This window comes from Phyllopteryx taeniolatus, unplaced genomic scaffold (assembly GCF_024500385.1).
Source record: "Phyllopteryx taeniolatus isolate TA_2022b unplaced genomic scaffold, UOR_Ptae_1.2 contig_36, whole genome shotgun sequence".
In the NCBI taxonomy this organism is placed as follows: Eukaryota; Metazoa; Chordata; class Actinopteri; order Syngnathiformes; family Syngnathidae; genus Phyllopteryx; species Phyllopteryx taeniolatus.
The window spans coordinates 37,569-177,126 of record NW_026903294.1 but is presented as its reverse complement, the minus strand read 5'-3'; the positions used below and the strand labels follow the sequence as shown (position 1 = coordinate 177,126).

The following is a 139,558-nucleotide window of genomic DNA, read 5'->3' as shown; positions in this document are numbered from 1 at the left end:
TGGAAGTTCACCGTTTTCCATTCGGGGGAATTTGCATAGCATAGTTGCTAACGACGGCAACAGAACGGGGAGGGGCGCTCGCCGGTGGAGACTGACGGCCCGACACACGAGCAAAGCATTCTGGGATTTGGAATGTTAGTGGCGCGTGTGGCGGGCCGGCTCCAATACACATTTGATAGGGTCTCGCGGGCAAAATATAATTACACCGTGGGCCGAGTTTGACATATTTGGTCTCCAGCCCCTCTGTCCACGAGCTGTTTCCACCCGGTTTCGAACGTGGGACCTTTTGCGTGTGAGGCAAACGTGATGACCACTACAGTATGTTCGTCCAACCGTCCCAACAGTCCTTTTGGGAGCTGCCAGCCAGCAAAAAAAACAAAAAAACTGTATTTGACGTTGTTTTGGACGGTAAATCGTAGAGTAATCGATCATCGATTGGTCGGTTCCTCTTCCGTCCCGCTTCTCCTCCAGTCGCCTTGGAAAAGTCTGAGGCGCTCCCTTCAGGCCAGAGGGCACGCGAAGAAATTCCAATTCGGTAATTGGCCCATGTGTCGTTGAAGCCATTCGGCCTAGCTTCGTTTAGCTTAGCATGCTAACAAAGAGACACGTTTGGGATCAACATTTTGCTAAGCGGAGAAAAAGCCTGAGCGTAAAGTGCTCTTCTTTCCGTCACCTACTAGTTAGGACGTGGACCAGAAGATCTACTACGAACAATTCAATGAGATCAAAACAACAACGAGATGATCAGCTTTGTTTTGTCTGAGGTACTGAAATTTGCGTCAGTCCATCTTAGATGAGCTCGGGCCCAGAGAAGCCGGCGGCGTTTCTGGGTGTTGTTGATGAATGGCTTTTGCTTTGCATAGTAGAGTTTTAAGTTGCACCTCCGGATGTAGCGCCGAACTGTATTTACTGACATTGGTTTTCTGAAGTGTTCCTGAGCCCATGCGGTGATATCCTTTACACACTGATGTCGCTTTTTGATGCAGTGCCGCCTGAGGGATCGCAGGTCACGGGCATTCGATGTCGGTTTTCGGCCTTGCCGCTTACAAGCGGTGATTTCTCCAGAGTCTCTGAACTTTTGATGATATTTTGGACCGTAGATGATGAAATCCCTCAATTCCTCGCAATTGCACGTTGAGGAACTTTGTCCTTAAACTGTTGGACTATTTTCTCACGCACTTGTTCACAAAGAGGTGAACCTCGCCCCGTCTTTGCTTGTGAATGGCTGAGCAATTCAATTGAGGGAAGCTCCTTTTCTACCCGATCATGGCCCCCACCTGTTCCCAATGAGCCCGTCCACCTGTGGGATGTTCCAAACAGGTCTTTCATGAGCATTCCTCAACTTTCTCCGTCTCTTTTCCCACCTGTGCCAGCGTTTTGGAACGAATTCTAAGTTCATGATTATTTGCTCAAAACAATCAAGTTTATCAGTTTGAAGATGAAATATCTTGTCTTTGTAGTAGTACTAGTATTCAATGAAAGATAGGTCGAACGTGATTTGCAAATCATTGTCTTCTGTTTTTCTTTGTGTTTAACACAACGTCCCAACTTCATTGGAATTGGGCTTGTAATCGAAACCCCAAAAACAGATCATGACACACCGGCTTCCAAATAAGAGGCAGAACGTGCTTGCTTCAAGCTGTTTATTTGTCACTCCCTGTTGTCATTTATTGTAAAACTTAAAACATGAAACGAGAATTCAACATTATATATATTTAAACCCCAAAATGTTCAACCAATTCACATTATTTCAACGAACCAAAGCTAATGCAAAGGAATGTACTATACTAAAGTGGCAGCATGCACTCATGTTTTATATAACGTAGCTGTGGAGCGGAATCCCCTCACCCCCGAAATGAAAAGTGTTCAGGAAATAACATTGACAAAAAAAGACAGCTTGCTTTAGTTTCTAAACAGCGGATTTGTTCAAGTTGGTAAACCTTACATTGTTGCCATATGTCATTGCGTTATCGTACTATCATATGAACAACAGCGAGCACCCCAAAATGATGATTCCAGAACTATGGAAACGAGGTCATTTAAGAAGGGACATAAAACACGATCATTCTCGGCGCGTGAACTGACGAAGCCTGCTCAGATGAGAGGCGGACATTGAATTGCTCTCTGCTGTTCTTGCCAACACACTTGTGTTTCTTAACGTAGTGGTGCCGAGAGAACGTCTGACCGCATTCTGTGCAGCCAAATGGCTTCTCCCCAGTGTGTGTTCTTATGTGATTTTTCAGGGTTCCCTTCTGAGAGAATCTTTGACCACAATCTTCGCAGGAAAATGGTTTCTCACCAGTGTGTGTTCTCGTGTGTCTTTTTAAGTCTCCCTTAGCAAAAAATCTTTTCCCACAAACTAAGCAGGAGAAAGGCTTCTCCCCAGTGTGTGTTCTTGTGTGATGTTTTAACGTGTCCTTCTGCGAGAATCTTTGGCCACAAACTGAGCAGGAAAAAGGTTTCTCACCAGTGTGGGTTTTTGTGTGTTTTTTTAAGGTTCCCTTCACAGAGAATCTTTGACCACAAAGTGAGCAGGCAAAAGGTTTCTCACCAGTGTGGGTCCTTGTGTGACTTGTCAAGTTGCCCTTCTTGGTGAATCGTTGACCGCAAACGGAGCAGGTAAAACATTTCTTTACAGTGTGGGTTCTTGTGTGTCTTGTCATGTTTCCCTTATTGGAGAATCTCTGGCCACAAACTGAGCAGGCGAAAGGTTTCTCTCCAGTGTGTGTTCTTGTATGACGACTTAAGCTGACCTTCTGAGAGAATCTCTGGCCACAAACTGTGCAGGCAAAAGGTTTCTCTCCAGTGTGGGTTCTCATGTGTTGTTTCAACTTTCCCCTATAAGCAAAGGTTTTCCCACACTGAGAACATTTCCATCGTTTGTTGTCAGTGGGAGATGTCTCACCACCTTCAGACTGCTTATCATCATCATCACCATCCGTGTGAGGAGAGTGTGACGCCATGTCATCACTATCTGATAGTGGAGCTAGAAGGCCGTCTGATGGCGATCCTCCACAGTGGTCTTCTCCATCACCTTCTGTTGTCATGTGACTTGAGCTCCTGCTTGAAGGCTTCGTCCATCTGCTCTCCTCACTTTGACCTTCATCTCCACTCTTCAAAGAGACACCAGTCAAATGACCTCGAATGATTTCCTCCTGCTCTTCCTGTTTAAAACGTGGGAACTCTTCCTCCTCCTCTTTGATGTGGCGGGGCTCCAGCTCGTCTATGTTTTTAAAGTGATGAACTGCTTCGTCCTCCTCTTCCTCTTTCATGTGAGGGGAGTCTGGCTTCAGCCACTCAGGACGAAGATCTTGACTGACGTCTGCAAGACGCAAAGACAAACAAATGTCATTTAATGATCAACTCTCTCCTTAATCCTGTTTACATGTTAGAGCCTCCCGCCATCGAGGAGTTGACGAGAACAACGGGGGGGGGGGGGGGGGGGGGGGCTAGGAGGGAGGAGTGAAAAGTAATTGGAGACATCATACCTAAATGTTGTGATTTCATGGCTGGGGGCACTTAAATACGATCTCTCGTCACTGACGCATGTCGCATCGTCTCAATGAAATGAATCTGCGTATGTGGAATGATCGACGTGGCTGACGTGGAAACGCATCCGCAAACCCATAAATACCTGGCCGATTGTTCTGATACTTTCGGGTGTGTGTCATCGAGACTTCACACTGGCCTGATCGGTATCGGCCGACAATTAGCATTTTATGACGATCGCGTTTAATGTCATAATTCGCTGATGAATGACGTCATTGACATTTACTCCACGTCGCCGACGTAATACTGTAAATATCTGCCCACCAATAAAGTTATTGAAGAAAAAAACCCACATCTGAGACAGACAACACGTAATGCCCGGATCAGACGACAAGATAAATTTGCCCTTTCACGATTGCACTATGTCAGGCTACTGCAGTAAAATCTTGTATTCTGATACCACCGCATCCCTTTTTTTACGATCACTGGGCTTTATCGTCAACTCAAATGCGACCGGGTACACTCGTTACCGTGGCGACGACAACAATAATGGATCGTGCCGTATGTTTACAAGAACAAAATGGGGGAAAAACATATGCTGACGGTCACCTGTGGTCGTGAGAGGACTTTCATTCAGGGATTGCCTGAGGTATGTTCGAGTACTTTTAATACGATGCCGCTCGCAAGCAGGCATCAAAACGTTATGTAGCCTAGCAAGCTCGTGTTAACACCAAATGTTCTAGGCGAACATCACTGCAGACACTGCACCAATCCGCCTGTCGATCTCCCGTTCCATTCTTCCCTCACTCGTGAACAAGACACCAAGACATTTGAACTCCTCCACTTGGGGAAGGATCTCATCCCCGACCTGGAGAGGGCACTCCACCCTTTTCCGACTAAGGACCAGGACAGCCCCACAACATCCAGAGCCTTGAGGAACTCCGGGCGAATCTCATCCACCCCCGGGGCCTTGCCACCGAGGAGCTTTTTAACCACCTCGGTGACCTCAACCCCAGAGATAGGAGAGCCCGCCTCAGATACCCCAGACTCTGCTTCCTCATGGGAAGGCGTGTCGGTGGAATTGAGGAGGTCTTCAAAGTATTCTCCCCACCGATTCACAACGTCCCGAGTCGAGGTCAGCAGCGCCCCCTCCCCACTATACACAGTGTTGGCGGTGCACTGCTTTCCCCTCCTACAGGTGGTGAACCCATGGGAACCCCCACGTTACCTATTCGGGCTGTGCCCGGCCGGGCCCCGTGGGTGCGGGCCCGGCCACCAGGCGCTCGCCTTCGAGCCACACCTCCAGGCCTGGCTCCAGAGGGGGGCCCCGGTGACCTGCATCCGGGCAAGGGAAACCTAGATCCATATATTTTGTTCGCCATAGGGGTTTTTGGAGTCGTGCTTTGTCTGGTCCTTCATCTCGGACCTGTTTGCCATGGGTGACCCTAGCAGGGGCCGTGAAGCCCCAGACAACTTAGCTCCTAGGATCATCGGGACACACAAACCCCCCCACCACGATAAGGTGACGGCTCAAGGAGAGGATGAAAAAAGCTACATTATTCATTGTAAATATAATTTTGGAGCAATTCAGTACACAAGTATATTCAGTAAATGCACATGTTATTTAAATCGACACATTGCTCCATCTTGTGATCGGATCGGTGATTGCTTATCATTTTTTTCAACCCGGCCCCAAAAATCCTGGTCGTGTCGAGCCTGCCGGGAATGACCCCAATACAACTGCTTGATGCCAACGTATACCGTATTACTACCATGACTACTTCTACTCGAATAGCACTACTGCTTCAAGCGTTGCCATCACTCCTACTACCAGACATGCAAACACCAAAGGCACGACAAAGGTGACAAAAAAATAAAATAAAATAAAACATCCATAAACTAATTATATAACTGTAGGCGCGTTTCCTAATTAATACAAAAGAGTGTTACAAGTTATCAAATGTGAATGTGCAAATTCTTAGTGGCTGTGTGAGTGCGTGCGTGTGTATGCGCAGTCAAAAGTCCCCCCCAAAAAACATCCGCAATTTACTGCACGCTGTTTTCTCAAGTTACAAGTGAGCTGAAATATGCGCGTTTGGGCAGACAGTGCCGGACAGTGCCGGACTGCAATACATGCAAGTTGTTGTTTTTGTCGGTCGAAATGTAAACAAGAGTACAGCGCCGTTGCCTCCATGGTCACGATGACCTTCCCGACACGGACGCCACGTAGGCACGACGATCAGCGGGGCAGGCTTATCTAGCGTGACCACCTCTGTCCGGGAAGCCCAATGGAAGACGTCGCGTGAGGTCATGTGACTTCCTTGTGTGGTTTGGATTGGGGAACTCGACTTAAACGTCACTAGTGCTTAAATTGGAGTGACGCAAACAGCGCCCAATGCGGAAGTCGAAGTCATCGTCTCGCGCACAAAATAGTTAATAATAATAGTAATTGTAAATCAACAAAAGTAGTGAGCGACATTTAGATCATTGTAAGGGGGTAAAAGTACTGTTACATACATACAAAGAAAGTAGAACGAATAAGCTTGGAAATTAAGTTGTGTGTAATAATGTGAAATGACACTGGGAAAAAGTATTCAACACAATAACGTGTTTATTTAATACTTTGTACGACAAGCTTTGCTTGCAATGACAGTTTCAAGATGCCTCCTATATGGAGAAACTAGTCGCACGCATTGCGCTGGTTGATTTTGACCCATTCCTCCACACAAGCAGTCTTCAAATCTTGAAGGTTCCGTGGGCTTCTTTTATGGACCTTGAGTTTCAGTTCTTTTCATAGATTTTCAATTGGCTTCAAGTCAGGTGATTGGCTGGGCCATTCTAGCGGCTTTTTTGTTTTATTTTATTTGAAACCATTTGAGTGTTTCCTTGGCAGTATGCTTTGGATCATCATCCTGCTGAAATGTCCACCCTCATTGAATTTTCACCATCCTTGTAGCTAGCAGTAGATTTTTTTGTCAAGAATGTCTTGGTACATTTGCCCATTCATCTTTCCTTCAATAAAGTGACGTTTACCAGTCCCACTTTCTGAAAAGCAGCCCCACACCATCATGTTCCCGCAGCCGAAATTCACGGTTGGTACGGTGTTTTTCGGGCGATGTGCAGTGCCATTTCTCCTCCAAACACGGTGGGCATTGTGGCATCCAACCAGTTCAATTTTGGTCTCATCAGACCAGACTATATTCTCCCAGCATTTAACTAGCTCGAGCAAACTTTAAAGAAGCTTCACATGCTTTTTTCAGCAGCGAGGTCTTGCGTTGTTGCTAGCGTGCATCCAGGCCCTGGTGGCAGAGTGCATTATTCGCCGTTGTCATTGTGACAACAGCACCTGCTAATTCGAGGTCTTTTTGAAGCTCTCGTGTGGTCCTTGGCTCTTGGACAACTCGCCTGATTATCCTTTCCACTCCGCTGCCAGAAATCGTGCGAGGCTAACCTGATCGAGGCAAATTTATGGTGGTACGATTGGCTTTCGACTTCCGTATTCAGGCCCCAAGCGTGCTCACCGGAACATTCAGAAGCTTAGCTACGGGCCTGTAACCAATGCCGTCGTTATGTTTTGCAACAATTAGTTCGTGATGGTCTTGAGACAGCTCTTTGCGCTTACCCATCGTGAGATGTGTCACCTTGGCAACGAGACCTTTGTCGGCATTCGATTTGGGAGCGAACCAGCTGATATTCATTTGCACTGGATTGCCGTTTTGATTACCGATAGATTTTAGGTGTCGTCTCGGCTTTCCAGGCCTTTTTGCACCTCCCTTTCTTCATGTGTTCAATACTTTTTCCCTATGTCATTTCACATTATTACACACAACTTAATTTCTGAGCTGATTTCTTCTAAAATCTACTTTGCCCAAACAAGCCATGTAAAATGGGTAAAGCTGCTACACTTTGATAATGCAGCATTGCACGATGCCCACGACCTTTTCCCAGATCTTGACAAACGCCGGTTGTACCCCCGAGTCCGCATACTGTAATCATGAGGGGACGCCTTACTGAATTGTAATAATGTTATATTCAATGAAACATCAGATAGTGCCTGCAATTGAACAGAGGAATATTATTTCGAAGGGAAACTTTTTCCCAAACAAGTGAACCCACCTGCTCTGCGCGGCACAACTCGAGGCCGCAGATCGAACGCAGCGTCCGGTCGTTGACCTTGTGGCTCCTCCTCCTCTTTCGGGCCCCGAGGTTCCTCCTCGTACTCCGCCGTCCTCCTCGCGCGCATTTTCACACGACGATCGCAACACTTTTGGGTAAAGGGACGAGAAAGCGAGTGCAAATCGAACATGTGAAACAATTATATCAAGGTTAAGAATTGCACGTCGTGGGTTAAACAGTACGTGAGTTCAAATGGCAAACCACCAAAGTGGTAGATGGGATTGCTGCCAACAAGAGGAAACGGTAGACTATGCAATTATGCATCGAAAGAGATCGGAGACAGAAATCGGACAGCTAATCTGTGACTTCAGGAGAGCAAATGTGTGTTAAAACATTATAGACATGACTCGACAAAGGATTCAGATTAGGATATTCATAACAATAAGGATTCAGGAAGGAAGTGTTAAGAGATCTCATTTCAGTACCTCAGACAAACAAAGCTGATCGAATTTAGTTTTTTTTTTTTTTTAAAAACACGTTTATTGAGAGATGATCGCGGACTTCAGGAGGCATCCTGCGCCACAGCTGCCCCTCACGTTGTCCAGCTGCCTCGTGTCAACCGTCGAGACCTTCACGTTCCTGGGAATTACAGTCTCTCAGGACCCAAAGTGGGCGACCCACATCAAAAGGCCCAGCAGAGGATGTACTTCCTGCGGCTTGTGAGAAAGCACGGCCTGCCGCCGGAGCTGCTGAGACAGTTCTACGCAGCGGTCGTCGAACTAGCAGACATTCCGACAGCTTCTTCCCTCTTGCGATCAACTTCTTAAACACCTGACCTCCAATTCCATGACAACATGCTGGCAATTTTTGGACTTGAGTTCATTGTCCCATTTCTGTGGGGCCAATTCTATTTTACTCGTGCACTCACTGTAGTCGTCTCGCCACGCTGCACTAGTTGCATATACTGGCCACTCGTGCCAGAGGAGCATCGGCCCCATTTGCACACTGACTGAGGAGTATCTGCAACATTTGCACAATCAACATTGTCCCAGACTATCGCACTACTCGCTTGAAGTCTCGCCGCCCTTTGCACAACGCTCATTGCACCGGACTATTGCGATATTAGTCATTCGAACTGCTCGAAGTGCTCGAGGACTCTGCATCTTTTTGCACAATTGTCAAAAAAAAAAAAAAAAAAAAAAAAAAAAGAAATGTACCGGCATTACCAGACAACTAGCAACCCTTTACTGCTCAGTGACTGTTTTTTTTTTTTTTTGTCAATGTCTTTGTGTCTCCAAAGTGTTCTCTGCCAATTGACCGTCTGTTGTCGTACTCGAGCGGCTCCAACTACTTTTTTGGACATACTTGGCAAAATAAAGATGATTCTGATTCTGATTGTTGTCCCCACTGCTAACTAGTCGGTGGCGGAAAAGAAGAACACTTTACCTCCGGCTTGATCTCTGCTTCGCGAAGTGTTGCTCACAAACGCGTCTCTTTGTTAGCAAGCTAGGCTAGGCTAGGCTAGGCTAGGCTAGGCCGAGCAGCTTCAAGGTGCACGAGACGGCTCCAACCGGACACGAAGATGGCACGAGTGACGTTTTCGTCCACTAAAGTCGTGATCGGGGGCGTCCCGCGTCGAGGATTCCCAACATTCGGTCCAAATTCGGCAAGATTTGCTGAAGTACGATCGAGCCTCCTCCCGCCCTGCTCGCCCGTCTCGCTTTTTTTTTTTTTTTTAATAACTTTATTGAACATATTGCACATTTGACAGCAAATCACGCTCACATTACAAGTGTGCAAATTTGGAACACTGAGTTGCCAGGGGCACATAATGAGACAAAGACGGGGGTCGGGGGGGCATTCGACACGTGCACTCGCAGTCTTTTACGCCACTAATCGATTGTAACCTAATTCAAAGTCCTTGTAGAATATGGAGGCGGCACAGTGAACCACTGCTTAGCACATCCGTTTTTGAATGCAATTCTTCAAATAGAAATGATTCAAATTCGGTCACATCCGGTGTTCGACCCTGAACACAATGGATTGTTCACAACGGGAGAAATCAAATGCCAAAATACTCCACACTTAAAACTTGAAATCAACTGTATTAAGTATATACAAAATATTAGGCCCCTTGTTTCTGCAGGTGCAACTAAAGGTACCTTTGTTTGAACAAATCGAATGATGACAACAGAAACAGCTCATAAGTGTTGAATACAAGAGCTGATCGCTAGCTCGAGCATTTTCCCACGGTTTTCTTGATCATAAACACAATGACATTTTTTACTGCATGTGTCAGCATATGAAACGACGACCAAATTACAAAGGGCAAAACATAAAAGACAGACACCAATGGCATGCATCATTCCCATTTTGTGTTCGGCAAATCCAAACAATTGAAAAAAAAGTCTCCTAACATAGGTGGAACTTTCCATGTCCTTGTACAAGCTACTGTACGTATGTCCTCATTAGCATATCTTAATATTGTCTAATATGTGACATGGAGCATCGCGGTATCTTGAGGACTCCTCGCATGTGTTCGCCTGTTGCTTTAAATCTTTTCTGCCGTGAAGGATTGTGGGTAATATGACTCCTCCCTTTTGTTGAGTTGGTCAGTAGAAACGTTCGCTGAAAGAGGCTCGAAGGGTCGCGTTGAAACATTTGATTGTTTCCGAAATCGAACGAGTGCTTCGCGGCCACGGCGCTCGGATAGGAAAGTTCCAGAGACCCAAACGAGACTCCGAAGAGGCCCGAGGAGCTCGACGGACAAACGCGGTGCACCAAATCTTCCTAAAATTGGGAGCGAATGTGCTCAAGTCTCGCACGGGAGGTCATCACGTCGTGACTTTAGGTGACCCAAACATCATCCGTGCGATCGTCGTGTCCGGTGGGAGTCGTCTCGGTGCACGTTGAAGCTCCTCGGCCTAGCCTAGCCTAGCTTAGCCTAGCTTAGCTTGCTAGCAAAGAGACGCGTTTGGGATCAACGCGTCGCTTAAGCGTGGACATAGAAGTGTTGTCGTGTGAAAATGTTTGCGAGAAGGACAGCAGAGTCCGAGGAGGAGCCCCAAAGTCAACTGCCGGACGCTGTTTGCGAGATGCAGCCGCGAGATGTGCTCGACAGCGCAGGTTGGTTCACTTGCTCGCCTCATGCAGACCTTTGGTCATCGGAAGGGTGCTGGTTCGATGGCGCGTTCCTCAAGTGTCACACTTTGACTCCATTTGCTTGGCTTGCCCAGTCAAAGTGTCGAATTGGCGTGGGGGGGGGGGGGGGGGGGGGGGGGATTGCTGCTACTTTTAAATGATTTCAGTGTAAATCAGTGATACTGGCTGATTTGAGCTCTTGGTTTTTTTTCCTCAGTAAAAGGTTCCCCTCCAAGATACAAGGGAACGTTCACAATCTGTACATCATTGGTGCCTTGTTAACATTCGTGTGGACAGTAACATGGGAAAATAATTCCATATTATTATAGTGACTCTTATTATACTCTTATTATAGTTCAGAGTTCAGCATCTGAAATCCTCAATTTCTTCATCTTATTTGATCTCATCCTCATTGTAAAATATGACCCCCCCCCCCCCCCCCCCCCCCCCCCCCCCCCCCGACATAGCCAGCATTGTTGAGAAAGGCTTTTTTTTTTAAGCGATTACTTGAACTGAAATGGACTTATTGACAAATTTCAATCAGGTTTCCGAACTCATCCTAGTGCAGGTATAAGTTCTTGTCAAAGTGCGAAATGAAATCAGGTTGAACGCTGATTCGGTGAAAGTGTCCGTTCTGGTCTTGTTGGATCTCAGTGCAACTTTGGACGATTGATCGTAACATACCGCTGAACAAGTTTGAAACGTTGATAGGACAAAATGGAACAGTCCTTAAATGCTTCAGGTTCTGCCTGGAGGAAAGGAGGTTATTTTAGAATCATCGGAATTGTTCAATCTCATCAAATTGCGATGGCCAACGGGGTCCCTCAAAGGTCAGTCCTCGGACACGTTCTGTTCAGCCTGTATATGCTCCCCTTGGGTCAAATTCTTCAGAACCTCAATATCGACTATCATAGTGATGCAGATGACACACAGTTACGTATAATCTAGCAATGGCGATGAAACACGGCCAGTGTGAAAGTTTATCAAAAGATGGAGGCCACACGGCAAGCAGCAGACGGCTAGCGTGTCATTCCTTTGGGCCAGATGCTCTCAGAATACGTGATCGTACTTGGTTGTGTTTCGTTATTTGCTCTTGTGTTTTTTCATTTTGAGCCTGCTGGACACATTTTGTGTTGTCAGTGATAACGTTACACGAAATAATGCCAATTGAATAAACCAAGTTGCTAGCGCTAGGTGATATGGACTTGAAATAAAATCGCACATTTTCTGTCGTAGTAGTAGTAGCGGTGTCCCGGGGACTGTTGTAAGTTGTTGTTTCTATACGTGTTTGAGGGCCAAAATTAAATCACACATCGCCTGACTGCCATCTGCGAACATACACATGCGTACAGAGAGAGAGAGAGAGACTGGCGGACATCATCAGCATTACCGGTGTGGACCCCTTTTGGTAAAGACGTCATCCGGCATGGCTTTACGGGAAAAAACGCTCTTACCTGAACTCGTCTGTTCACATCATTCGAAATAAATGTTCTACATTTTTAAGGGTAACAATGTAAAATGGAATCCTGACCTGACTTTCAACAGCTGCATCAAACCAAACACTAAAAGAGCCTTTTACCAGCTGAAGAACATATCCAGAGTGAAGGCTTGAATGTGCCAAGCAGACCAGGAGAAGCTCATCCATGTTTTTATCTCAAGGAGGCTTGACTATTCTAATGGTCTTCTGATGGGAGTCCGCTTGGGAATGTCCTTGGATAAGACAAACTTGCTGTTTTTAGCAAGGCTACGAATCTCAGAGAATTTACACTAGAGTTCTGCAACTATAAAAGAATACATTATAAAGGAAAGGCTTATCAGTAAAATAAGTCATTTTACCAACTCACACAATATGAGAACTTACTTGACCAAACCATGTGGGTTTGTCTTGTGTTTTGCAGACATCCGTGAAGATCTTTGTCCTGCGTGGCAGGAGCCAAAGCTCCCTCACCTTAAAGAGGAAGTGGAGGACAAAGAGGTCCTCCAAGTGGAATTGGAGCTTACTTCAATGATAAAAGAGGAGGAGCCAAAGTGCGCCCTCATCAAACAGGAAGAGGAGGAGGAGGACATCGCCAGTTTTCCTTCGACTGGTTTTCCTTTGAAGCACGAAGATGAACGTCAAAGCGAGGAGAACAGAGTGGCGGAGCCTCCAAACAGCAGCTCAAGTCAACACATGACAAGAGAAGGTGATGGAGGATCACAAGCTGATGGTCTCCTAGCCCCACTATCAGATAGTGACGACATGATGTCACACTCGCCTCACAATGGCGATGATGAACAGTCTGAAAGCGATATGGCATGTCACACGAACAACAACCGATGGAAATGTTCGCAGTGTGGGAAAACTTTGGCTTATAAAAGGAATTTGAAACAACACATGAAAATGCACACTGGAGAAAAACCCATTGCTTGCTCAGTTTGCAGTAAAAGATTCACCAAGAAGGGTGACTTAAAAAAGCACACAAGAACACACACTGGCGAGAAACCTTTTGCCTGCTCATTTTGCGGTCAAAGGTTCACACAAAAGGGTGACTTAAAAACACACACAAGAATCCATACTGGCGAGAAACCTTTTGCCTGCTCAGTTTGTGGTCAAATGTTCACACAGAAGGGAACCTTAAAAACACACACAAGAACCCACACTGGTGAGAAACCTTTTGACTGCTCAATTTGTGGTCAAAAGTTCACACAGAAGGGAACCTTAAAAACCCACACAAGAACCCACACGGGTGAGAAACCTTTTACCTGCTCAGTTTGCGGTCAAAAATTCTCAGGAAAGGGAACCTTAAAAACACACGCACGAACTCACACTGGTGAGAAACCTTTTGCCTGCTTAGTTTGTGGTAAAGGATTCAATGAAGAGGAACACTTAAAAAGACACACTCGAACCCACACTGGTGAGAAACCGTTTTCCTGCTCAGTGTGTGGTCAAAGATTCTCTGTCAAGGGAACCTTAAAAACACATACAAGAACCCATACTGGTGAGAAACCGTTTTCCTGCTCAGTTTGTGGTCAAAGATTCTCTGTCAAGGGAAACTTAAACACACACACAAGAACCCACACTGGCGAGAAACCTTTTCCTTGCACCGTTTGTGGTCAAAAATTCTCTCGTAAGAATGGGGCTAAGACCCACAAGTGTGCTGGTGAGAATCACGGCGATCAAGACGCTAGAATTGCACGTTAGGTTAAGTTAGGTTTATTCGATGAACTTTCATTCGCAGATTCATTTCAGAAAACCACCAGGGTGAAGCCGATCGAAAAGGCGCAGATTGACAGATTGAGGCCATGGTTTTACCATGCATCTGATGAGCTTTACAAAACAAAGACTTCATTCGTTCATTCATTGATTTTCCACACCGCTTCTCCTCACGCGGGTCGCGGGCGTGCCGGAGCCCATCCCAGCTAACTTCGGGGCAGGAGGCGGCGTACACCCTGAACTGGTGGCCAGCCAATCGCAGGGCACATAGAAACAAACAACCGTTCGCGCTCGCGTTCACACCTACGGACAATTTCGAGTCTTCAATTACTGGTAACCTCCATCCAAAATGATGATGTACTTTGTGCCTGTATCTGTATTCATAGTTTCAGTGTAATTGAGAATATGTGAAATAAACCCATTTGAGAGAAAAGCTTTGTGTAGTTTATGAAGATTGTTACAGTGACAATGAAGCAAGACAAGCATAGTCAACAAAGACAATAAATAATTCGCACCAAAGAGAATATTCCTACTTTGTACTTGTCATAGCAGGCCATCAATGACGCCAACAGACTTGGAATGAACTTTAATCAACCTTGTTTTGTTGATGAAATTGGTGTTTGTTTGGAAATAATGTTGCCGCGAATACGTACTGTACATGCAATCATTACAATAAGATCCTAAAAACACAGAAAATATGATTTAGTATAAACATTTGTCTTACCAAGTAAAATCAAACTTGGGTCGCGGGCGTGCCGGAGCCCATCCCAGCTATCGTCGGGCGGGGAGGCGGGGCACACCCTGAACCGGTTGCCGACCAATCGCAGATTTCTGTGAACAGTAACATTTTTGTAAAATACAAATGTTTTCATCGATTCATTACAATAACATGAAAACAAATCGCCATCATAGTTTGTCATTTAATGCCGGCCGTTTTTCAGAAATTGGGAGCGCCGGGTGCCAGCCAATTTTGACAGGTTTTTGAAGGCCGACAGAAAATGGGTGTTCTATAGCCCAAAGAAACATGGAACCTCCTTCTTTCTTCAGGAAAATAACAGTACGTTTCTAGCTTTTACTGCCGTTTAGTAGACAGCAGCTAAACATTGGCAAGTTTCTTGAAAAAGACCCGTTCCCAAGAAAAAACAGAGAAGGAGCTTTTGTCAAACTGCATTTTAAGCAAAACTTTCACTTTGATGCAAATTGGTTTTTTTTGCTTTTATGATAGCTCAAATATCGAAACAATGATTTCCAAGTATAACAAATGCATTTTCAAATGGATGATGCACGAACTTTGAAATATGTCCAGCGCATGTGGGACTCTTCGGGGTTCCCGGTCAGCAGACGACCAGCAATGAACAGCCCCACCGCTGCGTCATTCACTTCCTGTCAATGATAACAAGTAAACAATTAGGATACAAATCAACCATATTGCTGCAGTGTGAAGTGGAGAAAAATACTTTTTTCATTTCTCATTTGATCCGACCCAGTCACTCCGAGAGCGAACCTCAACGTCTTCACTTCCGCCACCTCCAGCTCTGCTTCCTGTTGTCTCTACTCCGTCCATCATGGCCGGTAACCTCACCACTGTCTTCTACACTTTGCCCTCCATCCTAGCAGAGACTCTTCTGTCACATAGCACACCTGCCACCTTCCTCCACCCGTTCCAACCCGCTTGGACCCGTTTCTTCACTCCCCATTGCTCTGGACGGTCGACCCCAAGTATCTCAAGTCCTCCACCCTTGCCATCTCTTCTCCCTGTAGCCTCACTCTCCCCCCACCACCCCTCTCATTCATGCACATAGATTCTGTCTTACTGCGGCCAATCTTCATTCCTCCGCTTTCCAGTGCATGCCTCCATCTTTCGAACTGTTCCTCCAGCTGCTCCCTGCTTTCACTGCAGAACATCATGGTCCACGGGGATTCCAGTCTAACCTCATCTGTCAGCCTATTCATCACCACTGCAAACGGGAAGGGGCTCAGGGCTGATCCCTGATGCAGTCCCACCTCCGCCTTAAACTCCTCTGTCACACCTCACCGCTGTCCTGCTGCCCTCGTACATGTCCTGTGTTATTCTAACATACTTCTCTGCCACGCCAGACTTCCGCATGCAGTACCAAAGTTCCTCTCTGGGTACTCTGTCATAGGCTTTCTCTCGATCCACAAAGACACAATGTAGCTCCTTCTGACCTTCTCTGTACTTTTCCATCCACATCCTCAAGGCAAATAATGCATCTGTGGTACTCTCACACTTGCATCTCCTACTCTTCCTTCTCTCTCATTTTCCTCATTCATCAACTCCTCAAAATATTCTTTCCATCTGTCAGCACACTGCTGGCACCAGTCAACATATTTCCATCTCTATCCTTAATCACCCTAACCTGCTGCACATCCTTCTTAACACTATATCTTAAAGATTGACCTCATGAAACGCTCACAGTGCTTCGTTTCTAGCCATATCTATTTAAAGGTCAGATGACAAAGATGTTTGTCATGGGTGTACCCTAATTTACCCCGTGCATTTAACCTCCTGTCTCATTCTTTCTGGTCGACAGTTCGTTGTAGCTTGTTGTCAGGTTCCAGCGTTCCTTGTTTCCACGTCACCGACTCATAGTAAGACTCGACCCTGTTCCGATGATCGACCTTGCCTCTTTGCCTCACGTTTTTGGGATAGCGTTGCCTTTTCGGATTGCCTGCCTGTGTACCGACCTCTGCTCGTTTATCAAACCTCTCTTTTTGGAAAGCGTCCATCTGTATTGGAGTCGTGCATTTTGGGTCCTGTCCTCTGTTCCGTTCACGACAGAACGAACTGGCCATAACATGGACCCAGCAGACTTAGACCCGGTGCGCAAAGCACCGGGTCTTCAAGCGCAGGGTCAACGCATATCGAAGCAGGATGAGCAGCTTGCTGCCCTCCACCTTCATCTAAAGGGACACAGTTTGAAGTTCTACTAAATATGGTTCAGAAGAAGGAACCAGCTGGCACAGCACCCGATGCAGCCACTGTACCATCGTTTCCTTGTGAAGCAGTCACCATGCCGGTCTCAATCCACTGGCTCGCGTCACCACGGATGAATCCATGCGACCGGGCAGGTTCCGTCTCTCCCCTGAGGAGCGTCAACGCCGGCTGAGGGAAGGGCGGTGCTTCTACTGCGGTCAGGTCAGTTGGGTCATTCCGTGAACAACTGTCACGTCAAGGTTGCCGGTGCCGGTAACAAGGGTACGAGAGCGGGGAGTCTAAATTTCATGAAGGAAAACCCTACCCGGGTTCTTCCTAAAGTGACACTATGCTCTCCAGATCGAGAGATTCATACATCTGTATTGATTGACGCAAATTTACTCAACTCCCTCCTCGTTAGACGTATGCACCTTAGAACCTTTCAAGTAAAACGCCACCGCAACACCTATGCTGCAGACGGCGGTTTTATGGGCAAGATCGCTCACCGCACCCAAACACTCACATTGACATTTCCTGATTCTCACTTGGAACGCATTAGTTTTCATGTTTTTGACGCTATGAACCCTAACCCTTATTTTAGGGACCCCGTGGTTGACATTACATAACCCCCACATTGACTGGTCCTCTGGGCAGGTTATGTCATGGGGCAGCAATTGCACCCAGAACTGTTTCAAGCCTCCATGTAATGTTCAGGCATATGTTTCTAATGAAATTCCAAAGACCCCATCTGGGGATCCTGACTTATCTCAAGTGCCCACCTGTTACCAGGACATTCAAGACGTTTTTTACAAGTCCAGAGCCAAATCCCTCCCACCCCACAGACTTTATGACTGTCCAGTTGACTTGCTGCCTGGAACCACACCTCCGCGGGGAAGGTTGTTCTCTCTTTCAGGGCCGGAACACTAGGCTATGAGTTTGTGGAAGAATCACTGGCAGCCGGGATCATTCGCCCCTCTTCATCCCCTGCGGGAGCCGGATTTTTCTTTGTGGACGAGAAGGACAAGACTCTGCGACCCTGTATCGATTACCGGGGTCTCAACGACATAACGGTGAAAAACAGGTACCCTCTTCCTCTCATCTCCACCGCCTTTGATGCTGCTACGCCAAGGCCGGTCCTACAAAACCGCAGCTGACCGTAGGAGGACACCGGCGCCGAACTACAAAGTGGGTCTCCACCAAGCATATTCCACTCCGGGTGGAGTCCAGGAAGCTCGCTCCCAGGTTTGTTGGGCCCTTCCCCATCACAAAGGTCATCAACCCTGTCACCATGAAGCTTAGGCTCCCAAGGTTAATGCGGGTCCACCCTGCATTTCCCGTCAGCCTGCTCAAGCTCGCCCGGGACTCCCCTCTGGGGTCAGTTCAAATTCATATTTGTGTGGCAGCATAGATAACTGCTCGCTTTATAGCGCAGCCATTTGCTAAAATCATTGAATCAACGTTAATGTACACACAGCAGCCCATATTGAGAGAAAAAAACAGAATTGCTTGGGATCTGGGTATTTTCACGGTGCGAGTGTGATTGCCAGGTGAACCTGGGTATTTTCCAGTTCTTTTTGATTGGCGATGCTCAAATCACCACGAGCGCCTGCACCCCGGTAAGCCTTACCCCAGTTTATCTGCATAAATTGTATTCTTAGCAGTCATTTCGTACATTTTGGTGTAATAAAGTCCGTCTTTTTCAACTTGTCAATGAGTAAACGTATCTGTGTGCCTTAAGGTAATTTTATATCCAACTATTTCCCTGGGGGAGTTGGCATGTTCTCCCTGTGCCTGCGTGGGTTTTCTCCGGGCACTCCGGTTTCCTCCCACATCCCAAAAACATGCATGTTCATTGAAGGTTCATTGAAGACTCTAAATTGTGAAGGGGAGTGCGAATGGTTGTTTGTTTGTATGTGCCCTGCGATTGGCTGGCAACCAGTTCCGGGTGTGTACCCCGCCTCCTGCCCGGTGTTAGCTGGGATAGGCTCCGGCACGCCCGCGACCCCAGTGAGGAGAAGCGGCTCAGACAATGGATGGATGGATATTTCCCTGGGTGGAATTCGCAGGGCGGTGCCAGCTGAACTTGGCTTCGGCATTGGCTTAATTCACTTAATACCAACATACAGGAAAAAAACTTAAATGTGCGAAGCCTACGGTGAAAACAGTGAAGAAGTGGAGCAATGAAGCAAAGATAGAGCTTCAAAACTGTTTAGACTGCACAGACTGGAGTGTCTTTGAAACTTCAACTGGCAGCCTGGATGAATATACGGACACCGTTACATCCGATATCAGTTTCTGTGAAGAGGTTTGTGTGCCAACAAAGTCATTTTGCACATTCAATAAAAACCAAACAACAAGCCATGGTTAAGCAACTTGGCCAGGCTAAAGAGGACGGCTATCGAAGTGGGCAGAGAAGCCTGTATAGAAACCAGCTGACTAAAGAAATTAGCATCGCAAAGAGAAATTATGCAGTACAGGTAGAAACACAGTTTACCGCTAATGACTCTAAATCAGTCTGGCGTGCATTACAATCGCTTACCAATTACAAGCGACCATCCCCCCAAGCTTAGAGCAATAAGGGACTGGCTGGTGACTTGAACACCTTCTACTGGAGATTTTAAAAGGACACTTTCACACCCCACACTGACATCTGTGCTCATGAAGTCCTTTGAAAGCCTCATGCTGGACTGTCTGACGAGTGTCACAGGTCCCCTGCTGGACCTCCTTCAGTTGGCATACCGAGCAAACAGGTCTGTGGATGACGCAGTCAACATGGGACTGCACTTCATCCGAGAACACCTCGATGGCGCGGGGACCTACGCGACGTTCCTGTTCATGGACTTCAGCTCTGCGTTCAACACCGTCATCCCCGTACTCCAAGCCAGGACCTTATGCTTACATAGAAAAAATAAACAAACCCAAAAAAGGCATTGTAGTGTTCATACTTAGATTTACTTTGAATGGGAACACCGTTGTTTTGTTGATCACCTTTTTTCAAAGTCTGGTGTTAATTTTGTTGTGGCGATTCTCAGGACACATCTGAGGTGTTAGCTGGGATCACTTAGCTGGGATCTGTAGGATGTTTTGTTGGTGCACATCACACTCACTAAAAGTCTGTTCACACACATATGTAGAGCCAAACACCACCAGCATTCTCTGTGCCATCTTCCGGATTTGGGGAAATTTGTCTGCGCTTCATGAAGCATAAAACTCATCCAGTTTGAGAGTTGAACTTCTCTTTTAACACAGTATCACATTGGAGATCAATCAGTTCCATCATCAGCTCCTGTGGTGCTGTTTCAGGGTCTTGTGTGACTGAATCTGGGATGGCAGTTTGTCAGAGCCTGCAATCTTGATTTTAACCGCTAAGCTGTAGCCATCAGTTGGTTGTCCGCATGCTCGGTAGAAAAGTGACAGCCGATGTTATATTCCTCGAAAACCGCAATGGTTTCTTAACAAATTAGACATACAGCCTTTGACCAGACTTCAGTGAAAAAGTATTTTGTAGTCCATTCTCTATGAAACACTCAGCACGCACTGTTGACTTTTCTTTTCTTTGGCCCACTCATGGTCGAAGAAGGGTCCAGAGAGCAGTGGCAGAAAGTAAAAGTCAAGTCAATGTTTCACTCTACCAACTGCGCTACCTGGTGGAACCGCTCGGCATTACAGGACAAGGTCAAATACGATTTGAGCGATTCTGTACCAATCTTTGGTGGGCCGGATGTGGTCCACGGACCGTAGCCAATGTCGTGCCATCTCTGTCGGGCCAATGACACATTATTCGTGCGCTCGCTGTAGTCGTCTCGCCACTCTGCACAACTTGCATATCTGTTCACGATGAAGACCGGCCACTCGTGATTGAAAAGTATCGGCACTACTAGTCACTTTTAACTGCATAAATGTCTTGAGGTCACTGCAGCAGAATATTGTTCTATGAGGCATTTCAAACTGCTCTAAATTGCTGGAGGACATCATTGTCAATTTTTTTTTGTAAAGTATCGGCATAACCACATTAGTGCTGGTATCCTTTTACTGCTCCTGTCCTGGGTCGTCCCCGGGGTCTCCTCCCGGTGGGACGTGCGCGGAACACCTCACCGGGGAGGCGTCCGGGAGGCATCCGAATCAGATGCCCCAGCCACCTCATCTGGCTGCTCTCGATGCGGAGGAGCAGCGGCTCTACTCTGAGATCCTCCCGGATGACCGAGCTTCTCACCCTATCTCTAAGGGAGAGCCCGGACAACCTGCGGAGGAAACTCATTTCGGCCGCTTGTATCCGGGATCTTGTTCTTTCAGTCACGACCCACAGCTCATGACCATAGGTGAGGGTAGGAACGTAGATCCACCGGTAAATCGAGAGCTTGGCCTTTCGGCTTAGCTCCTTCTTTACCACAACGGACCGATACAAAGTCCGCATCGCTGCAGACGCCGCACCGATCCGCCTGTCGATCTCCCGTTCCGTTCTTCCCTCACTCGTGAACAAGACCCCAAGATACTTGAACTCCTCCACGTGGGGCAGGATCTCATCCCCGACCTGGAGAGGGCACGCCACCCTTTTCCGACTGAGGACCATGGTCTCAGATTTGGAGGTGCTAATTCTCATCCCAGCCGCTTCACACTCTGCTGCAAACTGCTCCAATGAGAGTTGGAGGTCACGGCTTGATGAACCCAACAGAACCACATCATCTGCAAAAAGCAGAGATGCAATACTGAGGCCACCGAACCGGACCCCCTCTACACCTTGAAATTCTGTCCATAAAAGTTGTGAACAGAATCGGGGACAAAGGGCAGCCTTGGCGGAGTCCAACCCTCACCGGAAACGAGTCCGACTTACTCCCGGATATGCGGACCAAACTCTGACTCGTACAGGGACCGAACAGCCAGTATCAGGGGGTTCGGTACCCCATACTCCCGAAGCACCCCTACATGACTCCCCGAGGGACACGGTCGAACGCCTTCTCCAAGTCCACAAAACACATGTAGACTGGTTGGGTGAACTCCCATGCACCCTCGAGGACCCTCCAGAGGGCGTAGAGCTGGTCCACGGCCAGGACGGAAACCACACTGCTCCTCCTGAATCTGAGATTCGACTTCCCGACGGACCCTCCTCCATCCCTGAATAGACCTTACCAGGGAGGCTGAGGAGTGTGATCCCCCTGTAGTTGGAACACACCCTCCGGTGCCCCTTCTTAAAAAGGGGGACCACCACCCCAGTGTGCCAATCCAGAGGCACTGTCCCCGATGTCCACCCGATGTTGCAGAGGCGTGTCAACCAGGACAGCCCCACAACATCCAGAGCCTTTAGGAACTTGCCACCGAGGAGCTTTTAAACCACCTCGGTGACCTCAAACCCAGAGATCGCAAAGCCCGCCTCAGAGAACACACACGTCCTCATGGAAAGGCGTGTCGGTGGAGTTGAGAAGGTCTTCAAAGTATTCTCCCCACCGGTTCACAACGTCCCGAGTCGAGGTCACTAGCGCCCCATCCCCACTATACACAGTGTTGGTGGTGCACTGCTTTCACCTCCTGAGACGCCGGACGGTGGACCAGAATTTCCTCAAAGCCGTCCGGAAGTCTTTCTCCATGGCCTCACCGAACTCCTTCCATGCCCGAGTTTTTGCGTCAGCGACCACCAGAGCTGCATTCCGCTTGGCCAGCCGGTACCCATCAGCTGCCTCAGGAGTCCCACAGGCCAAAAAGGCCCGATAGGACTCCTTCTTCAGCTTGACGGCATCCCTCACCGTTGGTATCCACCAACGGGTTCGGGGATTGCCGCCACGACAGGCACCGACCAGCTTACATCCACAGCTCCGGTCGGCCGCCTCAGCAATGGAGGCGCGGAACATGGTCCACTCGGACTCGATGTCCCTCGCCTCCCCCGGAACATGAGCAAAGTTCTGTCGGAGGTGGGAGTTGAAACTCCTTCTGACAGGTGATTCCGCCAGACGTTCCCAGCAGACCATCACAATACGTTTGGGCCTGCCACATCGGACCGGCATCTTCCCCCACCATCGGAGCCAACTCACCACCAAGTGGTGATCAATTGACAGCTCCGCCCCTCTCTTCACCCGAGTGTCCAAGACATGCGACCGCAAGTCCGATGACACGACGACAAACTCGATCATCGAACTGCGACCTAGGGTGTCCTGGTGCCAAGTGCACGTGTGGACACCCTTATGCTTGAACATGGTGTTCCTTATGGACAATCCGTGGTGAGCACAGAATCAGAATCAGAATCATCTGTATTTGCCAAGTATGTCCAAAACACACAAGGAATTTGTCTCCGGTAGTTGGAGCCGCTCTAGTACGACAACAGACGGTCAATTGACAGAACACTTTGGAGACAGAAAGACATTGACAAAAAACAATTGTGCAAAAAGATGCAGAGTCCTCTAGCACTGAGAGCAGTTCCAATGACTAATATCGCAATAGTCCGGTGCAATGACCATTGTGCAAAGGGCGCCGAGACTTCAAGGAGTGTATGCGGTTTAAAGTGACGAGTAGTGCGATAATCTGGGACAATGGTTGTGCAAATGTTACAGATACTCCTCAAACAGTGTGCAATGGAGCAGATGCAAGACGACTACAGTGAGTGCACGAGTAATACATAATTGGCCCCACACAAATGTGACAACGAACTCAAGTCCAAAAATTGCCAGCTTGTGGTAATGGAATTATAGGTTAGGTGTTTAAGAAGTCCAATAACATAACACCGGTCGGGTTCTGATCGGGGGCGTTCCTCCCAATCACGCCCTTCCAGGTCTCACTCTCCTTGCCCACGTGAGCATTGAAGTCCCCCAGCAGAACGATGGAGTCCCCAGCGGGAGCGCTCTCCAGCACCCCCTCCAAGGACTCCAAAAAAGGTGGGTACTCTGAACTGCTGTTTGGTGCATAGGCACAAACAACAGTCAGGACCCGTCCCCCCACTCGAAGGCGGAGGGAGGCTACCCTCTCGTCCACCGGGGAGAACCCCAACGTACGCTCGGCGCCTCTCACCGTGGGCAACTCCTCAGTGGAAGAGAGTCCAACCGCTCTCGAGGGGACTGGTACCAGAGACTATATCTAGTCGGAACTTCTCGACCGCACACACCAGCTCGGGCTCCTTCCCTGCCAGACAGGTGACATTCCACGTCCCTAGAGCCAGCTTCTGTAGGATCGGATCCGGGGATCGGATCGCCAAGGTCCCAGCCTTCGGCCACCGCCCAGCGCACACTGCACCCGACCCCGATGGCCCCTCCCACAGGTGGTGAGCCCATGGGAAGGTGCAACCGGTGCGAGTTTCTTTATTGGTTACCTTTTCTCAGAGTAAAACGAACATGCATTGGTTTGTGTAGGAATAATTTATTGAGGTGGTTAGGGTAACAGCGCCAACTCTCCAACAAGGTTCAAACTCATAAATTCAATTTCAAATGATCCTATTCAGATTCATTTTTGAAATGCAATGTTTCAAATGAAACAATACAAAATCTAATTGTTTTTCAAATTCAGTTTTTGAATGCAATTGTTCAAGTGTAGAAATTCAAATATAGAATAAATATATAGAATAAGATCAGAAATTAAGTTGTGTGTAATCATGTGAAATGACAGTAGTAAACATACCAACTGGTTTTATTGAATCCTTTGTACAAAAGGATTTTGTTTGCAATGACAATTTCAAGAGGCCGCACGTTGGCCGACTGGTTAGAGCCCCAGCCTCACAGTTCTGAGGACCCGGGTTCAATCCCCGGCCCGTGCCTGCGTGGCTTTTCTCGGGGCACTCCGGTTTCCTCCCACATCCCAAAAACATGCATGAACTGGACACTCTAAATTGCCCGTAGGTGGGAATGTGAGTGCAAATGGTCGTTCGTTTCTGTGCCCTGCGATTGGCTGGCAACCAGCTCAGGGTGTCCCCCGGCCAATTTTGCTCTCATCCGACCAGACTATATTCTCCCGGTCTTTAACTGGCTGGTCCAAATGTTGTTCAGCAAACTTGAAATGAGCTTTGACGTGCTTTTTTTTCCCTCCAGCAATTGTGTCTTGCGTGGTGAGCGTGGATACAGGCCATGGGCGGCGGACAACATCACTCACAGTTTTCCTTGTGACAACAGTACCTGCGAATTCCAGGTCTTTTTGAAGCTCTCCACAGGTGGTCCTTGGCTCTTGAACAACTCTTCTGATATTCTTTGCACTCCTCTGTCAGAAACCTCGCGAGGAGCACCTGATCGAGGCAAATTTATGGTGGCACGATTGGCTTTCCACTTACGTATTATGGCCTCAACCGTGCTCACTGGAACATTGAGAATCTTAGATATGTGCCTGTAACCAATGCCATTGAGATGATTTGCAAAAAATAGTTTGCAATGGTCTTGAGACAGCTCTCTGCTCTTACCCATCGTGAGATGTCTTTTTTTTTTTTGTCCTGTTCGGCTGTTAGGTCAAGCAGAATGGAAAATCTGTATCCCTTTTATGCCGAAACAGTTTTGCGGTGTCACAGTGGAGTATTTAAGCTTCCGCTGTGGTATGATAATTGAGGTTTATTGAGAATCAGACTCGATCAGTCGAACAGAACAAAGTTTCTAGAAGGGAGAGAGAGAAACAAAGACAAAAGACAAAAGACAAAGCACTAATTGTGAACAGGATGAGAGAAGTCAATCATTCCATTATCTACAACAATGAAACGTTAAATATGAGTGCTGCGTGGGGCTGCACTGCTACACCCAGTGAGGAAAGGACAGGACAAGATAGAACAGGACAAGGAGCATGAAGGACAAGGGTCGTGAACCCGGCTGTACAACTGAAGTGTGGTGCCATTAATTATGTCAATTCTAAAAGTGTACAGGACGAGAGGATAAGTGAGGGGATACACAAGCGATTTGCATATTCTTAAGTTATTTGTTGCAGTAAGGGGTGTGTGCCTGCGGATACATGCAAGTGCGTCGATACAATTTTACATGCACAAAGACTGACAGAAGTGTCCTGTCATTGCTGTGGCCGCACCGCCGCGTCTGAGGACCCCACCCAATCAATCGAGGGGCGGGATCAGGCCCAGGGGTCCACCTGAGAGCAGCTCGGCGGACGGGACACGTCCCACGCCGGGGGACCCAGGGCGGTCCGCCGGCCCCACCGAGGCGCCCCGACAACCGGCCACCCAGCAGGGGCCGCAGGGACCCGATGCCACCCCCCCAGCCAACCATCCCACCCCACACGGCCCGACCCCCTCCACCCCAGGAGGCCTGCAGGGCCCAGCCCGGGGCGGGAGAGTGTCCCTTTTCTGTTGGAAAGGAGGGCGGATACGGGCACCCGACAAGGGAACGATAATGGGGTGGTGGGAGTACCCAAGGAGCAGCCCCGGGCCATGAGACCTTTTTGTAGGCCATCAATTAGGACTGAACCAGCTGATATTCAAGAGGCTGGATTGCGGTTTGATTATTGACAGATTTTCGGTGTTGTCTTGGCTTTCCAGGCCTTTTTGCAACTCTGTTATACTTTTTCCCCTGTGTCATTTCACATTTTGCACACAACTTAATTGCTGAGCTTATTTCCTGTGCTTTCTTTGTATGTATACATTACTTGGGATGTTCCCGAAAATGTTCTGGTGACATTTTCAGGTCAATAGCAGCTTGGTATAAAGTATATATAGTGAGAAATATGATGACGTGTTAAATACTTATTTCAACCCATAGAAATAATAACCCACAATAGCTAATCGGGCTAATATAGGGGCTACAATTCTGTCATTTGATCGAGGCATAATGCGCTCCTGAAAAACAGTGCCCGTTAAAAAAAAGCTCACGGGAAACAGAGCAGTGTTGTAAAAAAGCCATGGATTACAAAAATGACAGATGATGCATGCAAAAAGAAAACGAAAAGGACAAAATATGTTCAAATGCAGTACAAAACGTAAAATGACCCAATGTTATATGAACTAGTAAGAAAGAACATTCTATCACAAGAAATCTGGAGAGTATTAAAATAGTATATAAAAATGGTTTCCCAAAAAAGAAAAATGCCCTGAACATTTGATAAAGGATCAAAATTGAGATGTAGCTCATGAGTTGAATGAGATAATTGGTTGTGACCGAGCAAAAGAAATTCCTCAGCCCAGGAATATCGATTTCAAACTCTTCAAAATAAAAAAAATAAATACAGTTTAGATATTGACATGGTATAAATAAAAGTTATTGTAGATAACATAGTACAACCATTCATAAATCTGTAATATCTTTTCAAGCTGCTATTTTTTTTCCCCTGAAAAAAAAAAAAAGCATAAGTTTCCCAACTATAGAGCAATATCTATACCTCCACAGTTTGAATTTTGTTTGAGGAACATTTTTTGAGATACAAACTTCTGTGGGAAAATCAATGCCTTCAGAGCAATAAGGACCACCTCAACGGCAGCCAGGCAGGGAATTTATGGAGGGAGTAGCATGTACAATACCGAATTTGCCGTTGGCATTGTCATAGATCTGAAAAAAAAAAAAAAAAGAATTTGACACTCTTGATTATGGTATACTTATGGAAATATTACAAGGATGTCGTATAAGCGGATGAAAATACAAAACTTCCTTTATTCAAGAGTGGTTTGAAATCAGACAGAGTTGTGATGATCGACAGGGAACTGCTGTTCTTCGACAAGAACCAGTACAAAACAAAGATGGGTCTCTATTTTAGCTGGGACTTTGTGGGATGCCGACGACAATGACCTGAAAATGTGCGGTTCGCTTGCGTTTCAAACTTAGGGACTGAAAAAAATACAGGATGCAGGTAGAAACATTGGAAACTGCATAAGTATTGGACCTTTTGTGTTCATTTGACTTCTGGGACACATTTGTACAAAGCTGGTATTTTGTTTTACATGACGAATTGAATTTCAATCTGTCGTGTCGAAATTGGTGTTTATGCTTTGAAGGATTTGTTGTTGTTTTTTTGGGCTTAACTGTTTTTTAAGATCAGCGTAGGCATAAGAAGCCATGGCCTCACCCTACACCCGTGAACGAAAGCTGATCGAACAAACATGCCGTGAGCGAAACTAATTTGCAAGCTTCTTGATCACCGCGATTCTCACCAGAACGCGCGTGTGTTTTAGCCCCATTCTGAGAAGAGAATCTTTGTCCACAAACGGCACAGGCAAATGGTTCTTTCCAGTGTGCGTTCTTGTGTGTCTTTTTAAGCTTCCCTTTACGGAGAATCTTTGACCACAAACCGAGCAAGCGAAAGGTTTCTCTCCAGTGTGCGTTCTTGTGTGTCTTTTCAAGTGTCCTTTCCGAGTGAATCTTTGACCACAAACGTCGCAGCAAAAAGGTTTATCGCCAGTGTGTGTTCTTGTGTGTATTTTTAAGTCTCCCTTCTGATTGAATCTTTGGGCACAAACTGAGCAGGAAAAAGGTTTCTCCCCAGTGTGTGTCGCTGTGTGTCTTTTTAAGCTTCCCTTTACAGAGAATCTTTGACTACAAACTGAGCAGGCAAAAGGTTTATCACCTGTGTGGGTTCTTGTGTGTATTGTTAAGCTTACCTTCTGAGTGAATCTTTGACCGCAAACTGAGCAGGCAAAAGGTTTATCGCCAGTGTGGCTTCTTGTGTGGATTTTTAAGCTTCCCTTCTCAGCAAATCTTTTCCCACAAACTGAGCAGGCAACCGGTTTCTCTCCAGTGTGTGTTCTTGTGTGTATTTTTAAGCTTCCCTTGACAGAGAATCTTTGACCACAAACTGAGCAGGCAAAAGGTTTGTCTCCAGTGTGGGTTCTCGTGTGTATTTTTAAGCTTCCCTTTTCAGAGAATCTTTTACCGCAAACTGAGCAGACAAATGGTTTCTCCCCAGTGTGTGTTTTTGTGTGAGTTTTTAAGTTCCCCTTCTGCGAGAATCTTTGGCTACAAACTGAACAGGCAAAAGGTTTATCTCCAGTGTGCGTTCTTGTGTGCTTTTTTAAATTTCCTTTTTCAGAGAATCTTTTACCACAAACTGAGCAGGCAAAAGGTTTTTCACCAGTGTGGGTTATTGTGTGTGTTTTTAAGTGTCTCTTCCGTGTGAATCTTTTACCACAAACGTCGCAGGGAAAAGGTTTCTCACCGGTGTGGGTTCTTGTGTGTATTTTTAAGTCTCCCTTCCGAGAAAATATTTGGCCACAATCTGGGCAGGCAAAAGGTTTTTCTCCAGTGTGTATTCTCATGTGCTGTTTCAAATTGCTCTTAAAAGCAAAAGTTTTCCCACACTGAGAACATTTCCATTGTTTGTTGTCAGTGTGACATGTCATATCGACTTCAGACTGTTCGTCATCATCATCGTCAAAAGAGCGTGACGTGTCGTCACTATCTGACAGTGGAGCGAAGAGGCCGTCTGCTTGTGATCCTCCACAGTGGTCTTCCCCATCACCTTCGGTTGTCATGTGTTGACTTGAGCTGCTGCACGGAGGCTCCGCCCCTCTGCTCTCCTCACTTTGACCTTCATCTTCACTCTTCAAAGGGACACCGGTCGATGGAAACTTGGCTATATCCTCGTTCTCCTCCTCTTCCTGTTTGATGTGGGTGTGCTCTTCGTCCTCTTCTTCTTTCATGTAAGGGGGCTGTGGGTCCTCTTTGATGTGGGGGACCTCTTCGTCCTCCACTTCCTCTTTAATGTGAGGGGGCTCTCGTTTCTGCCGCTCAGAATGAAGATCATCACTGATATCTGGAAGACAAACACATGGTTTGATGAAATCAATCATGTTGTGACATCAATGTTGTGTATATTGATATTTAGATGAGGTTATCAGGAGAGCCAGATGAGTTAATAGTAATTGCAAATAAAAAATAGGCAACTCAACAATATCAACAAAATGTGAAAAAGAATCAAATAAATTGCTTTAAAAAAGTACCAACGATGGGATGGATTTGATCCTATCCATGGTTACCCATGGAAAAGCTTGCCTACTCCCAATTTTCTGTTAAATGGCAAATATATACAGCCCCCCCTCCCCCCAAACGTATTGGAACGGAAAGGTCAATTCCTTTGTTTTTGTTATACACTTGAGGCATTTGGGTTTCAGATCAAAAGATGAATATGAGACAAAAATTCTGAATTCCCGCTTTTATTTCATGGTATTTAAATCTAGATGAACTTCAGAAGGTGGGTCATTTTGTTGGGATCATTTCATACATACGATCATGAGTTACATAATCAATAAAGACTAGTGAGACATTCCAGAGGCCGCCATCCAAACCAAAGCCATGACATTACACACACACAGTGGGTACGGAAGGTTTTTCAGTCCCCCTTACATTTTTCACTGTTATATTGCAGCCATTTGTTAAAAACATTCTTTTTTTCCTCAATGTACACACAGCACCCCATATTGACAGAAAAAAAACAGAATTGTTGACATTTTTGCTGATTTATTAAAAAAGAAAAACTGAAATTTCACACAGCCATAAGGATTCAGATCCTTTAAGATGGTTCTACACCTTCATTGGAGTCCAGCTGCGTTTCATTATGCTGACTGGACTTGATTCGGAAAGCCACACCCCTGTCTATAGAAAACCTTAGCGCTCACAGTGCATGTCAGACCAAATGAGAATCACGAGGTCAAACGAAATGCCTGAAGAGCTCAGAGACAGAATTGCGGCAAGGCACAGATCTGGCCCCGGTTAAAAAAAATAAATGCTGCTGCATTTAAGGTTCCTAAGAGCACAGTGGCCTCCAGAATCCGGAAATGGAAGACGTTTGGGATGACCAGAACCCTTCCTAGGGCTGGCCGTCCGGCCAAACTGAGCAATCGGGGGAGAAGAGAGGTAAAGAAGAACCCAAAGATCACTGTGGCTGAGCTCCAGAGTTGCAGTCGGGAGATGGGAGAAAGTTCTAGAACGTCAAGCATCACTGCAGCCCCCCACCAGTCGGGGTTTCTCAGTGCAAGACGCGTGAAAGCCCGCATGGAGTTTCCTCAAAAACACTCGTGGTGGGCAAGTGAAGCCTCATGAAGCACTGAGGCTGTCCTAGCAATTGGGCAGAAAACGCGTCAAAGCTTCAGTGACGGTGACATCTGGTGGACAACTGAAGCCATAGCAACCTCTAAAGAGCAACCCTGAAGCACAGGCAGTTTCCCATGACAGCAATAAAAGTTCAGAAGTCCGTATGGTCATTCAAGTGTTTTCTTCATTCATACCAAATCGATGCTCTCCCCCATCCTCTAAAACACATTCCAGATTAACCCAAAGAATAAATGCAAATTATATGAAATGTTAAATATATTTAAAGCTTGGAGCTTGATTTAAAAACTGTACTAAAAGATCCTTCCTACTTTGCAAATGATCAGAAACATTGTTTTGTGCGCGTGTGTGGTGCTCTTAAGGAAAACCTTTCAAGATAACGGTTTGTCATTTGAGGACTTGTATGCTTGACTTGCCAAAATACTCTCACTCTCCAAATCTCTCTCTCCTCACAACTCCATTTTGAAGCATAACGATGCTTCTTATATAGCGAGTATGATGCCAAACCACTCAAATCCGTCAAGCTGTCATTGGCTCAGAATGCGTTGAAACGCCATGAGCCAATGAAAAGCTTCGAAACATTTTGAAGGAATGAAGTGCGAAGCGAAACAGCAATGACGTTCGAAGCTTCAAACGTCATCGGTGCTGCGACACGGCGTTTCGAATCACTCCGCTTCAGGAAGAGCTATACAAGCTCCAAAGCCTCGGTATCATTTGCCCATCAGAAATAAGATTTTCTGATCCTATGAGACCAAGACAGAACTTTTTGGTCTTCATTCTAAGCGGTATGTGTGGAGAAAAGCAGGCACCGGTCATCACCTGTCCAATACAGAGCCAACAGTGAAGCATGGCGGTGGCAGCAACATGCTGTGGGGGTGTTTTTCAGCTGCAGGGACAGGACGACCGGTTGCAATAGAAGGGAAGATGAATGACGCTAAGTACAGGGATATCCTGGACGAAAACCTTCTCCAGAGTGCTCAGGACCTCAGACTGGGTCGAAGGTTCACCTTCCAACAAGAAAACGACCCCAGCACACAGCTAAAATAACGAAGGAATGGCTTCAGCCGGGTGTGAAGCTCCAAATCTGAGACCATGGTCCTCAGTCGGATAAGGGTGGAGTGCCCTCTCCGGGTCGGGGATGAGATCCTGCCCCAAGTGGAGGAGTTCGAGTATCTTGGGGTCTTGTTCACGAGTGAGGGAAGAACGGAACGGGAGATCGACAGGCGGATCGGTGCGGCGTCTGCAGCGATGCGGACTTTGTATCGATCCGTTGTGGTAAAGAAGGAGCTAGGCCGAAAGGCCAAGCTCTCGATTTACCGGTCCATCTCCGTTCCTACCCTCACCTATGGTCACGAGCTGTGGGCTCTGCTTGCCTGGGATCCCCTCAGAAGAGCTAGAGGAAGTGGTTGGGGAGAGGGAAGTCTGGGCTTCCCTGCTGAGGCTGCTTCCCCCGCGACCTCTACCTCGGATAAGTGGAAGACAATGGATGGATGGATGGCTTCAGAACAACTCTGTGACTGTTCTTGAATGGTCCAGCCAGAGCCCTGACTTAAACCCAATTGAGCATCTCTGGAAAGACCTGAAAATGGCTGTCCAACAATGTTCACCATCCAGCCTGACAGAACGGGAGAGGATCTGCAAGGAGGAATTGCAGAGGATCCCCAAATCCAGGGGTGAAAAAGACCCAAAAAACTCGTGGTCGTATTAGCTCAAAAGGGTGCTTCTACTAAATACGGAGCAAAGGGTCGGAATACTTACGGCTGTGTGATATTTCAGTTTTTCTTTTTGAAATAAATATGCAAAAATGTCAACGCTTGGTTTTTTTTCTGTCACTACGGGGTGGTGTGTGTACATTAATGTGGGGGGGGATGAAGTTAAATGATTTTAGCAAATGGCTGCAATATAAAAAAAGTGAAAGATTTTAGGGGGTCTGAATACTTTCCGTACCCACAGGTGTCTTGGCTTTCCATGCCTTTTTGCATGTGTTCAATCCCTTTTCCCCTGTGTCATCTTATTTTGTTCCATTTTCTTTGTATGTACGGATTACTCGGGTTGTTCCCAACATCTGGTGAAACGTTCAGGACAACAGCACCTTCGGAAGTATCGTAAGTGCGAAAAAGGGTGGCGTGTTAAATACTTCTTTCAGCTGCTGTACTGTATCGCGGAATGAGCAGCAGGTCAAACACGCCTCAATATGCCACGACCTTAAGACATTTTATTTAGCTGACGCATGTCATAAGCAAGCGTGGATGATTGCACTTGAAAAAAGGAAGAAATTCGAGTCAAGGAAATCATCGGACAAAAAGATACCTGAAATCTACAGCAGAGTACAAAAGTACAGTAAAATCAGAATGTATTTGCTAAACCAACCTGCTGTGCATCGCACAATTTGAGGCTGCGGAGCGAACGCAGCATCGGGGAGTTGTGGCTCCTCCTCCTCGTACTCCGCCATCCTTCTTGCACACATTTTCACACGACGATCACAAGACGTTAATTTCCGCTCTAGAGGAAAGCAGGTGCAAATCGGGCATGTGAAACAATTGTATCGACGTCAAGATTTGGACATTGTGGGTGGAGCAGTACGTTAGTTAAGTTGGCAAAGCGCCGAAGTGGTAGACGTGCTTCCTGTCAACGAGAGGAAACAGTAGAACGTTAAATTACGCGTTGTAGGTATGCTACTAAATCCACAAAAACGGCCACCATTTTCTTGCCGTTTCGCTGTGCCGGAGTCCGGACAGGGATTTAGCGGAGGTCCGCCAAAATCGCATTCTCTCAAAGCATTTTCGTTTTGGAAATGTTCAATTGAGATGAGATTTTATGTGGTTTGATGAAAGATGAAAATCTTCCTCGATTTTGGTGTCCAAACATCACACGTTCATAGAATTTGGACACGACCGATCATTTTATGGACGTGATTCACTATTTTATTTTTGCTTTCTGTTAAGTTTTAAGTAATTCTGACGATTGGTCTTGGTGTGAAACCGGTTTGAGGAGGAAGAGCGTCTGAAGAGGAGAGAGGCGGCTGCTGCTGAGCTGTTTTCAAATACAAAAATAGGGTTTTGGTGAACGATATTGGACAAAAGCGAGCGGAAGAGCCCGGGGGGGTGGAATACGGGTGACACCTGGGCCTGGTCCGGGTGGTCGGATGTGAGGATCGATCAACGACATGAGGGAGGAAAAAAAGCAAGTCGAAGAGTCAGTTGGCAGGTAGGCTCAACTGTGGCAAGTAGGTATGAAACCGCAAAGGATGACTTCAAGGAACGATGAGGTAGGAAATCGAAAATGTGGTGGTGGAGAGAGACTTTAAAGTGATTCTTTGGTTTAGTGACGAGAATGAACTCGCAGAAAAGGTCCTGTTAAAAGTGACTTTGGTCGTTAAAAGCAATGAGTCAAATGGCATGATTGTTAAGGGAGGGGAATTTACTATTATTTGTAAAGATGAGGAGAAAAGGGTGCAAAAGCGAGCAGGATGAAGGAAGTAGGAAGGTATCAGGTCAGGGTCAACCATGGCAAACAGGTCCTAGGCGAGGGACCAGACAAAGCACGGCTCAAAGACCGCTTATGAAGAAGACAAATTATGGACACAGGTTTCCCTTGCCCGGACGCGGGTCACCGGGGCCCCCCTCTGGAGCCAGGACTGGAGGTGGGCCTCGAAGGCGAGCACCTGGTGGCCGGGCCTGCACCCATGGGGCCCGGCCGGGCACAGCCCGAAAGGGTAACGTGGGTCCCCCTTCCCATGGGCTCACCACCTGTGGGAGGGGCCATAGGGGTCGGGTGCAATGCGAGCTGGGCGGTGGCCGAAGGCGGGGGGACCTTGGCGATCCGAACCCCGGCTACAGAAGCTGACTCTAGGGACGTGGAATGTCACCTCTTTGGCAGGGAAGGAGCCCAAGCTGGTGTGTGAGGTCGAGAAGTTCCGACTAGATATAGTCGGACTCGCCTCCACGCACGGCTTGGGCTCTGGTACCAGTCCTCTCGAGAGGGGTTGGATTCTCTTCCACTCTGGAAGTTGCCCACGGTGAGAGGCGCCGAGCAGGTGTGCGTATACTTATTGCTCCCCGGCTCGGCGCCTGTACGTTGGGGTTCACCCCGGTGGACGAGAGGGTAGCCTCCCTCCGCCTTCGGGTGGGGGAACGGATCCTGACTGTTGTTTGTGCCTATGCACCAAACAGCAGTTCAGAGTACCCACCCGTCCTTGGAGGGGGTGCTGGAGAGCACTCCCGCTGGGGACTCCATCGTTCTGCTGGGGGACTTCAATGCTCACGTGGGCAATTGACAGTGAGACCTGGAAGGGCGTGATTGGGAGAAACGGCCCCCCCGATCAGAACACGAGCGGTGTTCTGTTATCAGACTTCTGTGCTCGTCACGGATTGTCCATAAGGAACACCATGTTCAAGCACAAGGGTGTCCACACGTGCACTTGGCACCAGGACACCCTTGGTCGCAGTTCAATGATCGACTTTGTGGTCGTGTCATCGGACTTGCGGCCGCATGTCTTGGACACTCGGGTGAAGAGAGGGGCGGAGCTGTCAACTGATCACCACCTGGTGGTGAGTTGGCTCCGATGGTGGGGGAAGGTGCCGGTCCGACGTGGCAGGCCCAAACGTATTGTGAGGGTCTTATTATTATTATTAAATCAGTTTATTTTTGAAAGGGGACAATGCAATTTCATAAAACACATGAAGTACACATGGTTAAAAAAGCCAGAATTAGCCAGAATGCTAGTTTTCATCTGTAGTCCCCTGGCCATGATGTAAAAAAAGCAGTAAAATACATCTACAAGACAATATAATACAGGATAGATAATCAAAGTATACTATTAAGAGAGAATAAAACCATAATTTTGAAAAAAGAAAATAAAACCAAAAACGTCTGCTGGGAACGTCTGGCGGAATCCCCTGTCAGAAGGAGTTTCAACTCCCACCTCCGGCAGAACTTTGCTCACGTTCCGGGGGAGGCGGGGGACATCGAGTCCGAGTGGACCATGTTCCGCGCCTCCATTGCTGAGGCGGCCGACCGGAGCTGTGGCCGTAACGTGGTCGGTGCCTGTCGTGGCGGCAATCCCCGAACCCGTTGGTGGATACCAACGGTGAAGAAGGAGTCCTATCGGGCCTTTTTGGCATGTGGGACTCCTGAGGCAGCTGATGGGTACCGGCCGGGCAAGCGGAATGCAACTTTGGTGGTCGCTGAAGCAAAAACTCGGCATGGGAGGAGTTCGGTGAGGCCATGGAGAAAGACTTCCGGACGGCTTCGAGGAAATTCTGGTCCACCATCCGGCGTCTCAGGAGGTGAAAGCAGTGCACCACCAACACTGTGTATAGTGGGGATGGGACGCTGCTGACCTCGACTCGGGACGTTGTGAGCCGGTGGGGAGAATACTTCGAAGACCTCCTCAATTCCATCGACACGCCTTCCCATGAGGGAACAGAGTCTGGGTTCTCTGATGCGGGCTCTCCTCTCTCTGGGGTTAGGGTCACCGAGGTGGTTAAAAAGCTCCAGGTGGATAAGATTCGCCCAGAGTTCCTCAAGGCTCTGGATGTTGTGGGGCTGTCCTGGTTGACAAGCCTCTGCAACATCGCGTGGACATCGGGGACAGTGCCTCTGGATTGGCAGACTGGGGTGGTGGTCCCCCTTTTTAAGAAGGGGCACCGGAGGGTGTGTTCCAACTACAGGGTGATCACACTCCTCTCTGGTAAGGTCTATACAGGGGTGCTGGAGAGGAGGGTCCTTCGGAAAGTTGAATCCCAGATTCAGGAGGAGCAGTGTGGTTTTCGTCCTGGCCGTGGAACAGTGGACCAGCTCTACACCCTCGGCAGGGTCCTCGAGGGTGCATGGGAGTTCGCCCCACCAGTCTACATGTGTTTTGTGGACGTGTCCCTCGGGGAGTCCTGTGGGGGGTGCTTCGGGAGTATGGGGTACAGAACCCCCTGATACGGGCTGTTCGGTCCCTGTACGACCGGAGTCAGAGTTTGGTCCGCATATCCGGCAGTAAGTCGGACTCGTTTCCGGTGTGGGTTGGACTCCGCCAAGGCTGCCCTTTGTCACCGATTCTGTTCATAACTTTTATGAACAAAATTTCTAGGCGCAGCCGAGGCGTAGAGGGGGTCCGGTTTGGTGGCCTCAGTATTGCATCTCTGCTTTTTGCAGATGATTTGGTTCTGTCGGCTTCATCAAGCCGTGACCTCCGACTCTCATTGGAGCAGTTCGCAGCAGCGTGTGAAGCGGCTGGGATGAGAATTAGCACCTCCAAATCTGAGACCGTGGTCCTCAGTCGGAAAAGGGTGGCGTGCCCTCTCCGGGTCGGGGATGAGATCCTGCCCTAATTGGAGGAGTTCAAGTATCTTGGGGTCTTGTTCACGAGTGAGGTAAGAACGGAACGCGCGATCGACAGGCGGATCGGTGCGGCGTCTGCAGCGATGCGGACTTTGTATCGATCCGTTGTGGTAAAGAAGGAGCTAAGCCGAAAGGCGACGCTCTCGATTTACCGGTCCATCTACGTTCCTACCTTCACCGGTGGTCACGAGAGCGAAAGAACGAGATCCCGGATACAAGCGGCCGAAATGAGTTTCCTCCGCAGGGTGTCCGGGCTCTCCCTTAGAGAGAGGGCGAGAAGTTCGGTCATCCGGGAGGAGCTCAGAGTAGAGCCGCTGCTCCTCCGCATCGAGGGAGATGGATGAAGTGGCTGGGGAAAGGGAAGAGTGGGCGGCCCTGCTAAAGCTACTGCCCCCGCGACCCGGCCTCGGATAAGCGATCGAAGATGGATAGATGGATGTAACTTCACACAGCACCGGTTATGATTTTTTTGTTTTTAAATAAGCAGAGTGAGGGCGAGACAGCGGGAAGAATTGTGAAACAGCAAAATAAATGATCGCTATGAAGAGACAACATTCATTGCAGGTGTTACACACGGAACAATGGGAACAAACAAAAACAAAGAATACAAATAAGAGTTAGAGCAGCAGAAAATCATCTTCAGCGCAAACAATGAACATGGGAAGCGGTGAGAGACGACCTTTCTGCTCAAGCCAAAGAAGATTTCACGGAATGCAAAACGTTGATTGGAAAATGGCAAAATACAGAGATATGGACAATCCAAAATGTATTTTTTTATAATCCATGCAAAAATGTAGATCGGAAACAAATTCGAGGACAGCCAAAGGAGTGATAAAACTGTATAAAATGGTCATTAATGGAAGAACATTTAATTTCTTAGGGTTCAAGTAAAAATGGTTACTACTTTATCTAGCCCCTATAAGGTGGAAAATGGGACGCCGCAGGGCAGTGTTACCAGTCCGTTGTTGTTTCCTATGATGATTCATGTCATTATTGCAGAAATAGACCGAGATATAGGAAAGACGTTGTTTGCGGATGATGGAGGCAATAATATTGAGTTTATCCAAGATACAGAAAGCAATTGGGGTGGTGGAGAAAGGGTCATGCGGTTGGGGGTTTAAGTCGCACTGGATGGCATTTCGATCAAATACAGCAGACGCTGGGCGGCGTGAAGGCAGCGGGTAGACAATTCGAAACACGGTCCAGGTTTGTGCGAGTGTGGCGTAGAGAAGAGCGTTGAACATGTTATGGTCAAAGGTCGAGGGAGGCCTAGAGAGGAGTTGAAGAGAAGTGGGGTCCCAGCGCTTCATCGGAAAAACGTACTGTTCGCTTCAGAAATGCACCTCAAAGCTTTCTTTCAGTTGCTTGAAGGAAACGAGATTGAGAAGGAAAAGTTTCTTGTTTTTTTGTTTTTTTGGGCGGACGCCGCCATTGACAAATCTGAAAAGGGCCTTTTTAGACCTCACAACTCAACTAATAAGACTAACATTCAGGCATTATTTTTTTTTTTGCTACCAAAGCGTCAAGGTTTCGGTCACAAAATGTCCTAAGGTTACTATTTCAGTAGCTCAGACAAACAAAGCTGACAAGAGGGAATAGAGTTCTTGCCGATATTGTGGTCCGCACTCCTTGTCGGCGGGTAGGAGGCTGCAGAAAGATGAACGCTTGACGCTCACGCGTCTCTTTGTTAGCATGCTAAGCTAAGCTAAGCTAGGCCGAGAAGCTTCAACGTCTACCGAAACGATTGCAACCAGACGAGGAACTTAAACCAAATTATGTTGGCGTTCAGCAAAGTATTGACGGACTTACTGCGACGAGGATTCAGCACGTTCTGTACAAATTCGGGAAAGTGCGTGTGGTTACGGGAAAAAAATGAACCTTCTTGTTCGTCGTCGTCGTCGTTTTCTTCTTCTTCGTTTTCTTCTTGTTCTTGTTCTTCTTCTGCTTGTTGTTCTTCTTCTTCTTCTTGTTCTGCTGCTTGTTCTTCTTCTTCTTCTTCTTCTGCTTGTTCTTCTTCTTCTGCTTGTTCTTCTTCTTCTTCTGCTTGTTCTTCTTCGTTCTCTTCTTGTTCTTCTTCTTCGTTTTCTGCTTGTTCTTCTTCTGCTTGTTCGTCTTCTTCTTCGTTTTCTTCTTGTTCTTCTTCTTCGTTTTCTTCTTGTTCTTCTTCTGCTTGTTCTTCTGCTTCTTCTTCTTCTTCTTCTTCTTCTTCTTCTGTGTTTATTAGCGGTTGACAGACCTACTTATCGGTGCATTACTTCCACCAACTGGACTGGAGTGTGAAACGTGAGCTTGTACAGCCGATCCATTTTCAACAGCGGTCATCCTGGTTAGGGTCACAGGATGCTGGAGCCTCTCCCAGCTGACTTCGGGCGAAAGGCAGACGACGCCCTGAACTGGTCGCCAGTCATTCGGAGGGCACATATGGACACGGACAACGAATGAACCATTCGCACTCACATTCATACCGTCGCTGGGTGGGAACTGAACCAAAGTCAGGCGAGTGGACCTCTGCACCATCGGTGACCTAAATCATGACATAAATCAAAGGAATTGGATCCAAATGCGTTTCTCAGGTAATAACTTTGATTTGGATTGTTCCAGTGTGTCAAGATCGTCATATTGACTGGGACTTTCCGCCGAAGTTCCGCCGTGATTGTGCAATAGCCCAATTGTTTGTAATGTCAGCTCGTCTAATTCGGAATAGAGGCGCAATATGAGCAATGAATTTCATCCGGTTCAGTTGACAACAGATTTGACATCAGAGATTCAAATTTGCAGAAATACAGCCAATTTCAAGTTATTCAAATATTAGATCACAGGAATTACATGAGTTCTTGATAAGCAGAGTTCTTTTGTCAAATCCAAACCCACACGAATGATACAGGTAGTGGATTTCTATCGGAAATGTAATGAGATCCAACAGGGGACTCTACAGGCGAACAATGCAGAGAAAAAGCAAAACAAAGCACCGACGAACATTGCTAAAGGAGACCGATGAAAAGGTCTGCTGTGTCCTCGCCACCTCGTACACCTCGAGGTAGGGCTTCCTGGCCAATTCCAATGAAGTTGGGACGTTGTGCTAAACATCAACGCAAACAGAATACAATGATTTGCAAATCCTGCTCGACCTATATTTCAGTGAATACACTACAAAGACAAAATATTTCATGTTCAAACTGATCAACTTGATTGTTTTTAGCAAATAATCATGAACTTAGAATTTGATGGCTGCAACACGTTCCCGCACTCTTTTACGACGAAGCCACGCTGTTGTAACACGTGCAGAAGGTGGTTTGGCATTGTCTTGCTGAAATAAGCAGGGGCGTCCGTGAAAAAGACGTTGCTTGGATGGCAGCATATGTTTCTCCAAAACCTGTATGTACCTTTCAGAATTAATGGTGCATTCACAGATCTTTAAGTTACTGATGCCATTGGCACTAACACAGCCCCATACCATCACAGTTGCTGGCTTTTGAACTTTGCGTCCGCATGGTTCTTTTCCTCTTTGGCCCGGAGGACACGACAGCCACAATTTCCAAAAACAATTTCAAATGTGGACTCGTCAGACCACAGAACACTTTTCCACTTTGCATCAGTCCATCCTAGATGAGCTCGGGCCCAGAGAAGCCGCCGGCGTTTCTGGGTGTTGTTAATAAATGGTTTTTGCTTTGCATAGTAGAGTTTCAAGTTGCACTTCCGGATGTAGCGCCGAACTGTATTTACTGACATTGGTTTTCTGAAGTGTTCCTGAGCCCATGCGGTGATATCCTTTCCACATTGATGTCGGTTTTTGATGCAGCGCCGTCTGAGGGATCGAAGGTCACGGGCATTCGATGTCGGTTTTCGGCCTTGCCGCTTCCATGCAGTGATTTCGTACCGCAGATGATGAAATCCGTAAATTCCTTGCAATTGTACGTTGAGGAACATTGTCCCCAATGAGCCTGTTCACCTGTGGGATTTCTCAGTCTTTTTTGCCACCTGGTCCAGTTTTTTTGGATCGTGTCGTCTAAATGAAGGATTCTTTGCCAAAAACAATCAAGTTGATCAGTTTGAACATGAAATATTTTGTCTTTGTAGTGCATTCAATTCAATATAGGTTGAACATGATTTGCAAATCATTGTATTCTGTTTTGATTTATGATACGTCCCAACTTCATTGGAATTGGGGTTGTACACACACACACACACACACACACACACACATACACATATATCATCCTTAAATGGAAGACGTTTGGGGTGACCAGAACCTTTCCTAGAGCTGGCCGTCCGGCCAAACTGAGCAATCGAGGGAGAAGAGCCTTGGTGAGAGAGGTCAAGAAGAACCCAAAGATCACTGCGGCTGAGCTCCAGAGATGCAGTCGGGAGACGGGAGAAAGTTCTAGAAAGCCAATCATCACTGCAGCCCTCCACCAGTCGGGGCTTTATGGCAGAGTGGCCCGACGGAAGCCTCTTCTCAGTGCAAGACACGTGAAAGCCCGCATGGAGTTTGCTAAAAACACACCTGAAGGACTCCAAGATGGTGAGAAATAAGATTCTCTGGTCTGAGGAGACCAAGATCGAACTTTTTGGCCTTCATTCTAAGCGGTATAATTGCCCAGCCACAGCCTTGTCTGAAACCCAATTGAGCATCGCTGGAGAGACCTGAAAATGGCTGTCCACCAACGTTCACCCTCCAACCTGACAGAACTGGAGAGGATCTAAAACAGGGAATGTTTTGTTTGATTTCCTGTCAGACGGTGAATAAAATACCTCCACTTTATATAGTGGAGGTAAAGATCTGGTTTTAATTGTACATTTGAAGATAGTTTGAGAGGTTAACGAGCAGACACGACTAGGTGACATCGTGCTAACCATCAAGTTAAAAATATAAAATGCATGGAGAGATGGCGAGAGAGAGTATGCACTTCCACAGTTATATCCAAAAAATAAGTTTGTGATAGTATATAGTATATTATTACGGTAGGCGATCAGTTATTACATTTGCAAAGATTTTGTTTTTTTTTCAACCAGGCCAAAAGAACCCCATCCTTCCAGAGCACCTTCCACAGCACTCCCTGAAATAAACACGGTGAAACGGCTTCTCCAAGTCCACAAAGCACATGAAGACTGGTTGGCCAAACTCCCGTGCACCCACGTTAATGGACTCGTGCACTGCTGCATGATCCATTCACCGTGGACTGTGGAAACGTTAATGGATCATGCAGGAGTTCTCCCTAGAATTTACTGGGAGCAAAGCCCAAAGATATGGGACAACATCTAAAAGGGAGGAAGCCAAATGTAAAACTCACTCTCTCCAAGCCTAAATGCTCTGTTAGGTGTGACGGACAGGATGAAGACTATTGTCAATACTGGAATCCAACGCACACCACGCCACGATCTTCCTCCCATCCCCCCTGAAACCACCATCCACGAAGATGCGAAGGCCCCCCTCCTCCACCCATGAAGAACCTTATCTGCAAATCTGACTGATATCTGCGGGGTCTTTTCCAGAATATGTCAGACCCCCATGGAGATCAGGCATTTTTCATCCCTGTAATTAATTACAAGGGACAGAAAGTTGGTCAAACAAATATGATACAAAAGAGTAGAACTACAAACAATTTGACTCTATCAAACCATTGTCTCCAGTTATGTCTGCGAGACCAGCTCTTTTCAATATCAGATCACTGGATAATAAATCAATGTTGATTCATGACATCATTACAACCTACGAGCTGGACTTTTTGTTACCAAATGAAACATGGTTCACAGAAAGTAGCTGTAATAGCATTTTAAATAAGGCAACACCAGCAAATTTCAATTAAAGGCGGTGGTATTGCATTGTATTATATTGCATTTGTAGGTCATTATTTCAGTGTAAAGAAATTCTACTCGGTGATTTTAGCTCTTTGAATATCTCAGTTTTTTAGCCAAAGGTGACTGTTTTCATAATTGATAGGCCTCCAAGATACAATAGAAAATTGATGGAGGATTTTTCAAAACTGCTGTCCCTCAAGGGTCAGTTCTTGGACCCCTCCTGTTCAGCCTGTATATGCTACCCTTGGCTCAAATTCTTCAGAACTTGAATTTGGACTATCATAGCTATGCAGATGACACACAGTTATAGCGAGCAGTGTCTCCAGATGACTCCAGTTCAAGTGAGGTGTCGTGTCACCGTCTAAAACTGAGAAATAACTGGATGAGCCAAAATGTTCTTCAATTAAACCACAACAAAACTGACATAATTGGCTTTGGCAATACAGAAAAGAGGATTGCTGTGAGAAAATACCTGGAGTCACTCTCTTTAAAAACCAAAGTCCGAAACCTTGGTGTACTGATAGATCCGGCCTGGTCTCTGGCCCGCAATGCCTTTCCCCCGTAAATTTTTAATGCACCGCATACATTCGCACATCCTTTGGGGAGCTGGTTGGCCTGGATGTTGGTGACAGTAGCGGGTCTTCATTGCCACGTGACTGTATCGCTTCACCCGCACCAGTTTCCCCAATTTTACCGCCAACTGCAAAGATTTCCTGCTTAATTTGTCTCTCTTTTTCATTTCACTCATTATAACATAAACTGTCATGTACAAAGCTAATAAAGCGAAACCCTGTTTACAGCATAGACATGTGAAGATACAATAAATCCATCCATCCATCCATTTTCTACCGCTTATCCGAGGTCAGGCAGGGACGCCCAGACTTCCCTCTCCCCAGCCACTTCATCCAGCTCTTCCGGGGGGATCCCGAGGCGTTCCCAGGCCAGCCGAAGGATGTAGTCTCTCCAGCGTGTCCCGGGTCGTGCCCGGGGTCTCCTCCCGGTGGGACGTGCCCGGAACACCTCACCGGGGAGGCGTCCTGGAGGCATCCGAATCAGATGCCCCAGCCACCTCATCTGACTCCTCTCGATGTGGAGGAGCAGCGGCTCTACTCGGAGATCCTCCCGGATGACCGAGCTTCTCACCCTCTCTCTAAGGGAGAGCCCGGACACCCTGCAGGGGAAAATAATTTCGGCCGCTTATATCCGGGATCTCGTTCTTTCGGTCACGACCCGCAGCTCGTGACCATGGGTGAGGGTAGGAACGTAGATGGACCGGTAAAACGAAAGCTTCGCCTTTCGGCTTAGCTCCTTCTTTACCACAACGGATCGATACAAAGTCCGCATCACTGCAGACGCTGCACCGATCCGCCTGTCGATCTCCCGTTCCGTTCTTCCCTCACGCGTGAACAAGACCCCAAGATACTTGAACTCCTCCACTTGGGGCAGGATCTCATCCCCGACCCGGAGAGGGCACGCCACCCTTTTCCGACTGAGGACCATGGTCTCAGATTTGGAGGTGCTGATTCTCATCCCAACCGCTTCACACTCTGCTGCGAACTGCTCCCCAATGAGAGTCGGAGGTCACGGCTTGATGAAGCCGACAGAACCACATCATCTGCAAAAAGCAGAGATGCAATACTGAGGCCACCAAACCGGACCCCCTCTATGCCTCGGCTGCGCCTAGAAATTCTGTCCATAAAAGTTAGGAACAGAATCGGTGACAAAGGGCAGCCTTGGCGGAGTCCAACCCTCACCGGAAACGAGTCCGACTTACTGCCGGATATGCGGACCAAACTCTGACTCCGGTCGTACAGGGACCGAATAGCCCGTATCAGGAGGTTCGGTACCCCATACTCCCGAAGCACCCCCCACAGGACACCCCGAGGGACACGGTCGAACGCCTCCTCCAAGTCCACAAAACACATGTAGACTGGTTGGGCGAACTCGCACGCACCCTCGAGGACCCTGCCGAGGGTGTAGAGCTGGTCCACTGTTCCACGGCCAGGACGAAAACCACACTGCTCCTCCTGAATCTGAGATTCGACTTCCCGACGGACCCTCCTCTCCAGCACCCCTGAATAGACCTTACCAGGGAGGCTGAGGAATGTGATCCCCCTGTAGTTGGAACACACCCTTCTTAAGAAGGGGGACCACCACCCCAGTCTGCCAATACAAAGGCACTGTCCCCGATGTCCACGCGATGTTGCAGAGGCGTGTCAACCAGGACAGCCCTACAACATCTAGAGCCTTAAGGAACTCCGGGCGACTCTCATCCACCCCCGGGGCCCTGCCACCGAGAAGCTTTTTAACCACCTCGGTGACCTCAACCCCAGAGATAGGAGAGCCCGCCTCAGAGAATCCAGACTCTGCTCCCTCATGGGAAGGCGTGTCGGTGGAATTGAGGAGGTATTCGAAGTATTCTCCCCACCGGCTCACAACGTCCCGAGTCGAGGTCAGCAGCGCCCCATCCCCACTATACACAGTGTTGATGGTGCACTGCTTCCCCCTCCTGAGACGCCGGACGGTGGACCAGAATTTCCTCGAAGCCGTCCGGAAGTCTTTCTCCATGGCCTCACCGAACTCCTCCTATTCCGAGTTTTTGCTCAAAGCTGCATTCCACTTGGCCAGCCGGTACCCATCAGCTGCCTCAGGAGTCCCACAGGCCAAAAAGGCCCGATAGGACTCCTTCTTCAGCTTGACAGCATCCCTCACCGTTGGTGTCCACCAACGGGTTCGGGGATTGCCGCCACGACAGGCACCGACCACGTTACGGCCACAGCTCCGGTCGGCCGCCTCAGCAATGGAGGCGCCGAACGTGGTCCACTCGGACTCGATGTCCCCCGCCTCCCCCGGAACGTGAGCAAAGTTCTGTCGGAGGTGGGAGTTGAAACTCCTTCTGACAGGGGATTCCGCCGGATGTTCCCAGCAGACCCTCACAATACGTTTGGGCCTGCCACGTCGGACCGGCATCTTCCCCCACCATCGGAGCCAACTCACCACCAAGTGGTGATCAATTGACAGCTCCGCCCTTCTCTTCACCCGAGTGTCCAAGACATGCGGCCGCAAGTCCGATGACACGACCGCAAAGTCGATCATCGAACTGCGACCTAGGGTGTCCTGGTGCCAAGTGGACACCCTTGTGCTTGAACATGGTGTTCGTTATGGACAATCCGTGACGAGCACAGAAGTCCAATAACAGAAGACCGCTCGGGTTCTGATCGGGGGGGCCGTTCCTCCCAATCACGCCCTTCCAGGTCTCACTGTCATTGCCCACGTGAGCATTGAAGTCCCCCAGCAGAACGATGGAGTCCCCAGCGGGAGCGCTCTCCAGCACCCCCTCCAAGGACTCCAAAAAGGGTGGGTACTCTGAACTGCTGTTTGGTGCATAGGCACAAACAACAGTCAGGACCAGTCCCCCCACCCGAAAGCAGAGGGAGGCTACCCTCTCGTCCATCGGGGTGAACCCCAACGTACAGGCACCGAGCCGGGGAGCAATAAGTATACCCACACCTGCTCGGCGCCTCTCACCGTGGGCAACTCCAGAGTGGAAGAGAGTCCAACCCCTCTCGAGAGGACTGGTACCAGAGCCCAAGTTGTGCGTGGAGGCGAGTCCGACTATATCTAGTCGGAACTTGTCGACCTCACACATCAGCTCGGGCTCCTTCCCTGCCAAAGAGGTGACATTCCACGTTCCTAGAGTCAGCTTCTGTAGCCGGGGATCGGATCGCCAAGGTCCCCCCGCCTTCGGCCACCGCCCAGCTCGCATTGCACCCGACCCCTATGGCCCCTCCCACAGGTGGTGAGCCCATGGGAAGGGGGATCCACGTTACCCTTTCGGGCTGTGCCCGGCCGGGCCCCATGGGTGCAGGCCCGGCCACCAGGTGCTCGCCTTCGAGGCCCACCTCCAGTCCTGGCTCCAGAGGAGGGCCCCGGTGACCCGCGTCCGGGCAAGGGAAACCTGAGTCCATAATTTGTCTTCTTCATAAGGGGTCTTTGAAGACAATATATACAAACAGGCCCGGACTCCTTGAAAGAAGATTGTATAGGAAAACAAACTATCATTAAAATAATGTGCAATAATTGTTGTAGTCATCATTTATCCATGTTCTCTTTGGGACTATGATTTTAAATAGGTAAAGTAAGTCATTCGAAAAATAGTGTGAATAATCAGAAGTGGTATTTTTATGTGGTGGTGGTCCATATAATATCATCGCCTGCCACCGTGGGGGACCTAGGTTCAAGACCCCGACTGGACCATCCGCCAACATCCCCCGGACTCACGGCCGTGGTGTCCTTGAGCAAGACACTGATACCCCGAAAATGCTCCCCGGGCGCTCCGGCTGCCCCCTGCTCCAGTGTGTTCCACTAACGTGTGTGTGTGTGTGTGTGTGTGTTCACATGTGCATGCATGCATGCATGTTCATGACAATAAAAGATGATTCTTCTTCTTCTTCTTCTGTTTTGTCTGCCACTGCTTGTTTGCGGATAAACATCCTGTTCATGATTAAAATATTTTGCAAATGTCATCTCTCGAGTCACTGTCAAGCTTTGCCATGGTCATGCTGGACCTCCTCAAAAAAACGGTGCTGGTGCTTTTCTGTTGGTCGCAACTAAACACAGGAATATTGTTGACCCTCACCCTATTTTCCGTGGGGGTGTTCAAAGGATGGTTACTAATAGCATATGCTCTGGCGTTCACAAAACGGGACGCTTCGTAAAAATTGCTTGAGAAATGAGCAAGTTACAGCTTAATTTCAGTGTCCGTGCATTGCCTTCTATGGGAAAGTCGACCTTTCCAACATGGCGTCGTCGTATGTAAAGTACGGACTGACCCGACCCCCGACTACTCTGCAGCACAAATATATTCACGGTCACTGTACAAACATAGTTCAAATAAATCAAATACAAATGGCAAATGATAATGCAAATGTTAACGCGAATAGGCAGTCCGGAATGAGTTTGGATTTGAAGAGGCTTAAAGAGTCTGTGTTTTGGAGTTCCGACGACGGGGGACAGACGGGCAGAAGACGAAGATCTGAGAGCGCGTGAGGGTCTGGCAAGGAGGTCAGCAGGATATGGCGGAGCAAGGACATTGATGGCCTTGAAGGTGCACATCAGTATTTTATATTGGATGCAGTATTGAACGGAGTTGCTGCAGTCATGTGGTGAGCGAAGGGGGTCCTTGTGATAGTCCGGGTGGCAGAGTTCTGGGGAAGCTGTCAGTGAACCGCTATCTGGGATTCAATACCAATACTCAGCGGCACCAATTGTCTCTGCTTTCGTGTGTCGGGTGGACTGGAAAATGTCAAATCCAAATTTCTCAATGAAACGCTTCTTTTTCAATATACTCCTTAACAAACACTGCGTAACCAAACAATATCCTCGGTTTTCAACAAAAATGAATACAGTCAAGGTATAATCGACAAATAAAGCATACAAATATAAAGAATCAATAAAACATTACAAAACGCAAAGTATGGCGCAAACTTTCCAATGAACTGCAGCAGGAATTAAGATCATTAGTCATTGTGTTAAAATGTGCACTATTATGTATTCTGAAAACTCATGGAAGTGAGAGCCAAGATTTTCACTTGGCACATGTAGTATAACATTGTAGGGACTGCTGGCAAGCTGGTCTGCCTCCTCCTCTATTTTCACTATTTTGTACGCAGTTTTATCGAGTTAGTAAAGATTCAGCACTTTAAACCCTATTGTTAGACTCATTTGACGCGATCTAACACTCTGCGACCCTGAAAGAGTAGCGTATTTCCACGAGCATAAGGCGCACTTAAAAGTCTCCGAAATGTTTTCTCCAAAACGGACGGGGGCGCCTCATAATGCGGCGCGCCTTATGTGTGCACCGAGTTCCAAAATCTCTAAATGTTGTTGTGTGACTTTCATGAGCGCTCCGCTTGACCGACTGGGAGCATTTCCTGCCGACACGCTGCTTATATAGAGGAAAGGCGGACGTGACTGAGGACAGCATGCGGACGTTAAAGGGGGGAGGGTGCGCGTGAAGGAGGACGCGAAAGGCACGCCCCCAGTAGACCCCCGTTTGGCTAGGGACCCCCGAAAATGGCACCTACGAAGAGACAGTTTAAACTGCAAGCCATTAGTTACGCGGAGAAACATGGTCGTGAAAATACGGTAGTTTAACTGCCTTTAGCTTTCTGCTGCTTACTGCATGGTCACTCGTTAGCTAAAAGCGAACTACATCGGTAGGGTTTACCGGTGTGGGACGCTTGTGCGGCTCGTCAGATTTCTGGTGTGTCCCACGAACCGCTCCCGCTTGGACCCCAGTTTGCCGCCGCCCTGCTAGCGCTCCGTGCCTGATGACACACCGACCGGCTTTGGATTGTGCTATGTGCCTGACTCACGAGCACAACATCCTTTTCAAGCGGGACCCCTCCACTTTTCCACCATATTTTTGAGCACTTTGGATCCACACGGTTGTTTGTTGTGAGGCTATCATTATACTCGTGTGCGTCATCGATGCCTTCCACTGTGCCACGGAAATTGGCTAACTCTTCCACTCCCACTGCAAAGGGCGCGCCGTGGTACCTAATGATAGTAGCGATTGATTTGACAAGAATCGCTACTCCCCGAAAAAAAGTACAGATTTTGGTACTCATCCATTATCCGTGTAATTCTAAGTTGAATTTGAGGAAATGATTGCCAAGAGGTCGGTTGTGGGTGATAAAAAGGAGAGAAGCTTCTCCCTAGTGTGCATTCTTGTGTGTCTTTGTAAGCTTCCCTTCAGAGAAAATCTTTGACCACAAACTGAGCAGGCAAAAGGCTTCTCTCCAGTGTGCGTTCTTATGTGTGTTTTGAGGGTTCCCTTGTCAGAGAATCTTTGAGCACAAAAAGAGCATTCAAAGGGTTTTTCACCAGTGTGTGTTCTTGTGTGGGATCTTACGTTTGCCTTACGAGAGAATCTTTGACCGCAAACTGAGCAAGGAAAAGGTTTTTCTCCAGTGTGTGTCCTTGTGTGTCGTCTTAAATCTCCCTTATCAATGAATCTTCGATGACAAACTGAGCAGGTAAACGGTTTCGCACCAGTGTGTGTTTTTGTGTGTCTTAATAAGTTTCCCTTTTTAGAGAATCGTCGGCCACAAACTGAGCAGCCGAAAGGTTTCTCTCCATTGTGTATTCTCAAGTGTTGCTTCAAACTGCTCTCAGAAGCCAAACTTTTCGCACATTGAGAACATTTCCATCGTTTGTTGTCAGTACCACATGTCCTATCACCATCAAATATGGACTCTTCATCATCCTCATCAACATCAGTGTGAGGAGAGTGTGACGTTAGGACGTCACTACCTGCTAGCGGAGCTAAGAGGCCGCCTGTTTGCGATCCTCCATCGTGGTCTCCATCACCTTCTGTTGTCATGCGTTGAATTGAACTGGAACTGCTGCGTGGAGGCTCTGCCCCTCTGCTCTCCTCACTTTGACTTTCATCTTCATCTTCACTCTTCAATGGGACACAAGTCGATGGCAACTTTCTGATGTCCTCCTCCTCCTCCTCCTCCTCCTCCTCCTTGATGCAGCGGTTCTCATCCACCTCTTTTTTCATGTAGGGGGACTGCGGCTCCTCTTTGTCTTTCATGTGATGGACCTCTTTGTCCTCCTCTTCCTCTTTAATTTGGGAGGAGCCTTCATCTTTCTCTTTCATGTGAGGGGGCTCTGGCTCCTGCCACTCCGGACGAAGATCGTCAATGACGTCTGTAAGACGACAAAAAAATAAATAAGTCAAACCCGGGGTTTGCGAAACTCAATTCTCATGATGTGATTTTAATGTTTATATTTACATTGAAGGTTATTAGGAAAGTCAGGTGAGTTAAGATTTATTGGAAATAATTAGAGCTGGCTGTCACCTTTGAATCATTTTAGAATTCTATCGACCATTCCATGAGTTACTTGAATAATAACAAATGTAAAAATACTAGGGCTGCCACAACCGATTATTTTGACAGTCGACTAGTCAGCAATTATTTGGACTTATTGGATCGTATCGCTGGCACTGTGGCGAAACATCCTGTCCAAATTTGCTAAATTCCATATTTTTTCAAGTGTTGAAAATGGCGATGCAATGTGGCTGAAAAACCTCAACTCGCTTTTTCGGAACGTGTTGCAGCCATAAAATTTTAAGTTGATGATTATTTGCTAAAAACAATCAAGTTGATCAGTTGCAACATGAAATATCTCGTCTTTGTAGCGTATTCAATGAAATCTAGGTGGAACAAGATTTGCAAATCATTGTATTCTGTTTTTATTTAAGTTTAACACAACGTCCCAACTTCATTGGAATTGGGTTTGTAGCATATGTTCCATCTTGCTTCGGAGACACCGGCGTTGCAAACTCGCGGAGCGGCCGGCCGCCTCCATCGCCGGTCCGGCGCCACACTGTCCCCTCCATGTGACGACGTCTGGGTCAGCCCGGGAGTTTTGTTTTCGCTACTGGGTTAGAGGAGACGCGGTTTCTGTTGACTCCCACATCTGGCAACCAGAATATCGGCCCCCCCCTGGGTTGCCATTATTTCAAGCCGTGACTGCGCACAAATATTTTGACATACCGTCACATCGAGCCGGTGGCCGCTCTCTTTCTCTGATGGACAGCTGCGACTTGGCCGCTGTCAGGTTCCGACCTCCCGATTGGCTCAAACATGTACGCTTTGACGACGCCAAGTTCAGTCGGGCGCTCCTGTACGCCGAAATCCTCCTCCTCCGCATATTCCAACACGTTGCTCGCCATGGCGTATTGCGTGTGACCACACCCCCGGTGTCTTGACCTTCGGGTATGTTCGGGGAGGACTCAATACGCGTCATAAAAACCACATTTTTAGCTAAACTATGGTTGAAAACTTACGTGCATGTGTTACATAAAATATAAACAATGCAAATATGAATTTTAACTGACCCCATAACATCTTTGTCACCTGACTTTTAATGATATTTGGCACAATGGCAATGACAAAAGATAAACCCTACAACCCCAATTTCAATGAATTTTGGACGTTGTATTCAACAAATAAAAACTGAACACATTGATTTGCAAATCATGTTGGACCTATATTTAATGGAACACACTACAAAGACAAGATATTTCATGTTCAAACTGATCAACAGTTATTAATATTGATTTTAGAAAAGAATCATTAACTTGGAATTTTATGGCTGCAAGACGTTCCAAAAAAGCTGGGACAGGCGGGGGCCATGATTGGGTAGAAAAGGCGCTTCCCTGAATTGCTCAGTCGTTCACAAGCAACGATGGGGCGAGGTTCACCTCTTTGTCAACACGTGCGTGAGAAAATAGTCCAACAGTTTAGGGACAATGTTGCTCAACGTACCAATTGGGAGGAATTTAGGGAATTCATCATCTACGGTCCATAACATCATCAAAAGGTTCAGAGAATCTAGAGAAATCACTGCATGGAAGCGGCAAAGCCGGCACGACATCCGGAAGTGCAAATTAAAACTCTACTATGCAAAGCAAAAGCCATTTTGCCATCAACAACACCCAGAAACGCCGCCGGCTTCTCTGGGCCCGAGCCCATCTAAGATGGACTGACGCAAAGTGGAAAAGTATTCTGTGGTCTGACGAGTCCACATTTGAAATTCCATCCATCCATCCATTTTCTGAGCCGCTTCTCCTCACTAGGGTCGCGGGCGTGCTGTCATCGGGCAGGAGGCAGGGTACACTCTGAACTGGTTGCCAGCCAATCGCAGGGCACATAGGAACAAACAACCATTCGCACTCACAGTCATGCCTACGGGGAATTTAGAGTCTCCAATTCATGCATGTTTTTGGGATGTGGGAAGAAACCGGAGTACCCGGAGAAAACCCACGCAGGCACGGGGAGAACATGCAAACTCCACACAGGCGGGGCCGGGGATTGAACCCGGGTCCTCAGAACTGTGAGGCTGACGCTCTAACCAGTCGGCCACCGTGCCGCCCACATTTGAAATTGTTTTTGGAAATTGTGGACGTCGTGTCCTGCGGGCCAAAGAGGAAAAGAACCATCCGGACTGTTATGGACGCAAAGTTGAAAAGCCAGCATCTGTGATGGTATGGGGCTGTGTTAGTGCCAATGGCATGGGTGACTTACACATCTGTGAAGGCACCATTAACGCTGAAAGGTACATACAGGTTTTGGAGAAGCGTATGCTGCCATCCAAGCAACGTCTTTTTCACGGACGCCCCTGCTTATTTCAGCAAGACAATGAACTTTTGAACAGCTGAAGCTGTACATCAGGCAAGAATGGGAAAGAATTCCACCGCCAAAGCTTCAACATTTCGTGTCCTCAGTTCCCAAACGTTTAGCGAATGTTGTTGAAAGAAAAGGTGATGTAAGACCGTGGTAAACATGACCCCGTCTGTCCCAGCTTTTTGGGAACGTGTTCCAGCCATCAAATTCCAAGTTAATGATTCTTTTCTAAAATCAATCAAGTTGATCAGTTTGAACATGAAATAACTTGTCTTTGTATAGTATATTCAATTCAATATAGGTGGAATATGGTTTGCAAATCATTTGTATTTATGTTTAACACAACGTCCCAACTTCATTGGAATTGGGCTTGTAAGTGCCAACTTCGTTTTATTTGGCCAGTTGCAGTTTATGAGGAAGATTGTCAAGTTCGCCTGCTGTGCTTCTCATGATTTGAAAGACATTTTCAGACAGACAGATTCAGGAACGAACAAAGAACTTCAGTTTTTGAGTTTAAATATACTTTTTAATTGAATTTGTAATAAGAGTAATGCCTACTTAACACGCTGAGCTCAAGAAATGTGTGACGAGTGATTGTCATGACTGAGAAATTTTCAGGCAACCCCTGCTGAGCAACATTTGGACCAGCCAGTTAAATACTGGGAGAATATAATTGAACTGTTTGGTTGCCATAGTGCACACCACGTTTGGAGGACAAATGGCACTGCACATCACCCTAAAAACAATCGAAAATCTACAGAAAGAACTGAAACTCAAGGTCCATAAAAGAAGCCCACGGGACCGTCACGATTTGAAGCCTGCTCGTGTGGAGGGATGGGCCAAAATCACCACAGAGCAATGCATGCGACTAGTTTCTCCATACAGGAAGCTGTCATTGCAAACAAAGGCTTTGGTGCAAAGTATGAAAGAAATACCATTGGCGTTTTCACTACCTTCTCCCTGCGTCATTTCACCTTTTTACACAAGTGAATTTCTGATCTTATTTGTATGGATGGATGACTTGGGTTGTTCCCAACATCTGGTGACATTTTCACGTCAATAGCGGTCCACCATCGTTCACCATCCGACCCGACAGAACTGGAGAGGATCTGCGAGGGGGGATGGCAGAGGATCCCCAAATCCAGGTGTGAAAAACTGGTTGCATCATTCCCAAAAGGACTCATGGCTGTATTAGCTGAAAAGGGGGCTTCTACTCAATACCGAGCTACGGGCCTGAATACTTATGGCCATGTGATATTTCAGTTCTTTTTTTTAGTAAATCTGCAAAAATGTAAAAAAAAAAAAAATAATTCTGGTCAATATGGGGTGCTGTGTACATTGAGGAAAAAAGAATTGAAATGATTGTAGCAAATGGCTACAATATAACAGTGAACATTTTAAAGGGGGTCTGAATACTTTCCGTACCCACCGTATGCAGACATACACACACGTGCGACACACTTGTGGTGCATCAATTCAATTCTCAACATTTGCCCGCAGGAGGCTTTTCGAAAATATATGGGAAACAAGAAGATACAATAAAAGCTGGTACACAGAATACAAGAATGGAGATTTTTTTTGGGGTCAGTAACATAGTAATTACTTTTCATTTACAGTTTCATCAAAAAAAAGCTTCTTGAGCACTGCTATTCTCCCCAGCACACTTGTGTGCCTTAACCCGATTCTTATGAGAGAATCTTTGACCACAAACCGAGCAGGAAAAAGGTTTCTCACCAGTGTGGGTCCTTGTGTGTAATTTTAAGCTTTCCTTAGCAGAGAATCTTTGACCGCAAACTGAGCAGGAAAAAGGTTTCTCTCCAGTGTGCGTTCTTGTGTGCGTTTTTAAGTGTCCATTCCGAGTGAATCTTTGACCACAAACTGAGCAGGAAAAAGGTTTCTCACCAGTGTGGGTCCTTGTGTGCATTTTTAACTTGCCCTTTTCAGAGAATCTCTGACCACAAAATGAGCAGGAAAAAGGTTTCTCGCCAGTGTGGGTTCTTGTGTGTATTGTTAAGTGTCCCTTTTGATAGAATCTTTGACCACAAACTGTGCAGGAAAAAGGTTTCTCGCCAGTGTGGGTTCTTGTGTGTATTGTTAAGATGCTCTTACCGGAGAATCGTTGACCACAAACTGAGCAGCCAAAAGGTTTCTCACCAGTGTGCGTTCTTGTGTGTATTGTTAAGTTGCTCTTCCCAGAAAATCGTTGACCACAAACTGAGCAGGCGAAAGGTTTCTCACCAGTGTGCGTTCTTATGTGACTTTTTAAGGTTCCCTTCTGAGTGAATTTTTGACCACAAACCGAGCAGGCAAAAGGTTTCTCGCCAGTGTGGGTTCTTGTGTGGCTTTTTAAGGTTCCCTTCTCAGAGAAACTTTGACCACAAACTGAGCAGGCAAAAGGTTTCTCACCAGTGTGCGTTCTCGTGTGTATCGTTAAGTTTCCCTTTTGAGAGAATCTTTGACCACAAACTGAGCAGGCAAATTTTCTCTCTCCTGTGTGTATGTTCATGTGCTGTTTGAAATAGCTCTTGGAAGCAAAAGTTTTCCTACATTGAGAACATTTCCAGAGTTTTTTCTCCGTGTGACATGTCTTATCACCTTCTAACTGTTCATCATCATCACAGTCTGCCGGTGATCCTCCGCAGTGGTCTTCTCCATCACCTTCTGTCGTCATGTGTTGACTTGAGCTGCTGCTTGGAGGCTCCGCCCCTTTGCTCTCTTCTCTTTGACCTCCATCTTCGCTCTTCAAAAGGACACCCGTCGATGGAACCTTGATGATTTCCTCCTGCTCTTCCTCTTTAATGTGTTGAACCTCTTCGTCCTCCTCTTCCTCTTTGATGCGAGTGGACACCGACGGCTGCCGCTCAGGATGAAGATTTTCACTGACGTCTGTCAAACAAAAGACAAACACAGATCAGGTCAAATCTCATTTGTCTACAATATTTACAACCTCCTTGCTCCTCGATCCCGTTGACACGTTCGCGCCTTCGACCAGAGATCCCATCGAGGAGACCACGAGGACAACAGAAGAGCGCTTAGCTCGCTGGCTCGTTACCTCGTGGGCCAGCCAATCGCACGGCGCATCTAAACAAACAACCACTCGCACCCAACGTTCACACCTGCGGGCAATTTCGACTTTTCAATGAACCCACATAGTATGTTTTGGGGGAGTACGCGGAGAAAGCAGTTTGTTTATTTTTACATAATTGGGGTTTCCAGCTCATAAAACCCACAAAATCAGGAGGAAACAAGAATAAAAATCACAACGCAGTGAAGAATTCAGCCCAAATTTTGCAGGCCATAAATGTTTTCAACTGAGTGTCACACACTAATCATCAACTCAACTCAAAGCACCTGCAGAGGTTTCCCCAGGTGTCATTCAATTACTCACTTGTCTCAGGTAGGTTCAAGATGGGGAAGACTTCAGTTCAGACTTGACAATTGGCCAGAAGACGATCATCGATACCCTCCATAAGATGGGTCATACACCAAGGTTCCTAGCTAAGGAGGCTGGCTGTTCAAGCATATCAACGGAAAGACAAAAAGCCAGAGAGAGGACCGTGGGCTTCAGCAGAGAAGATTCAAGAATCTAGCAGAGATCCAGAAAGAGTGGAATGAGGCGGGAGTCACAGCCATTCAGACGCATCCGGGAGATTGGCTACAACTGTCGGGTTCCTCGGGTCGAGCCGCTTCTGAGCCAACGTAGGAAGCGTCTCAACTTGGCCAAGGAGACAAAGGACTGGACTATTGGCCAGTGGTCCGAGGTCCTCTTTTCCGATGAAAGTAAAGTGTCTCTTTCATCTGGGAATCACGGTCCAAGGGTTTGGAGGAAGACTGGTGAAGAACAGAACCAAAGCTTCTTGAGGTCCAGTGTGAAATATCCACTGCGAGTCATGATTTGGGGTGCAATGTCCAGTGCCGGTGTTGGTGAACTTCTTTCTGAAATCCAAGGTCACCGCAACAGTCAACCAGAATGTTTTAGAGGACTTCATGATTCCTTCTGCTGAGGCTCCGTATGGAGATGCAGATTTCATCTTCCAGCAGGACCTGGCCCATGCCCATACCACCGGAAGCACCAAAACCTGGTTTGATGCCCAGGCCATCACAGTGCTTGACTGGCCAGCCAACTCGCCGGATCTAAACCCCATTGAGAATCGATGGGGTATTATCAAGAGGAAAATGAGGGGCACCAGACGCAAAAACAAAGAAGAAATCTGGGCTTCCATGACTCCCAGGCAATGCCACAGGCTAATTGCCTCAATACCACGGCACACCTTTTTGGAGTTCTTGGAGTGGGTGCTGGAGAGCGCTCCCGCTGGGGACTCCATCGTTCTGCTGGGGGACTTTAATGCTCACGTGTGCAATGACAGTGAGACCTGTAGGGTTGTGATTGGGAGGAACGGCCCTCCGATCAGAACCCGAGTGGTGTTCTGTTATTGGACTTCTGTGTTCACCACGGATTGTCCATAACGAACACGTGCAGTTGGCACCAGGACACCCTAGGTCACAGTTCGGTGATCGACTTTGTGGTCCTGTCGTCGGCCTTGCGGCCGCATGTCTTGGAACCCTCGGGTGAGGAGAGGAGTGGAGTTGTCAATTGATCACCACCTGGTGGTGAGTTGACTCCGATAGTGGGGGAAGATGCGGGTCCGACCTGGCAGGCCCAATCAAATTGTAAGGGTCTGCTGGGAACGTCTGGCTGAATCCCCTGTCAGAAAGAGTTTCAGAGGCGGGGGACATTGAGTCCGAGTGGATCATGTTCCACGCATCCATTGCCGAGGCGGCCGACCGGAGCTGTGGGGGTAAGGCAGTCGGTGCCTGTCGTGGCGGAAATCCCTGAACCCGATGGACACCAGCGGTGAGGGATGCCGTCAAGCTGGAGGAGGAGTCCTATCGGCCCTTTTTGCCCTGCGGGACTCCTGAGGCAGCTTGATGGGTACCGGCTGGCCAAGCGGAATGCAGCTTTAGTGGTCGCTGAGGCAAAAACTCGGGTCGTGGGAGGGGTTCGGTGTGGCCATGGAGAATAATTTCCGAACGGCTTCAAGAAAATTGTGGTCCACCATTCGGCGTCTCAGGAGGGTAAAGCAGTACACCATCAACACTGTGTATAGTGGGGAAGGGGCACTGCTGACCTTGACTTGGGACGTTGTGTCTCTCCGGGGAGAATACTTCGAAGACCTCCTCAATTCCACCGACACGCCTTCCCATGAGGCAGGAGAGTCTGGGTTCTCTGAAGCGGGCTCTCATGTCGCTGGGGTTGAGGTCACCGAGGTGGTTAAAAAGCTCCTCGGTGGCAAGGCCCCGGGGGTGGATGAGATTTGCCCGGAGTTCCTAAAGGCTCTGGATGTTGTGGGGCTGTCCTGGTTGACACGCCTCTGCAACATCGCGTGGACATCGGGGACAGTGCCTCTGGATTGGCAGAGTGGGGTGGTGGTGGTGGTGGTCCCCCTTTTTAAAAAATGGGGAACAGAGGGTGTGTCCAACAACAGGAGGATCACACTCCTCAGCCTCCCTGGTAAGGTCTATTCAGGGGTGCTGGACAGGAGGGTCCGTCGAGAAGTCGAATCTCAGATTCAGGAGGAGCAGTGTGGTTTTCGTCCTGGCCGTGGAACAGTGGACCGGCCCTACACCCTCGGCAGGATCCTTGAGGGTGCATGGGAGTGTTTTGTGGACTTAGAGAAGGTGTTTGACCGTGTCCCTTTGGGAGTTCTGTGGCGCAGCCGAGGCATAGCGGGGGTCCGGTTTGGTGACCTCAGTATTGAAGCTTTTTGCAGATGTGGTTCTGTTGGCTTCGTCAAGCCATGATCTCCAACAGCCGTGGCCCAATGGTTAAGATTATCGCCTGCCACCGCGGGGGACCCTGGTTCAAGAACCCAACTGGACCATCCGCCAACATCCCCGGACTCACGGCTGTGGTGTCCTTGAGCAAGACACTGATACCCCGAAATGCTCCCCGGGCGCTTCAGCTGCCCCCTGCTCCAGTGTGTTCCACTAACGTGTATGGGTTCAATGCAGAGAACAAATTACACGCGCGTGCATCCATGTTCATGACAATAAAAGGGGATTCTTCTTCTTCTTCTTCTTCTTCTTCTCTCACTGGAGATCGCAGCAGAGTGTGAAGCGGCTGGGAGGAAAATTAGCACCTCCAAATCTGAGACCCTGGTTCTCAGTCGGAAAAGAGTGGAGTACACAACATCTATAGTTCTACCTTTGTATGTATTCCGTATCCCATTTCAAAACAATGTTTTATTTTCAGGTTCAAAGGTGCTTCAGGTGAAAAGACGCCCCGCCCCCTCCCCTGAAAAAGCGTAACGTGCATTTGGATCAGGCAAAAACAGGACTGCTTTATGAACGCCTGCAAAGCAAATCAGGCTTCAAGGTATTTGACACTGTCTTCCTCGTATTCAAAGTGGGCATAGGATTTCCCAATAACTTATTTGTGAAGTTTTATAACTTTTTACAACTGCCGCAGACCCACACATTATAGGGTCTTAAAAATGTTATGTTAAAAGCATCATCAAACGGGGAGCCATCATTTACCACAGGAATATCAGTACATTTAGAATGCATGCAACCTGCTCTGCGTGGCACAGTCGGAGGCTGCAGATTGAACGCGGAGTCCAGAAGTTGACCTTGTGGCTCCTCCTCCTCCTCCTCCTCTTTCGGGCCCCAAAGTGCCTCGTCGCACTCTGCTGTCCTCCTCGCACACATTTTCACGCGACGATCGCAACGCTTTCCGCTCTACGTTGAAAGGATGAGACAATCAAGTGTAAATGGGACATGTGACACAATTACCGTAATTTCTCGTGTATAATGCGCACCCCCAAACTTGACCTCCAAATCCCGGAAAACCCTTATACCCATGCATAATGCATAATTTTGCTGCTACCCATATGATCAAAACATGAAGTATCTGTATTTTGTTAGTTTGGTTTTTCTTAAGCTCAGCACTTTATTTGAACACGGTACTTTCTATTGCTCCTATTTTGACATTCACAGCCCTACTTTCATTTTGGAAATGAGAGAACTCACAGTTGTGCTCATAGGTTTGATTACCCAGGCAGAATTTGTAAGATGTGTACAATTATTTTAAGAAAACAGGAAGGACCCAAGCGAAACACATTTCATTTTATTTGAATGGGATTCAAATTCAACTGTCACGCAGAAAAGCATGATCACGAAACTAAATATAACCATAAGGAAACGAATGATGGTTGTTGTTCAGTCAGCAGTCGTTTCAAGAAAAAATATATATTTTTCACAAATTCTGCCCGGGTATGTAAACTTAGGAGCACAACTGTACATGCCTTTAAAAGGGCAAAGCGCCAAAGTCAACCACAAGAAAACAGCAGAAGGTGTTCATTCTGCATTGTAAGAAACATGACAGACATTCTACAAAAGGATTCCCGATTCTGATCAGGATTTTACCTCCCGCTTGATCTCTGCTTAGCGAAGTGTCGATCACCAACGCGGCTCTTTGTTAGCAAGCTAAGCTAGGCTAAGCTAAGCTAAGCTAGGCTAGGCCGAGAAGCTCCCACGTGCACGAGACGACTCCAACCGGACACGAAGATGGCACGAGTGACGTTTTCGTCCACTAAAGTCGCGATCAGGGGCGTCAAGCGTCGAGGATTCCCAGCATTCGGTCGCAAATTCAGGAAGAGTTGCTGAAGCGCGGTCGTCCGTCCTGCTGCATCGCGAGATGTGAAAGGAGCCCGTATTACCCATGATCCTTTGGGGCGGAAATATTTCAAGCGACGGGACAGAACAGCGCCGCGTGACGGCAGAAAGGACAACGAGGAGGCTGCAGGCGCCACGAGCGGCAAGCCAAAACACGAGACTCGGGACAAGGAGGAGGTGATCTCCTTCTTCTGACTGAATTCAAAAAGAAACACAAAGCAAGCAGAGTCTGTGTTGATTTTGGATTATGTCCAGAAGTGACAGAACACATTGTGTTAGTTTATTCCAAAACTTCACATCGATCCGCGGTGAGGCCAGCCCTATTTTGCCTCTCCTATGAATTCGTCTTCAAAAAAAAAAAAGACATCATCATCGAAATTGTCAATCAATGATGGCTTCAACATTTGTGATTTGATATCAAAAACAAAGTGGAGAGGGACACGAGTGTGGCTTTTTCTCACGACACCAGATGTGCGCATTAAAGTGGTTGAAATAGGGTTAGCTATTTCATTCATGTTCATGAATTCAGATTCTTATGAATTGCGGTGCAAGCGTTGAGAGGATTCACTTGTTCGATAATCTTCAAGAAGGATTTTAAAGACTTTATGTGGCTCATGTTGTCAAAATCACTTTTAAGTTCATGCTAAAATGAATATTCAAAATAGTCAATAATAGTAAAGGCGGAGTGGCGGTTAGTGTACGGTAAAAAACATAACATAGTTGTCTTTTATTGCTGGCAGCCGTAGGTGTAATATTACCGTAAGTGGTAATATTTGATATCCTCACCTTCAAAATGACAACTTTTCAGGGAGAGAGGGGGGGGAGCAAATTTATGAGGGTGCCATCATTCAAATTATACAAACACGGCAGGCGAGTGCCACATCCTTGCAGGAGTGGGCATGAACCCAATAAAAGCGGCTTAATATCCGAAAACTGTCAACAATCGTCACCCGAATTTATGCAGACATCTCAAATCAGCTGCAGTTTCGGGACCTTCAGTGACGCAACGCGTTCGGCCGGGAGACCCCCGTCATGGGTCATCCGACGAAATCCACGTCTGTCACAAAATGCCACTTACGGAACGAACGCCTTTGTGATCGATACGTACATGGACCAGCATTTGCTTGACGCAGTGCAACGCATCTCCTTGGCATCGAGTTGATCAGGTGGTTGGTTGTGGCCTGTGGAATGTTGGTCCACTCCTCTTCAATGGCCGTTCGAAGTTGCCGGATATTGGCAGGTTACGATGACCAACCGCAGTCAGGCGGAGACCCCGATGAGGATGACGAGCTTCCCTGAGACGGTTTCTGACAGTTTGTGCAGAAATTCTTTGGCTGGTCTCAAGACGATCTTGGAGGCGAACGTGCTGGATGAGGAGGTCCTAGGCCGGTGTGGTTACACGTGGTCTGCGGTCGCGAACCCGGGTGGATGTACTGCCAAATTGTCTGAAACGGCTTATGGCAGAGAAATGAACGTTGGATTCACGGGCAACAGCTCTGGTGGACATTCACTCTCCCGTTCCGTTCTTCCCTCACTCGTGAACAAGACCCCAAGATACTTGAACTCCTCCACTTGGGGCAGGATCTCATCCCCAAAACTGTTTATATTTGTGTTCAGTGTCTCTGGACAAGAAGACGGATACAATAAAAGCCGGTACATAGAATACAAGAATGGAGTTTTTTTTTGTTTTTGTCAGTAACATAGTAAGGACTTTTCAAATGAAACATTTACACTTTCATTAGGAAAAAGCTTCGTGATCACTGCTGTTTTCACCAGCACACTTGTGTCTCTTAGCCAGATACTTGAAGGAGAATCTTTGGCCACAAACCGAGCAGGAAAAAGGTTTCTCACCAGTGTGGGCTCTTGTGTGTCTTTTTAAGTTTTCCTTCTTCGAGAATCTTTGGCCACAAACTGAGCAGGAAAAAGGTTTCTCTCCAGTGTGCGTTCTTGTGTGTATTTTTAAGTTTCCCTTCACAGAGAATCTTTGACCACAAACTGTGCAGGAAAAAGGTTTCTCACCAGTGTGGGTTCTTGTGTGTATTTTTAAGTTTCGCTTCGCAGAAAACCTTTGACCACAAACTGTGCAGGAAAAAGGTTTCTCGCCAGTGTGTGTCCTTGTGTGTACTGTCAAAATTCCCTTGTCAGAGAATCTCTGACCACAAACTGAGCAGGCAAAAGGTTTCTCAGCAGTGTGTGTTTTTGTGTGTCTCGTCAAGGTTACCTTGTCAGAGAATCTTTGCCCACAAACTGAGCAGGCAAAAGGTTTCTCTCCAGTGTGTCTTCTTGTGTGTCTTGTCAAGGTTGCCTTGACAGAGAATCTCTGACCACAAACTGAGCAGGCAAAAGGTTTCTCAGCAGTGTGTGTTCTTGTGTGTCTTTTTAAGCTTCCCTTCACAGAGAATCTCTGACCACAATCTGAGCAGGAAAAAGGTTTCTCACCAGTGTGGGTTCTTGTGTGGATTTTTAAAATTCCTTTGTCAGAGAATCTTTGACCGCAATCGGAGCAGGAAAAAGGTTTCTCACCAGTGTGGGTTCTTGTGTGTCTTTTTAAGTGTTCCTTCTGAGAGAATCTTTGGCCGCAATCTGAGCAGTAAAAAGCTTTCTCACCAGTGTGCGTTCTTGTGTGGATTTTTAAGCTTCCCTTCACAGAGAATCTTTGGCCACAATCTAAGCAGACAAAAGGTTTCTCGCCAGTGTGTGTTCTTGTGTGTTTTTTAAAGTTCCCCTTTTCAGAGAATCTTTTACCACAATCTGAGCAGGAAAAAGGTTTCTCACCAGTGTGTGTTCTCATGTGTTGTTTCAAACTCGTCTTACTAGCAAATGTTTTCCCACACTGAGAACATTTCCAACGTTTGTTGTCAGTGTGACATGTCAGATCACCTTCAGACTGTTTATCGCCATCATCAGCGTGAGGAGAGTGTGACGTCACGTCGTCACTATCTGATCGTGGCGCTAAGAGTCCGTCTGCTTGTGATCCTCCGCAGTGGTCTTCTCCGTCACCTTCTGTTGTCATGTGTTGATTTGAGCTGCTGCTTGGAGGCTCCGCCCCTCTGCTCTCCTCACTTTGACCTTCTTCACTCTTCAAAGGGACACCAGTCGATGGAAACTCCTCCTCTTCCTGTTTGATGTGGGGGAATGCTTCTTCCTCTTCTTTTTTAATCAAAATGGGCTCCTCTTCCTCTTTGATGTGGTGGACCTCTTCGTCCTCCACTTCCTCTTTAATGCGAGGGGGCTCTGGCTCCTGCCGCTCAGGACTAAGCTCTACAGTGACGTCTACAAGACACAAAAAGACAAACACAGATCGTTTGGTAAATCTGCTCTCGTGTTGTGACTTTAATGTTGTGTATTCTGGTTTATATTAAAGTAAAATAAATATAGAGTAAAAATAATTTTGCAAAGCCTCACCGCATTCATCCCAACATCGCCGTTGAAAACTTTTGCGAGGGATACTGTACATGATCGCTGAACCTGTTTTTAGCTTGTTATGAACCCTGTATTCAACGTGCTATTATGGAATCACATTGGGCGGCACGGTGGACGTCTGCCTCACAGTTCTGAGGACCGGGGTTCAATCCCCGGCCCCGCCTGTGTGGAGTTTGCATGTTCCCCCCGTGGCTGTGTGGGTTTTCTCCGGGCACTCCGGTTTCCTCCCACATCCCAAAAACATGCATGCTAGGTTCATTGAAGACACTTAATTGCCGCTAGGTGTGAATGTGAGTGCGAATGGTTGTTTGTTTGTTTGCATGTGCCCTGGGATTGGCTGGCAACCAGTTCAGGGTGTACCCCGCCTCCTGCCCGATGACAGCTGGGATCGGCTCCGGCACTCCCGCGACCCTTGTGAGGAGAAGCGGCTCAGAAAATGGATGGATGGATATCACATTGTACAGCTTGATTTTCATGTATTTGCCTTTATTTTGCTTTGCTTAACTCGCTTTCAATCAGCCCCTCTGAATAATTTCAAGTGATAAAATATTGCCAACTTCTTCCCTTTTATTTCAGTTTATTCAATACCATGTCTTGACAATCTATCACTATTTAAATATACAATAATCTAATGGCAATTTGATTAAAAGAATGACACGTTAGAAGAAATATCAAGTTGAGTAACATTTCAAACGAGTTACTCGAGTAGATTTCAAAGTCAACGAACAGTGAAATTATTTTGTGGTTTCTCGCAGAGATTCAACCTGAAGAACATTTACAGTAAAATGGTCGGATCGATTCCAACATTTTGGGCAAAACTGGGTGATATGCCACATATTTTCTTCTCCTGATCGCGGCATCTGGCGAAATAGATTCAAAAGATTGAGGAAAACATACACGAGATTACCACTGAATGCAACTGAAATTACAGGCGCTATTGTTTTCCTAAAATTGTACAAAGACAAATATCCATTGGGAATGAAATATTGACAACATGACTCAGATGTCCGAAAATATAGGCCAAATAATACCAAAAAAATAAAATAAAAATGATTATTTCATGTGATGTGAGCTCAAATGAATGGTTGGCACACAATGTGTTTGGCCTCTGTAGACAAACAGGTTGTGCAAGTCGTACGACATCCACTGCAGAGGAAGTTAGCACTGCATTGTAGGTTCATTTTCATTTAGGTTCATTTTATTCCTCATTAAATGTACACACACGAAAACCTTCTCCAGATTGCTCAGGACCTCAGACCGGGCCGAAGGTTCACCTTCCAACAAGACAATGACCCTAAGCACACAGCTCAAATCATGAAGGAGTGGCTTCAGAACAACTCCGTGACTGTTCTTGAATGGCCCGGCCAGAGCCCTGACTTAAACCCAACTGAGCATCTCTGGAGAGACCTGAAAATGTTCACCATCCAACGTGTCAGAACTGGAGAGGATCTTCAGGAAGGTTTTAGCAAATGGTTGCAATATAAAAAAAGAGTGACAAATTTAAGGGGGTCTGAATACTCTCAGTAGCCGCGATATCACCCACCAACAAAAACCGCATACTTTAACTGATGACAGTCAACAAACAAATACTCATTCATCCAGGAGCTGCTATGAGCTCCAACTCACGCTCGATGACCAATCCACAGGCCCCGGCCTCAACGGCCCCCACTCGACACTTCAGACATGACACTGTACACAATGAAACGAGTAATAAAAGGGGGGCTACTCACAACCTGAGCCGTGAGGCATGCTGGGTTGCCGTGAACTTCACTGATGCTATAATACGTTGACAAATCGAAGGGACATTACTTTACGAAGCACAGCGTAAACTGCAAGCTATCGGTTACGCGGAGGAACGTGGGAATCGAGCAGCCGCGAGAGAATTCAAGATCAACGAATGCGCGGTTCGCAAGCGGAGGAAGCAGGAAAACGAGCTTCGGCAAAGTCAAGGAGACGAAGCTGAGTTTCCGCGGAGACGAGGCGAGGTGGCCCGAGCTGGAAGACCAACTCGAGCAATGGATTCGTGAGCAAAGAACAGCCGGGCGAGGCGTCTCTACAGTCACCGTTCGACTGAGGGCAATAACTCGGGGCTTGCCATCATGACGAACATTGACGAACCGCTGGGCATCGGTGGAAACAAAGTGAAGTTGCGAGCGGCGTGGGAGCCATGGATGGCAGATGGCGAACACCGCTTTGCTAAGACTCGGAGGCAGCGCCGGGCGAGTTACGCCGCGATTTGTGAATGGGTTGCGGATGCTTGTTGGAGCTTTCGCACGGCAACGAGACTGACCGGAACCCGGCGTGTTTGATGGAGAACTTGGCCGGCTGTTCATTTCGGACACAGAAGATGAGGACTTTGATGGATTTGTGGATGAGGATTGATCCCAAAATAACGTGAGTACATTGTTAAATACTTCACTAAAGTACAACCGAACTCGGTTTTGCTCCCGCTGCCTTTTTAAAAACATTGTTTTCGCGTGCATGCATGCTACCGTATGTTTTAAGCTAGCGTATGTTTTAGCATGCCTGCGCCCAATAATACGGTGCGCCTTATGGTCGTGAAAATACGGAACTCTGCCATTCCTCCTTGCAGATCCTCTCCAGTTCTGTCAGCTTGGATGAGGAACATTGGTGGACAGCCATTTTCAGGTCGTTCCAGAGATGCTCAGTTGGGTTTAAGTCAAGGCTGGGCCATTCAAGAACAGTCACGGAGTTGTTCTGGAGCCACTCCTTCATGATTTGAGCTGTGTGCTTAGGGTCATTGTCTTGTTGCAAGGTGAACCTTCGGCCCAGTCTGAGGTCCTGAAGCACTTTGGGGAAGGTTTTCGTCCAGGATTTCCCTGTAGTTGGCCGCATTCATCTTTCCTTCGATTGCAACCGGTCGTCCCGTCCCTGCAGCTGAACAACACCCCCACAGCATGACGCTGCCACCGCCATGCGTCACTGTTGGGACTGTATTGGACAGGTGATGAGCAGTGCCTGCTTTTCTCCACACATACCGTTTACAATGAAGGGCAAAAAGTTCTATCTTGGTCTCATCAGACCGGAGAATCTTATTTCTCACCATCTTGGAGTCCTTCAGGTGTGTCTTGCACGTGTCTTGCACTGAGGAGAGGCCTCCGTCGGGCCACTCTGCCATAAAGCCCCGACTGGTGCATCGCTGCAGTGATGGTTGACGTTCTAGAGCTTTCTCCCGTCTCCCGACTGCAGCTCTGGAGCTCAGCCACAGTGATCTTTGCGTTCTTCTTTACATCTCTCACCGTGGCTCTTCTCCCCCGATTCCTCAGTGTGGCCGGACGGCCAGCTCGAGGAAGGGTTCTGGTCGTCCCAAACGTCTTCCATTGAAGGATTAAGGAGGCCACTGTGCTCTTAGGAACCTTAAGTGCAGCAGACTTTTTTTGTAACCTTGGCCAGATCTGCGCCTTGCCACAATTCTGTCGCTGAGCTCTTCAGGCAGTTCCTTGGACCTCATGATTCTCATTTGCTCTGACAGGCACTGTGAGCTGTAAAGTTTTCTATAGACAGGTGTAATTAAGTCCCATCAGTATAATCAAACACAGCTGGACTCTAATGAAGGTGTAGAACCATCTGCAGGATGATCAGAAGAAACGGACAGCACCCGAGTTCTATATACGAGCGTCACAGCAAAGGGTCTGAATACTTGTGGCTGTGTGATATTTCAGTTTTTCTTTTTCAATAAATCTGCAAAAGTTTCAACGATTCCATTTTTTTCTGTCAATACGGGGGGGGGGGGGGGGGGTACTGTAGTGTGTACATTAATTGGTTTTGATTTTGATTTTAACAAATGGCTGCAATATAACAAACAGGGACAAATTTAAGGGGGGTCTGAAAACTTTCCGCAGCCGCTGTAAATCACATCTATCGTCATCTGCAGGCTTCTACCTTCATCTGCCCATTTGTTCCAAAACACAAGTTTTCTCGTGTCTTGGCATTCAGGCAATTATATTTTTTCATCCATACTTCCCAGCCGGATGACACAAGATTCCGTATGCCTTCCCAGGTTGTTGAACCTTTCGATATATATTCATTTCTGACCTTTAATCTCAATTCCACGAGTTCTTGATCCCGTTGTCCTAATCGACGACGACACCGTCAACTTATTAATGTCAAAAAAATGGAATTGAAATGTGTACAAAGATAGCGCCGATAAAATCAAAATGCCGTCCGATTCGCACCTCGCTTGTTGCAATGCGGTCTTCAATGCTGTAAATATGACGCTCACAATTACAGACGTCCCCAGAATTGATTTTGCAAAATGACACCATTTACATATAGGATTTCTCCACGAGGAAAACACGCAGAATTCCGCGGACTTTTCCCAGTCCCGCAAACCGACCTGCTCTGCGTTGAACAGTTGGAGGCTGCAGATTGACAACGGCGTCCAGAAGTTGCTTTTTTGCTTTTGGTCCACCAAGTTCCTCCTCGTACTGTGCCGTCCTTCTCGCGCACATTTTCACACAACCGCCACAAAACTTTCCGCTCTGAATTAGAGGGATGATAAAAAGCAAGTGTAAATCAGATGTCAAACATTTCTACCAAGGTTACTCAAGGTCACGGTATGACAAAAACGTTCAGGGGGCGCACAAGACAAAAAGGGCTGAAAGGCTCAAAATGGCAAAGCACCAAAGTCAACACGAACATGTCATTATGCATTGGAAGAAATAGGAGACCCAAAGAAGACAGACAAATGAGGGTTTATACATTTTAAACATTCAAACAAAATAAGTATCTCAGACAAACACATGAATGTAGTTGTTGTTTTCTATTTAAGAGTAAATATTAGATATTCTGGTCCACACGGTTTACTGTAGGTGGCGGGAAAAGAGCACTTGACGCTCAAACTTGATCTTGATCACCCAAAACCAAAAAATGCGTTTCTTTGTTTAGCATGCTAAGCTAAACAGGGCCGAGAGGCTTCAACGCGCAACCGGACGACTTCAACTCCACACAAAGACTCAACTAATGAAGTCTGAGTGCGGTAAAGTAGCGATTGACTCACTGCGACGAAGATTCAGCACGTTTGGCACAAATTGGGGACTTTTTTTGAGTGCAGCGCCTGGGAGCGCATGTGGTTACGGTCGACACGAGTGTCGTCCATAGATTTGAACACTCGCGATACGCGAGCGCCCTGTCGCAGCCTAGCTGGCAAACGTGCCTACCGCCGGCCATGTTGGGAAGGTCGTCGCTCCCATAGAAGGCAATGCATGACACTGAAATTAAGTCGAAATGTATTTCTTAGCCGATATTCACGATATTCGTTGATTTTTTATTTGGTTTTGTTTTCAACGCCAAATCTTATGCTATCAATACACAACATTTGAAAAAAAGAAAAATAACTTTTACACGTGCTCGGGATTCCCAGTTCCCTTGTCGTTTTCGTTTTACGCAACCGAATGCCGCACAATGACACAATGTGTGCCATGTAATGACTTTGACCTCCCGAGTTTAGCGTCACCGACGGTACAGACCTCAAAATGGGCGTGTCGTATCTCCCTATCTTCCATCTATCGATATGAGTGTCGTCATGCAAACGTAAACGATCCTCGCCTCCGGACAGCAACTTCCGCTACAGATCTACTTTCGTGCCTTTTTTTTTTCTTTTGAGTCATCGAATTTTCCCCACTAATTAATTATTCTCGAATTAGTTGTGTACGGATTGAAACCTCGACGCAGTGCGTCCATGACAGATACACAGCCACGTCTCCTTCTAAACATACAGTTGCGTCACACTTTGTCGCGCAGCATATCAACATAGGGTGCGCTGGGAAATTCACTCCGGGCGCGCTCTCTTCACCCCGGAACCTTCGGGAACTCGGAGCTCTTGTTGGAGCGTGTCGTTCGATACGAGCAGAACGGACACATCCAATATGGCGGATGTACTGACGTATCCCTGCCAATAGCCAACGCGTTCGTAAGTACAGTTAGAGAAAATGAAGCACGCTCTGTCCCTGTGAGTACCGCGATCTCGGGGCGCCGTGGGAACGTCGGACTGAGTTTCCGAACGCACCCAGACACCGAGGCGAGCTCGGATTGGTCCGAGACAGCATGACGTCACAACAGGAAGCAGCTTTGGCCACAAAGCAAGCGGAAAAATTTGGTCCGGACGCTTTTGAATCCTCTTTATTTACCAAGTATATCCCCAAAACACACAAGGAATTTGTCTCCGGTAGTTGGAGCCGCTCTAGTACGACAACAGACACTTTTGAGACATAAAGACATTGACAACAAAAAACAGTCACTGAGCAGTAAAGGGTTGCTAGTTATCTGGTAATGCCGGTAAATTATTATTATTTTTATTTTTTTGGACAATTGTGCAAAAAGATGCAGAGTCCTGGAGCACTTAGAGCAGTTCGAATGACTAATATCGCAATAGTCCGGTGCAACGACCGTTGTGCAAAGGGTGCCGAGACTTCAAGCGAGGAGTGCGATAATCTGGGACAATGTCGATTGTGCAAATGTTGCAGATACTCCTCAATCGGTGTGCAAGTGGAGCAGATGCTCCTCTGGCATGAGTGGTATACACGAGTAATATATAATTGGCCCCGCAGAAATGCGACAATGAACTCAAGTCAAAAAAAAAGCCCAGCGCTGAGCCGTCACCAACTTTATGGTTTGACTCTCTGTTTTCGAATACATTGTTCAACTTTTCAGCGGGCCTAATCATTGAAGAATCACCTCGACCGGAAGAAAAGAACCGCGCAACAGAGGATCGAACAGCCGGCAGGCGAAACTCGGGCCGCGATTTTGGTCCTCGGTTGTGACTCGTGAACATGCGTGCAGCGAGCTCAGCGAGCTTTCCTGCACTCTCGGGTCTGAATGACTACAGGCCTGCGGCCTTGACATCCGCGGTCATGAAGTCCTTTGAACGTCTCGTGCCGGACCGCCTCAAGAGCGTCACAGGTCCCCCGCTGGGACTTATCCCTTTCTGCTCACTCACCTTACTGTTATTGTTATCTGACTAGTAGAAAAAGTCCGAGTGTCTTGAGAAGCGCTATAGAAGTTTCATGTATTATGATTATGATGAAAATTGAAAAATAACCGCATTAGAGACACCGAGGGAATGATATGTATGTGTAGGTGTATTCATTTATTATTAATTTCCATTTATTTTCAATATGTGTGCTTGACTGACCGTTAGCTTGAAGCCGCTAGTGAAAGCTATCCCCGCGAAGTTCCACGAACGGGTCACTCAGTTCACTGAAGTCCCTCCCCCGCCTGCACGCTGGCTGCTCATTGGTCACTCGCCGAAGATTCAGAAGTGAGTGACAGAACGCTTCAACAGTTCCGTTTCCGCTCCCCTCACGGCGGCCGAGCGAAAAGAACCAATCATGTCATCAACTGAGTCGCTTCAGTTCGTGCACTAAAAAAAAAAAAAGATTCGTTCTTCCGGACGAAACATAGACAAGAACACTAGATACACGATAGCGCGCTGTAGCAGCTCGGCTCACCAACGTGCCGACTGGCGGCCATCTTGCGGAAGTCGATGTTTCCATAGAAGGCATGGACACTGCAATTAAAGGTATGGTATGTAGACCGGGTATGGTCTAATTAAAGGTATGGTATGTTCGAGCTTCAGCCTCCCAGTTCTGAGGACCCGGGTTCAATCCCCGGCCCCGTGCCTGCGTGGCTTTGCAAGAGGACATCGATGCTGAGAATTGATCTGAGCTGCCAGAAAGGTTTTGATATCAATTTGTCAATAAACATTGTCTCATGATTGCAATGTCGACGGTCCCTGATGTTGCTGAATATGACCTTGGAACAAGATTGACGTATGATCGGCAATTTGCCGATGACCAATTTGGTGATGACCAATTAGATGACGTACGATAGACCGGGAGATCATATTCAGCGGAGAGACACATGGACCGAACAACGACCAAAGCAGAGGAGGGAGGCGGAGTAATTCGGCGGTCCTCTTTTTCTCAGGCGGAGAGTCGGTGGGCTGTTGCTTGAAATATTTGCTGCCGTAAAGCATGATCGCTCGAAAGATCTCCCACAGGACGTCCGCGACTACTTTACGGCACGAAAAGATCATTCGCGCCATCTTCGCGTCCGGTTGAAGTCGTCTCTGTGCGCGTTGAAGCTTCTCGACCTAGCTTAGCTTAGCTTAGCTTAGCTTAGGTTGCTAGCAGCTACCAAAGAGACGCGGTAGGTTTGAACGCTATTCCCGCGCGGCTCGACATTTAGCTTAGCATTCTTACCATTCGATAATGTCTGGTCTACTTTGCGGCTCGCAACTCTCATTTCCGCAGAGCTGAAAAGCGGATCTTTGTCATCGATTGACTTAGAAAGTCTCAGATATTGAGAGGCAAACTGTGGAAGAAAGTGAAACACACAAGCTTGAAGCATATTTCAACATTTCAACGCTATCAATACAAATCCTCTGGGGGAAAAACGGCTACAAATGAGCCATATTGAAATGTTTGTGTACGTGCGTGTGCCTTTAAGAGGCGGGGCTCGGTAGAATGGCGTGTGACGTTGGCAATCGTGGGTGTGAGATGCGAACAGCGTGGCTGCGGCTCGCCACTAGTCGTGCAATTATTTACACTCGGGTATTGCGCAGATTGGAGCAATATTTTGTAGTTGTGCTTTTAGCAACGGTGGTGGCGGTATGCGTGAATGTGTGAAATATGAATTCAAACAGTAAAAGCCACCCATTGGAGGACAAGGGGGCGGTCTTAGCCGAATATGGCCAAAGCAGATACAAAACCGGGTCAAACAGAAGTAGCTGTCAGAGGGGCCTTTTCTAGACACTCGATTGACAAAACCGAGGTGGTTTTTGTTGGAACTTTGATACGAAGTCCATGTTAGAGAGTCACTCTTTGGCGGTCTAAATTGCTTTAAGATCAATACAAATATGACATATTTTCTTCTGATCTCGTGTGTTAGTGATTTCTTCAGTTGCTTCCAAAAGTGCCATTGAGGTCGTTCTATTGTTTCTCAAACCATTTCGGCTTTTATTTAGGATTTCATGTTTTCAATGTCATTTTTGTCCCCAAAAAAATCGAGAGTTGAAAACTTTTTTTTCGAGAATTTCAGGCAACAGAGAACTTTTTAAAACAGTGGTTGCTCCAACTTTTATACATTTGAATGAGATGAGCTGTTTTCATTTCATTTGGAAAAAATGATACATTGCAACCGTGGGTGAAAGATTTTACAATATTTAAAATAACCTCTTGTCGAAGTCGTCACAGTCAGTGGATGCATGTTTTCGTGATGTGGGAGGAAACTGGATTACCCGGAGAAAACCCACGTAGGCACAGGGCGAACACGCAGACGAGGCCGGGATTTGAACGCCGGTCCCCGGAACCGTGAGGCAGATGTAGTACCCGGCCGCCTCTGCGGCTGTAATCACAGGAACATCGAGCTGCCTGGAGATCGCCTTTTGGCCTTTACTTTTGACGTGTTTGTCAATAATTTTCTTTCCGATCTCCAACTGTCTCCTCCGCTTCCTCTGGTCCATGTTTGGTGGATGACACACCGTGTCACCAAACAGCGCATTGATTACTTGTCACCAATTAAATAGGCCTACTGACTGATTACAAGGTTAAGGACACCTGTGATGATAATCACAGGTGAGGGCACACCTTGTTTGAACATGTCTCCACGGTCAAATTATTTTCAATCTTTTCTAGGGGTACAATCATTTTTGTTGTGGCCTGTTTTATGAATTTTTATAAAATAATAATAATAATTATGTTGAACCGCAATATCTAATTTCCATTGGTCAATTTCCATTGATTTTTTAAAAATATTTTTTTGTGCATTATTGCTTTTCTCAGACTTCAGTTTTTTGTGACCGCTGTGGGTTTTTCTTTCCTTAACAAGGGATACGAACAATTTTGGTTTCGTGTGTATTTAACAATTGCCCCAAAACGCATCGATGACATTGGAAATGTGTGCCAGTTGAATTTTCTCGAGCAAAAAATACATACAATCAACTCGTTAGTGAAATATGGAGCATCTAGACTCCATAGGTCCTCTCAACTCTCTCAACTGGGCAGCTCCGTGGTCCCGCCGCGGACCAGTGCGCCCAACGTAGGCACGTCAGGGAAAGTCAACGACGTAGTACCCTTGGGCTACTGGATGACACGCTCTACCAACTGATCCGCAGCCACCTTAAGTTGTAACTATTGTAAACAAATGAGATTTGAACCAATTGTGTTTTGTCTTTTTGTGTCTCACAGGCGTGAGTGAAAATCTTCGTCCGGAGCAGCAGGAGCCAGAGAACCCTCACATTAAAGAGGAAGAGGAGGATAGAGAGCTTCATCCCACAAAAGAGGAGGAGGAAGACTTCCTACGCAGTAAAGAGGAAGAGCACGAGGAAGTCATCAGGGTTCCTTTGACGGGTGTCCCGTTGAAGAGCGAAGATGAAGGTCAAAGTGAGGAGAGCAGAGGGGCGGAGCCTCCAAGCAGCAGCTCAAGTCAACACATGACAACCGAAGGCGATGGGGAAGACCACTGTGGAGGATCACAGGCAGACGGCCTCTTAGCTCCACTGTCAGATGGTGACGACATGACGTCACACTCTTCTGACTATGATGATGATGAAGAGTCAGAAGCTCATAAGACAAGTCACACTGACAACAAATGCTGGAAATGTTATCAGTGCGCGAAAACGTTTCCTTGCAAGTCGAATTTGAAACGACACGTGAAAATACACACCGGGAAGAAGGATTATGCCTGCTCCGATTGTGGTAAAAGATTCTGCGCTAAGGAGCACTTGGCAAGACACGCGAGAATTCACACGGGAGAGAAACCTTTTTGCTGTGCCGATTGTGGGAAAAGATTCTCTCGAAAGGGAGCTTTGACAACGCACTCAAAAACGCACACAGGAGAGAAACCTTTTTCCTGCTCAGTGTGTGGTCAACGTTTCTCTGTGAAGGGAACCTTAAAAGTTCACACAAGAACGCACACTGGGGAGAAACCTTTCTCTTGCTCGGTTTGCGGTCAAAGATTCTCTGTGAAGGGAACCTTAAAAATTCACACAAGAACGCACACTGGTGAGAAACCTTTTGCCTGCACAGTTTGCGGTCAAACATTCTCTGTCAAAAGAAGTTTGACAAAACACACAAAAACCCATGCTAGAGAGAAACCTTTTGCCTCCTCAGTGTGTGGTCAAAGTTTCTCTGTAAAAGAAACCTTGACAAAACATACAACCACCCACACTGGAGCGAAACCTTTTGCCTGCTCGGTTTGCGGTCAGAGATTCTTAGCAAAGCGAGCTTTAAACCGTCACACAAGGATACACACTGGTGAGAAACCTTTATCCTGCTTCGTTTGTGGTCAAAGATTCCTTAATAAGGGAACTTTAACAATACACCTACAAACGCACGTTGGGGAAAAACCCTTTGCTTGGGCAGTTTGTGGTCAAAGGTTCTCTCAGAAGGGAAACTTTAAAAAGCACACAAGGACGCACACTGGAGAGAAACCTTTTTCCTGCTCAGTTTGTGGTCAAAGATTCTCTGCGAAGGGAACCTTAAAAAGTCACACAAGAACCCACACTGGAGAGAAACCTTTTGTCTGCTCCGTTTGTGGTCAAAGATTCTCTCAGAAGGGAAACTTGACAAAACACACAAGAACCCACACTGGAGAGAAACCATTTTCCTGCTCTGCTTGTGGCCAAAGATTCTCTCACAAGTATCCGTCTCAGAATCACAAGTGTGTTGGTGAGAATAGCAGCGATCGATGTAGGACTCGCCTCTCGTCTCAGCAGGCTTCATCCGTTCACGCACCAAGGATGATTGTATTCTGTGCACCGACTTCTCCTGTGGACAAGTGTTGAGAGTTATAGCATTCATGCCAAAACTTGTCAATCAAGTCAAATCTCAATCTAAAATGCATATCAACAACTTGTATATCTGATTTGTCAAATTACAACGTAAATGGACATATTTTGTAACTTAATGTATTGTAGTGGACTGAGTGGCAGAGGATCCCCAAAAACGGCCGTATTAGCTCAAAAGGGGGCTTCGACTAGATACTGAAGCAAAGGGTCTGAATAATTACGGCTGTGTGATATTTCAGTTTTTCTTTTTGAATAAATCTGCAAAAATTTCAACAATGAAGTTTGTTTTCTGTCAATATGGGGTGCTGTGTGTATATTACAGAGGGGGGGGGGGGGGGGGAATGAACTGAAATGATTTTAGCAAATGGCCGCAATATACAAAAAGTGAAAAAGGTGAGGGGGTCTGAATACTTTGCGTACCCACTGTATGTCCTTGTACTTGAAGTACAAGTCTCCTGTAATTTCATAATTGACATCATCGCGCCACGAGCTTGCAGACTTCACCTGCAATTTTTTTTTACCAATAATAAAATGAAACCTCTTCAATTTTTTGCCCACAAGATGGCAGCACAGAGAAACCAAAGATTACAATATTTGATATTTCGGCTTCTTTCGTGTTTACATCATTATATAATATCATATTTGTATCAATAAATGATATACAATTATTTCACATTTTTGGAAAAATATTTGCTGACTCATCATTTTTCGACCAATACCGGCCACTCACGCCAGAGTAGCATCTGCACCACTTGCACACTGACTGGGGAGTATCTGCAACATTTGCACAATCGACATTGTCCCAGATGATCGCACTCCTCGCCTGAAGTCTCGGCGCCCTTTGCACAACGGTCGTTGCACGGGACTATTGTGCTCGAGGACTCTGCATCTTTTTGCACAATTTTCAAAAATAAATACATCAAAGGGATTCCTTCAGCCATTTGTATGTTTATTACGGTTTTCCTCGTCTTGTCAGACCATAACCTGTCTTTGGTTTAGAGCAGAGGCTGGAGTCTTCAAAGAGGACTGAGTTGCATCTTACGACATAAGGGTACCATTTGGGCACCAGGCCAGTCTGTTAGGGTGTGGGTATTTCACGGACACAGAGTGCCACCTTGTGGCCAGCAGAACACTCCAAATATGGTCATGTGGAGCGTCCACGTTCCGGTTAAACCCAGGGGCGGGGCTAATTCAACCTTTATAAAGTGGGGGCTTTTTCGTCGTCCTGGCTTTGTAAGCAGCTGCTATGACCTTTTTTTTTTTTTTTTTGTCTTTTGCTTGAAACTCCCGAGCGCAGTGTGTCATCGTCGGCGGTCTGTTTCTTTAAATATTTTCTGCCGCAAAGGATTGTGGGTAATAGATCTCCTGGCCGCTGCCTCTTTTCTTTCGGCAGCCACACGCGCTTCCACGCGGCTGCGCAAAATTGTTCCTGAATTTGGACCGAACGTGCTGAATCCTCGTCGCAGTAAGTCCATCAATACCTTACTGGCCTAAAACATTATTCGTTCAATCTTCGTGTCCGGTTGGACTCGTCTCGTGCACGTTGAAAGCTTCTCGCCCTAGCTTAGCTTAGCTTCGTTTAGCTTCGCTTCGTTGAGCTTCGCTTCGTTGAGCTTCGCTTCGTCGAGCTTCGCTTCGTCTAGCTTAGCTTCGTTTAGCGTAGCTTCGTTGAGCTTCGCTTCGTTTAGCTTAGCTTCGTTGAGTTTAGCTTCGTTGAGCTTCGCTTCGTCGAGCTTAGCTTCGTTTAGCGTAGCTTCGTTGAGCTTCGTTTAGCTTAGCTTCGTTGAGCTTAGCTTCGTTGAGCTTCGCTTCGTCGAGCTTAGCTTCGTTTAGCTTGCTAACAAAGAGACACGTTTTGGGATCACCATTTCGCTCAGCAGAGCATCCAGTACGAACAAGTCAATGGCAGAAAAACAACAACATGCTATCAGCTTTGTTCGTGTGAGATGCTGAAATCACATCCTGTAACCGGCATTTTATGAATCCATTTGTCGAATGTCTGTCATGTTCAAACGCAACTTTTCTCTCCCTCTGTCACAAATGAGCATAATTGCATGTTCCGCTTTGGTGCTTTGCCATTGAAACTAATGTACCGTTTAACCCACAATGTCCAAATCTTAATCTTGATATCTTTGTTTCACATGTCTGATTTGCACTTGCTTTTTCTCATCCCTCCGACGTAGAGCGGAAAAGTGTTGCGATCGTCGTGTGAAAATGTGCGCGAGGGGGACGGCGGAGTACGACGAGGAACTGTGGGGTCCGAAAGAGGAGGAGGAGCCAAAAGGTCAACTACTGGACTCCGTGTTCAATCTGCAGCCTCGAATTGTGCTGCGCAGAGCAAGTAATTTGATTATTATTCCCGTTTTTTTTTTTTTTTTTTGGATGAGCAATGTCTGACGTTACATATCATATGATTTTCTCAATATCCAATCACGTGTACCCCTCCTGATGATGATGTGGGTTCCACATTTCAGGAGACCGAAAACTGAGTTGCGGACAGAAAAGAACAACACAAATACGACACCAAGGTAGACACAGACTTTTGTGACAGACTCGAAATATTGTGACTTCGTGGGACCCTGATACGGGTCCCTGTACCGGTTGACCGGAGTCAGAGTCTGGTCCGCATTGCCGGCAGTAAGTCGGACTCCTTTCCGGTGAGGGTTGGACTACGCCAAGGCTGCCCTTTGTCACCGATTCTGTTCACAACTTTTATGGACAGAATTTCTAAGCGCAGCCGAGGCGTAGAGGGGGTCCGGTCCGAAATGAGTTTCCTCCGCAGGGTGTCCGGGCTCTCCCTTAGGGAGAGGGCGAGAAGCTCGGTCATCCGGGAGGATCTCAGAGTAGAGGCGCTGCTCCTCCACATCGAGAGGAGCCAGATGAGGTGGCTGGGGCATCTGATTCGGATGCCCCCAGGACGCCTCCCCGGTGAGGCAGGTCCCACCGGGAGGCGACCCCGGGGACGACCCAGGACACGCCGGAGAGACTACGTCCTTCGGCTGGCCTGGGAACGCCTCGGAAGAGCTAAAGGAAGTGGCTGGGGAGAGGGAAGTCTGGGCTTCCCCGCTGAGCCTGCTGCCCCCGCGACCCGACCTCGGATAAGCGGAAGACAACGGATGGATGGATGGACAAACAAAGCGAACTGTACAATGTGATGTAGTACATATTTACAAACTGTGACATTCCATAAACGCACATGTTGAATAAAGGGTTCATAACAAGCTAAAAACTGGTGCAGAAATCATGTACAGTATCCCTCGCAAACTTATTTTGAACTGGATATTTTTGGATTCACTTCACTGCTGCTGAAATGATGTCGCATCAAAAAAACTCATACAGAAAAATGTGCAAATGCCGAACCGGGAGTATGCAGGGGTACGTACGCTGTTGAACCTTTATTGATACTTGTTTTTATGAACATTATTATTTGACACTTTCTCACGTTGTCGTTGGCCTGCCCGATTTCAAAGTGGAAGAGGAGCCCGTTTTGAGAAAAAACGACGTTGTGTATCCCCTCACTCACACTCTCGTCCTATAGACTTTTATAATTTAAATAGTCAATCCCACCACACTTATTGTACACGACCCTCTCCTTGTCCTGTTCTATCTTGTCCTGTCCTTGTCCTGTCAGTACTGCCCCATGCAACAAAAAAGCAGTTTTTCTTTGGAGGACTTGGAAACCACAGCCATCCAGACTGCGCCCCAACAATAGACAAAGGGTACTAGAAATAAAAAAACTGGACACACACAAGAGCTTACAGACCATCTCAACACAATCGACATAAAAGTCACACATGAAGCGCAAACTCAGTGGATCATAGCATTCCTGGATTCCACAATGAAGATGGCAGCCTCAAAATAACAATTCATAGGAAACCCACACGCACTAACCCTAAGCTCCACTGGACATCAGAACGTCCGACACCACAAAAACTCTTCGGAGTCATAACACTTTGCAACCAGACCAGCGTCAAAACAGACAAAAGAGGCTTTCCCACCGCAGGAACCTTTGCAGTCACTGCAACCCTGGTAGCTTGACTTCCCCGTGTCCCCACCAGGAAAAAAAAACAAAAACTTGACAAAACACATCCCCCCCGGAAGAGATGGATGAAGTGGCTGGGGAGAGGGAAGTCTGGGCGACCCTGCTAAAGCTACGTAGCCCGTGACCTGACCTCGGATAAGCGGTAGAAAATGGATGGATGGATAATGTACACACAGCACCCCATATTGAAAAAAATGGAATTGTTGAACTTTTTGCAGATTTATTAAAAAGGAAAAACTGAAATATCACACAGCTGTAAGTATTCAGCCCCTTTGCTCAGTATTTAGTCGAAGCTCCCTTTTGAACTAATATAGTCATGAGTCTTTTTGGGAATGATGCAACAAGTTTTTCACACCTGGATTTGGGGATCCTCTGCCATTCCTCCTTGCAGATCCTCTCCAGCTCTGTCAGGTTGGATGGTGAACGTTGGTGGACCGCCATTTTCAGGTCTCTCCAGAGATGCTCAATTGGGTTTAAGTCAGGGCTCTGGCTTGGCCATTCAAGAACAGTCGCAGTTGTTCTGAAGTACATTTACATTTTTTTATGCTTCTTATGGTTGTTCTACAGCTTTAATAACATGCCTTTTATGGATTATTTTTGCTGTGATGTCATGTAATATGTAACTTGTAACTGTCACAAAAAAAGTCCGATACAAAAGAATTTGCAAATGCCAAACCACGACTATGCTTGCACACAACATGAAAGTCGCAACATGAGAATTGCTTTTGGCAAACCATTATTTTTTTTTTGTCTTCTTGTTATGCAGACATCGGTAAAGATCTTCAACCTGAGCGGCAGGAGCCACAGCCCCCTCACATTAAAGAGGAAGAGGAGGATGAAGAGGTCCACCACATCAGAGAGGAAGAGGAACTGGAGACCAGTCCCATTAAAAAAGAGGAGGCAGAAGAGCGCCCCCACATCAAACAGGAAGAGGAGGAGGAGATCAGCAAGTTTTCAACTGGTGTCCCTTTGAAGAGTGAAGGTGACGGTCAAACAGAAGAGAGCAAAGGGGCGGAGCCTCCAAGCAGCAGCTCAAGTCAACACATGACAACAGAAGGTGATGGAGACCCCGATGCAGGATCACAACCAGATGGCCTCTTCGCTCCACTATCAGATAGTGATGGCATGATGTCACAATCTCCGAACACTGATGAAAGTTATGATGATAAACAGTCTGAAGGTGATATGGAAATTCCCACTGACAACAAACAATGGAAATGTTCTCAGTTTGGGAAAACCTTTGCTGACAAGAAGGCTTTGAAGATAACACACACTGGAGAGAAACCTTTTGCCTGCTCATTTTGCAGTAAAAGATTCACTCAGAAGGGAACCTTGAAAATACACACAAGAACGCATACTGGAGAGAAACCTTTTTCCTGCTCAGTTTGTGGTCAGAGATTCACTCAGAAGGGAGATTTGAAAATACACGCAAGAACCCACACTGGCGAGAAACCTTTTGTCTGCTCAGTTTGCGGTCAAAGATTCACTTATGAGGGCCAATTCAAAATACACACAAGAGCGCACACTGGAGAGAAACCTTTTTCCTGCTCAGTTTGTGGCCAAAGATTCTCACAGAAGAAAACCTTCAAAATACACACAAGAACCCACACTGGTGAGAAACCTTTTTCGTGCTCCGTTTGCAGTAAAAGATTTACTCAAAAGGGACAATTAAAAGTGCACTCAAGAACCCACACTGGTGAGAAACCTTTTTCCTGCTCAGTTTGTGGTCAAAGATTCTCTGTAAAGGGAAGCTTAAAAAGACACACAGCGACACACACTGGTGAGAAACCTTTTTCCTGCTCAGTTTGCGGTCAAAGATTCACTCAGAAGGGAGATTTAAAAATACACACCAGAACACACACTGGAGAGAAACCTTTTGCCTGCTCAGGTTGCAGTAAAAGATTCACGAGGAAGGGAGATTTAAACATACACACAAGAACCCACACTGGTGAGAAACCTTTTTCCTGCTCAGATTGTGGTAAAAAATTCACTCAGAAGGGAGCCTTAAAAGTACACTCAAGAACCCACACTGGTGAGAACCGTTTTTTTCTGCTCACTTTGTGATCATAGGTTCCCTCGTAAGACACACGGGTGCTGGTGAGAATAGCCGTGATCAAAGTCTTTTAATGACGATGGAAATGTTTCATAGCAAAAGTAATTACAATGTGAGTGACTGAGGGTTTTGTGTTCATCTTGTTGTCGTCTATCTATTTATCTACATATATATATATATATATATATATATATATATATTTGGTTTTATCTTGGGGTCTTGTTCACGAGTGAGGGAAGGATTGAACGGGAGATCGACAGGCGGATCGGTGCGGCGTCTGCAGTGATGCGGACTTTGTATCGGTCCGTTGTGGTAAAGAAGGAGCTAAGCCGAAAGGCCAAGCTCTCGATTTACCGGTGGATCTACGTTCCTACCCTCACCTACGGTCACGAGCTGCGGGTCGTGACCGAAAGAACGAGATCCCGGATACGAGTGGCCGAAATGAGTTTCCTCCGCAGGGTGTCCGGGCTCTCCCTTAGAGATGGTCATCCGGGAGGGGCTCAGAGTAGAGTCTGTGCTCCTCCGCATCGAGAGGAGCCAGATGAGGTGGCTCGGGCATCTGATTCGGATGCCTCCCGGACGCCTCCCTGGTGAGGTGTACCGGGCACGTCCCACCGGGAGGAGACCCCGGGTACGACCCAGGACACGCTCCCGGCTGGATGCCTCTGGATCCCACCGGAAGAGCAGGATGAAGTGGCTGGGGAGATGGAAGTCTGGGCGTCGCTGCAAAACCTACTGCCCCCCGTGACCCGACCTCGGATAAGTGGTAGAAAATGCATGGATAATTATCAAAGAAGTGAATGATTGACTGATATAAGACTGGAAAGAAACGGACCTTTGGTGGTAAATCAATAAAATAAGCTTCTTCAAACAGTGAGGCTGACTCAATTTGCTTGTCTCTGAAATCCAGTTCCCCCAATAAAAAGAATGGAAATGTCTTTAATCCACTGGAACCCCTCCAAAAACCAAATGCTCGCAACATAAAGCAAAAAACATGGCCGAAGGGCAAACAAAAGTGCAAAGCTGGGGCCCTGTGGAGAATCGCAAGCAGAGCGGCCTCTTCGCTCCGCGATCGGATAGCGACGACGTGATGTCCGGCTGCCAAAGGTCAGAGTGCCGCGAGAGCCGCTCGCCAAGCGGCGGCGTTTTCGGAACTCAATTGCATCGTTTCCAAAATGAAACCGTCTTCGATTTCCAGTTTCAGGGTTATCGTCGGCCTTTTGCCTGAAGTCAGCTGGGATAGGGTCCGGCGCCCCGGATAACTGCGGTCCTCGCAAAAGGACTCGAAGCCCAGCCGCCCTTAATTTTGTTAATACTCGGCATGACGGACAAAGGCCGCCAAGCTGACGTTTTGCAGTCGTGTATGCAGATTTCAAATAAAGTTTATTTTTTAAATGCATGAAGCTTGGAATTAACATTGGCGGTTGCAATCCTGGCATCGTTTCCTTTCTCTCAGAAGTGGACCGGTTATCTTCATTATCAGCTATCATCGGGCAGGAGGCGGGGCACACCCTGGACCGGTTGCCAGCCAATCGCAGGGCACAGAAACAAACAACCATTTGCACTCACTTATTTTTTCATATAATGATTGAAAATCCAAAGCATTGACGTCCCTGTCGGCCTATTATTGGTTGGCTTTTGTGTTGAAGGCTTGTTACCGTAATGCCTCGTGTGAACCGAATTAGGGACTGGCTTGACCGCAGTCGACAAGCCCTCACCAGGCTCGAGTCGGTGGCCTGTCGCTTTAAATAGTTCCGCCCCAAAGGATCATGGGTAATAGGGCTCCTTTCACATCTCGCGATGCAGCAGGACGGACGATCGCGCTTCATCAAATCTTGCCGAATTTGGACCGAATGTTGGGAATCGTCGACGCTTGACGCCCCTGATCGCGACTTTAGTGGCCGAAAAACGTCACTCGTGCCATCTTCGTATCCGGTTGGAGTCGTCTGGTGCACCTTGAAGCTGCTCGTCCTAGCCTAGCCTAGCCTAGCTTGCTAACAAAGAGAAGCGTTTGAAATCAAGCGGGAGGTAAAGTGTTGTTCTTTCCGCCACCGACTAGGAAGGAGTGGGCACCACGAGATCCAGTACTAACACTTGAATGTGGTTAAAAAAAAGACCCTAAATTCCATCAGCTTTGTTTGAGAGGTTGAAATAATGTCCTGTATTTTCTGAGTCGTTACTGTGATCTCAATCTGGGTTGTGAATCCTTTCGTAGAATTTCTCAACACAAGTTTTCTCACAAATGTTCTTTCTGTCTCATGTTTGGCACAATACATATTTACACATTCTCCTGTTTTCTTGTTGTTGATTTTGGTGCTTTGCCATTTTGGAACTCACGTACAATTTAAGCCGCAGCGTCCAAATGTTAATCTTGATATCGTTGCTTTTCTCATCCCGACAACGTAGAGCGGAAAAGCGTTGCGATCGCCGTGGGAAAATGTGCGCGAGGAGGACGGCGGAGTACGACGAGGAACTTCGGGGCCCGAAAGAGGAGGAGGGGCCAAAAGGTCAACGACCGGACGCTGCGTTCGATCTGCGGCCTCCAACAGGTGGGCTCACTTGTCGCAAGCATTCGAACTCGAATGATATTCCTTTTTTATTTACGGGGCCCGTTTGATGATGCATTTAACGGAAGATTATTAACACCCTATCACGTGTACGTTGTGGGTCGATGTTGGGACGGAGCTACGCGGTCGCCGCCCCCGAATCAAACAACAGTTAACGATTCTGATAGCCGACCCGAAGAGGAGGAAAGACGTCATCGCGTACGTTACGCGCGAGCTGACATCCATGGAAGTCTTGGCCTGCGAGCGCTATTAATCAGCAACATCCATTCGGAGTGTCTGAAAAAGGCTGCCTAGTAGTTGGTATGGTCTTTGTGCTGACATTCAACATTTTTGAAAAAGCACTAAAATAAGTGAAGTAAATGAGAAAAGCTTTGCAATTTATCCATCCATCCATCCATTGTCCGGGAGGCATCCCAATCAGATGCCCCGGCCACCTCATCTGGCTCCTCTCGATGCGGAGGAGCAGCGACTCTACTCTGAGATCCTCCCGGATGACCGAACTTCTCGCCCTCTCTCTAAGGGAGAGTCCGGACACCCTGCGGAGGAAACTCATTTCGGCCGCTCGTATCCGGGATCTCGTTCTTTCGGTCACGACCCGCAGCTCGTGACCGTAGGTGAGGGGAGGAACGGAGATCCACCGGTAAATCGAGAGCTTCGCCTTTCGGCGTAGCTCCTTCTTTACCACAACGGACCGATACAAAGTCCGCATCGCTGCAGACGCTGCACCGATCCGCCTGTCGATCTCCCGTTCCGTTCTTCCCTCGCTCGTGAACAAGACCCCGAGATACTTGAACTCCTCCACTTGGGGCAGGATCTCATCCCCGACCCGGAGAGGGCACGCCACCCTTTCCCGACTGAGGACCACGGTCTCAGATTTGGAGGTGCTGATTCTCAACCCAGCCGCTTCACACTCGGCTGCGAACTGCTCCCCAATGAGAGTTGGAGGTCACGGCTTGATGAAGCCGACAGAACCACATCATCTGCAAAAAGCAGAGATTCAATACTGAGGCCACCAAACCGGACCCCCTCTACGCCTCGGCTGCGCTTAGAAATTCTGTCCATAAAAGTTAGGAACAGAATCGGCGACAAAGCGCAGCCTTGGCGGAGTCCAACCCTCACCGGAAACGAGTCCGACTTACTGCCGGATATGCGGACCAAACTTTGACTCCAGTCGTACAGGGACCGAACAACCCGTATCAGGGGCTTCGGTACCCCATACTCCCGAAGCACCCCCCACAGGACCACCCGAGGGACACGGTCGAACGCCTTCTCCAAGTCCACAAAACACATGTAGACCGGTTGGGCGAACTCCCATGCACCCTCGAGGACCCTGCCAAGGTTGTAGAGCTGGTCCACTGTTCCACGGCCAGGACGAAAACCACACTGCTCCTCCTGAATCTGGGATTCAACTTCCCGACGGACCCTCCTCTCCAGCAAACCTGAATAGACCTTACCAGGGAGGCTGAGGAGTGTGATCCCCCTGTAGTTGGAACACACCCTCCGGTCCCCCTTCTTAAAAAGAAGTAAGAGAACCCAGACTCTGCCCCCTCATGAACATGACTCTGAACACCTCACCGGGGAGGCGTCCGGGAGGCATCCGAAACATGGTCCCCTCGGACTCGATGTCCCCCGCCTCCCCCAGAACATGAGCAAAGTTCTGCCAGAGGTGGGAGTTGAAACTCCTTCTGACAGGGGATTCCGTCAGACGTTCCCAGCAGACCCTCACAATACGTTTGGGCCTGCCACGTCGGACCGGCATCTTCCCCCACCATCGGAGCCAACTCACCACCAGGTGGTGATCAGTTGACAGCTCCCCCCCTCTCTTCCCCCGAGTGTCCAAGACATGCGGCCGTAAGTCCGATGACACGACCACAAAGTCGATCATCGAACTGCGACCTAGGGTGTCCTGGTGCCAAGTGCACGTGTGGACACCCTTATGCTTGAACATGGTGTTCCTTATGGACAAGCCGTGACGAGCACAGAAGTCCAATAACAGAACACCGCTCGGGTTCTGATCGGGGGGGCCGTTCCTCCCAATCACGCCCTTCCAGGTCTCACTGTCATTGCCCACATGAGCATTAAAGTCCCCCAGCAGAACGATGGAGTCCCCAGCGGGAGCGCTCTCCAGCACCCCCTCCAAGGACTCCAAAAAGGGTGGGTACTCTGAACTGCTGTTTGGTGCATAGGCACAAACAACAGTCAGGACCCGTCCCCCCACCCGAAGGCAGAGGGAGGCTACCCTCTCGTCCACCGGGGTCAACCCCAACGTACAGGCAGGCGCCGAGCCGGGGAGCAATAAGTATACCCACACCTGCTCGGCGCCTCTCACCGTGGGCAACTCCAGAGTGGAAGAGAGTCCAACCCCTCTCGAGAGGACTGGTACCAGAGCCCAAGTTGTGCGTGGAGGCGAGTCCGACTATATCTAGTCGGAACTTCTCGACCTCACACACCAGCTCAGGCTCCTTCCCTGCCAGAGAGGTGACATTCCACGTCCCTAGAGCCAGCTTCTGTAGCCGGGGATTGGATCGCCAAGGTGCCCGCCTTCGGGCACCGACCAGCTCGCACTGCACCCGACTCCTATGGCCCCTCCCACAGGTGGTGAGCCCATGGGAAGGGGGACCCACGTTACCCTTTCGGGCTGCGCCCGGCCGGGCCCCATGGATGCAGGCCCGGCCACCAGGTGCTCTCCTTCGAGCCCCAACTCCAGGCCTGGCTCCAGAGGGGGGCCCCGGTGACCCGCGTCCGGGCAAGGTAAACCTGAGTCCATAATTTGTCTTCTTCATAAGGGGTCTTTGAGCCGTGCTTTGTCTGGTCCCTCACCTAGGACCTGTTTGCCATGGGTGACCCTGCCAGGGGCGTAAAGCCCCAGACAACTTAGCTCCTAGGATCACTGGGACACACAAACCCCTCCACCGCGACAAGGTGAAGGCTCAAGGAGGGGGCTTTGCAATTTAAATACTACAAATGTCATGAGCTGCCTGCAGTACTAGGGTTGGAGCCTGGGTGGCGCTTTGCGCCCTCGCTCTCCCCTGCCCCTCTCACTCTTTCCAGCATCTTCCTCGGCCGCGCACCTGTCACCAATCAGCCCTCGTTACCACCTGCATTTAAGCCTGCCTGATCCCGGAAATCCTTGCCAGAGTATTGAAGCTTCCCCAGCGGTACAACGGTTCCCCAGTCTCCACGCAAGCTACGCAAATCCTCGTCATCTTTCTGACCTCCGTGTCCCTTGCCCAAGTGTATTACGGCCGCCAAGCCAGCCGACTGTCCTCGTCATTGCCTGCCACGCATTCTCTGCCTCAACAACCCGCCAGCGCATCTCAAGGACTACCTACATTTCCCTTTTCAATAAACTGTTCATCACAGCAGCCTCCGCCTGCTCTTGGGTCCAGTCTCCATCCTTTCGTGACAGAATACTCTGGCCACAAATGGACCCAGCAACCCTGGAGGCGCTAAAACATGCACTCACCTTCCAAGGCGCCCAGCTAGGGTGGCAAGACAAAGCTTTTCAAGAAATCTTTACACTCCCTTACGCAACAAGTCTCCCTCCTTTCTTCGAAGATGCAATCCGACCACTACTACTACTACTACTACTACTACTCGTACTACTTCTGAGCCTGCAGGCTACCGTAAAAAGAACCTCATGTCGCTCCGCCCGAGCCCTACTCCGTGGACCTAGGTGCATGTAGCCAGTTTCTCCTCAATTGCTCCCTAGTTTTCAACCTTCAATCGTACAGTTATCCCACCGAACAATCCAAGGACGCGTTTGTCACTAACCTCCTCCGCGGCAAAGCAACTAAATGGTCCACCGGGTTGTGCCACAACTCCTCCCCAGTACTCCAGTCATTCGATTCTTTATCCGCTGAATTTAAAAAGGGAATTTGATGTTCAGAGCAGAGAAGCCACCAGTCGCCTCCTTACGCTCACTCAGGGCGCTAGTTCTGTAGCTGCATATTCCATTGAATTTAGGATACGTGCGGGTGGGATGACGCTGCGGATTTTCTTGAACGGCCTTTTGGAGCAACTTAAAGACGAGCTCACTGCCCGGGACGAGCCCTCCTCTCTCGAGGACCTCATCACACTCGCCATTCGCCTAGATAGCAATCTGCAAAAGAGATTACCAGAGAGGGGGGTCCGAGCGCGTAAAATTACTTCAACCGTGACCAACGCGCCGTTAGCATCTCACCTGCCTTCTGCCCCTTGGTCACCCCCCACTGCGCCTGATGAGCCCATACAAATTGGTAACACACGTCTCGATCCCCAGGAACATCAGCGTCGCGTCATCCAGCGGCTGTGCATTTATTGCGGTCACTTCATTGCCACATGCCCCTTGCGGCCAAAAGATCAGGCTCTGTGCGATCCGAGACTGCCGTGGGGAGCCAAACCGCCATTTCCTCGAGCTCTCCGTCCCATAGGACCGTTCCTGCTTGTATTCTAGGGTCCGCTCACGACACAGCGATAGTTGCCCTTATAGATTCCGGTGCAGACGATAATTTTAATCACGAAGGTATAACACATCAGCTCCAACTCCCTCTCCAACCACCGCAGTCTCCCAAAAACGTCACAGCCTTGGATGACCACCTCATCCGTATCCGTGAGGGGGATGAATGGAAGACTGCTTTCAATACCCCCCTTGGACACTTTGAATATTTGGATTAACCAATGCCCCCGCAGTCTTCCAAGCATTCATCAACGACGTCCTCCATGATGTGTTAAACCGTTTTGTTTTTGTTTACCTGGACGACGACATTTTCTCCCGCTCCCCCGAAGAACACCGTATTCCAGCACCTCCTTGAAAACAGTCTGTACGTCAAGCCAGAAAAATGCGAATTCCACCTCTCCTCCGTACATTTTTTTTTTTAGGCTACATCATTGCCAAAGGACAGTTGCAACCAGACCCTGCCAAAATCCAAGCAATCATTGACTGGCCCATTCCCACAACCCAGAAGGAACTAGAATGTTTCCTTGGATTCGCCAACTTCTACCGCCGCTTCATCCACAATTACAGCAAGGTCGCACTTACCCTCAACAGCCTTACGTCCACCAGCTCCCCCTTTCAGTGGACCCCGGCAGCATCCCAAGCTTTCAGCCAACTCAAAACCCTTATCACAGTGCTCCCGTCCTACGCCACCCCGACTCCTCCCTCCAGTTCATGGTGGAGGTTGACGCCTCGGGCACTGGGGCAGGAGCCGTCCTCTCGCAGCGGGACCCCACGTCCCAGAAACTCCTCTCGTCTGTCCCCTGCTGAGAGGAGTTATGACGTTGGCAATCGAGAGCTGCTTGTCATGATATGGGCTTTGGAAGAGTGGAGGGGATTGAAGTACTGTTTATCATCTGTACTGATCACAAGAACCTTTCTTACCTCCGGTCCCCCAAACGGGGTCGGCCAGGCAAGCTCGCTGGGCCCTCTTCCTAAGCCGATTCAATTTCAGCCTCTCTTTCCGACCTGGATCGCGCGAAAGTAAACCTGACGCCCTCGCCCACAGATACTCACTCCCCTCCAGCCCTGCAGAACCCGATACTAACCTCCCTTCCTGCTGCTTCATTGGTGCTGCCTCATGGAAAATAGAACAAATTGTCAATTGTCACCCTGACCCCAAGACCAGACCTCCGAACCGTCTTTTCGTACCCGATTCCGCAAGCTTTGATGTCCTTCGGTGGGCCCACAACTCCAAGCTCACGTGTCATCCCGGCATCTTTCTGGTGGCCCAGCCTGGTCAAAGACACCCGAGAATTCGTCTTACGCAACCCCAGCTCCTGGAGCTCGTTCCTTCCTTGGATTGAATACGCCCACAACTCGGACTTTTACGCGGCTCACCCGGGGAAGCCTGGCAGGACGGCGGGAGGTGTCCGTTGAGAGGGGGGTACTGTCATGAGGCTCACCACTACTATGGTTGGAGCCTAGGTGGCGCTTTGCGCCCTCGCTCTCCCCTGCCCCACTCTCTCTTTCCCGCACCTTCCTCGGCCGCGCACCTGTCACCAATCAGCCCTCATTACCACCTGCATTTAAATTCCAGGGAGAACTGCTGGATGATCCTTTACCGTTTCCACAGTCCACATCCGTCCTCTTTGTTGCGCTAAGTGGCTGTCTGTCAGCACACTTCTGCTCACCATTTTGAGACATCGGTAGAGTGGTTGAATTCCCCGACTGTCCGTTTACGTCCACATACACTTCAAGACGGTGGATTTTCGTTTCAAGGACCGACACCCTGTGTAGCAGTCCATGATGGTCCTCAGTGGGGAAGAGAGGCATCCTGTTTCTGGTCTCGTTGCAAATAGCAGGCCTGTGCTAATTAGCAGGCCACGCTCACGCGTAAGTGGGTTAAAAAACACAAAAAAAAACATTCCCTCTCCCCAGCCACTTCATCCAGCTCTTCTGGGGGGATCCCGAGGTGTTCCGAGGCCAGCTGGGAGACATAGTCTCTCCAGCGTGTCCTGGTTCGTCTCCTCCTGGGACGTGCCCGGAACACCTCACCAGGGAGGCGTCCGAATCAGATGCCCAGCCACCTCATCTGGCTCCTCTCAAGGTGGAGGAGCAGCGGTTCTACTCTGCACTCCTCCCGGATGACCGAGCTTCTCACCCTATCTCTAAGGGAGAGCCCGGACACACTGCGGAGGAAACTCATTTCGGCCGCTTGTATCCGGGATCTCGTTCTTTCGGTCACGACCCACAGCTCTTGACCATAGGTGAGGGTAGGAACGTAGCTCGACCGGTAAATTGAGAGCTTCGCCTTTGATTTTAGCTCCTTCTTCAACACAACAGACAGATACAAAGTCCTCATCACTGCAGACGCTGCACTGATCCTCCTGTCAATATCCCGTTCCACTCTTCCCTCACTCGTGAACCAAAGAGCCAAAGATACTTGAACTCCGCCACTTGGGGCAGGATCTCATCCCCGACCCGGAGAGGGCACGCCACCCTTTTCCGACTGAGGACCACGGTCTCAGATTTGGAGGTGCTGATTCTCATCCCAGCCGGTTCACACTCGGCTGCGAATTGCTCCAGTGAGAGTTGGAGGTCACGGTTTGATGAAGCCAACAGAACCACATCATCTGCAAAAAGCAGAGATGCAATACTGAGGCTAGCAAACCGGACCCCCCCCTACACCTCGGCTGCGTCTAGACATTCCATCCATAAAAGTTATGAACAGAATTGATGACAAAGGGCAGCCTGACTACCCAATTAGTGAATTACAATTTTAGTAGGACCCCTCCTTGAGCCATCCCCTTGTCGTGGTGGAGGGGCTTTTTGTGTCCCAGTGATCCTAGGAGCTAAGTTGTCTGGGGTCACCCATGACAAACAGGTCCTAGGTGAGTGACCAGACAAAGCATGGCTCAAAGACCCCTAATGATGACGACAAACAATGGACTTCGTTTTCTCTTGCCTGGACGCGGGTCACCGGGGCCCCCCACTGGAGCCACGCCTGGTGGTGGGGCTCGAAGGCGAGCGCCTGGTGGTCGGCCCTGCACCCATGGGGCCCGGCCAGGCACACCCCGAAAGGGTAACGTGGGTCCCCCTTCCCATGGGCTCACCACCTGTGGGAGAGGCCATAGGGGTCGGGTGCAGCGTGAGCTGGGCGGTGGCCGAAAGCGGGGACCTTGGCGATCCGATCCCCGTCTACAGAAGCTGGCTCTAGGGACGTGGAATGTCACCTCTCTGGCAGGGAAGGAGCCCGAGCTGGTGTGTGAGGTCGAGAAGTTCTGACTAGATATAGTCGGACTCGCCTCCACATACAGCTTGGGCTCTGGTACCAGTCCTCTCGAGAGGGGTTGGACTCTCTTCCATTCTGGAGTTGCCCACGGTGAGAGGCACAGAGCAGGTGTGGGTATACTTATTGCCCCCCGGCTCAGCGCCTGTACGTTGGGGTTCACCCCGGTGGACGAGAGGGTAGCCTCCCTCCGCCTTCGGGTGGGGGGACGGGTCCTGACTGTTGTTTGTGCCTATGCACCAAACAGCAGGTCAGAGTACCCACCTTTTTTGGAGTCCTTGGAGGGGGTGCTGGAGAGCACTCTCGCTGGGGACTCCATCAGTCTGCTGGGGGACTTCAATCCTCACGTGGGCAATGACAGTGAGACCTGGAAGGGCGTGATTGGGAGAAACGCCCCCCCCCCCGTCCAGGAACCTGAGCGGTGTTCTGTTATTGGACTTCTGTGCTCGTCACGGCTTGTCCATAATGAACACCATGTTCAAGCATAAGGGTGTCCACACGTGCACTTGGCACCAGGACACCCTAGGTCGCAGTTCGATGATCGACTTTGTGGTCGTGTCATCGGACTTACGGCCGCATGTCTTGGACACTCGGGTGAAGAGAGAGGCGGAGCTGTCAACTGATCACCACCTGGTGGTGAGTTGGCTCCGATGGTGGGGGAAGATGCCGGACCGACGTGGCAGGCCGAAACGTATTGTGAGGGCCTCCTGGGAACGTCTGGCAGAATCCCCTGTCAGAAGTTCCGGGGGAGGTGGGGGACATCGAGTCCGAGTGGACCATGTTCCGCGCCTCCATTGCTGAGGCAGCCGACCAGAGCTGTGTCCGTAAGGTGGTCGGTGCCTGTCGTGGCGGCAATCCCCAAACTCGTTGGTGGACACCAACGGTGAGGGATGCCGTCAAGCTGAAGAAGGAGTCCTATCGGGCCTTTTTGGCCTGTGGGACTCCTGAGGCAGCTGATGGGTACCGGCTGGCCAAGCGGAATGCAGCTCTGGTGGTCGCATGGGAAACTCGGGCATGGGAGGAGTTCGGTGAGGCCATGGAGAAAGACTTCCGGACGGCTTCGAGGAAATTCTGGTCCACCATCCGGCGTCTCAGGAGAGGAAAGCAGTGCACCACCAACACTGTGTATAGTGGGGATGGGGCGCTGCTGACCTCGACTCGGGACGTTGTGAGTCGGTGGGGAGAATACTTCGAAGACCTCCTCAATTCCACCGACACGCCTTCCCATGAGGAAGCAGAGTCTGGGTTCTCTGAGGCGGGCTCTCCTATCTCTGGGTTTGAGGTCACCAAGGTAGTTAAAAAGCTACTCGGTGGTCGGGCCCCAGGGGTGGATGAGATTCGCCCGGAGCCCCGGGGACGGCCCAGGACACGCCGGAGAGACGACGTCCTTCGGCTGGCCTGGGAACGCCTTGGGATCCCCTCGGAAGAGCTGTATGAAGTGGCTGGGGAGAGGGAAGTCTGGGCGTCCCTGCTAAAGCTACTGCACCCGCGACCCGACCCGGATAAGCGGTAGAAAATGGATGGATGGATGGATACTCCAATACTAAACTACAGTCCTAATATTTTCAGAGGTGAATGTGGACATAAATAGGAATGTGCTCATACATTTTGGTGAAGCTCGGCCGGCACATTTGGACATAAAGTGACGTAATTCATGTTCTATCTGGCACGAAGTGGCGATATCTTCGAGCCTCAAGGAACCATTTCAACTGGTTTTTATTTTTTTTATAAATGCAACAACCCTTCCAACATGTTTCACAATCACGACACCACCACCTCTCCTACCACCAATATCACAACTGCAACTTCTATCACCACCATCACTACGATGCCAACTACTATTTCAATTGCTACCATCATTACTACTACTACTGTAAATCCATTTTTTGCAGGTCAGGTTAACGATCTTCCATCATCGACAAGAATAGGGATTCACCCCTAGACTTATTATACAAATGTTTTATTATATTATAAAACTCTCACTCCATTATTGTTTGTTAGAATCGAGCTTATAGTGCCAAGACAGGATATTGAATAAGTTGAAGATCAAAACTGAAATAAAAAAGCACATGTTGAATAAAGGGTTCTAAAAACTGAAAAACAGGTGCAGCAGTCATGTGCAGTATCCTTCGCAAACTTTGTAAATGGCGATGTTGGGATGAACGCGGTGAGGCTTTGTATCGTTATTTTGAACTGTATAGAGGTCCGCTGTATTACCTTTATTGATACTTGTTTTTATGAACTTTATTATATTACATTTGTTCACATTTTATTGTTGTTGTTGAGCTGCCCAGTTTTATTTCCAATATATTAAACTCATCTGCCTTTCACACTAATCTTAAATCTTATATCTCAACCATTATACACATTAAAGTCACAATATTAGAACAGATTTACCAAACCATGTGTGTTTGTCTTCTTGTCTTGTAGACATCAGTGAAGATCTTCATACTGAGCGGCAGAAGCCAGAGCCCCCTCACATTAAAGAGGAAGTGGAGGCCAAAGAGGTCCACCACATCAAAGAGGAAGAGGAGTCCATTTCGATTAAAAAAGAGGAGGAAGAAGCGTGCGCCCACATCAAAGAGGAAGAGGAGGAGGAGGATATCACCAAGTTTCCATGGACTGGTGTCCCTTTGAAGATTGAAGGCGAAGGTCAAAGTGAGGCAAGCAGAGGGGCGGAGCCTCCAAGCAGCAGCTCAAGTCAACACATGAAAACCGAAGGTGATGGAGAAGACCACTGTGGAGGATCACCAGCAGACGGCCTCTTGGCTCCACTGTCAGATAGTGACGACATGACGTCACATCCTCCTCACACTGATGATGATCATCATAACCGGTCTGAAGGTCATATGACATGTCCCGCTGACAACAAACGCTGCAAATGTTTTCAGTGTTTGAAAACATTTGCAAACAAGACCATTTTGAAACAACACATGAGAACCCACACTGGAGAAAAACCTTTTTCCTGCTCAGTTTGTGGCCAAAGATTCTCTATGAAGGAACACTTAAAAAGACACACAAGAACCCACACTGGTGAGAAACCTTTTTCTTGCACAGTTTGTGGTAAAACATTCATTCAGAATACAGATGTTAAAAGACACGCAAGAACACACACTGGTGAGAAACCTTTTTCCTGCTCGGTTTGTGGTCAACGATTCTCTGGTAAGAAAAACTTAACAATGCACACAAGAACCCACACTGGTGAGAAACCTTTTTCCTGCACAGTTTGTGGTAAAACATTCACTCAGCAGACAAATTTACAAAGACACACGAGAACGCACACTGGTGAGAAACCTTTTGCCTGCACAGTTTGTGGTCAAACATTCGCTCGGCAGACAAATTTAAAAAGACACACAAGAACGCACACCGGTGAGAGACCTTTTTCCTGCTCCGTTTGCGGTCAGAGCTTCTCTGACAAGGGAACCTTGACAAGACACACAAGAACCCACACTGGTGAGAAAGCTTTTTCCTGCTCGGGCTGCGGCCAGAGATTCTCTCGTAAGGATCAGGTTAAGACACACAAGTGTGCTGGTGAGAATAGCAGTGATCAAGAAGTTTTTAATGTCAATCTTGAAAAAAAACTAAATAGTAAATTCGGTGTTACTGACTGACAAAACTCTGCGATCTTGTATTCTGTGTCCCAGCTTTTGTGATTGTCTTCTTGTTGTCCATATGTTTTCTAAAAGTCTCCCGTGTGCAAGTGTTGACAATTAGCACTGTTCTCAAAATACTTTCAGGTGACAAGTTAATGGTGTGAACTGAGGCGCTTATTCCACAGTTCTGGAAAGTTTGGAAACGTTGTTGTTGAAAAACTATAAGACGTTGAAATGCCTCCTTGAGGCAAGTTCGCAAGCCTGTCGACTTTGAATGAATAAAACAAATTGCTAAGTATATGAAATCAGGTTTCAAAACTCTCATAAGGGCCACCTCTGAGACGCTGTGGGTGTGTCGAATGGATGCGCCAAAAAGAATCAACGATAGCGAGGGGGCCATAGCTCGTACCATGTCAAATCACATTAGGAGGCTCGACTTAAAATATGAATTATTATGGTAGTGGTTGGTTGTCAATGACACGATGTCACAGCCAAACACGGCACCTAACCACAGCGGCACGGTCGGAGGAAGCCCCGGGTGGTTAGACAGTCGGCACTGCCCCGTTCACTAGTATCCAGTTACCCACGAAGCCGTGTTGTCTCTGGTGAAAGTTTGCAAAGCTATCAGTCGTTAAAATGAGCTCTGCAGAGTTAATATTCAGCTCGCCATCTGCTTGTCTTCAAAAGTCAATGAATCGCTTTTTGATTTCCTCATTTTATAGGAACCGCAATAGCGTCACCGAGCTGTTCTGTAAAGTCGAGGCATCCGGCGAGGGTGGAGCCATCGTTAGCTAGTGGTAAATGGGCCTTGTTATGGAAGCTAAGCGCAGCTAACTCACAACTGAGCAGCACAGCCAAACAAAACGACGTCGCTTCGTACTTATAGTGGGGGAGGGAACTCGCGTTAGGAACTATGCATATACATATATGTAAGTATAAAGTCTTACTGCAGGCAAGGTGCATCTTTCTACACATTTAAATTCATTGTACGCGATCACGTTTTGACTTAATAAGTTGGCGGGATGTCGGTGTCACGGAGAGACATAGTACAGAGGGACGCCGGCGAGACCGACATTGTAAAGATTGTTTATATTATATATATATATATATAAGGCGGCACGGTGACCGACTGGTTAGAGCGTCAGCCTCACAGTTCTGAGGACCGGGGTTCAATCCCCGGCCCCGCCTGTGTGGAGTTTGCATGTTCTCCCCGTGCCTGCGTGGGTTTTCTCCGGGCACTCCGCTTTCCTCCCGCATCCCAAAAACATGCATTCATTGGAGACTCTAAAAACGTAGGCGTGAATGTGAGTGAGTATGGTTGTTTGTTTATGTGTGCCCTGCGATTGGCTGGCAACCTGTTCAGGTCCTGCCCGATGACAGCTGGGATTGGCTGCAGCATGCTCGCGACCCGCGTGAGGAGAAGCGACTCAGAAAATGGATGAGTCTTCTACCGCTTATCCGAGGTCGGGTCGCGGGGGCAGTAGCTTTAGCAGGGACGCCCAGACTTCCCTCTCCCCAGCCACTTCATCCAGCTCTTCCACGGGGATCCCGAGGCGTTCCCAGGCCAGCCGAAGGATGTAGTCTCTCCAGCGTGTGCTGGGTCGTCCCCGGGGTCTCCTCCCGGTGGGACGTGCCCGGATCAGATGCCCCAGCCACCTCATCTGGCTCCTCTCGATGTGAAGGAGCAACCTATGTTCAACCTATATTTAATTGAATACACTACAAGGGGAGACTTGCTAACCATAAAGGAGGCTACTCTGGACTTTCTTTCACCAACTTTCGCAAATCTGCTCAGTTTTTTCCCCCCCGAGTTACTCACCGGAGCAGCGATCGCGGTCCTCGGCACGTGGAAACGGCGGCGACGCCACAGAGGGAAGCGAGCCGGCATTCAGGTGAAACTCCGCAACTCCGCACTGCTAACGAAATTGGAAAAAAAACACCCGGACTCAGCCCTCATTATTCTCGGGGACTTTAACAAAGCTGAACTCCACCACGAACTCCGTAAATACAAGCAGCACATCGACTGTCCGACCAGGGAAAAGAACGTTTTCGACCACTGCTGCACTACGGGAAAAAAACGCATCCCGTGCAGCCCTGGGGTCATATGAATTCACGTAGTACCAACATAGAGGCAAGAACTTAAATGCGCGAAGCCTTCAGTGAAAACTGTGACCTGGAGAAATCACCGCATGGAAGCGGCAAGGCCGAAAACCGACGTTGAATGCCCGTGACCTTCGATCCCGCTGCATCAAAAACCGACATCGATGTGTAAAGGATGTCAGCACATGGGCTCACATCTGGTGTCGTGAGAAAAAGCCACACTCGTGTCCCTCTCCACTTTGTTTTTGATATCAAATCACAAATCTTGAAGCCATCATTGATTGATAGAGTCGTGATTATCATTTTAATCCCTTTACATAATGTACTGCAATCGTGGTCCCGAGTGACGTTCTTGACAAAATGTGAAAAACACAAATTCGGACAAGAAATTGTTCTGTCCTGTCGCTTGAAATAGTTCCGCCCCAAAGGATCATGGGTAATCGGGCTCCTTTCACATCTCGCGATGCAGCAGGACGGACGATCGCGCTTCATCAAATCTTGCCGAATTTGCGACCGAATGTTGGGAATCCTCGACGCTTGACGCCCCTGATCGCGACTTTAGTGGCCGAAAACGTCACTCGTGCCATCTTCGTGTCCGGTTGGAGTCGTCTCGTGTCCGGTTGGAGCTGCTCGGCCTAGCCTAGCCTAGCCTAGCCTAGCTTAGCTTGCTAACAAAGAGACGCGTTTGTGATCAACACTTCGCGAAGCAGAGATCAAGCGGGACTAAAGTGTTCTCCTTTAGTAAGAATATCTAATAAAAACCCTTCAATGTTTTTTTTTTTTTTTTTTTAAATGAAGGAGAAAAAAAACCAAAACACAACGACTACATTCTATTAGCGTTGTTTGTCTGAGATACTGAAATAATATCCTGTAACATTCGTTATTATTGTCATCCTGATCTGAATTGTGAATCCTTTTGTAGAATGTCTGTCATGTTTCCACAAATTGTCACTCACAAATGTTCACTTCTTCTTTCTGTCGCATGTTTGGTACAATGCATAATTACACGTTCTGCTGTTTTCTTGCTGTTGACGTTTTAATTCACGTCCCCACAATGTCCAAATCTCAATCTTGATATATTTGTTTCACATCTGATTTGCACTCGCTTTTCTCATCCCTCCAACGTAGAGCGAAAATGTGTGCGAGGAGGACAGCGGCGTACGAGGAGGAACTTTGGGGCCCGAAAGAGGAGAAGGAGCCAAAAGGTCAACTTCTGGACGCTGCGTTCAATCTGCAGCCGCGAATTGTGCTACGCAGAGCAGGTGGGTTCACTTGTTGCACGCATTCTAATTTGCAGGATTTTCCTGTGTATTCTTGCCGGCCCCGTTTCATGCAACCTCATTAGCGTGCAATAATGTGTACTATGTGCGTCTGTGACAGGGGCAGAACTAGAGACAGGGGGCTGGCCACCCCGACGGCCAAACTGCGAATCAAAAAACGGTTAACAATTCTGTTAGCCTACTCTCATTGGAGTAAAGACGTCATCACGCACATTAAGCAGTCTACACAACGTGCGGACCAGTTGGCATCCATGGAATTCTTGGCCTGCGAGTGGCATTCATCGGCTGTGTCTTTCAAAGCATTCTGCATAAAGGTGCCAGGTCTCTTGAAAGGCTGCATGGTAGTTTGAATGACAAGGCCAATTCCAATGGAGTTGGGACGTTGTGTTCAACGTAAAGAAAAACAGAATACAATGATTTGCAAATCACGTTTGAATTGAAGACACTACAAAGACAAGATATTTCGTGTTCAAACTGATCAAATGTATTGTTTTGAGCAAATCATCATTAACTTGGAATTTGATGGCTGCAACACGTTCCAAGAAAGCTGGGACAGGCTCAGGCTTACCACGGTGTTACATCACCTTTTCTTTGAGCAACATTCGCTAAACGTTTGGGAACTGAGGACACGAAATGTTGAAGCTTTGTCGGTGGAATTCTTTCCCATTCTTCCTTGATGTACAGCTTCAGCTGTTCAACAGTCCGGGGTCTCTGTTGAGGTATTTTACGTTTCATAATGCGCCACGCATTTTCAATGGAAGACAGGTCTGGACTGCAGGCAGGCCAGTCTCGTACCCGCACTCTTTTGCTACAAAGCCACGCTGTTGTAACACGTGCAGAATGTGGTTTGGCGTTGTCTTGCTGAAACAAGCAGGGGTGTCCATGAAAAAGACGTTGCTTGGATGGCAGCGTACGTTTCTCCAAACCCTGTATGTACCTTTCAGCATTAATGGTGCCTTCACAGATGTGTAAGTTACCCATGTCATTGGCACTAACACAGCCCCATACCATCACAGTTGCTGGCTTTTGAACTTTGCGTCCATAACAGTCCGGATGGTTCTTTTCCTTTTTGGCCCGGAGGACACGACGTCCACAATTTCCAAAAACAATTTGAAATGTGGACTCGTCGGACCACAGAACACTTTTCCACTTTGCACCGGTCCATCTTAGATGAGCTCGGGCCCAGAGAAGCCGGCGGCGTTTCTGGGTGGTGTTGATAAATGGCTTTTGCTTTGCATAGTAGAGTTTTAATTTGCACTTCCGGATGTAGCGCCGAACTGACGTTGGTTTTCTGAAGTGTTCCTGAGCCCATGCGGTGATATCCTTTACACATGGATGTCGGTTTTTGATGCAGTGCCGCCTGAGGGATCGAAGGTCACGGGCATTCGATGTTGGTTTTCGGCCTTGCCGCTTCCATGCGGTGATTTCTCCAGATTCTCTGAACCTTTTGATGACATTATGGACCGCAGATGATGAAATCCCGAAATTCCTGGCAATTGTACATTGAGGAACATTGTCCTTAAACTGTTGGACTATTTTCTCACGCACTTGTTCACAAAGAGGTGAACCTCGCCCCGTCTTTGCTTGTGAATGGCTGAGCAATTCAATTGAGGGAAGCTCCTTTTCTACCCAATCATGGCCCCCACCTGTTCCCAATGAGCCTGTTCACCTGTGGGATGTTCCAAACAGGTCTTTCATGAGCATTCCTCAACTTTCTCCGTCTTTTTTTGCCACTTGTCCCAGCTTTTTTGGGAACGTGTTGCAGCCATCAAATTCTAAGTTCATGATTATTTGCTAAAAACAATTTTAGTTTTATCCGTTTGAGCATTCAATGTCTTGTCTTTGTATTGTATTCAATTCAATATACGTAGAAGATGATTTGCAAATCAAATGGAACTGGCGTTGTCGACGCAACTCTTTATGATGCAATTAAACAGCCATCCATCCATCTTTTCTCTGAGCCGCTTCTCCTCACGCGGGTCGCGGGCGTGCCGGAGCCCACCCCAGCTGTCATCGGGCAGGAGGCGGGGTACACCCCGAACTGGTTGCCAGCCAATCGCAGGGCACGCAATCCCCGGCCCCGCCTGTGTGGAGTTTGCATGTTCTCCCCGTGCCTGCGTGGCTTTTCTCCGGGCACTCCGCTTTCCTCCCACATCCCCAAAAACATGCATGCTAGGTTAATTGACAACTCTAAATTGCCCGTAGGTGTGAATGTGAGTGCGGATGGTTGTTTGTTTGTGTGTGCTGTACACTTTCATTTGGAAATGCCACCGCCACCTAGTGGTTATATTCCAATATGACAGGGGTACATATGACTGCAGATGTGTACATTTGTGCTGATAAGTTTACATACCCTGGCAGAAATTGTGAAATATTTATTTATTCGTTATTATTATTTTTAAATATGACTGATGACTGAACAACAGCCATCATTAATTTCTTTATGGTTATGTAATGTTTAATGATCATGCTTTTTCCTGAAATGCTTGACTGTTTCATTTGAATCCCATTAAAATACAATTAAATGTGTTTCGCCTGGTCCTTCATGTTTTCTTGAAAGAATTGTACCCATTTTACAAATTCTGCCTGGGTCATCAAACCTAAGAGCACAACTGTGTGTTTTCTGATTTACTAAATCAAAGTAGGGCCGTGAGTTTCAAACTAAGAGCAAGTCAATTAAAAAAAGGATTAAGTGTTCAAACCAAGTGCTTCACTTCCAAATAACTATTTGAAAAAAAACCCGAACAAAATAGAGATAATACTTTGTTGTGAACATATGGCTAGAAGCAAAATCATGCATTGAAAAAATGCATGATACATATGTAGAAGGGTTTTCCAGAATTTTTAGGTCAACTTAGGGGGTGCGTATTATACATGGGTGCGCATTATACACGAGAAATTACATTAACTCTAACATTTTGATTAGCCTTAAGGGAAAACAAACATTCCCAATCTTTTGAGTGAACGTACTAAAGAATCACTTCATGAAATGTTTCGTTCCTTCCTCACTTCAGTTGAGCAGAGCTGCGATCGTGTGGCAAACCCGATGAGCGTCACAGCAAAGGGTCTGAACACTTCTGGCTCTGTGATATTTCAGTTGTTCTTTTTGACTAAATCTGCAAAAGTTTCAACAATTCCATTTCCCCCGTCAATACTGCGTGTACATTCATTCGGAAAAAAAGGGAACTTAAATGATTTTAACAAACGGCTGGAATACAACAAAGAGTGAAAAATTTAAGGGGGTCTGAATACTTCCCGTACCCACTGTATCTCTGTTTTTTTGAGTTCAAGGTGACCCAAAGTTATTGTTTTAATAATTTATAGACCTCCAAAATACAGTAGAAAAATTGATGGAGGATTTTTCAGTTATTTCTACTGACTACAACTATTTGGTCATAACGGGAGACTTTAACATTCATGTTGACAAGAACATCGAAAGAACTCTCTGCTCGACGAGACACTTTTGAGCTCTCTCAACATATTAGGAGTCCAACCCACACTCAAGGTCACATCTTAGACCTGGTCATCGAAGGGTGTTGAAATTCTATCAATTGAAATGGAGGATATGGCTATTTCTGACCATTTTTGTGTGTTCTTTGAATTACGGATGATTCCAAAGGTTCAGACAACCAATGAAGCCTCTTCTGAAAAGTAGAACATTGGGCGCTTCCATGTTAGCAAGCTATAGACCCATCTCAAATCTCCCTTTCATAGCCAAGATTGTTGAGAGAGTCGTTTTTAACCAACTCAGCAATTTCTTGACTTTTTGACAAATTTCAATCAGGTTTCTGAACTCATCACAGTACAGAATCTGCTCTTATCAAAGTGCTAAATGATATAAGGTTGAATACTGACTCGGGAAAGGTGTCAGTCCTGGTGTTGTTGGATCTCAGTGCCGCGTTTGATAAGGTGGATCATAATATACTGCTGAACAGGTTGGAAACGTGGGTAGGACTAAATGAACAGTCCTTCAATGGTTCAGGTCCTACCTGGAGGAGCAGCAGTTGTTTTGTAACCATTAGAAGTGTTCAATCTCATCGAATGGCAATGACCTATGGGGTCCCTCAAGGGTCAGTTCTTGGACCCCTCCTGTTCAGCCTGTATATGCTACCCATGGGTCAACTTCTTCAGAACTTTCATTTTGACCATCCAGTCGGGGTCTTGAACCTCGGTCCCTCACGGTGGCAACGATGATCTTAACCCGTGGCCAAATGGTTAGTGTACAATGTACATCACGAATGTTCAACGTGATAAACTTGATTGTTTTTAGCAAATAATCATGAACTTTGAATTTTATGGCTGCTACAGGTTCCAAAAAAAGCTGGGACAGGGTCATGTTTACCACGGTGTTACATCACCTTTTCTTTGAACAACATTCAATCACCGTTTGGGAACTGAGGACACTAAACGTTCCAACTTCATTGGAATCGGTGTTGTAAACCCAGTCGGGCTCTGAGATGGACACTCGGGTCAAATAGTGGAGCACAGAGTCCAAAGAAAACATGGCGAAGCTGCGTTTCGTTATTCTGCTGCACAAAAATGGAATAAGAGTGACGTCAGCCCCAAGCGTGAATGGTTTTAACTCCAGGTTAAAAAGTCTTCTTTTTTCAAGCATTTCCACTTTTAAATGATAGTTCTTACACTGTACGCTGTTTTAATTGTTTTTATTTTCTTTGAAATCGTTTTTTTTTTTTTTAAATTGTTTTTAAATGCTTTTATTCATGTAAAGCACCTTGTGTATGAAATGCGCGATATAAATACATTTGCTTTGCTTTGCTTTGCAAGTGTCTACATTTTGAATCACGTCATGTTGGTGGGGGGGAAAAAATGTATTGCAAGTGGCGAAGTTTGTCAGAAAAATGTGTTAAGGACCGGACGAAGCAGGTTTTATCTGGGAAACATGGAAGGCGGGGTGAATGCGGAGAGAGGCAGGGAGCCCTACCACAGCCATAATCTCATAGGGGCCAATGAATTGGGGGACAGTTTTTTGGATTCAACCTTGAGTGATCGATGTTTTGTACTGAGCCGCACTTTTTGACCAACCATGTAAGCAGGCGCAGGGATGCGGCGACGGTTGGCTTGTACCTGAGACATGGCAGAGGACCGGAGAAGGGCGGCGCGGGCCTGCTTCCGGACCTTGGAGCACCGGCGTATGTGGGTCTGCACTGAAGGGACTGCAAGCTCATGCTCCTCCGATGGGAACAGTGGAGGTTGGTAGCCTAAGGAGCACTGAAAAGGGGACATGGCCAAGGAGATGCTGGGCAGCGAATTATGGGCATACTCAACCCAGGCAAGGTGGGTGCTCCACGAAGACTGAGGTATGCAACGGAGCGCCGTCTCCAGCTGTTGATTGGTGCGCTCACATTGCCCGTTAGTCTGAGGAGGATAGACTAACACCTATACCAAGCGCTGTGCACAACGCTCTCCAAACCTGTGAGGTGAATTGGGGTCCCTTGTCAAGAGACTATATCAGATGGGATGACGTGCAGGCAGAAAACGTGCTGGACCAACAGGTCGGCAGTCTCCTTGGCAGATGGAAGCTTGGGAAGTGCCAGGCAGTGTGCTGCTTTGGAAAAGTGAGAATGACTGTGTTCCCATTTGACGGGGGGAAGCCCAGAAATGAAGTCCAGGGCGATGTGCGACCAATGGCATCCGGGAATGGGAAGCGGACACAGTAAAGCAAGGACCGGGTGTCATCTTCCATGGTGGGCCACCAGAAGCGTTGATGGAGGAAGGCCGACGTTCTGCGGATTCCAGGGTGACGGGTAAGTCGGCCCGCTGTGGCACCTGGGGGCGGACCGAATCGGGGACCAACAGGGAATTCCGGGGACCCCCACCAGGATCAGCTTGTTCTTCCTGGGCCTCCTTTACCAGCGTTTCTATTTCTAATGTGAATGAGCCCAGAAAGCAACGGGGAGACAAGATGGGATCTGGATCATTCTTGACACTCTCGAGGCGAACTGGCGGGACAAGGCACCTGCCTTGGTGTTCTTGGCCCCTGGGCAATAGGACAAGGTAAAGGTGAAGCGGTTAAAAAAACAATGCCCACCTGGCTTGACGGGATCTCAGCCTCTTAGCAGAGCGGATTTATTCCAAATTCTTGTGGTCGGTCCACATGATGAATGGGTGCTTCCAGGAGATGCCGCCATTCCTCCAACGGTATCTTCACCGCCAAGAGCTACCGGTCTCCGATCCCCTAATTTTTCTCCGCCTGAGACAACTTGCGAAAAGAAGGCGCAAGGGTGGACCTTACCATCAGTCTGGGATCCCTGACACAGCACCGCACCAACCCCCGCCTCTGATGCATCGATCTCAACTATGAACTGCTTCTGTGGATCCGGATGAACAAGGATAGGAGCTGAGGAAAGAAGTTTCTTTAGCTCACAGAAGGCCATGTCGGCCTTCTCCGACCGCTCACGGAGACAGTCCAGTCTGATAGAAAGATAAATCAATCAAAAGTAACAAGTTGTGAATATTATGTCACTTGAAATAATTCAAAGAGGGACTGATTGAAAGCTGAATAAAAGCTTCTCAAATAGTGGGGTGGGACCCCCTGGGGGGTCGTGTTGCGATGCCATGGGGGGCGTGTGAGACCCTGAAGAACATGATTTGCCGAACGAGAATAACGTGTAATTGCACATCCACTGCAGTAGATGGCAGTGGTGCTGTCGTTGCTCTCGCTCTTCGAGTTCAGGGAAATTGATGCACTTTTTCTGTTACAGACAGAAAACAACATGAATAAATTTATTCTTTATTGTAAGTTGATCTATATCTTTTTTTTGTACTTTCTTAAATGTTTATAAGGATTAGATGAGACTATCCTTTATATACAATGTTATATAGAGGTGTACTCGCGAGGGCTGCGGTTGGGGGGGGTCGCAAATTCTTTTCTTCTTCTTCCTGGGGGGGGTCGTAACAGAAAACAATTGAGAAGCACTGGACTACAGTATTATTGAATTTATTTTAAAAAGAGCATCGGTAACAAACAAAATGCTTCCGATATCTCACTATTTATTAAAAGTGAAGGCAATTTGCAATCTTGGTATTTTAGCTGGAAACACGAAGTAGATGCACATAATTTGGTTTTGCGGGCCGAATCTGGACCCCGGGCCACCAGTTTGACACTGATGATGTACAGTATCCTTCACAAACTTTGTAAACGGCGATGTTGGGATGAAAGCGGTGAGGCATTGTAAAATTATTTTGAACTGTATATTTTTGTATTCGCTACTGCAAAAATTATTTTTACAAGAGGCCACTGTTACATAAAAAAAAAAAAAAAAACCGATACAGAAAGATTTGCAAATGCCAAACCGGGAGTATGCAGGGGTCCACTGTATTACCTTTATTGATACTTGTTTTGACTAACTTTATTATTTTAGCCTTTCACATTCTATTGTTGTTGTTGACCTGCCAAATTGTATTATTTCCAATATATCAAACTCATCTGGCTTTCAACATTAACCTTAAATATAATTTTTACCTAAACCATAATAGACAACATTAAAGTCACAACATGAGAACATATATACCAAACCTTATGTGTTTGTCGTCTTGTGTCTTGCAGACATCGCTGAAGATCTTCGTACTGAGCGGCAGGAGCCAGAGCCCCCTCGCATTAAAGAGGAAGTGGAGGACGAAGAGATCCAACACATCAAAGAGGAAGAGGAGCCCATTTTGATTAAAAAAGGGGAGGGAGAAGCTCTCCCCCACATCAAACAGGAAGTGGAGGAGGACATCACCAAGTTTCCATCGACTGGTGTCCCTTTGAAGATTGAAGCTGAAGGTCAAAGTGAGGAGAGCAGAGGGGCGGAGCCACCAAGCAGCAGCTCAAGTCAACACATGAAGACAGAAGGTGACGGAGAAGACCACTGTGGAGGATCACCAGCAGACGGACTCTTAGCTCCACTATCAGATAGTGACGACATGATGTCACATCCTCCTCACACTGATGATGATGATAACCAGTATGAAGGTGATATGACATGTCACGCTGACAACAAACGATGGAAATGTTCTCATTGTGGGAAAACATTTGCTCATAAGAGCAGTTTGAAACAGCATGTGAGAACACACACTCGAGAAAAACCTTTTGCATGTTCAGTTTGTGGCCAAAGATTCTCGTTGAAGGTATACTTAAAAAGACACACAAGAACCCACACTGGTGAGAAACCTTTTTCTTGCTCATTTTGTGGTCTAAGGTTCTCTGTGAAGGAAAGCTTAAATTTACACACAAGAACCCACACTGGTGAGAAACCTTTTTCCTGCACAGTTTGCGGTCAGAGATTCTCTGGTAAGAAAAACTTAAAAAGACACACAAGAACCCACACTGGTGAGAAACCTTTTTCCTGCTCGGTTTGTGGTCGAAGATTCACTCAGAAGGGAAGCTTAAAAGTACACACAAGAACGCACACTGGAGAGAAACCTTTTTCCTGCTCAATTTGTGGTCAAGGATTCTTTGAAAAGGAAAAGTTAAAAATACACACAAGAACCCACACTGGTGAGAAACCTTTTTCTTGCGCAGATTGTGGCCAAAGATTTTCTGAAAAGGGAAGTTTAAAAAAACACACAAGAACGCACACTGGTGAGAAACCCTTTTCCTGCACAGTTTGTGGTCAGAGATTCTCTGAGAAGGAAAGCTTAAAAATACACACAAGAACACACACTGGTGAGAAACCTTTTGTCTGCTCACTTTGTGGTCAAAGATTCTCTGTCAAGGGAAACTTGAGAAAACACACAAGAACCCACACTGGAGAGAAACCTTTTTCCTGCTCAGTTTGTGGTCAAAAATTCACTCAGAAGGGAGACTTAAAAAGACACGCAAGAACCCACACTGGTGAGAAACCTTTTTCCTGCTCTGATTGTGGTCGGAGATTCTCTGAGAAGGGAAGCTTAAAAATACACACAAGAACCCACACTGGTGAGAAACCTTTTTCCTGCTCAGTTTGTGGCCAAAGATTCTCTTATAAGTATCAGGTTAAGACACACAAGTGTGCTGGTGAGAATAGCAATAATCAAGAATATTTTCATGAAAATGTTTAAAAAAAAAAATCTACATTCTTGTAGTCTGTGTACCAGCTTTTATTGTATCTTCTTCTTGTCTATATATTTTCTAAACGCCTCCGGCGGCCAAATGTTTAGGATTAGCACTGATGCCAAAATACTTTCAAGGGACTCGTTAAAGGTGAGAACATGGGCACTTATTCCAGTGTTCTGGGCTCATAAATGATGTCCACCAGTATAGACTCAGTAGTCATAGAATCGTTTTCTGATGCAATATTTGATTTTCCGACAGATTTTGGCCCGCCCACATTTTGGACACGCCAGTCTGTCACGGTTTGACACATAACGAGCAGGAGCCGATTACATTTCCTCATTGAACTCATGTTTTCCATGGTGTCATTTTTGCCCGTATTGAAAGTATGGATGACGTTTTGGGATATTCATGACTGAAAATAGTGAAAGTGAAATCTGTTGGAACGCTTGTTTAAAAAAATCGACCGTTGAAATGCCTCCTTGAGGAAAGAAAGGCAAACGGGTCATCCCACATAAAGTAATTCTTGCAGATTCGTTTCCTCATACGTCAGCTCAATTTTGAATTGGTTGCACCACATAACGTATAGTATACGTCTATATGTGTGAAAAGATCAAATGTATGTATAGATCACAAAGACGTTTCTGTAGGCGGCATTGTGTGACAGACGTGGACTTTGGCTGGCTGTCATAACGTCGGATGACCCATGACGAGGGTCTCCCGGCCGAACGTCAGTTAATGTCCTGAAACTGCGCCTGATCAAATGTTTTCACTTTTGGGAGATTAAGCCACGTTTCTTGCTTTCATGCTTGAGGCTTGCGAGGATGTGGTGCTCCCCCGCTGTGTTTGTATGATTTTCATGATGACACCCTAATAAATTTGCAATTTTGCAGCACATTAAATTAGTGATGGAACATAATTTTGGGGTACAAGCTGTTGTTCATGTAATGCAATAGATATATGTCAACAAATGTTTGGAAACTCAAGCAAGCTGTATTTTATTTTTTTTCCTGAAAGGATATCATTTTCAAGGTGAGAGGATTCCACCTGACAGCTACGATATATAAAATATGACCAATTACTGCCACTTTATAGTATAGTACATTATTCCAGCAATGCCAGCGCTTTTCAATTTTCGATTTTTTGGTGAATTTGTTGTCGACCAATTGCTCTAAAACATATTATTATTGGAAATGAATGCCAGTTTAATTTTCCTGAGTAAGAAATGCAGAAAATGAACTTGTGAGTGAAACATGGACTTTCTTTCATCAATGCGTGCATTTTGTCGAATGTTAGAGTGATGTCAATATCAAATGAGTGAATGATTGATTGAAATCGACTGGAAAGAAGCTTCGACTTTTGGTGATAAATTGTAAAGTGTATATGTGCGTCTTAATAAAACAGTGAGGTTGACTCAATTTGCTTCTATAGCAAATTCATTTTCTCCATTGAAAAGAATAGAAATGTCTTGAATCCATTGGAAACCGTCCAAACCAAAGTGCTTGCGATGTATTGAATGTTCAAACTGATCAACTTGATTGTTTTTAGCAAATAATAATGAACTTTTATGGCTTTTTTTAAATAGAATTAAAAGCTGGACAGGCTCATGTTTACCACTGTGTTACATCACCTTTTCTTTGAACATCAGAATCATCTTTATTTGCCAAGCATGTCCAAAAAACACACAAGGGTTTTGTCTCCGGTAGTTGGAGCCGCTCGAGTACGACAACAGGCGGTCGATTGACAGAGAACACTTTGGAGACAGGGTCCGAGAGGGTTTTGCACGCCCTTGTCTTAGTTGTGGCAGCGTGCAAGTCCTCAAGGGTGGGTAGGGGGGTACCGACGATCCTTTCGGCAGTTTTGATTGTCCGTTGCAGTCGGAGTTTGTCCTTTTTTGTAGCAGCGCCAAACCAGACTGTGACGGAAGAACACAGGACTGATTCGACGACCGCTGTGTAGAACCGCCTCAGCAGTTCCCGTGGCAGGCCGTGCTTTCTCAGAAGCCGCAGGAAGTACATCCTCTGCTGGGCCTTTTGATGTTGGTCGGCCACCTCAGGTCCTGAGAGATTGTAATTTCCAGGAACTTGAAGGTCTCGACGGTTGACACAAGGCAGCTGGACAACGTGAGGGGCAGCTGTGGCGAAGGATGCCTCCTGAAGTCCACGATCATCTCTACAGTCTTGAGCGTGTTCAGCTCCAGGTTGTGTCGGCCGCACCGCACCTCCGGCCGCTCCGCTTCCTGTCGATATGCAGACTCGTCACCGTCCTTGATGAGGCCGATGACAGTGGTGTCATCTGCAAACTTCAGGAGTTTGACAGTCGGGTTCGCTGAGGTGCAGTCGTTCGTGTAGAGAGAGAAGAGCAGCGGAGAGAGGACACAACCTTGGGGCGCCCCAGTGCTGATGCTGCGTGTGGATGAGGTGGCCTCCCCCAGCCTGACCTCCTGACCTGCTGTGTCCTGCCCGTCAGAAAGCTGTAAATCCACTGGCAGATGGCAGGTGAGACGCTGAGCTGGAGAAGCTTGGATGAAAGGAGTTCAGGGATGATGGTGTTGAACGCTGAGCTGAAGTCCACGAACAGCATCCTCGTGTAGGTCCCTGCACTGTCGAGGTGTTCAAGGATGAAGTGCAGTCCCATGTTGACTGAATCATCCGCAGACCTGTTTGCTCGGTAGGCAAACTGCAGGGGGTCCAGCGGGGGACCTGTGACGCTCTTGAGGTGGTCCGGCACGAGACGTTCAAAGGACTTCATGACCACAGCTGTCAAAGCGACAGGCCTGTAGTCATTTAGACCCGAGATTGGAGGTTTCTTGGGGACTGGAATGATGGTGGAGCGTTTGAAACAGGATGGAACTTCGCACAGTTCCAGAGATCTATTGAAGATCTGAGTGAAGACTGGAGCGAGCTGGTCCGAGCAGACTTTGAGGCAGGATGGGCACACGTGGTCTGGGCCTGCCCCTTTGTTAATCTTTTGTTGTTTGAAGATGCGTCTCACATCCTGTTCGTGGATGGTAAACGCAGAAGTCAGAGGTGTGATGGCGGTCGGGTGTGCGGCCGGATGGGTGTGAAAGTGTCCTTTTCAAATCTGCAGTAGAAGGTATTCAAGTTGTTGGCTAGACTAATTGTTGAAGCTTTGTCGGTGGAATTCTTTCCCATTCTCGCTCGATGTACAGTTTCAACTGTTCAACAGTTCAGCACTCTTTTACTACGAAGCCCCGCTGTTGTAACACACGCAGAATGTGCTTTGGCATTGTCTTGCTGAAATAACAGGGACGTCCACGAAAAAGACATTGCTTGGATGGCAGCATATGTTTCTCCAAAACCTGTATGTACCTTTCAGCATTAATGGTGCCTTCACAGATGAGAACTTTTGATGACATTATGGACCGTAGATGATGAAATCCCTCAATTCCTTGCAATTGTCCGTTGAGCAACATTGTCCTTAAACTGTTGGACTATTTTCTCACGCACTTGTTCGCAAAGAGGTGAACCTCGCCCCATCTTTGCTTGTGTACGACTGAGCAATTCAGGGAAGCAATCATGGCACCCACCTGTTCCCAATTGGCTTGTTCACCTGTGGGGTGTTCCAATCAGGTGTTTGATGAGCACACCAACAATTCAATTGAATATTAATACAAAAATATTTTTTTCTTGGTATTTAGTAACCTTCCATCCATCCATTTTCTGAGCCGCTTCTCCTCAGCAGGGTCGCGGGCGTGCTGGAGCCTATCCCAGCTGACTCCGGGCGAAAGGCGGACCACGCCCCGAACTGGTCGCCAGTCAGTTGCAGGGCACATATCGACACGGACGACCATTCGCACTCACACTCCCACCGTCACTGAGTGGGAACTGAACCCTCGCTGCCTGCACCAAAGTCAGGCGAGTGGACCACTACACCATCAGTGACATACCAGCTTCTTCCCTCTTGTAATCAACTTCTCGCCACGCTGCACTATTTGCATATCTGTTGTTGACCAATACTGGCCACTCATGCCTGAGGAGCATCTGCACCATTTGCACAATCTACATTGTCCCAGATTATTGCACGACTAGTCACTACTTTAAACTGCATACATTTCTTGAAGTCTCGGCACCCTTTGCACAATGGTCATTGGACCGGACTATTGTTCTATAAGTCATTCAAACTGCTCTCATTGCGAGAGAACTCTGCACAATTATCACAAAAAAAAAAAAAACTCGACCTAACTCAATGAGCACCACACATCTTGCTGTATTTTTCTATATTGTATTTTTTTACATTGAGTTTCCATCGTATTCATTTCCCTCGCCGGCCCCATCGGTGGCGCGCTAAAAATGAGGTAGAAGGAAATGACGACACAGAAATGCGGCATTTGGGCGAGCAACGGGCGGAGCGCAGTTGGGAAAATAGTATTTTGCGTAACTTTAGTATACAAAAGTCATACGATATTTATTGAATTGCAAGCAAAAATAAGACATTGAGAGAAATAAAATGAAATTATTTGTTGCTTTGCGACGACGAAATACGATGTTGGTCGCTATATTATTGATTTATTATCGTCCTGTGTGAATTTGAACAGGCGAAGTTAAAAAGCTGGATTCCACCAAGTAAATATGTTGGTCACGAGTGCATCTTGATGATATAGCGATGACTTGTGAACAGAAACAAAAGGGCACACAGATGCACTGACAAGTTTTCATTCCAAAATGAACCATTTCTCCGGGCGGCTCCTCGTCACATGACAGCAACCAATCCGGTTGGAGCTCTCGAGACACGTGGTGACGTGGCAGGCTTCAAACGGCAACGGTCACGTGACATTCGGTCGGACGCCACGAGCTCCGAAGCACCGATTCGCTCCGCGAATTAATTCTTCCCGAATGAGTTGCGAGCGGCTCGAAACCTCGACACCGTTCGTCCGTCACTACTTTCAGGAAATAAAACATCATTGAAATAAACTCTTCTTGGTGGTGGTGGTGCACGTTGAAGCTCCTCGGCCTAGTTAGCTTAGCTTAGCTTAGCTTAGCTTAGCTCGCTAGCCGCTAGCGAAGCGACGCGCGCGTTCGTCGGCAACGCATCGCAAATTGGAGATCGCCTGTGAAGGTGTTGTGATTATCGCGTGGGGGGGGAAAATGTGTGCGAGAACGACGGCCAAGTCCGAGAAGGAACTTTCTGGAACGAAAGAGGAGGACGAGCCGCGACGTCAACTTGCGGACGCTGTTCGCATGCAGCCTCGCGTTGGGTTCCACACAGCAGGTTTGTCCTTTTCTTACTCTCGCTTGTTGACTTACGAACTACTAATCTGGTGTGAAAACTCATCCCGTGCTCGTATTTCAATGGAATATTCATAACTATATGTCATAGTGACGGCCAAATGAAACCTAGACGACTTCCATCCTATTGTTTCTTTAAAAAGGTTCATTTGTTGAGGTTTCATGAGCATACAAACCAGCCATTCATTAATACATTTTCGATAGCGCTTATCCTTTTAGCGATGGCGCCTAACCCAGCTGACTTGTGGCAAGAGGTGGGGCACACCCTGGACTGGTCGCCAACCAGTCACAGGTTAACATATAGACAAACGCCCATCCCATAATCGCATTCACACCCGAGGACAATTTGGAGAATGCATTTGACCTTCAGTGGTGAGAAAAGTGTTTGCCCCCTTCCTGGGTTTTTATTTATTTTCCATCCTTCCATCCATTTTTCTACCGCTTATCCGAGGTCGGGTCGCGGGGGCAGTAACTTTAACAGGGACGCCCAGACTTCCCTCTCCCCAGCCACTTCATCTAGCTCCTCCGGGGGGATCCCGAGCCGTTCCCAGGCCAGCCGAAGGACGTAGTCTCTCCGGCGTGTCCTGGGTCGTCCCCGGGGTCTCCTCCCGGTGGGACGTGCCCGGAACTCCTCTCGATGCGGAGGAGCAGCGGCTCTACTCGGAGATCCTCCCGGATGACCGAGCTTCTCACCCTCTCTCTAAGGGAAAGCCCGGACACCCTGCGGAGGAAACTTATTTCGGCCGCTTGTATCCGGGATCTTGTTCTTTCGTTCGTGACCATAGGTGAGGGTAGGAACGTAGATCGACCGGTAAATTGAGAGCTTTGCCTTTCGGCAACGGATCGATACAAAGTCCGCATCACTGCAGACGCTGCACCGATCCGCCTGTCCATCTCCCGTTCCATTCTTCCCTCACTCGTGAACAACACCCCGAGATACGTGAACTCCTCCACTTGGGGCAGGATCTCATCCCCGACCTGGAGATGGCACGCCACCCTTTTCCGACTGAGGACCATGGTCTCAGATTTGGAGGTGCTGATTCTCATCCCAGCCGCTTCACACTCGGCTGCGAACTGCTCCAATGAGAGTTGGAGGTCATGGCTTGATGAAGCCAACAGAACCACATCATCTGCAAAAAGCAGAGATGCAATACTGAGGCCACCAAACCGGACCCCCTATACGCCTCGGCTGCGCCTAGAAATTCTGTTCATAAAAGTTATGAACAGAATTGGCGACAAAGGGCAGCCTTGGCCGGATATGCGGACCAAACTCTGACTCCGGTCGTACAGGGACCGAACAGCCCGTATCAGGGGGTTCGGTACCTCATATTCCCGAAGCACCCTTCACAGGACTCCCCGAGGGACACGGTCGAACGCCTTCTCCAAGTCCACAAAACACATGTAGACTGATTGGGCGAACTCCCATGCACCCTCGATGAACCTGCCGAGGGTGGAGAGCTGGTCCACTGTTCCACGGCCAGGACGAAAACCACACTGCTCCTCCTGAATCTGAGATTCGACTTCCCGACGGACCCTCCTCTCCAGCACCCCTGAATAGACCTTACCAGGGGTGCAGGAGTGTGATCCCCTGTAGTTGGAACACACCCTCTGGTCCCCCTTCTTAAAAAGGGGGACCACCACCCCAGTTTGCCAATCCAGAGACACGGTCCCCAATGTCCACGCGATGTTGCAGAGGCGTGTCAACCAGGACAGCCCCACAACATCCAGAGCCTTTAGGAACTCTGGGCGAATCTCATCCACCCCCGGGGCCCTGCCACCGAGGAGCTTTTTAACGACCTTGGTGACCTCAAACCCAGAGATAGGAGAGCCCGCCTCAGAGAACCCACACTCTGCTTCCTCATGGGAAGGTGTGTCGGTGGAATTGAGGAGGTCTTCGAAGTATTCTCCCCACCGGCTCACAATGTCCCGAGTCGAGGTCAGTAGTGCCCCATCCCCACTATACACAGTGTTGGTGGTGCACTAATTTCCTCTCCTGAGACGCCGGATGGTAGACCAGAATTTCCTCAAAGCCGTCCGGAAGTCTTTCTCCATGGCCTCACCGAACCCCTCCCATACCCGAGGTTTTGCTTCAGCGACCACCAGAGCTGCATTCCGCTTGGCTAGCCGGGACCCATCAGCTGTCTCAGGAGTCCCACAGGCCAAAAAGGCCCGATAGGACTCCTCCTTCAGCTTGACGGCATCCCTCACCGTTGGTGTCCACCAACGGGTTCAGGGATTGCCGCCACGACAGGCATCGACCACCTTACGGCCAGAGCTTCGGTCGGCCGCCTCAGCAATGGAGGCGCGGAACATGGTCCACTCGGACTCGATGTCCCCCCGCCTGTCCCCGGAACGTGAGCAAAGTTCTGTCGGAGGTGGGAGTTGAAGCTCCTTCTGAGAGGGGATTCTGCCAGACGTTCTCAGCAGACCCTCAGAATACGTTTTTGGGCCTGCCACGTAGGACCGGCATCTTCCCCCACCATCGGAGCCAAGTCACCACCAGGTGGTGATCAGTTGACAGCTCCGCCCCTCTCTTCACCCGAGTGTCCAAGATTTGCGGCCGCAAGTCCGATGACACGACCACAAAGTCGATCATCGAACTGCTATCAAGGGTGTCCTGGTGCCAAGTGCACGTGTGGACACCCTTATGCTTGAACATGGTGTTCGTTATAAGACAATCTGTGATGAGCACAGAAGTACAATAACAGAACACTGCTCGGGTTCTGATCGGGGGGGGGGGGGGGGTGTTCCACCCAATCACGCCCTTCCAGGTCTCACTCTCTTTGCCCACGTGAGCATTGAAGTCCCCCAGCAGAACGATGGAGTCCCCAGCGGGAGTGCTTTCCAGCACCCCCTCCAAGGACGGGTGGGTACTCTGAACTGCTGTTTGGTGCATAGGCACAAACAACAGTCAGGATCCGTTCCCCCACCCGAAGGCGGAGGGAGGCTACCCCCTCGTCCACCGGGGTGAACCCCAACGTAGAGGCGCCAAGCCGGGGGGCAATAAGTATACCCACACCTGCTCAGCGCCTCTCACCCTGGGCAACTTCAGAGTGGAAGAGAGTCCAACCCCTCTCGAAAGGACTGGTAGCAGAGCCCAAGCTTTGTGTGCAGGCGAGTCCGACTATATCGAGTCGGAACTTCTCGACCTCACACACCAGCTCGGGCTCCTTCCCTGCCATAGAGGTGACATTCCACGTCCCTAGAGCCAGCTTCTGTAGCCGGGAAACGGATCGCCAAGGTCCCCGCCTTGGGGCCATGGGGCCAACGAAGTCCATTGTTTGTCGTCATCATTAGGGGTCTTTGAGCCGTGCTTTGTCTGGTCCCTCACCTAGGACCTGTTTGTCATGGGTGACCCTGCCAGGGGCATAAAGCCCCAGACAACTTAGCTCCTAGGATCACTGGGACACACAAACCCCTCCACCACGACAAGGTGACGGCTCAAGGAAGGTTTTTTATTTTATTTTTTTTGGGGCATATTTGTCGCACTTAAATGATTTCCGTCATTAAACAAATTTAAATATTAGTAAACACAAGTCAACACAAAATGCAGTTTTGAAATCAAGTTTTATATTATTAAGGGAGGAAAAAAATCCAAACCAACATGGCTCGTTTAGTGGTATGCAAAAGAATCAGTGCTTAAGTCCAGTTTTAGTTACTTTTTTTTAGTACAATCCATTTGCATTTTATCTTTAAGGATTGCTTTTTTAAAAACTTTTTTTAAGGTCAAGATTGCAAGGATTTTCTGACGGTCAGTTAAAATTCATATTTGGATTGTTCATGTTTTGTAATACAGACATGCCATTTACAACAAGATGGAAACCATAAATTGTCCAAAAAAAAGTTTTTATTGAGGGCTTACGCTGAACGTGGAGCTACAATTTGGAATACCAGCAGGAGGAGGATTTATAAAGACAGGAGTAGACTTGTCGTCAAACCCTCCATGTTTGAGCCAATCAGGAGGTCGCAGCGTGTCTGTGACGACAGCTAGCGGCTAGTTAGCAACTGCACAGATGTTGCGCTTTCTCCATGGCCTCACCGGCTATTTGCTGGTGTGCGGTGTGCCATTCAGAGGTGGACTTGCTGGTGTCTTTTGGATCATTTTCCTGCTGCAGAACCCAAGTTCATTTCAGCTTGAGGTCACGAACAGATGGCCGGACATTCCCCTTCAGGATTTTTTGGGGGGACAGCAGAATTTTTGGTGTTCTTTTTCCTCAGCAGTGGTTTTCGTCTTGGAACTCTGCCATGCTTTCTCTTTCTTATGGTGGAGTCATGACCACTGATCTTATCTGAGGCAAGTGAGGCCTGCAGCTCTTTGGATGTTGTTGTGGGGTCTCTTGTGGCCTCTCGAATGAGTCGTCGCTGCGCTCTTAGGGTAATTTTGGTCCGCCGGCCACTCCCGGGAAGGTTCATGTCAGGGTTATTTTAACCAACACGCTCACACCAAGGAAGGAGACAGAAGCAAGAATCACAACTTGAGTCAACTACGTCATTTTGCAAAGTGAGAGCAGCTACAAGAACAAGCGCCGCGCTTTTCTCTCCCAACTCCTCTGAGGTGCCTGTCCTTGCGCAGCTCTTTTTATTCACATTTGGTGGGCGTTTACATTACATGGTATAAGAGGATGAACACAAGTACAAAAACATGCCCTAATATGGTCATGGTCAGTAGGTGTGTGTGTGTGTGTGTGTGTGTGGTCATTTGATCATTTATGTACACAGTTCACCACTGTTCTATGTTTTCACCATTTGTGGGTTATGGCCATAAATGAGAAGTAAAAAAAAAATTTTTCAAGGGATTATAAAATAAGTATCTAAAATGATTACATAAGTATATATAGAGAAGGCAAGGTATGAAATCATATACAATGTGTCTAAATGAATGTCCATTTCTACAGGTATGCTGCACCAGCTGTGACCTGGCCCAGACCCAGACTAATAATAAAATGTTAAGCACATGTAAAAAGATCTCAAAAGAGAAGAAACAGTTGTGAGGTCATTAACAAAAAAGGTTTGTCCTTTATTTGTCCCGAAAATAAATAACGAGTACGACTTATGGCTTATGGCTCTCAGTGCGTTCACGCAAACAAACATTAGTTCGTCCATTGAGGTCGGCGGGTCATGAAAAAATGAGCACGAAGCAACAACCTCTGCCCGTTTGAGCACCAGACCAATTTTTTTTTTTTTTTTTTTTTTGAGCAGAGCTGTCTCCTGAGTGGAAGCGAGAGAAGACGTGCACTTGTTTGTATTCCGGCTGCTCCGGTTTCCAAACACTAAAACTGTTTCCCCCTCAACCAGCCTCATAGAGCTGCGATGTAAAAACCAGCTTACGCACCCAGCTGCTAACCTGTGGCGAGACATTTTCTCCGAGGTGGGCTGGCGCTATTCCAGTGTGGCACAAACGCGCCGGCTAGCGGTCACACAATTTGCTACTCAGCATGGAAAACGGAGACTCATGCTCATTTAAATCATGCAAATTGTAAAGATCTGTAAATATGAACAAAGGTTAACAATAGTATCCATAAGTGTGTCACTTTTAGACAGACCAGGTCCTTTTTTATTGCAAAGGAAACGCAAATAAAAATGACCTGTGTTCTATTTCTGTACATAAAACTTTGCCTTTAGTCAAAGCTCTCGATTTACCGGTGGATCTACGGTCCTCCCCTCACCTACGGTCACGAGCTGCGGGTCGTGAGCGAAAGAACGAGATCCGGGATACGAGCGGCCGAAATGAGTTTCCTCCGCAGGGTGTCCGGGCTCTCCCTTAGAGATGGTTGTGAGAAGCTCGGTAATCCGGGAGAATCTCAGACTAGAGCCGCTGCTGCTCCACATGGAGAGGAGCCAGATGAGGTGGCTGGGGCACCTCCCCGGTGAGGTGTTCCGCGCACGTCCCACCGGGAAGAGACCCCGGGGACGACCCAGGACACGCCGGAGAGACTACGTCTTTCGGCTGGCCTGGGAATGCCTAGGGATCCCCCCCGGAAGAGCTGGATGAAGTGGCTGGGGAGAGAGAAGTCTGGGGATCCCTGTTAAAGCTATTGCCCCCGCCACCCGACCTCGGATAAGCGATAGAAATTGGACGGATGGATGGAAAACTTTGCCTTTAGTAACATAAATGGCTAATAAATTCTTGTGAATCAATTGGAGTGTCATGAGAAGCTTTTGAATGTCGCAATTATTGTACTTTCCATTTTGCGCAATTACCTTCTGACCAGTTTTCTCCAGGTACTCCGGTTTCCTCCCACATTCCAAAAACACGCATGCTAGGTTGATTGAAGACTCTAAATTGTCCACAGGCGTGAATGTGAGTGTGAATGGTTGTTTGTCTTTATATGTGCCCTGCGATTGGCTGGGAACCAGTTCAGGGTGGACCCCGCCTCTCGCCCGAAGTCAGCTGACGCTAGTGAGGGTAACCGGTTCAGAAAATGGATGGATGGACCTTCTGACCATAAACCTTTTCCAGATTATGTTTTTTTTTGTTAGCTCTATTTAATTAGGTTAGGGCTAAATGAAGTTACAGTACACATTGTGACAACGTCTAAAGAACACTTCCAAGATTTTGTTATAGAGTACGTCTATTAATAATGCAGTAGTGTAATTGTCATAGAGCCAAGAATCACATTTGCAACTGCCACTGAGGTCTGTGGGTGGGTGGGGATAGAAAGAGCACCAAGCAACAACCTCTGGCGCGCCATTGAGCACCAGACCAAAATTTGTATGTGCAGCCCTATATATACACAGTAGCTGCCTGTTGATGCCGGAAAGAGTTAAATTGTGAAGCTCAACAGAGCAGACTGACTAACACAACGTGGTTTCGTCCTCCATCATCAGCCAGAATAGGGATACACCCCTAGACTTATCATCCCAATGTTTTTTGCTCTTGAGGCTGCTGCAGCAACCCACTCCAAGTCAAATTATCCAGAATTAACCGATGCAAGAAACCACATTGATTTCATTGATGTATCATGTTTTAACTTGCTTAAAATATCACTTAGCCTGACATTTCTCGTGTGGTTCTGTCAGTAAAACTGTCACGACATGTTGTATGTGAGAGTAGCGATGATAGTGCCAAGAAATGCTATTGAATAAATAAACCGTAACAAGTTGTGAATAATATGTCACTTGAAATTATTCAAAAATGATTGCTGATTGAAAGCAAATGCAAACAAAGCAAACTGTACAATGTGATGTAGTGACATAGTTACAAAATATGACATTCCATAAAAGCAAAAAAGGCTTCATAAGAACCTAAAAACAGGTGCCCCAATCATGTACCGTATCCTTCACAAACTTTGTAAACGGCGATGTTGGGATGAATGCAGGGAGGCTTTGTAAAATTCTTTTGAACTGTATATTTTTGTATTTACTTCACTGCTGCTGAAATTATTTTTTACAAGAGGCAATGCAGAAAAATTTGCAAATGCCAAACCGGGAGTATGCAAGGGTGCACTGTATTACCTTTATTGATACTTGTTTTTCATGTTGTTGTTGTTGTTGACCTGCTGAATTTTATTATTTCCAAGATATCAAACTCATCTAACTTTCAACATTAACCTTGAATATAAATCTAAACCATAATACACATTAAAGTCACATCATTAGAAAAGATTCACCAAACCATGTGTGTTTGTCTTCTTGTGTCTTGCAGACATCGCTGAAGATCTTCGTACTGAGCGGCAGGAGCCAGAGCCCCCTCACATTAAAGAGGAAGTGGAGGACAAGGAGGTCCACCACATCAAAGAGGAAGAGGAGTCCATTTCGATTAAAAAAGAGGAGGAAGAAGCGTGCCCCCGCATCAAACAGGAAGAGGAGGAGGAGGATATCACCAAGTTTCCATGGACTGGTGTCCCTTTGAAGATTGAAGGTGAAGGTCAAAGTGAGGAGAGCAGAGGGGCGGAGCCACCAAGCAGCAGCTCAAGTCAACACATGAAGACAGAAGGTGACGGAGAAGACCACTGTGGAGGATCACCAGCAGACGGACTCTTAGCGGCACTGTCAGATTGTGACGACATGACGTCACATCCTCCCCACACTGATGATGATGATGATGATGATAAACAGTATGAAGGTGATATGACACGTCACGCTGACAACAAACGATGGAAATGTTCTCATTGTGGGAAAACATTTGCTCATAAGAGCAGTGTGAAACAGCACGTGAGAACACACACTGGAGAAAAACCTTTTGCATGTTCAGTTTGTGGTCAAAGATTCTCTGTGAAGGAAAGCTTAAAATTACACACAAGAACCCACACTGGTGAGAAACCATTTTCCTGCACAGTTTGCGGTCAAAGATTCTCTGGAAAGGGAAACTTAAAAAAACACACAAGAACCCACACTGGTGAGAAACCGTTTTCCTGCACAGTTTGCGGTCAGAGATTCTCTGGAAAGGGAAACTTAAAAAATCACACAAGAACACACACTGGTGATAAACCGTTTTCCTGCTCATTTTGTGGTCTAAGATTCTCTGTGAAGAAAAACTTAAAAAAACACACAAGAACCCACACTGGTGAGAAACCTTTTTCCTGCTCAGATTGTGGTCGGAGATTCTCTGAGAAGGGAAGCTTAAAAATACACACAAGAACCCACACTGGTGAGAAACCTTTTTCTTGCTCAGATTGTGGTCTAAGCTTCTCTGTGAAGGAAACCTTAAAAATACACACAAGAACCCACACTGGTGAGAAACCTTTTTCTTGCTCAGATTGTGGTCTAAGATTCTCTGTGAAGGAGAAGTTAAAAATACACACAAGAACACACACTGGTGAGCAACCTTTTTCCTGCTCAGTTTGTGGTCGAAGATTCACTCTGAAGGAAAAGTTACAAATACACACAAGAACCCACACTGGTGAAAAACCTTTTTCTTGCTCAGAATGTGGCCAAAGATTTTCTGAAAAGGGAAGTTTAAAAAGACACACAAGAACGCACACTGGTGAGAAACCTTTTTCCTGCTCAGACTGTGGCCAAAGATTCACTCAGAAGGGACACTTAAAAATGCACACAAGAACCCACACTGGTGAGAAACCTTTTTCTTGCTCAGATTGTGGTCTAAGATTCTCTGTGAAGGAAACCTTAAAAATACATACAAGAACCCACACTGGTGAGAAACCTTTTCCCTGCTCAGATTGCGGCCGAAGATTCACGCGGGACGTATACTTAAAAATGCACACAAGAACGCACACTGGTGAGAAACCTTTTTCCTGCTCAGATTGTGGCCAAAGATTCTCTTATAAGTATCAGGTTAAGACACACAAGTGTGCTGGTGAGAATAGCAGTAATCAAGAATATTTTCATGTAAATGTTTAAAAAAAAAAAAAAAATCTACATTCTTGTATTCTGTATACCAGCTTTTATCGTATCTTCTTCTTGTCTATATATTTTCTAAACGCCTCCGGCGGCCAAATGTTTAGGATTAGCTCTGGTGCCAAAATGCTTTCAAGGGACTCGTTAAAGGTGAGAACATGGGCACTTATTCCAGTGTTCTGGGCTCATAAATGATGTCCACCAGTATAGACTCAGTAGTCATAGAATCGTTTTCTGATGCAATATTTGATTTTCCGACAGATTTTGGCCCGCCCACATTTTGGACACGCCAGTCTGTCACGGTTTGACACATAACGAGCAGGAGCCGATTACATTTCCTCATTGAACTCATGTTTTCCATGGTGTCATTTTTGCCCGTATTGAAAGTATGGATGACGTTTTGGGATATTCATGACTGAAAATAGTGAAAGTGAAATCTGTTGGAACGCTTGTTTAAAAAAATCGACCGTTGAAATGCCTCCTTGAGGAAAGAAAGGCAAACGGGTCATCCCACATAAAGTAATTCTTGCAGATTCGTTTCCTCATACGTCAGCTCAATTTTGAATTGGTTGCACCACATAACGTATAGTATACGTCTATATGTGTGAAAAGATCAAATGTATGTATAGATCACAAAGACGTTTCTGTAGGCGGCATTGTGTGACAGACGTGGACTTTGGCTGGCTGTCATAACGTCGGATGACCCATGACGAGGGTCTCCCGGCCGAACGTCAGTTAATGTCCTGAAACTGCGCCTGATCAAATGTTTTCACTTTTGGGAGATTAAGCCACGTTTCTTGCTTTCATGCTTGAGGCTTGCGAGGATGTGGTGCTCCCCCGCTGTGTTTGTATGATTTTCCATTTTGGGGTACTAGCTGTTGTTCATGTGATGCAATGATATACGTCAGCAATTAAATACATACAAACCCAATTCCAATGAAGTTGGGATGTTGTGTTAAGCATAAAAACAGAGTACAATGATTTGCAAATCATGTTCAACCTATATTTTATCAAAAACACTACAAAGACAAGATATTTCATGTTCAAACTGTTCAACTTGATTGTTTTTAGCAAATAATCATTAACTTATAATTTTATGGCTGCAACACGTTTCAAAAAAGACGGAGAAAGTTGAGGAATGCTCATCAAACTTCTGTTTGGAACATCCCACAGGTGAACAGGCTCATTGGGAACAGGTGGGGGCCATGATTGGGTAGAAAAGGAGCTTCCCTGAATTGCTCAGTCATTCGCAAGCAAAGGTGGGGCGAGGTTCACCTCTTTGTGAACAAGTGTGTGAGAAAATAGTCCAACAGTTTAAGGACAATGTTGCTCACCGTACAAAGCCGTGGTTCACTGCTAAACTTAAGCAGCTTCGCCAAGCTAAGGAGGACGCATATCAGAGCGGGGACAGGGCCCTGTATAATCGAGCTAGAAACCAGCTGACTAAAGAAATGAACATTGCAGCAAAGTTGGAAAAACAGTTTAGCGCTAATGACTCTAAATCAGTCTGGCATGCATTCCAATCGCTGACTAATTACAACCGACGATCCCCCCAAGCTGAGAACAATAGCACACTAGCCAACGACTTGAAGACCTTCTACTGCAGATTTGAAAAGGACACTTTCTCACCCGGCCGCACCCGCGACCACAATCACACCTCTGACCCCTGCGTTAACCCTAACCACGAACAGGATGTGAGACGCATCTTCAAACAACAAAAGATGAACAAAGCGGCAGGCCCGGACCACCTGTCCCTATCCTGCCTCAAAGTCTGCGCGGACCAGCTCGCTCCAATCTTCACTCAGATCTTCAGCAGATCTTTGGAACTGTGCGAGGTTCCATCCTGTTTCAAACGCTCCACCATCATTCCAGTCCCCAAGAAACCTGCAATCTCGGGTCTGAATGACTACAGGCCTGTCGCTTTGACATCTGTGGTCATGAAGTCCTTTGAACGTCTCGTGCCGGACCACCTCAAGAGCGTCACAGGTCCCCTGCTGGACCCCCTGCAGTTTGCCTACCAAGCGAACAGGTCTGCGGATGATGCGGTCAACATGGGGCCACACTTCATCCTAGAACACCTCGACAGTGCAGGGACCTACGCGAGGATCCTGTTCGTGGACTTCAGCTCAGCGTTCAACACCATCACCCCTGAACTCCTTTCATCCAAGCTTCTCCAGCTCAGCGTCTCACCTGCCATCTGCCAGTGGATTTACAGCTTTCTGACAGGCAGGACACAGCAGGTCAGGCTGGGGGAGGCCACCTCATCCACACGCAGCATCAGCACTGGGGCGCCCCAAGGTTGTGTCCTCTCTCCGCTGCTCTTCTCTCTCTACACGAACGACTGCACCTCAGCGAACCCGACACCTCAAGTTTGCCGATGACACCACTGTCATCGGCCTCATCAAGGACGCATATCGACAGGAAGCGGAGCGGCTGGAGCTGCGGTGCGGCCGACACAACCTGGAGCTGAACACGCTCAAGACTGTAGAGATGATCGTGGACTTCAGGAGGCATCCTTCGCCACAGCTGCCCCTCACGTTGTCCAGCTGCCTCGTGTCAACCGTCGAGACCTTCAAGTTCCTGGGAATTATAATCTCTTAGGACCTGAAGTGGGCGACTAACATCAACTCCGTCCTCAAAAAGGCCCAGCAGAGGATGTACTTCCTGCGGCTTCTGAGAAAGCACGGCCTGCCACAGGAGCTGCTGAGACAGTTCTACACAGCGGTCATCGAATCGGTCCTGTGTTCTTCCATCACAGTCTGGTTTGGTGCTGCTACAAAAAAGGACAAACTCCGACTGCAACGGACAATCAAAACTGCCGAAAGGATTGTCGGTACCCCCCTACCGACCCTTGAGGACTTGCACGCTGCCAGAACTAAGACAAGGGTGTGCAAAATCCTCTCGGACCCTCCGCACCCCGGTCACCGGCTCTTCCGGCTCCTTTCCCTCAGGTAGGCGCTACCGATCAATGCAAACTAGAACTAGTAGACATTCCAACAGCTTCTTCCCTCTTGCGATCAACTTCTTAAACACCTAACCTATAATTCCATGACAACAAACTGGCAATTTTTTGACTTGAGTTCGTTGTCACATTTCTGTGGGGCCAATGATGTATTACTCGTGCACTCACTGTCGTTGTCTCGCCGTGCTGCACTATTTGCATATAGTGGCCACTCATGCCAGAGTAGCATCTGCTCCATTTGCACACTGATTGAGGAGTATCTGCAACATTTGCACAACCATTGTCCCAGATTATCGCAGTACTCGTCACTTTAAACCGCATACATTCCTTGAAGTGTCGGCGCCCTTTGCACAATGGTCATTGCACCGGTCTATTGCAATATTAGTCATTCGAACTGCTCTAAGTGCTGGAGGACTCTGCATCTTTTTGCACAATTGTTTTTTGTCAATGTCTTCATGTCTCAAAAGTGTTCTCTGTCAATAGACTGTCTGTTGTCGTACGAGAGCGGCTCCAACTACCGGAGACAAATTCCTTGTGTGTTTTGGACATACTTGGCAAATGAAGATTATTCTGATTCTGATTGCAAGGAATTTAGGGATGAAATCATCTACGGTCCATAATATCATCAAAAGGTTCAGAGAATCTGGAGAAATCACTGCATGAAAGCGGCAAGGCCGAAAACCAGCATTGAATCCCTGTGACCTTCGATCCCTCAGGCGGCACTGCATCAAAAACCGACATCCATGTGTAAAGGTGTTCCAAGATGGCGCCTACAAGCGTGGTCACTCTCTTGTATTGTTTTTGTGTTTTTCGTTTGTCTTTGGATACATTTCACGACTCACTTACACAAGGGGAGACTTGTTCACCATCAAGGAAGCTACTCCAGACTTTATTTCACCAACTTTCGCTAATCCGCTCAGTTTTTCCCCGAGTTACTCACCGCAGCGGCGTCCGCGGTTTTCGGCGCATGGAGGCGAAAGCGAGCCGGCATCCAGGTGAAACTCCGCAAGAGAGGATACAGATTGGCGTTCCCGTCGATCCACCTCGCCAATGTACCCAACAAAATGGACGAGCTTCATCTCTTGATAAAGACCAGTAAAGACTTCGGACGTTGCGCCGCCATGTGCTTTACGGAGACTTGGCTTGGCGACGCTGTACCCGACGGCGCCGTCATGCTTCAAAATCATTTCGCACATTCAACAACAACACTCCTTGAAGTGTCGGCGCCCTTTGCACAACGCTCATTGCACCGGACTATTGCAATATTACTCATTCGAACTGCTCGAAGTGCTAGAGGACTCTGCATCTTTTTGCACAATTGTGTAAAAAAAAAATACAAATAAAAAATGTACCGACATTACCAGATAACCATCCATCCATTTTCATCACCGCTTATCCTGGTTAGGTTTCGCAGGGTGCCGGAGCCCATCCCGGCTGACCCGGCTAAGCGCAGCTAACTCACAACCGAGCAGCACAGCCAAACAAAACGACGGCACTTTGTGCCACGGGAGCTGCTCGTCAAGTGGCGACGTCCCGGCCACGGCCCCACATCCTGCAGCTCTGCCTTCACCCACGTCTCCTGGGGTTGAGAGCAGGTCCATCTCTTGGTGTCATGGACAGGTGCAGGGGGGGAACAGAAAACAATAGACAAGAGCACAACATTTGCTTGAGAGGGCAACTTGTAATGATAATTGGAAGCAGCATGTTGTTACCTGTTTCCCCCTCCCCCTTTGTGAGCGTCTGGGGTGAGGTCCAAACTGCTTTCGGCTTGTCCCGTTAGGGGTCGCCACAGCGCGTCATCCTTTTCCATGAGAGCCTATCTCCTGCATCCTCCTCTCGAACACCAACTGCCATCATGTCTTCCCTCACGACATCCATCAACCTTCTCTTTGGTCTTCCTCTCGCTCTCTTGCCTGGCAGCTCCATCCTCATCATCCTTCTACCAATATACTCACTCTCTCTCCTCTGGACGTGTCCAAACCATTGAAGTCTGCTCTCTCGAACTTTGTCTCCAAAACATCGAACCTTGGCTGTCCCTCTGATGAGCTCATTTCTAATTTTATCCAACCTGGTCACTCCGAGAGCGAACCTCAACATCTTCATTTGCTCTGCTTCCTGTTTTCTCTTCAGTGCCACTGTCTCTAATCCGTCCATCATGGCTGGCCTCACCACTGTTTTCTAAACTTTGCCCTTCATCCTGGCAGAGACTCTTCTGTCACATAACACACCTGACACCTTCCTCCACCCGTTCCAACCTGCTTGGACCCGTTTCTTCACTTCCTGACCACACTCACCATTGCTCTGGACGGTCGACCCCAAGTATTTCAAGTCCTCTACCCTTGCCATCTCTTCTCCCTGTAGCCTCATTCTTCCCCCACCACCCCTCTCATTCATGCACATAGATTCTGTTTTACTTCGGCTAATCTTCATTCCTCTTCTTTCCAGTGCATGCCTCCATCTTTCTAACTGTTCCTCCAGCTGCTCCCTGCTTTCACTGCAGATCACAATGTCATCTGCAAACATCATGGTCCACGGGGATTCCAGTCTAACCTCATCTGTCAGCCTATCCATCACCACTGCAAAAAGGAAGGGGCTCAGGGCTGATCCCTGATGCAGTCCCACGTCCACCTTAAATTCGTCTGTCACACCTACAGCACACCTCACCGCTGTTCTGCTGCCCTCGTACATGTCCTGTATTATTCTAACATACTTCTCTGCCACTCCAGACTTCCGCATGCAGTACCACAGTTCCTCTCTGGGTACTCTGTCATAGGCTTTCTCTAGATCTACAAAGACACAATGTAGCTCCTTCTGACCTTCTCTGTACTTTTCCATCAACATCCTCAAGGCAAATAATGCATCTGTGGTACTCTTTCTGGGCATGAAACCATACTGTTGCTCGCAAATACTCACTTCTGTCCTGAGTCTAGCCTCCACTACTCTTTCCCATAACTTCCTCGTGTGGCTCATCAACTTTATTCCTCTATAGTTCCCACAGCTCTGCACATCACCTTTGTTCTTAAAAATGGGCACCAGTACACTTTTCCTCCATTCCTCAGGCATCTTCTCACGCGCTAGGATTCTATTGAACAAGCTGGTCAAAAACTCCGCAGCCACCTCTCCTAGATGCTTCCATACCTCCACAGGAATGTCATCAGGACCAACTGCCTTTCCATTTTTCATTCTCTTTAATGCCTTTCTAACTTCCCCCTTACTAATCATTGCCACTTCCTGGTCCACAACACTTGCCTCTTCTACTCTCCCTTCTCTATCATTTTCCTCATTCATCAACTCCTCGAAGTATTCTTTCCATCTACCTAGCACACTGCTGGCACCAGTCAACATATTTCCATCTCTATCCTTAATCACCCTAACCTGCTGCACATCCTTCCCATCTCTATCCCTCTGTCTGGCCAGCCTGTATAGATCCTTTTCTCCTTCTTTAGTGTCCAACCTGCCATACATGTCATCATATGCCTCTTGCTTTGCCTTTGCCACCTCTACCTTTGCCCTGTGTCGCATCTCAATGTATTCCTTTCACCTCTCCTCGGTCCTCTCAGTGTCCCACTTCTTCTTAGCTAACCGTTTTCCTTGTATGATTTCCTGTACTGTGAGGTTCCACCACCAAGTCTCCTTCTCTCCTTTCCTGCCAGAAGATACACCAAGTACTCTCCTGCCTGCTTCTCTGATCACCTTGGCTGCAGCGGTCCAGTCTTCTGGAAGCTCTTCCCGTCCACCGAGAGCCTGTATCACCTCTTCCCGAAAAGCTGCACAACACTCGTCCTGTCTCAGCTTCCACCACATGGTTCTTTTCTCTGCCTTTGTCTTCCTAATTTTCCTCCCCACCACCAGAGTCATCCTACACACCACCATCCTATGCTGTCTAGCCACACTCTCCCCTACCACTACCTTACAGTTGGTAACCTCCTTCAGATGACATCGTCTGCACAAGATGTAATCCACCTGTGTGCTTCTACCTCCGCTCTTGTAGGTCACCCTATGTTCGTGCCTCTTCTGGAAAAAAGTGTTCACTACAGCCATTTGCATCCTTGTTGCAAAGTCTACCACCATCTGTCCCTCCAAGTTCCTATCCTGGATACCGTACTTACCCATCACTTCTTCATCACCCTTATTACCTTCACCAACATGTCCATTACAATCTGCACCAATTACGACTCTCTCTCTGTCTGGGATGCTCAGAACTACATCATCTAGCTCCTTCCAGGTCCAAACTGCGCTTAGCTTAAAACAATCTGTTTTAAATATTTCATATTTCATTTCAATTGACTTATGATTGAAGTCTGCAGAGCGATCAAAACCAAATAACTCCACAAGATAGATGGAGCCCAATTGGATGGGCAGCATGGAGCATGTTGGGGGAATCGAACCTGATGCATCGCGGTCACGGGCTGCATCCTTAACCGCTTGTGCGAAGCCGAACAAGCAAGGGGATGTGATGGAAGAGAGCGATGTCCAAAAATGTCACCTTTACGTGCGGAAATGTCCTCAAAACTACATGTATGCAAAAAAAATGGCTGTTTCTCTATAGAGTTTGGTGTTCGGCGATGACCGGGTTACAATTTCAGTGTCAAATGTTGTGTGCGTCTTTGGAACACTTTAAAAAAAGAGTATGTAATCTTGTAAATTCCATGTGGCTATAATGTAGAATGTTTTTTTCTCCCGTGAATTCCTTTTTAATGCGGTGGTGTGTCTTTGTATAACAGAGCAATGCCTTTTTATGTGGGTATTTTTTTTTTTAAATCACTCATCTTTAATCCCTTTTATTTCTAGAAGCCTTCGTCCTCCACTTAAATTGCGGTGAGATGTTTGTTGTTTGAGGATTGTTTGCGTTTGCACGACGACGCTCACAGATATCTATTTAGGTAGATTAGACACGCCCATTTTGAGGTCTGTAGCGACGGAGGTCAAAGTCGTCGGCGCATTCCACGCGTGTGTGGACGGCAAGGAAAGCAAAAAATGTTTGTCTCTTTTTTTTTTTGAATGGCGTATATTGATAGCATACGCTTTAGCGGTAACAAAACAGTCAAGTTCATGAACATTGGTTAAGAAATGAGAAAGTTACGACTAAATTGTAGTGTTTTGTATTGCATTATACGGGAACGACGACCTTCCCAACATGGCCGCCACTAGGCACGTTGGTTCGCCGGACTGCTGCGACGGCGCGCTGTCGTATGGAGTCTTCCTATCTATGGACGACACTCGTCTCGACCGTAACCACACGCTGCACGAAAAAGTCCCGAATTTGGACCGAACGTGCTGAATCCCAGTAAGTCAATCACTACTTTACTGGACTAAGACTTCATTGGTTCAGCTTCGTGTCCGGTTGAAGTCGTCTGGCTTCTCGGCCTAGTTTAGCTTAGCATGCTAACAAAGAAACGCGTTTTTTGGGGTGATCAACACTTGGCGAAGCAGAGCGTCAAGTGTTCCGTTTCTGCCACCTCCGCTTAGCCGTCGAGTCTGAAATGTAAAAAGAAGATCCCTGAATGCTTTTGTAGCATGTCTGTCATGTTTCCACACTCACTTTTCTCTCCTGAGGTCACAAATGAGCTTTCTGCCTCATCACACGTTCCGCTGTTTCCTCTTGTCGATTTGAACCCTATTCGTCGTCTCGTGCACCCCCTGAACATTTTTGGCTTACCATGAGTACCCCCAAATGTATTTACTGCTTATTGAATGGAACTCCTTTTATTTCATCTCCCTCATTTGAACATTGTTATCTCAGGCCTGTTCAAATAATGGCGTTCGGCGTGTCCGACTTTTTCTCGTCCCTCCAACGTAGCGCGAAAATGTGCGCGAGGAGGACGGCGGCGTACGAGGAGGAACTTCGGGGCCCGAAAGAGGAGGAGGAGCCAAAAGGTCAACGACCGGACGCCGCGTTCGATCTGCGGCCTCCAACTGCGCCGCGCAGAGCAGGTGGGCTCACTCGTCGCACGCATCCAAATTTGAATAATATTCCCGTGGTTATTCAAGGTTGCAACGACTAATGGAATTTCATTATCCATTCGTTGTGTGCGTGATTATGAAGTGAACATCCCGAGACGTCACGCAGCGAATGGCGCAGTGATAACACGGGAGAAGAAGAAAGTAGTAAAAAGGTCCTGTCCTTCCCTCACAGGGTGGAGCACTACAGCCCCATGCAGCACTCATATTTCATGTTTCATGGTTGGAGATAATGTCGTGATTGACTTCTCTCATTTTGCGCACGCACACACACACACACACACACAGCCTTCTGACCTCCGCTGTGCAAGTTTGGTTGAGCGGAGAACCAGCCTCAATTTAAGATGCTACAATACAAAAAAGATCACATCCGCAGTATTTTTTTTTGAAATCCCATTTTTGGCCACGAAGCAAATTGGAAATAGGGCAAGTCTTTCCGTGAGTAACCAAGAAAAGCCCCCCCCCCCCCCCCCCCCCCCAAAAAAATAATAATCCATTAATAGGTGAATTTGCAAATGCCATTCCGCACGACCTTGCAAAATGCAGCGATCATGTGCAGTATCCCTCAATAAATTCTTAAACTATGATATTGAGATGAACGTGGCGAGATTTTTGAAATTATTATTACTGCAATCTAAAAATAACCCTAGTTGGGCTATTTTTAACCCAATTACTGGGTCAAAAAGAGACCCTAAAATTGGGCTATTCACCTGACCCAGCTTTTGGGTCAAAGCTTTACCAGTGGTGAAACAATCTAAACGACGATAAATTGAGTTAACTTGATTACAATGTACAGGGTTACTGCAAAAGAAATGAGTAAACAAACAACCATTCGCACCTACGGGCAATTTAGAGTCTTCAATTAACCTAGCGCGCATGTTTTTGGGATGTGGGAGGACACCGGAGTGCCCGGAGAAAAGCCACGCAGGCACGGGAAGAACGTGCAAACTCCACACAGGCGGGGCCGGGATTTGAACCCGGGTCCTCGGAACTGTGAGGCGGATGTCCTAACCAATCGGCGGCAAAATCACACCAGACGAGTTTCTCCATACAGGAGGCGTCTTGAAGCTGTCATTCCAAACAAAGGCTTTTGTACAAAGTATTAAATGTATACGGTGTGTTGAATACTTTTTCCCTGTGTTATTTCACATTATTACACACAACTTAATTTTGGCGTTTCTTTTTTCTACTGTCTTTGTATGGATGGATTACTTGGGTTGTTCCTAGCGTTTGAAATGTTCATGTCAATAGCACCTTTGGAAATATATTTGAGAAACAAATGCTGACGTGTTAAATACTTATTTCAGCTGCTGTGTATACACTTGTATAATTGCATAAAACCATTTTCATTGCAATGACATTGTAAATAAAAGTGTCCCCCAAACGGTTTATTGCCACTGACCTTTTAGTAGAGACAGAAAGGCTTTTTGAGGTCGATGATCAGTTGTTATCTGTGAATTATTGAACATAATAATCTGGCCACAAAGCCACCGTAGAGACGAGGATTAGTGATGCCATGAAGCTTTCGCAGGGGCACAGCGCTTAGGCGGCATTGTAAGGGCTTAACTAATCAAAAACCGTTAGCGCTTAAACAAAAAAAGTTATCACGAACACAACACTGAGATACAGTATGCGCGACAGTCGACAGCGTGGACGAGACTGGCGAGACACAACAAGGGAAGATGCTGGGTGAGGCTGCGATGATGCGCAGCCAATCAGATCACGGTATAAATCTGGAATTAGCAGGTCAATTCGGAGGTTGGATAATGATGGTTTGGGGTTGCTTTTCAGCAAATGGGACTGGTAAACTTCACATTATTGAAGGAAGGATGAATGGGCAAAGACATTCTTGTACCGAGACATTCTTGACAAAAATCTGCTGCCATCTACGAGGATGATGAAAACGAAACAAGGGTGGAGATTTCAGTAGGATAATGGTCCACAACATACTGCCAAGGAAACTCTCAATTGGTTTCAAAGAAAAAAATAAATAAAGCTGCTACAATGGCCCAGCCAATCACCTGACTTGAATCCAGTTGAAAATCTATGGAAAGAAGTGAAGGCCAAGGTCCATAAAAGAATCCCACGGAAACTTTCCAAATTTGAGGACTGCTTGTGTGGAGGAAGGGGCCAAAATCACCCCAGAGCAATGCATGAGATTAGTTTCTCCATACAGGAGGTGTCTTGAAATTGTCGTTGCAAACAAAGGCTTTTGTACAAAGTATTAAATACCAGTTGGTGTGTTCAATACTTTTTACCTCAGTCGTTTCACATTATTACACACAACTTAATTTCTGAGTTGATTTGTTCAACTTTCTTTGTAAGTATGGATTACTTGGGTTGGTCCCAAAATCTGGTGAAATGTTCATGACTCAAACGGTGGACAAACCCCGCCCATATAGCCGGGACAGTGACAAAGTATAGAGGGTTAGGGTTAGTAACCCTAACCCTGTTAGGGTTACTAACCCTAACCCTAACAGGGATACAGTATAGAGTACACAAGTATATACAATAAATGAACAAGTCATGTAAATAGACACATTGCTCCATCTTGTGATCGGATTGGTGATCGGTTATCGTTTTTTTTAAACTTGCTGATCGGCCCCAAAAATCCTGATCGTGTAAAGCCGAATTTTATTGTTGTTGTTGACCTGTCCATTATTATTATTATTTTTTCCCAATTTTCCATTTTCTTTCATATGAACCTGAAATATTAATATAAACTAGAATACACAACATTAAAGTCACAACATGAGAACAGATTTACCAAACTGTGTGCGTTTGTCTTTTTGTGTCTTGCAGACATCACTGAGGATCTTCGTCCTGAGCGGCAGGAGCCAGAGCCCCCTCGCATTAAAGAGGAAGTGGAGGACGAAGTGGTCCACCACATCAAAGAAGAAGAGACATCGGAGCCCACTCCCATTAAAAAAGAGGATGCGGAAGAGCACCCCCATAGCAAACGTGAAGCAGAGGAGGACAACACCAAGTTTCCATGGACTGGTGTCCCTTTGAAGAGTGAAGATGAAGGCCAAAGTGAGGAGAGCGGAGGGGCGGAGCCACCAAGCAGCAGCTCAAGTCAACACATGACGACAGAAGGTGATGGAGACCCCTGCGGAGGATCACAACCAGACGGACTCTTTGCTCCACTATCAGATAGTGACGACATGACGTCGCACTCTACTCACACTGATGATGATGATGAAGATGATGAACAGTCGGAAGGTGATCTGACATGTCACGCTGACAACAAACAATGGAAATGTTCTCAGTGTGGGAAAACATTTGCTTATAAGAGCATTTTGAAACAACATGTGAGAACCCACACTGGAGAAAAGCCTTTTGCCTGCTCAGTTTGTGGTCTAAGATTCTCGAGGAAGGAAAGCTTAAAAAGACACACAAGAACCCACACTGGCGAGAAACCTTTTTCCTGCTCAGTTTGCGGTCAAAGATTCTCTGAAACGGGACACTTAAAAATACACACAAGAACCCACACTGGCGAGAAACCTTTTTCCTGCTCAGTTTGCGGTCTAAGATTCTCTGAAACGGGACACTTAAAAAGACACACAAGAACCCACACTGGCGAGAAACCTTTTTCCTGCTCAGTTTGCGGTCAAAGATTCTCTGAAACGGGACACTTAAAATTACACACAAGAACCCACACTGGTGAGAAACCTTTTTCTTGTTCAGTTTGCAGTAAAAGATTCACCCGGAAGGGAGATTTAAAAATGCACACGAGAACCCACACTGGCGAGAAACCCTTTTCCTGCTCAGATTGTGGCCAAAGATTCTCTATGAAGGGACACTTAAAATTACACACAAGAACACACACTGGTGAGAAACCTTTTTCTTGTTCATTTTGCAGTAAAAGATTCACTCAGAAGGGACAGTTAAAAAGACACACCAGAACCCACACTGGCGAAAAACCTTTTTCCTGCTCAGATTGTGGCCAAAGATTCTCTATGAAGGGACACTTAAAAATACACACGAGAACCCACACTGGTGAGAAACCTTTTTCTTGTTCATTTTGCAGTAAAAGATTCATTCAGAAGGGAGATTTAAAAAAACACACCAGAACCCACACTGGTGAGAAACCTTTTTCCTGCACAGTGTGTGGGAGAACATTCACTCAGAAGACATACTTAAAAAGACATACAAAAAGCCACACTGGTGACAAACCGTTTTCCTGTTCAGTTTGTGGTCAAAGTTTCTCTGTGAAAGGAAACTTAAAAAAACACACAAGAACCCACACTGGTGAGAAACCTTTTTCTTGCTCTGATTGTGGCCAAAGATTTTCTGAAAAGGGAAGCTTAAAAAAACACACAAGGACACACACTGGTGAGAAACCTTTTTCCTGCACAGTTTGTGGTCAAAGATTCTCTGTCAAGGGGAGCTTAAAAATACACACAAGAACGCACACTGGTGAAAAACCTTTTGCCTGCTCAGTTTGTGGCCAAAGATTCTGTGTGAAGGAAAGCTTAAAATTCCACACAAGAACCCACACTGGAGAGAAACCTTTTCCCTGCTCAGTTTGTGGTAAAAGATTCAGTCACAAGGGAGTTTTAAAAATACACACACGAACCCACACTGGTGAGAAACCTTTTTCCTGCACAGTTTGTGGTCAAAGATTCTCTGAAAAGGGAAATTTAATAAAACACACAAGAATCCACACTGGAGAGAAACCTTTTTCCTGTTCAGTTTGCGGTCAAAAATTCACTCAGAAGGGAAACTTAACAGAACACACAAGAACCCACACGGGTGAGAAACCTTTTTCCTGCACAGTTTGTGGTCAAAGATTCTCTGTGAAGGGACACTTAAAAATACACACAACAAGCCACACTGGCGAGAAACCTTTTTCCTGCTCAGATTGTGGCCGAAGATTCACTCGGAAGGGACACTTAAAAAGACACACAAGAACACACACTGGTGAGAAACCGTTTTCCTGCTCAGTTTGTGGCCAAAGATTCTCTTATAAGGATCAGGCTAAGACACACAAGTGTCCTGGTGAGAATAAAAGTGATCAAGATGCTTTTAATGAAAATGTCAACGTTGAATCTAAAAAGTAATGACTATGTTACTGATTTACAAAAATCGAGCTTCTTGTATTCTGTGTACCAGATTGTATTCTATCTTCTTCTTGTTCATATATTTTCTAAAAGCCTCCAGCAGGCTAGTGTTGAAAATTAGCACTGGTGCCAAAATACTAGTTAAAGGTGAGAACATGGGCACTAATTCCATAGTTCTGGACTCATAAATGAGGTCTTCAGAAAACGAGCCCTCCAAAATAGACTCAGTAGTAATTTTAGAATCACTTTCTGATTAAATATTTAATTTTCAGCCATATTATGTCACATGACACATCACGAGCGGGAGCCAATTACATTTCCTCATTGAACTTCTGTTTTCTATGGTGTCATTTTTGTCCATGTTGAAAGTCTGGGTGAATGTTTTCGAACAGTAATGAATGAAAATGCTGATAGTGAAATACGTCGGAAGGCTTGTAGACGAGTGAAGAACCAAGAGAGCAGAAATAACACGAAAGCGAGAGAAGGCGGGAGTCAGGGGTTAAGTGCCCCGGGGGCGTGACAAAGAGGACCAGACAAGACCACACCCATCAGTTTGAATCTCGTCTATAATTATTGATAAGTGTGGTGTAAAGATCATATCTTAATTCTCAAAATCTCGTAATTGCGCTTGTAGAGTTGACACAGTGACACAGACATCCAGGCGTACATTTGGAATAATTCTGCAGAGTTCGTCAAATATCAAAACAGACATTTATCCTCGGTTAAACATCAAATGAGAGCTAACGGGTTGCGGTTGCTCTCGACGCCGGCGGGTGTCGCCTTGTCCCAGCATGTGTTCCGATTTAGAGACAGGTGGTCCGGTGGAAATATCCGGGGGCCTTTGATGCTTGGGAGTTCAGACTTGGAGGGTAGATGTCAATTAGTTTAGGGTCCACGAGGGGTCTCCTCGGGGCAGTCGCTCAATTTTGAATTGATTGCACCACAGATGTATCGTATGTGTGTGTGTATATATATATAAATGTACGAATAGATCACAAAGGCCTTTCTGTAGGTGGCATTTTGTGACAGACGTGGACTTTGGGCGGCTGTCGTGACATCGGATGATCGGTCTCCCGGCCGAACGTGTTACGTCGCTTTATGTCTTGAAATTGCAGTTGAACTGATTTGATCTCATCCATATAATCTAAAAAAAAATGGACTGATTGCTGTCATATTTTCAGAGGTCGAAGCTGCCAAGAGTAAAGATGTCCGCAGAAATGATGGTGATGATTGTTGACAGTTTTTGGGTATTACATAAATCAGAATCAGAATCATCTTTATTGTTTTAGTGATGTCAATATCAAATAAGTGAGTGATTGATTGAAATAAGACTTAAAAGAAACTTTGACTCTTGGTGGTGAACTGCAAAGTGTATTTGTAATCCTTATTAAAATACACTCATTTAAACAGTGACGGTGATTCGATTTGCTTGTGTATCAAATAAATGTCCCCCATTAAAAAGAAGTGAAATGTCTTTCATCCATTGGAAACCCTCCAAAGCAAAAAATGGCCCAAACGACGAGGCCTAAGTGGAAAGACTGCAAATTAGGTCACAAGCAGACGGCCTCTTTGCTCCGCCATCAGACAGTGACGACATGACGTCGCACTCTCCTCACACTGATGAAGATGATGATGATAAAAAGTCTGAAGGGGATATGACATGTCACACTGACAACAAACGATGGAAATGTTCTCAGTCTGGGGAAAGCAAAGCACACATGAGACGACACTGGAGACAAAGCTTTTGCCTGTTCAGATTGCGGTCAAAGATTCTCGACTAAATATTGCCTTTTCGTGCTAAACTGATAATAATAAAATACACTTCTTCTTCTTTGCTTGTATCTCAAATGTTTTTTTTTTGGGGAGCTTAAATAACGTTTGGAGATGTAAATGGCCCTTGTTATGGAAGCGAAGTGCAGCTAACTCACAACTGAGCAGCACAGCCAAACGAAACAACGTTATTAGTTATTCAATTATCTGATTTATTTATATTATATATATATATATAGAGAGAGAGAGAGAATTTTATATTATTTATTATTAGTTATAAAACAACATTATTATTATTATTATTATTATTAGTTTTTATGTTTGAGAAAGGAAGAGCCATGATCCCCTACACCAGGGGTGGGCAAACGTTTTGACTCAGGGGCCACATTGACTTTTAAAGTCCAAGCCAGGACCAGATGTTTACATATCAAAAATAAACCCAAAAAAAGCTCTTCTTACTCTGCACCAGAAGCAGAGGTCCAGCCGGATGAAGTCCCTACGACTGAGGTCCAGACAGACGAGACAGAGATTGCGTCGTTACATGAACAGATTCAATCATCAAACACTGAATCTCAGTCACCGGGTTGCTCTCGGGTGAACTCCTGGGCCCGATTGAGTGGGTGGGGTCCTCAGCCCCCGTGGTGCATGCGCAGCAATTACAGGACACTTCTGACGGTCATTGTGCACGCGAAACGATGTCAATTCACTTGCATGTGTCCGCAGACACACACCCACACCTGGGACTTCTTTGCTGAGTGTGGGGCAACTCACTCGTTGCGACAAATTTGCGACTTATGACTATGCCAATTTCTTGAGTATCCCCCTCACTCACA

At 47.2% G+C, this 139,558-nt stretch overlaps 10 protein-coding genes across 38 annotated transcripts; 6 read left to right on the top strand and 4 right to left on the bottom strand.

Moving 5' to 3' along the window:
* Positions 1-1,626: 1,626 nt before the first annotated feature.
* Positions 1,627-12,724, bottom strand: LOC133473709 (gastrula zinc finger protein XlCGF57.1-like). Its single transcript, XM_061765328.1, has 3 exons — positions 12,608-12,724; positions 7,606-7,753; positions 1,627-3,322 (listed from the first exon to the last, which is right to left on the bottom strand). Exons 2-3 carry the CDS (start codon positions 7,730-7,732, stop codon positions 2,040-2,042), a joined length of 1,410 nt encoding a protein of 469 aa, XP_061621312.1. The 5' UTR covers positions 7,733-7,753; positions 12,608-12,724; the 3' UTR covers positions 1,627-2,039.
* LOC133473710 (gastrula zinc finger protein XlCGF8.2DB-like) lies at positions 9,888-14,357 on the top strand. 2 transcript variants are annotated; one of them, XM_061765330.1, is made up of 2 exons: positions 9,888-10,731; positions 12,645-14,357. In XM_061765330.1, the coding sequence occupies exons 1-2, from the start codon at positions 10,632-10,634 to the stop codon at positions 13,925-13,927; spliced, it is 1,383 nt and encodes a 460-aa protein (XP_061621314.1). In that variant the 5' UTR covers positions 9,888-10,631; the 3' UTR covers positions 13,928-14,357. The 2 variants fall into 2 exon arrangements, with proteins under 2 accessions (XP_061621314.1, XP_061621315.1); XM_061765331.1 differs by having other exon boundaries at positions 9,890-10,456; positions 12,645-14,356.
* Positions 14,358-14,372: 15 nt separating this feature from the next.
* Positions 14,373-39,158, bottom strand: LOC133473703 (gastrula zinc finger protein XlCGF57.1-like). 6 transcript variants are annotated; one of them, XM_061765309.1, is made up of 5 exons: positions 38,951-39,111; positions 33,179-33,310; positions 28,363-29,513; positions 15,230-15,322; positions 14,373-14,770 (listed from the first exon to the last, which is right to left on the bottom strand). In XM_061765309.1, the coding sequence occupies exons 2-5, from the start codon at positions 33,273-33,275 to the stop codon at positions 14,711-14,713; spliced, it is 1,401 nt and encodes a 466-aa protein (XP_061621293.1). In that variant the 5' UTR covers positions 33,276-33,310; positions 38,951-39,111; the 3' UTR covers positions 14,373-14,710. The 6 variants fall into 6 exon arrangements, with proteins under 6 accessions (XP_061621293.1, XP_061621294.1, XP_061621292.1 ...); XM_061765310.1 differs by lacking the exons at positions 14,373-14,770; positions 15,230-15,322 and adding an exon at positions 26,077-27,316; XM_061765308.1 differs by lacking the exons at positions 14,373-14,770; positions 15,230-15,322 and adding an exon at positions 33,392-33,433 and having other exon boundaries at positions 27,399-29,513; positions 39,020-39,152.
* A 7,241-nt stretch (positions 39,159-46,399) lies between these two features.
* On the bottom strand, positions 46,400-51,322 carry LOC133473713 (zinc finger protein 32-like). The gene is made up of 2 exons (XM_061765335.1): positions 51,298-51,322; positions 46,400-50,659 (listed from the first exon to the last, which is right to left on the bottom strand). Exons 1-2 carry the CDS (start codon positions 51,320-51,322, stop codon positions 49,590-49,592), a joined length of 1,095 nt encoding a protein of 364 aa, XP_061621319.1. The 3' UTR covers positions 46,400-49,589.
* Positions 51,323-53,264: 1,942 nt separating this feature from the next.
* Positions 53,265-71,492, bottom strand: LOC133473704 (gastrula zinc finger protein XlCGF17.1-like). Of its 9 annotated transcripts, XM_061765319.1 has the most exons (5): positions 69,729-69,997; positions 68,597-68,741; positions 63,697-64,089; positions 59,715-59,880; positions 55,894-56,028 (listed from the first exon to the last, which is right to left on the bottom strand). In XM_061765319.1, exons 1-5 carry the CDS (start codon positions 69,762-69,764, stop codon positions 56,019-56,021), a joined length of 750 nt encoding a protein of 249 aa, XP_061621303.1. In that variant the 5' UTR covers positions 69,765-69,997; the 3' UTR covers positions 55,894-56,018. The 9 variants fall into 9 exon arrangements, with proteins under 9 accessions (XP_061621298.1, XP_061621299.1, XP_061621302.1 ...); XM_061765317.1 differs by lacking the exons at positions 63,697-64,089; positions 68,597-68,741; positions 69,729-69,997 and adding exons at positions 60,568-61,011; positions 61,925-62,550 and having other exon boundaries at positions 53,267-56,028; XM_061765320.1 differs by lacking the exons at positions 55,894-56,028; positions 59,715-59,880 and adding an exon at positions 61,034-62,270 and having other exon boundaries at positions 69,729-69,995.
* A 54-nt stretch (positions 71,493-71,546) lies between these two features.
* LOC133473705 (gastrula zinc finger protein XlCGF57.1-like) lies at positions 71,547-76,330 on the top strand. 3 transcript variants are annotated; one of them, XM_061765322.1, is made up of 2 exons: positions 71,547-71,779; positions 74,448-76,330. In XM_061765322.1, exons 1-2 carry the CDS (start codon positions 71,761-71,763, stop codon positions 76,043-76,045), a joined length of 1,617 nt encoding a protein of 538 aa, XP_061621306.1. In that variant the 5' UTR covers positions 71,547-71,760; the 3' UTR covers positions 76,046-76,330. The 3 variants fall into 3 exon arrangements, with proteins under 3 accessions (XP_061621306.1, XP_061621305.1, XP_061621307.1); XM_061765321.1 differs by lacking the exon at positions 71,547-71,779 and adding an exon at positions 71,794-71,936; XM_061765323.1 differs by lacking the exon at positions 71,547-71,779 and adding an exon at positions 71,984-72,408.
* Positions 76,331-77,320: 990 nt separating this feature from the next.
* LOC133473707 (gastrula zinc finger protein XlCGF57.1-like) lies at positions 77,321-83,020 on the top strand. Of its 3 annotated transcripts, XM_061765327.1 has the most exons (5): positions 77,323-77,513; positions 78,232-78,389; positions 78,523-78,576; positions 80,857-81,702; positions 82,602-83,020. In XM_061765327.1, exons 2-5 carry the CDS (start codon positions 78,263-78,265, stop codon positions 82,889-82,891), a joined length of 1,317 nt encoding a protein of 438 aa, XP_061621311.1. In that variant the 5' UTR covers positions 77,323-77,513; positions 78,232-78,262; the 3' UTR covers positions 82,892-83,020. The 3 variants fall into 3 exon arrangements, with proteins under 3 accessions (XP_061621309.1, XP_061621311.1, XP_061621310.1); XM_061765325.1 differs by having other exon boundaries at positions 77,321-77,513; positions 80,857-83,020; XM_061765326.1 differs by lacking the exon at positions 78,523-78,576 and having other exon boundaries at positions 77,324-77,513; positions 80,857-83,020.
* Positions 83,021-83,887: 867 nt separating this feature from the next.
* On the top strand, positions 83,888-96,032 carry LOC133473711 (zinc finger protein OZF-like). The gene is made up of 2 exons (XM_061765332.1): positions 83,888-84,692; positions 94,847-96,032. Exons 1-2 carry the CDS (start codon positions 84,506-84,508, stop codon positions 96,025-96,027), a joined length of 1,368 nt encoding a protein of 455 aa, XP_061621316.1. The 5' UTR covers positions 83,888-84,505; the 3' UTR covers positions 96,028-96,032.
* Positions 95,312-122,980, top strand: LOC133473701 (gastrula zinc finger protein XlCGF57.1-like). 9 transcript variants are annotated; one of them, XM_061765296.1, is made up of 3 exons: positions 95,312-95,449; positions 99,238-99,371; positions 121,318-122,980. In XM_061765296.1, the coding sequence occupies exons 2-3, from the start codon at positions 99,245-99,247 to the stop codon at positions 122,970-122,972; spliced, it is 1,782 nt and encodes a 593-aa protein (XP_061621280.1). In that variant the 5' UTR covers positions 95,312-95,449; positions 99,238-99,244; the 3' UTR covers positions 122,973-122,980. The 9 variants fall into 9 exon arrangements, with proteins under 9 accessions (XP_061621280.1, XP_061621281.1, XP_061621279.1 ...); XM_061765297.1 differs by lacking the exon at positions 95,312-95,449 and adding an exon at positions 95,739-95,869; XM_061765295.1 differs by lacking the exon at positions 95,312-95,449 and adding an exon at positions 97,194-98,850.
* On the top strand, positions 121,672-138,786 carry LOC133473700 (oocyte zinc finger protein XlCOF6-like). 3 transcript variants are annotated; one of them, XM_061765294.1, is made up of 3 exons: positions 121,672-121,737; positions 131,732-131,865; positions 134,695-138,786. In XM_061765294.1, the coding sequence occupies exons 2-3, from the start codon at positions 131,739-131,741 to the stop codon at positions 136,953-136,955; spliced, it is 2,388 nt and encodes a 795-aa protein (XP_061621278.1). In that variant the 5' UTR covers positions 121,672-121,737; positions 131,732-131,738; the 3' UTR covers positions 136,956-138,786. The 3 variants fall into 3 exon arrangements, with proteins under 3 accessions (XP_061621278.1, XP_061621276.1, XP_061621277.1); XM_061765292.1 differs by lacking the exon at positions 121,672-121,737 and adding an exon at positions 125,611-125,920; XM_061765293.1 differs by lacking the exon at positions 121,672-121,737 and adding an exon at positions 130,858-131,218.
* The last annotated feature ends 772 nt before the right edge of the window (positions 138,787-139,558 follow it).

What these genes read in the sequence shown, in the direction of transcription:
- LOC133473709 (XM_061765328.1), bottom strand. Translation starts at nt 7,732, where the DNA reads ATGCGCGCGAGGAGGACGGCGGAGTACGAGGAGGAACCTCGGGGCCCG. An exon ending in AGTTGTGCCGCGCAGAGCAG is followed by an intron (nt 3,323 to 7,605) that starts GTGGGTTCACTT and finishes TGCGTCTTGCAG; the next exon opens with ACGTCAGTCAAGATCTTCGT.
- LOC133473710 (XM_061765330.1), top strand. Translation starts at nt 10,632, where the DNA reads ATGTTTGCGAGAAGGACAGCAGAGTCCGAGGAGGAGCCCCAAAGTCAA. An exon ending in AGATGTGCTCGACAGCGCAG is followed by an intron (nt 10,732 to 12,644) that starts GTTGGTTCACTT and finishes TGTGTTTTGCAG; the next exon opens with ACATCCGTGAAGATCTTTGT.
- LOC133473703 (XM_061765307.1), bottom strand. Translation starts at nt 33,275, where the DNA reads ATGTGTGCAAGAAGGATGGCGGAGTACGAGGAGGAGGAGCCACAACTC. An exon ending in AATTGTGCGATGCACAGCAG is followed by an intron (nt 29,514 to 33,178) that starts GTTGGTTTAGCA and finishes TTTGTCTTCCAG; the next exon opens with ATATCAGTGATGATCTTCAT.
- LOC133473713 (XM_061765335.1), bottom strand. Translation starts at nt 51,322, where the DNA reads ATGGAGGCGGCCGGCCGCTCCGCGA. An exon ending in GGCGGCCGGCCGCTCCGCGA is followed by an intron (nt 50,660 to 51,297) that starts GTTTGCAACGCC and finishes GTCGTCTTACAG; the next exon opens with ACGTCATTGACGATCTTCGT.
- LOC133473704 (XM_061765311.1), bottom strand. Translation starts at nt 69,764, where the DNA reads ATGGAAGATAGGGAGATACGACACGCCCATTTTGAG. An exon ending in TACGACACGCCCATTTTGAG is followed by an intron (nt 68,742 to 69,728) that starts GTCTGTACCGTC and finishes CCTCTAATTCAG; the next exon opens with AGCGGAAAGTTTTGTGGCGG. An exon ending in AACTGTTCAACGCAGAGCAG is followed by an intron (nt 64,090 to 68,596) that starts GTCGGTTTGCGG and finishes TGTGTCTTGTAG; the next exon opens with ACGTCACTGTAGAGCTTAGT.
- LOC133473705 (XM_061765321.1), top strand. Translation starts at nt 71,822, where the DNA reads ATGTTCGAGCTTCAGCCTCCCAGTTCTGAGGACCCGGGTTCAATCCCC. An exon ending in TGATCTGAGCTGCCAGAAAG is followed by an intron (nt 71,937 to 74,447) that starts GTTTTGATATCA and finishes TGTGTCTCACAG; the next exon opens with GCGTGAGTGAAAATCTTCGT.
- LOC133473707 (XM_061765325.1), top strand. Translation starts at nt 78,263, where the DNA reads ATGTGCGCGAGGGGGACGGCGGAGTACGACGAGGAACTGTGGGGTCCG. An exon ending in AATTGTGCTGCGCAGAGCAA is followed by an intron (nt 78,390 to 78,522) that starts GTAATTTGATTA and finishes TCCACATTTCAG; the next exon opens with GAGACCGAAAACTGAGTTGC. An exon ending in AACACAAATACGACACCAAG is followed by an intron (nt 78,577 to 80,856) that starts GTAGACACAGAC and finishes CTTGTTATGCAG; the next exon opens with ACATCGGTAAAGATCTTCAA.
- LOC133473711 (XM_061765332.1), top strand. Translation starts at nt 84,506, where the DNA reads ATGTTAATCTTGATATCGTTGCTTTTCTCATCCCGACAACGTAGAGCG. An exon ending in CGATCTGCGGCCTCCAACAG is followed by an intron (nt 84,693 to 94,846) that starts GTGGGCTCACTT and finishes CTTGTCTTGTAG; the next exon opens with ACATCAGTGAAGATCTTCAT.
- LOC133473701 (XM_061765296.1), top strand. Translation starts at nt 99,245, where the DNA reads ATGTGTGCGAGGAGGACAGCGGCGTACGAGGAGGAACTTTGGGGCCCG. An exon ending in AATTGTGCTACGCAGAGCAG is followed by an intron (nt 99,372 to 121,317) that starts GTGGGTTCACTT and finishes TGTGTCTTGCAG; the next exon opens with ACATCGCTGAAGATCTTCGT.
- LOC133473700 (XM_061765292.1), top strand. Translation starts at nt 125,625, where the DNA reads ATGTACTTCCTGCGGCTTCTGAGAAAGCACGGCCTGCCACAGGAGCTG. An exon ending in TTCCGGCTCCTTTCCCTCAG is followed by an intron (nt 125,921 to 131,731) that starts GTAGGCGCTACC and finishes CCTCCAACGTAG; the next exon opens with CGCGAAAATGTGCGCGAGGA. An exon ending in AACTGCGCCGCGCAGAGCAG is followed by an intron (nt 131,866 to 134,694) that starts GTGGGCTCACTC and finishes TGTGTCTTGCAG; the next exon opens with ACATCACTGAGGATCTTCGT.